The sequence below is a fragment of the Cupressus sempervirens genome, chromosome 2 (assembly GCF_028749045.1).
Source record: "Cupressus sempervirens isolate cs-2001-9-10 chromosome 2, ASM2874904v1, whole genome shotgun sequence".
Lineage (NCBI taxonomy): Eukaryota > Viridiplantae > Streptophyta > Pinopsida > Cupressales > Cupressaceae > Cupressus > Cupressus sempervirens.
Window position 1 is genome coordinate 92,765,359 of NC_143119.1, and position 144,179 is coordinate 92,909,537.

Here is a 144,179-nt window from a genome sequence, read left to right on the forward strand (position 1 = left end):
CCATAAATTGATAAATAGGGTTTCTAGATAAGTTGTCTATTTGCAACCCTTTGAAAGTTTTATGAAAACCCAATGTCTCTTTCCCTTCATAAATGGTCAGGCACGAAATGTTTAAAATTTTAAATCAGGCAAATATTCTGTTCCCTTTATATCTTCTGCGCCTTGAGCTACTTTTCCTCCCAAAATTTCCTAGCCGTCCGATCTAAGTAGATCCACCATTGTCATTTCCTCACTATGAAAACATGGGCACTCTTTATGTATAGCGAGGTAGTGAGTGCCTGAAAGTGTAAAATGAGACAACAAGATGAAGACACGACAGTCAAAAAATTGTCTTCTAACTGATCATTCAGTCTCAGACATGTGGCAAATGCTGTCGGATCAAGAAAAGGGACCCAGTTGGAGACAATCAGAAATCGATACCAGAATGATGACTTTTCTGATGTCTTGCTATCTTGCTATCAAAAAAAAATTCCATATCACCGTTAGCGAAGTAGCGAGGTGCCAAAAAATCAAAAACACAGTGTCCTTGAAATTTATCAGTAACTATGGTATGACCAGGTGGCATGACAAGAAATAATTGTTGTCAGAAATAGTTGGCATGAACAATAATGATTTGATAGGTCTTTTTATTTCACGGCATTGAGTTCTTTTCAAGTCATCGGAGCTCGCTACCTTGCTATCAAAAAAATTTGACTCCTTACAGTTAGAGAAGTAGCAAGGTACCATAAAAACCAATAGCCGGTGGGACCTAAGGAAATGTGGATGGCTGACCAGGGTCAAAGTAAATTTTTGTTGATTGCCAGCAATGCAATTTCTCCTACGTCAGCAACGTCTTGGACTGCTAAAAGCATTTGAGAGATCCCAATCGCCAAATCAACTTTCAATCAATGATCCTTGCCATCTCGCTATAAAGAGTTGCACGATGTTTAGTCTTTGTGACATAGTGAGTATAGGACCCACTTTTCCTCAAGGTACTTGGTGCAGTTCCTCCACCTTTGATGTAATCTCAAATCAACAGCCATCACTATCTCACCATAAAAAGTTGCTCAAACAATATGTATAGCAAGATAGCAAATAAGGGCCCACCACTATTTTTCTTAGTATAGTAACATATCATTTGCAAGATCAAGATTAGATTGATGGTTGTCACTGCTTTGCTATAGCAAGGAGCTTGTTCTTTATGTATAGCAAAGTAGCGACCTGCCGACACATGTCCTCAATTGCCAGTGGATCCAAATAGAAGCACCATCAAGGAAAGAGCTATGTACGTGGGAGATTTTCATTAGATTAGAGGGCCAACTTATCAAGTGTGATACCTAGTTGTCTCTCTCTATACCCCAGGATCGTATGATTTTTAAGATTGATAGAAAAGTTTTAAATACTGAAGGTGGTGGCACTCTGCACATTAATAAGATGTGAAAATTTTTCAATGTGAAGTTAATAGCAGAGTATAACAGGCAAGATTTTCTCAGTTTCACCTTGCACAAACAAAGATTTTGAAATATTTTCTAAATGAAGATAATTACTACAAGGATTGAGATAAATCTAGCATGAGTGTGAAGCAATTGGTTCAAAGATAAATTGTAGAATTACAAAGAGAAAAAAATTCCAAGTAAGTTCTCATGCCATAGTTTCTGAAAAAAATTTAGTCTTGTATGGTTTAATCAAAGAATGGTTCCAAAGAGTTCACTAGATCCTAGGTTGTGGATAGCAAAGGAATTACTAGGTAAAAATACTTGGGCCTGGGATTGTAATATCTCGTATATTAGTTCGAACTGGTTTGTAGAAAAGAAGTGTTTTGTCCCATGTAGAAGTATTTGGATTTTTGATAGAGGAAAACTAGTAATCCTGAGTGTTTTCTTAAAGTTTCATCCCCTTGAAACTATGGTGAGATGTCGTAGTCAAATAACAAAGTTTTTGAGAAGGATAATGAATGAACCTGGTAAGATAACAACCCTCTCAATGATAACATCATCCTTTAAACAAATTTTCAAGATATCGTAGCCTAATGCTAGGGCAACAGAAATGTGTGGGGTCCTGTGCATAATTTTTGAGGACAATGAAGAAGATTTCATACTCATAGGTATGGTCTTTCTCATTTTTTTTTAGCATGCGCCTTTTTTGTATCAATGGATGGCAAATTTTGGTCAAAGGGTGGTTAAGAAAGAAGACATGGTTGGGAATTAGAAGTTACCCATTTTGTTATATTTGATAGCCACATTGTCTCCCTGCTCAAAGGTTGCACACTAAGTAACCTTTTCATTATTTTTGAAGCCTGGCATGATTAGAGAAGAGTGGGAAGTAAAGATGAATTTCACAAAGTAGTTATCTTGACAAAACCCACAGGTTGAGGATAGAGTGCAATCATCAGAATAGATTTTGTCAAGGACAAGCTTAGCAGTTACATATACGATAGAATCACCGTTGGAGCAAAATCAATGAAAGGAGGTGATAGACAGAAGCCCGCAAGAGAATGTGTGATTGGAATAACTTCTTGTTAGTCTTTTTCTTTTTGATAGATGTTTGTGTCTTCCTTTTGTAAAAGACACCTATAATTTTCTCTTAACCTGAAGCTTGTTGCATCTTACACTATATAAGTGAGATTCCAGGGCTAGAGAAAAGGTCTGAATTCTACTTTTCTAAGTGATATGCTCAGTCTCTCTTTGGTCCAATGTTTTGAAAGAAAGTTTTTGATGTATTTTCTCTGTCATTTCTCTGAGAATACATGAATACAAAATTATATGTGTTTCTTTCTTAAGGTCATTCTGAGTCTATTGTAAATTGTATACAATTTTTAAGGAAAATGAATACAAATTTTGAATTGTCCCCATATCAGTTCTTTTTGAACTTTGTCTCCTTTTGATTACTTGGTTATCTTGATGTTGTATAGGTAAAGGCCTGTTCAATTGAATGCAATCCAGTTAGGTTGTATATCTGTTTATCACTACTGTTAATTCAATGGATTAAGTAAAAGCTTTGGTGAATGTGATAAGGTTGCTATAGTAGTGGAAAGGGTTTTGAATGATAAATTCTAATAAGAATTGCTAATAAAATTTGTTGTAAGGAAACAAATTAGATCTAAGGATTTGTTGTAGACTCTGAACCCCAATGGATTAGGCATCGATCAAATTTGATCCAATTGAAAGAGGAGTATGTCACAAATGGTTGTCAAAAATGCAGAATTAAATCAATTTTACTTTTGTTTACTGTAGATCTTAAAAGTTGGCCTGTACTTGTCCGCATGGAATGTTTTAGCTTCAGTTAACCACTATTGTTGAGAAAATCTATAGATCTATAGAAGAATTTTTGGCCATATCTATTATATGGGATGTATTTATCAAGTTATCAGGAATTGTGTATGTATTTGAGGATTTGAGATGAGAATCAGAATGAAACAAGAAATAATCCTCATATAGTTTTCCCATTCTTGAATCATCCCTGGGTATACCCACCCTAGTTTTGTAGAGCTAGAAGAGTAGAAAACCACCCTTGGTTTTGTTGAAGTTGGGCCCAAATGCTTTGCACATGCAATTGTTAACAAGAATTGGCTAGTGCTATCATTTTGGTATTAAGCATTGTGTTGCTTAGTAGTTTTAGTTCATTTTAAAGTGCCAACACAACCTATGTTGACACTTCTAGATTTTAGTAAAGTGTTCTAGGTAGATTGTGATGCTAGTGGTAATGTTATTGGGGCTGTATTGAGCCATGAAGGTAAGCCTATTGCATATTTGAGTTTAAAAATGAATGATGCAAAGAAAAAGTATTATGTTTATGACTAGGAGTTCTATGCAATAGTTTAGGCCTTAAAGAAATGGAGGCACTATTTATTGCCAAAAGAATTTGTCTTCTATATTGATCACCAGGCATTGTAGTACCTAAATAGCCAAGGTAAATTGAATTGGAGACATATGAAGTGGGTAGATTTCTTGTAGAGCTATACATTTGTGTTGAAACATAGAAGTGGAAGGTCTAATAGGGTTGCAGATGCATTAAGTAGGAGAAATTTTTTGCTTACAGTAATGCAAGTTGAAGTGGTTGGGTTTGATGAACTCAAGCATCTATACCCTAAGGATCCTAATTTTGTTGAAGCTTGGAAGGCTTGTAGAGAACCTGTTACTATAGACAGAACTCGATAGCTAGACTATTTGATTCAAGATGTTATTTTGTTCAAGGGTAGTCAATTATGCATTCCAAGGAGCTCCATGAGGGAAAATCTGATCAAAGAGAAACACAGTAGGGGAATGGCAAGACACTTTGGTTGAGATAAGACCATTTCCATTCTTAGAGAACATTATTTTTGGCCTCAATTATCACAAGATGTGAAGAAATTTGTGTAGAGTTGTCAGGTGTGTCAAGTAGCCAAAGGGTTTAGTCACAAGACTGGACTTTATCAGATGTTTCCTGTTCCATCAAAGCCTTGGGAGGACATAAGTATGGATTTTTTTCTTGGATTGCCAAGGACACAAAGGGGTAATGACTTAATATTTTTGGTGGTCGATAGGGTCTCCAAGATGGCACATTGCATCCCATTCCACAGGACTCATGATGTTGTACATATTACAAAATTTTTTTCCAAAGAGGTGGTGAGACTACATGGTCTCCCAAAGAGTATTGTTTCTGACAAAGATACTAAATTTTTGGGATATTTCTAGAGGACTTTATGGAAGAAGGTAAGGATAGAATTGAGGTTTAGTTCCACACATCATTTGCAGTCTGATGGATAGACCAAAGTGGTAAATAGAAGTTTGGGCAATTTGCTAAGGTGTTTAGTGGGAGATAAGCCCAAGGGTTGGGATTTGATTCTGCCACAAGTAGAATTTTTTTTCAATAACTCTATAAATAGGAGTATTGGTAGATCACCAGTCCAAATTGTGTATGGAAGTATTCTAAGGACTGCACCAGAATTGAGGAAGATGGAGCAAGGAGAGAGGACAAGTGTCGAGGTAGAAAAATTTGCTAAACATATCAAGAGCCTACATGAGGAGGTCCATGCACATATTACCAAGATGAATCAGCAGTATAAAGCCAGGGTTGATCAAAGAAGGAGACATAAGGAGTTTCAAGTAGGGTATATGGTTATGGTACACTTACAAAAGGAATAGTTTCCAGTTAGTAATTATAACAAGATGAAGATGAATAAATTTTTCCCCTATAAAATTTTGAAGAAACATGACTCAAGAAATGCATATGAGGTGGAGTTTCTGGATGGGATTCATATTTCACTTGTCTTCAACATTGCAGACTTAATAGAATATCATGATGATGGCATAGATCAGTGTTTGATGCTGGAACCATGTCCAATTCCTAGTTCTAAGAAGGAGGAGATAGAAGTGATTATGGATAGTCGAGTAGGCCAATACCAAAAATAGGCAATATGAGGAGTAATTAATGAATTTTAAAGGATGACCAATAGAGGACTCAACTTGGATATCAATAGTAGAGGTTGCCCATTTGGATTTTCCTCTACAATAAAGTGACAGAGTCACTTTTCAATCTACCCTGGGTGTCTGATGCAAGAGCATCCAGTGTTATAAGGGAAATCTTGTATCACCCAAAAATATTCTTGGAAATAGTTTCTATTTAATTTTTTTTCATTTTTGGATACCCATTTGGGTTAAATAAACATTCCAACTCTCACAATTCCACTATTAGTGTTCTGGGTTAGAGTTTTTACGCACCCTGGGATACATGTAAATGCTAGAAAATTAGGACTATTTAATTGAGCTATAATTATGGTGAGTTAGAGGGTGTAAATTTGAGAGAAGGTTATATTTTTAATTTAGAACACTCCAAAAAAAGAATCAGGTCAAAAGGCTTCACAATTAGAAAGTTATTGCAATTTTTCGGTTCCTGAAGACCTCTTAAGAGTGCTTCAAATTAGATATGGGGAACTAAATGGCCTTTTATAGGGAAAAAAAATGGGGGATGAGAAAATCCTACCCATAGGGCTATAGAGTGCTTTTAAAGCTTTCTAGAAATGTAAACAGTTTGTCAATCAGAGCTACAATTCAAAAGTTATGCCTCCCGAAAGTTTGACTACCGTTTCTGGATTTTTTTAATTTTACACCAACTTCTAACATGATTTCTAGAACCTTTTTTTTTGGTGGTGGATGTCAACTAGCATATTCTAGAATGTATTCTTAACCCTAAACCATTTGGGGCTTATTTAATAACATTTCTGGCATTGTAAAAGTAGCATTGAGTGGAATTAGAGAGAAGGTACTATGTGAAGGATTTCTTTCCCTAGAATCATACTGTAGTAAGCCCATAGGGCATTTTGCATTGGTAATAATAATATTTCCCTTTTCCTATGTGTTCAGTCTGGTCTTTGGTTGTGTCCCCATCACATCTCAACATGTGCTTCTCTTCCCATTAATTATGTACATTCTCTCAATATGTTTTTCAGGAACATTGTCTCCCCCATTGACATTAATGTCAAAGGTGTTAATCACAATACCAATTGTTACATATCGATTACTAATCAACTTCTCAAATCATCAACTAGCTTAAGTGTCCAAAGACACTATTCAATACCAAATACAAAGAGTTCTTTATGACTCAATACATATGCAATACTCCCCCATATAGGAAGCATTAGCATTCATTCCAATTTAACCATAGTGTTTTGTACCACTTGATTGATACACTCTATGCATCATCTACTCTAAAGTAGTTAGGGGTATAACCCCTAGCATACCTCTTAGGTACTCAAAAATATCTTTAGGAAAAGGCTTTATAAAGATATTTATAATCTGATCTTTAGTGCTTACATACTCCAACTTTATTTCTTTCTCTATTGCCTTCTCTCTCAAACATGATACTTAATAGATATGTGCTTTGTATTACAATGCAATACTAGATTCTTAGACATTCTTACTATACTTGAGTTATCATAGTAAATTATAATAGGTCCCGTAAACTCAATTCCAAAATCCTTCAACATTTGTTTCATCCACATAACTTGATTATAGTTATTTTCTATTGCAACATTCTTTGCCTCAACTAGACTATGAGATATACAGTCTTGTTTCTTGCTCAGCCAAGAAACCAATCTTCCTCCAAGAAAGAATTCTCCAACACTGGTGCTCTTTCTATTATCCATACTACCTACCTAATCTACATCAATATATGTAGATAATGTGAAATCACTTGATCTATCATACCAAATTCCATAATCAGGTGTACCCTTCAAATATCTAAATATCCTCTTTATTGTTTTGTAATGACACTCTTTTGGATCATCTTGAAATCTTGCTACAATCCCAACTACATTTGTTATTTTTGGTCTAGTGTGAGTCAGATATTACAATCCTCCAATAATAGATCTACACTTTTTTTTCTCTAACTATAGGTGTCTCATCTTTACTAGATAACTTGTGACCAATTATCATGGGTGTACCAATAGGTTTGCAACTTTTCAAACCAAATAGTTTCAAAAAATCTTTCAGATACTTAGTTTGTGAAATAAATATCCCATCTTTGTTATGTGCATTCTGCAATCCTAGAAAAAACTTCATTTCTCCTATCATGCTCATTTCAAAATCATTTTTCATCTCTTCAGAAAACTTGTCACTCTCTTCATCATTTCTTCCAAATATTATGTCATCCATAAATATTACAATGATAAATAAACCATCATCAATTTTCCTCAAATACAAATTACCATCTATTGTACCTTTGATAAATTCAATCTTTGATAAATAATGTCCAACCTTGCATACCAGGTTCTAGGTGCTTGCTTTAGACTATACAGTGCTTTCTTTATCCTACATACAAAATCTTTATTTTTGTTAGAGGGAATCCATCAGGTTTTTGAATGTAGATTTCTTCTTCAAGTTCTCTATTTAAAAAAGCTAACTTGATGTCCATTTGATAAACCTTGAAATTCTCACTTGTTGCATAAGCCAAGACCATCCTTACTACTTCTATTCTTGCTAGGGATGCACAAGTTTCTTCATAATCTATGCCTTCTTTCTATGAATAACCTTTGCAAACAAGTTTGGCCTTGTTTCTCACAATTTCTCCTTGCTCATTCATCTTATTTCTAAATACCCATTTGGTTTCTATCACATTCTTGTCTTTAGGTCTATGAACTGATTCCCATGTCTCATTCTTCACAATTTGATCTAGTTCTTCTTTCATAGCTTGTATCCAATGATCATCCTTACATGCCTCGTATGTGCTCTTAGGTTTCACTTGAGAAATTAGATACAATTCCTCATTCACTCTATTCCTTGTCATTACACCTTTGTCCTTACTCCCAATTATTTTCTTTGGAGGATATTCTTTGTCATGTTTCTACTAGAAGTAGGAGTTGACATCTCAAATCTTATCTCTTCTCTAGGTTTAGATTTATGTTCTTCTCTATGCTCAACAAGTACATTATTCTACAAATCATTGTTAGTCTCAAAAATAATTTTAGCATTTTGTCCAACAATTCTAGAATTATCCTCTTCTTCATCAAAATTATAATCTACCATCTTCTTTAGTACTAAACTTTTCATCGATCTTTACATCTATGCACTCAACTATTGTCTTAGTTCTATAGTTGAAACATCTATATGTTGTACTTTTCAATGAGTAACTAAGAAACATACCTTCATCACTTCTAGGATAAAGCTTACCAATATCATCATCTCTTTTTATGTAACACTTACTTTCAAATATTCTAAAATACTTGATTGGTGGTGAATGACCAAACCATAACTCATAGGTTGTCTTGCTCATTTATTTTCTAGTCTATACACTATTCATAGTGTATATTACAATGTTTTAGATTATGATAAAAATAGGTTTTGAAGGGGCCCCAAAACCCTTTAACAAATATCTTTAAGACATCATTCTCAAATAACATTGCTCTTGTTACCTCTACTACTCACTTATTCCTTCTTTCAACAATCTTATTCTGTTCAAGTGTTCAAGGTGAAGATAATTTTCTTTTGATTCCATTCTCTTCACAGAACATGTTGAACTCTCTAGAGGTGACCTCTCCTTTATTTAATCTTAAACATTTAATCTTGACACTAGATTCATTTTCAACTCTATTCTTAAATATCTTGAATTTTTCAAAAGATTCAAACTTCTCTTTAAGAAATGCTATGCACATCATCCTAGTGAAATCATCAACAAAAATCATAAAGTACCTTTCATCATGGAATCCTCTAGTTCATGCAAGACCACCTCAATCTGTGTAAACAATCATCAATTTATTTGTAGTAGAGAACTTCTTACTAGGAAAAGATACTTTCCTCTGCTTGACCAAAATAAATTCCTTGCAAATAACATTAGTAGGCTTAATATTTTTAGGCAGGTCTCTTACTGTAAATATACTACTAACCTTCACAATATTATCAAAGTTTATATGACAAAACCTTCTAAGTCATAACCAACTGTTATCAACCTTTGCAAACAAACGTGTTATTTCAGTAAGATTCAACTAAAACATATTACCTCTAGATCTAGTTCTAGTACCAATCATCTTACCATCTTTGTCTTTGATAGTGAAAGTCTTTTATGTGAACTACAATAGATATCCCTTTTCTACCAACTATCCAACACTTAGAAAATTATGTTTCAAACCATCAACAAAGTAAACATCATCAGTGTTCATTTTACCATGAAGAATAATAGATCCAATCCCTATGGTATGAAAAGTTGCATTGTTACCAACTCTAACAATACCTCCATCATGGTTTCTGAACTTAACAAATTTGGTCATATCACTAGTCATGTGATATGAACATTCACTATCAATTATCCAATCTAATTTCTTCTCAATTTAGATAACTAGACATTTCTCTTCTCTAATTTCTCTATCAAGATCATCTTCCTTGATAGCCACAAATCCTAAATCATCATCACTTTCACATTGATCTTTTTCATCAAATTCTTCATCCTCATTAGCATATAAAAAATTTCTATCTCTTCTAGGCTTAATTTTTTCTCTGAAATTTTTCTCTCTTTTAGGACATTTAGATGGATAATGACCATATTCATAACAAGTCCAACATTTAAATATTTTATTACCATCTTTGTCTCTTCTTACCAAAAGGACTATTCATTCTTAAATCTTCTTATCTTCTTTAGATCTACTATTATTGGCAAATTCTCATCGTATGCTAGTACTTCTTGATAGATTAGGTTGAATATTCATAGCACTAAAATTTGGCTCAACTCTGGTTAATTATTTAGACTATTTCATTTTTGCTTCTATATATTCTAATCTTTCAAGAAACATTTCCTTTGTGAAATATTTGGTGTAGGGCATAACTAGTTGAATCATCTAAGTTATTTTACTGAATGGCGGTGTTAAACTTTTCAAGATCTTCCATATAACCTCATCATCTTCTTTAGTTCCACCAAGAGACTAGATTCTTGCAAAAATTTCTGATATTCTTCCTATATAACTTATAATTTCATCTTCCTCATCTTAGCATCTTGAAATGTGCAAATCCAATTTTGGAATCTCATTCTTTTTGCATGAGCATCACCTTCAAAATTAACTTCTAATGCTTTCCAAATTTCATGAGAAGTTTGAAATGTCTTTACCTGATTGTATATTCTCTAGAAGAGCTAATAGTAGGGCTTCTCTAGATCTCATGTTACATATAAGTAGATCCCTTTCTACTTTACTGCATTCTTCAAGCTTTTCTTCTTCCACAATTGTCTTCTTGCTCTTTGTCAAAATCCAATAACCTAGACCCATGCACAATAGATAATTCTTCATCTTTTCCTTCCAACTATCATAGTTGGCCCCATCAAATCTTGAACTATCCTTCCTAAATATGTTCACCATTGATCTTCCAAAGTTGTTAAGCCTTATCTTCAAGGACCTAATTCTCTGATACCAATTGTTAGAATATTAAGTCCACTAGTATAACTGAGAGGGGGAAGTGAATAAGTTATCCAACTATTAACGCAAACATTAACCTTAAACAAACTTAACCATGTGAGTAATATAAACTAAAACCAAACAAGATACTCATACACAATTAAAACTAGATATGTTAACTAGGGAAACCCATGATCAAAGGGAAAACCCCTATGGCTATGGTTTCCACAAGATGATGTACTAATATAAATATTCCTTATTAGAGGATAGAAAATCTTAGGATTCTATTACAACATTCAATATAGATGAGTCCTTGTTAGGAGAGTTTGAAATCCTATTAGGAGTTGTGGAAGATAGCTAGACCCATTGCCCAAATAGCTTCAAGGTTAAGATAAAATAACTCACCATCCAAACAATCTCTATATTATTCCCTATAGAATAATAGAACTAAAATGTACTTCTTCCTCTATCTTTTTCCTGTCAATCAGACTTTAGCTCCTTCAGATCTTGTAACTAGATCTCATACTACACATCCAATGATCCCTTGGATCACTTTAGCATTTTGCTCCTTCTTGTACTACACATTAGTACTTCACATTCTACTTGATCCTCTAAATTAAGAATCATTACAAATAAGGGAAAAAACTTTCCTATATACATTGTCTTCATAATAATTCCTTGAGTCAGCCTTGAGGCTTTCCTAGTTAATTAAAATAAGATAAATCATAATTACAATAGCACTATCGGCTCACAGTCTATAACAAAGTTCACACATGTGAAACCATCTCTTGTGCATAGCTTGGCATCACCATACAACTATCCTCTATCATTGTGTGGCTATACATCTCTTCATTACATATCTGATGAAACATAGTGATAGATTATCATAACTTTGTTTTCCAATACTTTATTTCTACACTGCTTCTAGTAAAACCCATGTAACTTCTGTAGAACATTGAATTAGACTTAATCCTTTTTAAAAACTCATCAAGACAACCTTGAGAAAATTTCCTCCATTGTGCATCATCTAAAACTTCCTTAGCTTCTACACATCTTAAGATTACTGACTATTATTCTTCCAGTCTTAAGAGAATTACTGCTATGTTGACATCAATGACAAATATAGTCATGAATGCAACATATAAATACTCTCCAATGCTTAGGATACTCCCCCAATGTAGTCTCATCAAAATTCATGCTAACAAAAACTGATTTCGAAAGAAGGTGCATTTATAATTAAATACACTACAATTATAATCTAAATGTGAATTTGTAGCATTTGGTTAATTGTACTATAAATTGAACAATGTTTTTTGTCTCTATAAATTGAACAATGAAAGTGTTCTACATCTTTTATATAACCCTCATCACTCAATAACATTATGTAGTTATGGGTTCATTTATGGGAAACTTCATTTATTACTATTACAAATTGGCAAGCACATTTTGTGCATGCATCAATTTATTCCTTATCTATTTCTTAAATGCACTTATTCTCCTAAGGTAAGTTGGTAAGTTGGGAAACCATTCGCCATAGCTATTGGTCACTTTTCTTGCATTCAAGAACTAAGGACACCATAATTAAGCTAACCTTTCTTGCAAGATTGATGGCTTTTAATAAGCCCATGTAAAGATTGAGAAAATTATGTAGCTTGTCACTATCAAGAGTAAGGTAGTTTTGAGAGTGGTTCTTCAATGCTTGGGTACCTAATATATTAACCGGTTCCTCTCTAATATAGACATTGTATCCATGTTCATTGTAGATGTCTATCATTTTTATGCTAGTAATGATTTAATAGCTAGTCTTTCTCATGAAATTTTTGATGACCACTTGTTGAGTGATCTCCATATAGTCCTTATGAAAATTAGAGGTGGCCTTACCATTCCTCTTATAGCTAAATATAACATGTTATATATTAGGGTGGAACATGTTCCTACTTACCCTACTATCTTAATAGAGGATCTAGAGGGCTTCTAGGAAGATAGGGAAGTCTATCAGAGGAAAATTAGGTCTCTCCTTTATTTTTTTGCCATTTTGGAACCCACTAATTTAGACTAGTTGGAGCACTACTTCAAAGAAGAAGGGGTACTTTATGAATAAGCCATGTAAGCCACCATAGAAGATCTTTGAGTAGCTTCCAAGGAATGAAATATTTTTTTGACCTTCTTTTTGGTCTTTCTAGGTATCATTTTTTATAATTCTTTAAACTATTATTGATGTTGGATTTTGTTTAAAATTTTACTATCTATATCTCATTTATATATTTTTGATGGGTTGTATAGTAAAATTAATTTTGAAAGGAACTTACTTCAGCAATGAGTAAATTTAGACTTCTGAATGTTAAATTTTGAGCATGATTTATGGTTGTTAATAGCACTCCCATAGCCTGAGTTAGATGAAAAATTCTATTTAATTTTTTTCCTTATTTTGTCTTATATATGATTAGGGCATCAAAATGTGAGTTTGTTCTTGAATATTTTAAGTTTAATATTTCATATTGATTAAGTCTTTAAGTTTCTTTGTATTCTAGTTATGATTGTTTTTTTTGTCAAGTGTCACTAGAAATTATCTTAATTTGATACTACTATTAGTAGTAATTTGAGATTAATTAATTCAAATATGGAAAGCATGAGCAGTTTGGGTGATTTATGATAATCCATGACCTTAATGGATTATAAAAAGTTAGAAAAGATTGTTATTTTTGGATCAACTGATTGTTGGTTAACAATTTGTCCTTCTTGCTAACTTGGCTTTACCTTGACTCTAGATGCCCAAAATGTGAGGAAAAAAAAGGATGTTACCAACAAATGAATTAGTGTATGTGTTATATCACTACCCTTTGAACTATAAGGTACATCTTTCTTATATGCAATATATGCAATGAATTGTGTTTTTAATAGATCATTGGGATATGGGGTATGCTCTTAACCTAAGAGCAAAAAAGGATAAACTAGGATGTTCATAACTATAGACACCCTAGGCAGAAATAGATTTGGGAAACCTATAACACCCAGTAGAATGGATATCACAAGCTATCTTGAAGTTCTTCTAACATCTACTCCTACTTCTAAGTGCAGATTTACCATCTAAATGCAAAAGAGGAATGAAGAGATAATCACATGAGGGCAAATGGAATCACTTTCACTATCAACCTCGAATGAAATGGAATCCAATCAATAACTAATAGATTAATATACATTTATCTTTTATTTCCCAATGAAACTATCTAACATGATATGAAATGAACAAGAGAGGAAGCATAATCATATATGAAGAAAGTAAATGGAATCACTTTCACTATAAACATCAAAATGAAATGGAATCCACCTGATTATCATAGGTTCACACACAATTGTCCTTCAACTCTTTATGTAGAACTACTCTAAGAATGGGTAACAAAACATGAACATTAAATAAAAAAAAGTAAATGGAATTATAGACTCATTCACCATCAAATTGGTTGACCCTTGTTATGTTAAAAGAGATTACATTTATAGTCTATTGTTATCATTTCTAAATTTTGGCAAAGCAATAGTCACATAATAAAGAATAAAATATGGAAATATCTAATTTGTATCATGATATGAGCACATGCTATCTCTTCTATTAATGATTCTGAATCCATGATATTCTTGAAAATTCACCATGATTGTGTTGGTCTCAAAATAGTTTTGACATTAAAGTGTCAAAACACTTAACCAATTTCACTATACATGCCAAGTACACTATGTATGTTGAGCTATAGTATGTGTTGAGCCAAAAATTCAATAAGTGCCAAGTGGCTTCAGGTGTTTAGTAAGCAATAGATGTTGATTGATATATAGGTTTCGAGTCACAGTTGATGCCAAGCAAGTAAGAATGCTAAATCATACATGTGTCGAGCAAGATAGAATGCAATAAGTGTCGAGTAAACCAGGAGAGTATATGTGTCGAGCACCAGTAGTTCAGTATGTGTCAAGTAACATAGAATCAACATATGATTTTGTGCCCTCACAAACTTAGATGTAAATCATTTTTGGAGCTAACATAGAAATATTTTGAAGGAAAACAAGGACAAGCACGAATCTTGTATATTTCCTATGCAATCAGCATGCAACCAATAAAAAAAATGGAGAAGGCATGCAACCAATGAGAAAATGCAAGGAATGAGTCAGAATTCAAGATTCAATATGGATCATAGATCCATACCTAACCCTAAGTTTTCTCGATCTTTAAAAGGAGGACAAAAACCCATTGTGTACGTGGAAGAGAACAATGTATGGGTAAACTATAGTGAAATTCAGTGTGAAGTGTGAAAGACTTAGAGGAACATATCAACAATTACATATCTTGTTGATCAGAACAAAGCAAGGGATAAAAAAAAATATTAGATCAATCAAGGATCACATCAGAGTGAGCAAAACAAGTGCCTAAAATCAGCAATTGAAGATTGTCAACAATCAGGGCAAAGGTTTCTAATACTCTCTAGCCATTGTATTAGATAGTGAAAATCCTATGATGATAGGTTAGCTTAACAACTACTTTGTAGATCCTTTGAAGAGGTGACTAAATCCTTTAATAGGGTGACACTTCATGTAAAGTTTTTGTAAATTCTTTAACCAGGTAACTATTGACACTATGTAAAGCCTTTAATAGGGAAAACCATCAGAAGTGGTCAAACAATTATTGCTATAGTAATTTTTTTGGGTATCATCCCCACCCTAGTTTTACCTTATTATTCCTAGAGGGTTTATGGGTTACCAAATCTAGTGTTATGTGTGTTGATGCATGTGTTTATTCCATGCTCATTTAATTTGTTTACATGCATATAGTTTACTTTCCATTATTTTTTTTAAAAGATTTGAAAAGGTTAAAAGTGTGTTACTTTTGATTCACCCTCCCCCCTCTTAGAAGTACTCTTCCCATTTTGAACATTCCAACAATTGGTATTAGAGAACTAGGTTCTCACAAGGAGAATCCTAACAACTTAGAGAAAAGGTCTAAAGATGGAAGTCTTCAAACTTGGGAAGATCATAGACAATTAGGTGATTGATGTGCACCTTGCTCTACATAAATTGGAGGAAGCCAGAGAAGAATTGAGAAAGTCCTTGAAAGAAATGAAGGATATAGCCATAGATGAAAATGACATACACTACAAGGAGATTGATACCACACAAGTATTTTCTAATGGAGATTCCAAGGAATTTGATGCAGCAATAGCTAAACTAATGGAGAAAAATAGAGCACCAGCTGAAGAAATTAGAATACTCAAGCTTGAACAAGAGTCACAAGCCATAATGCTTTGTGAAGTGACTAAACAAAAGAAGAGAGCCATTGAAGACAAAGCCATGATAGAATATAACAAGAGAAATCTTACCAATAGACTAGAGGAGAAGATGATTGAGTTTGAAAGAATCTCAAACATGCAGCTAGGCACCTTGAGCTAGATGATGAATGCTCATCATGAACTAAACATGAAGAATATTGAGATCACTATATTGAAGATGCAAAATGATCAACTACAAAACAAATTGAAAAAAGAAAAGGAGATAGAAAAGAGCTTCAACAAATCAATTGAAGCCATCAACTACTTTTAGCAACTACTAAAATCACCAAGGGCTACTAATGACACTTCAAGACTTGGTTACACTAGCACTGAGCAAGGAGAATCATCCAAGATTACAGAAGAAAGGAGTAACAAAGGTAAGAACACTAATCCTACCTGTCATTTCTATGGTAAAAAGGGACATAACTCTAATATGTGTAGGAGCAAGAATGGTCATTAGCATGATAAGCCTAAAAGTGCAAACTTTTTTCACAAGTGCAAAAAGCAAGGACATCAAGCACATGAATGTAGAACCAAGACCATGAGGACACCAAGATTTGATGGTCACTACTACAACTACAAAAAATATGGACATAAAGCATTTGAATGTAGATCAAAGCCTATGTGGACACTTAATTAGCCTACAAAAGGAAACAACCATAGTCATCACTACAATTGGTATTACAACACCAGCTATAACTATCACTATTGTAAGGAGTATGGACATATTCCTAAAAATTGCATAAGGACACATTTTAGAGGAAATTACAGAAGATGGTTAAGTCAAACCACATATTTTAGTTGCTTGAAAACTAGTCATATCAGAAAGAATTTCCCAAAAAAGTCAAAAACACCCAAGAGAGAAGTCAAAAAAGGAAAAGAGAAGGTTGATGTTGAACAAATAAGAGGGCAAATGAACAAGACTTGGAAGAAGAAAGATGAGTGCAGCACATCAAATGGAGAGATCACTTCACCCAAGAGGTTAGGTGATCACATCTCATCCAACTAAGAAAGAATAGGTGTATGGGACTGATATACAAAGTTATATCATACATCAGTTCCAAAACAAAGAAGTACTACAAGGAAGAAATCTGCATGAACAAGGATGCCAAGTCAAAATTTGAAGTTTTTGCAAACACTATCAAACTTTCCTCAGATGCCAAGTAAACCTCCAATGGATGTCAAGTTTCTAATAATGAGTGAAGTGGAGAACTAGTGGAAGCTAAGTAAACAAAATACAATGGGAGTTGAGTCATGTTAAAACCTTCAAGCACCGAGTTTACAGCTGTATGTACTAAGAATTTAATGCTAGGTTTTGATAGGTATAAGCCCAAATTTTGATCATTTTCATGCCATTCAAATGCAGAGAAAAGACAAGAAAAGAGAAGGAGAAATCATACAACAACCTTGAAGCCATCTGCATCAATCTCAATAATGATTCAACATACATTTCAATGATCTAAGGTATTTATCAAGTGCTGAGTTATGCAGAGTTAAGGTTTTTTATACATTTAAACCCTAGTTTGGTATAATGGATTCTAGTTCAAGAAACTGCAAAGGAAAGGAAGGTCACTAGGTTCAGTTAGTTAGTAATGAGGTTAAACAACCTAAGTTTAGGCCAATCCCAGAATTTGCCTACAAAAATGACCCAGCTAGCGCATTGTCTATTATTCCACCTAAAGTTATTATGGTGCAAGATGTGAGAAAGTGTTATAACTGCAAGATAGGTGTAGTAGGTGATCTAGAGATATTCCAAGTCTATGATAAACTATGTGAAAACAAAATTCTGAAGGACAAATTCTAGATTGTTGAGAAAAAGGGTGTGACCAATGCCCTAGTTTACCTTGCTGGTTTCAAAATAGAATGGATATGGATTGTCTTGAGCAAAATTCAAAATGGATGTTTTTGGTCAGAAATTAGACTAGTAAAGATTACAAAAAGGATAGTACATAGGGTTATAGGTTTCCCAATCCTAGATCAGCCTAAGACCCTACACAGTGATTCCAAAGAAATCATTGAAAGAAATATAGGAGCCAAATGGAATAAGAGAGGTATGACTATTGACACTATAATTGATCCTCTTCTAGATTTTTAAGTTAGAGTGATTTCACACAAATTCTACCAATCAAGTAGATTGAACAGTGTGCCATGCATAGCTATTGATGTAGCCTATAAATTGGTAAAGAAAGATCACACATATGAACTGTCAAAACTAATGTTGCAGCAAATAAATGAAAACCAAGGAGCAATAAGGAGATCAAAAGGTGCTCAATGCAAATTTGGTTCATCCCTTATGTGTATATTTTTTTATGTTATGGAAGAGTTTCCTTCTATTGGAAAGGTGAATTATAGCCCTAAAAAAAATGCAATTACACAAATCAATGATTTTATTGATCAGATGGGTGACAATTTTGAGGCCCAAATGATAAGCTATTTTGAGGATTTTAAGAAATCCATGAAGCAAAGGGTGAGAATACCAGTTTCCCTAGTTGAAAAACACATCAATGAAATATTCTTTTTGGTTAACATTGATTATACCTACATCTAGGCAGCAATACCAAGAGTAAGATGGCTAAGGCCATTGGAATATGAGCTTGATATATATGAAGCCTCAGCAGCAATCACAACATTTCTTGTAGAAGAAATAGATAAGGAAACTCCTCACTTTTGTACATATGATGTTGTCAAATCAAAAGTTGAAACTAAATTAAAGACAACTTCTATTTTCAAGAAGAAAGATAAATTAGTAAAGAAGATAAAGAAGAAACTTGGGGCAAATATTGAATGACAAGTAGGTGGTGAAGAAGAAGAAGAAGAAGTAGAAGGAGAAAATGAAGAAGAAGAAGAAGAGCAAGGGCAAGACCCAATGGAATTGACACAAGGCTAAGGAGAAGGTAAGGAGGAAGGTTTTGAGGAAGAAGAAGCCGAGGAAGTATCTACTCAAGTTGAGAGAAAGAAAAAAAAGGCTAAAACTCAGCCTGTAGCTCAGCCAAAGGCTAAAAAGGTAGCAAAGCCCACTCAAGCAATACCAAAGAAACCTACAACAAGGGCTACTACAAGGGCATCCACAAAAAAGGCCAAAGAGGAAACAAAAGAGAAGAAGAAGGCTAGTGAACATATTGATGAAGTGCCAAAGAAGAGAAGAAAATATGTGGCACAACCTGACACAGATGATGAGGAGAGAATAGAGTCAGAGGACCATAGCCAATTCAGAGTGGTAAGTCATTCTCTAAAATATGCCTTAGACAAAATTTGTGAAAATGTTAGAAATGCATATTTGAATGACTTGAAAAAAATTGATTTCAATAAGTTAAGTAGAGAAGAACAAAATAAAATAGAGGAATCAGTATATGCCATGATGGCTAAATTCAAAAACACACCTCTAGAGCTAGACACTACCATGCCTAGAGAGCTATATGAGATAGTTGAGAATGAATGGCATTATTGTCTAAAAATGGAAAGGGAGATTAGAGAATCTACCTTAGGTCAAGTAAAGCTTGACATGAAAAAAGGAAAAATAAAAAAGGCTAATAAGAAACATGGTGGAAAATGTGCACCTAAGTATAAAGCCTTCATCATCCTTCAAAAAAGATTGAGGATGTAGTAAATAAATCCACACAATTGTCGAAAATAATTTACAAAATAACTGATGACAAGGAATAGGAAACAAATAAGGTAGAGACCAATACCAAGGAAAAGGAAATAGAAGCAAAGAAAGGAGAAGAGAAGCAAGAGGAAGAGAAGGAAGCAATAGCAAGAGTAGATGAAGAAAAGAAGAAAGAGGGGGAAGATAAGAAAGATGAGAAGGATAAAGAAAAAGGTGAGGAGGAAGAAACACAAAAGGAAGAAACTATGGCAATAGCTAAACCATAGCAAGAAGAGGAACAGAGTGTGCAAGACACAGAAATGCCACCTCCTAGCCCTCCTCATATAACCATCACACTTACAAATACAATAACTATTAAGGATGTTCCTAACAATTCAGCTCAGAATATTAATCCCATAACTGCAGAGGATCTCTCCAAGATCCTTCACCAATCTACTCTTCAAGCACAGTTATGTACAAGCCCTATATTGGTGAGTGTGGATGAACTATAAAAGGTAGTAGTAGAACCACAAAGAGAAAAGGTGAAACCAAAGGAACCACCTTTCACCTATACAACTACTAGCACAAAAATTTTGATGCTTCCATCACCTCTAGCAGCAGGTGATATATTATAGAAGCCAAGTGCAGAGGAAAGGAAGTTAGATGAGAAGTAGGATACCTCAAAAGAAAAAGAGTAGGCCACTATCCAAACATTGGTAGAACTACCAAAGAAAATCACTCCTACAAAGACCCTTCAAAAGTTAAGCACCGAAGCCATACCATTGCAAATCTCAACTCCAGGCTCAAGTTCAACTAGAGTGGCTAGGGTACTTCACTATGGAGACCCTGAATTTGATGAAGACATAGTAATACCTACATATGACTCCAAGACCATCACCATGGCTTAGATCAAAAAAATGTAAGATGCTTTAGATAGAAGGAAGAGGTAGGAGATACTCAAAAAATAGTATAAACAAAAGCAAGCATTGAATGACATTAAGGACATCTTTATGGATGCATTTAGCTTGTAGTCACCAGATGAAGCAAATCCCATAATAGAACAACTATATGATATAGTTGACTAGGTGATTAGTGAAGACCAGGACACCAATGTTAAAATTATGGAATGGTTTGAGAGAAAAATTTAAGGGAAGGTAAATGAGAAGATATCAAGTGGTATAGCAATTGAATAGGTAGATTTGGCCAACAAAATTGACAAGGTCAAAGTTGTACTTGAGAACATTTTCTCATTGTACAAGAAGTGTGATTTTTCCAACTTCACACAAGAAACAAATCAAAGGATATTGAGCTTGGAAAGAAATTTGAAGATTTCTAGCATGCAACTACCAAAAGATCTAGCTTAAAGTGAGAAGCATTTTTCCCAATCACTTCACACTCAAAGAGATTTAGTTACATTAGCAAGTGAAGAGGAAAATATAAAGGCCAAATTAATGTAGATCTAATCCTCCATAACACCACACTTGGAGGTCCTCCACAAGGAACAAGTTTATGCTAAAACTATTTAAAGAAAGATCAAAATCTTTCTACATTGGATGGACTTGTACATCTTGCTGCAAAGACTTCCATCCAACACAAGTCACTAGACATTGCTTTGGAGAATTGGGATGCAACTCTGAAAATAATAATGGAGGTAAACAACACATTTTTGGAAAAATGTGGTATTACTCCTTAGAATCCTTTGACATAAGTGTCAAAAAATGGGGAGATAGATATAATGTTTAAGGGAAGAAATAATAATATGGAAGATATGACTAAGGGGGAGATATGAATAAATCAACATAGGTATAGATTATAGAATATAGGTATAGGGCAAATGACAAAGAATATCTGGCATGTCAGCACATAATTTTGATTTCAAAAATGAATAAGGCACAATCAGCTTAGGGGGAGTTATAAGGTATATTTTTCCTTACAAAATTTTGAACAAATTTTGAAATTTTGCATATATGCCAAGAAAAATGAAAAAATGTACTTATAAGGTCAATTTAATAATGCATAGTTAAGTGTTTTTGAAACTCATGTCAAAGGGGGAGAATGTTGGTCTTAGTAAGGTTTTGACATTCAAGTGTCAACAAACTTAACCAATTTCACTATACATGCCAAGTACACTATGCATGTTGAGCTATAGTATGTGTCAAGCCACAAGTTCAATAGGTGTTGAGTGACTTCAGGGGCCGAGTAAGCAACAGATGTCGAGTGATATATAGGTGTTGAGTCATAGTTGATGTTGATAAAATCAAAATGCTTCATATGTTGAGTAAACCAAAATCATGCATGTGCCGAGCAAGACAGAATGCAATAGGTTCCAAGCAAACCAAGAGAGTATATGTGTCGAGCACCAGTAGTTTAGTATGTGCCAAGTAACATAGAATAAACATATGATTTTGTGCCCTTACAAACTTAGATATAAACCATTTTTGGAGCTGACATAGAAAGATTTTGAAGGAAAACAAGGATAAGAAAGAATCTTGTATATTTCCTATGCAATTAGCATTGCAACCAATCAAAAAAATGGAGAAGGCATGTAACCAATGAGAAAAATGCAAGGAACGAGCAGAAATTCAAGATTCAATATGGATTGTAGATCCATACCTAATCCTAAGTCTTCTTAGTCTTTAAATGGAGGACAAAAACCCATTGTGTATGTGGAAGAGAACAATGTAGGGGTAAACTATAGTGAAATTTAATGTGAAGTGTGAAAGACTTAGAGGAACAAAGCAGAAATTACATATCCTGTTGATTAGAAAAAAGCAAGGGATACAAATAGAAATTAGATCAAGCAAGGATCACATCAGGGTGAGCAGAACAAGTGCGTGAAATCAAAAATTGAAGATTATGAACAATCAGGTCAAAGGTTTTTAATACTCTCTATACATTGTATTAGATAGTGAAAATCCTATGATGACAGGTTAGCTTAACAACTACTTTGTAGATCCTTTGAAGAGGTGACTAAATCCCTTAATAGGGTGACACTTCATGTAAAGTGTTTGTAAATCCTTTAACCAGGTCACTATTGACATAGTGTAAAACCTTTAATAGGGAAAACCTTTCATAGGGTAGACCATTAAAAGTGGTCAAACAATTATTGCTGCAATAATTTTTGTGGGTATCATCCCCACCCTAGTTTTACCTTCTTATTCCTGGAGGCTTTTTGGGTTACCAAATCTGGTGTTATGTGTGTTGATGCATTTGTTTATTCCATGTTCATTTAATTTGTTTACATGCATATAGTTTACTTTTAGTTATTTGTTTCAAAGGATTTGAAAAGGTTAAAAGTGTGTTACTTATGATTCACACCCCCCCCCCCCGCCCTCTTAGACAAACCCATGTATTTCATATTCCAATGGTCACTACATTTTCAAATTTTGACCATCAATGTTAAACCAATGATCATGATTTAAATGTTGAGACTTTTATTTATGTTTCTATTGTGGGTCCCTCTTTTCATGTTGTTGCTAAGACTAATTTTTATGCATCTCTCGATAGTGACATAGAGAGAAGCATTGATCTTTTAAGATCTGATGGCACTTAAAAAACTAATAACCTCTGTCATTATCAGAGAATCTATCTAATCACAGTATGCCAATCTGGAACCCATTTAACTTTTGTGGATCACAAACTAAATTTGACCCCATGGTTCCATACATCAAATTATTGCTATGTCACATAGAATAATGATAAAGCAACTTTGTATAGCGAGATAGTGGCGTTCGTAGATCTTATAAGATTTGACGGTGGTAGCAAAATGATGTCAGGTCTCTTTATATTGCAATGCAGGTCCCCTTTTTCTAACTAGGTACACCATGGCATACATTCGATAAACAAGTGACATTACATTATTGCTTAGAAACTTTGACATTGAAACTCTTTACTCCATGACACCTCGTGACTAGATTCTAATTTTGCTTCATGAAAAGTGATGGCCCACTAGACAAATGCCTTCATTTTGCTATGTTGCATAGAATAATGATGAAGCATCTTTACATAGAGACATAACAACCTCTGTAGATCTTCTTTGATCTAACAGTCAACAAGATGCATTTTCAGATAGTTTATAATTCCATCTTAAAATATTATTCATCAATCTAGTCTTCATCTGATGGTCGTGACTTATTTCCAAGGTGACTTGACTATTCAACTTGATGATATGGATGATCAAACATATTTTAATTCATTGATTCAATTTCAAATTTGGTCTTTTCCACCTTTGACCTGATTTCTTTATCATTTTTGCATTTATGCAAATTCAACCGATCTTGTTTCCATGATTTTCATATAATTTGCATATCATCTTTTGGCTTTTTCCTTGATCTTCTCTATCATCTTTTGTTCTAAATATAATTATGATCTTCTCCATTCAATCAAAATTATGTCTTCAATGGAACACTAGATCATAGAGTTAGAGTTTTTATGAATATGATTGTTTCTCTCTCTCATCTAGGATATGCAAAAACTAACCCTTCCAAATCCTAGATGCCTAGCTTGATTGAATCCATTACAATGTTCTTTTATTCCCACCTAAGAAACTCAGAGGGAAAGATGAGATAGGAAACCCTAATGGAAACCTAGAGAAAACACAAATATGACATCTCATGTACTTTGACTCAAACCCTAGAATCTTGAAAAATATAGGGGACTAATATCATTGCAACATTGATTTACTCTTAGCTTTTTGTTTGATAGTTTGGCTAATCTTTGGTTAATATTATTCTATGGAGCACTTTGAGGCTAGCCATTGGTCAAAATATTTTTAATCTTCCTTTGAACAATAAATTTTTTAAAGTACTACTAATAGGATTACTTTTTGACATACATCCAACCTAGAAGATGATTTTATAATAATGAAATATCTTCAAGCATTTGGTACTCTCTCTCGAATTTGGGAAGATTCTAATTGGATTTATTTAGAGTATTCTTTATGGGCATAAAAGTTTTGGTGATTTATGAATTTCTATAAGGATTTGAGTGGATCAAGTCTCTCATTGTCTTAGTTTGGGGTGTAAAGCCCATAGAAAAATCTGTCAAAAATTCTACTAGATTTGTCTTTCATGTGATTTCAATATGTTGGAAGTTGAAACTTTCACATCTATCCCTATTTTAAGGATCTATTAATGGGTGTGTAATTTGATGTTAATGGGATGATGGAGGAATTCAGTGGTTTCTTAGAATGTTTGATTATTGTAGATGGATACTTTGACATGTTTTGATCTCGAGCCTTCCTTCTCCAGGCTTCATGGCAGATCTCCTTTCTTGCTTTTGTACTCAATCTTTTTGTGTATTCATAAATTCCTATAAATGAACTTGAAATTTTTGAAATAAAGGGTATGCACCCTAATTTATCTTTGTAAAAGAGGAAATGCTCTCTTTAAGTTCCAATTTGGGCATCTATATGGAATCCAAACTTTGGTCCTAGGCAATATCGGGAGTTTTCTTCACCTTGTTCTTTCACCTTCGGTGTCTGCACTTGAATAGGGTTTTCTAAAATTGGACAAATTTGTGAAATTAATATAATTGGAATTTATCTTTTACTAACTTTTAGAAAACATTATATTGTTTGGAAAAAGTACATTATGTTTTAATCCTAAAGCTTTTGACTATTTTGTTGTGGTTATCGTTCCTATGCATTAATTCATAAATATGATTACAAAATGAAAGTAACTAGGTTTTAGTATGATTTTTCAATGTAAATATAGATTTTAAATGATAAAATTATAAGTCAAGTATATGTTTTTTTAGACAATACAAACTAGAGTCAAAGATATATTTTTTCTGCATAACAACTATTGCATAATGTCGATATATTGTAAGGTGCTTGAGAAAATTATGTTGTTTGGAAAAAGTACATTATGTTTTCATCCTAAAGCTTTCGACTATTTTGTTGTGTTATCATTCCTATGCATTAATTCATAAATATGATTTAAAATAAAAGTAACTAGGTTATAGTATAATTTTTCAATGTAAATATAGATTTTAGACAATAAAAATTTTAAGTCAAAGATATGTTTTTCTAGACAATACAAATTATAATTCAATCATATGTTTTTTTGGCATAACAAATATTATGTAATGTCAATGTATTGTATGGTGCTTTAAAACATTATGTTGTTTAGGAAAAGTACATTACATTTCCTTCTTAAAGCTTTCGACTATTTTGTTGTGTGTTATCATTCCTATACATTGATTATTAAATATGATTACAAAATGAAAGTATCTAGGTTTTAGTATGATTTTTCAATGTAAATATAGATTTTAGACAATAAAAATAATAACTCAATGATATTTTTTCAAACAATACAAATTATAAGTTAAAGATATATTTTTTTGGTGTAACAAATGTTGTGTAATGTTGATATATTGTAAGGTTCTTGAAAACATTATGTTATTTGGAGAAAGTACATTACACTTTCATCCTAAACCTTTCAACTATTTTGTTGTGTGTTATCGTTCCTATGTGTTAATTCATAAATATGATTACAAATAAAATAGTTTAAAATCCTTGAGACATGTCATGTTTTCAGTCTCTATCTTCAATGTAAATACATAATAGTAATAAGTGTTGTTGTGCATTATCATGTTATTGGTGTCATGATGTTGTTGTGTGTTATCATTTTGTTGTGTCTCATCATTTTGTTGTGATTTATCGTGTTGTTGTTTTAAAAGGAGGACTATGAATAAGAATGGTTTTACCAAACCTTGACAAAAGAAAGCACTAACAAAAATATGAAAAACATATGATATAATTTTATGTGTCACACATAACATTCTATTTATAAGTCAAATTTAAGGTCACCTCATGTCTTCGTGAAGAAAAAAAAAAGAGAACCAATCATCTTTGATCCTCACACATCAATTAAAATTGGAAAAAAAAATGTAGAATATATTTAAATTGATAGAAGAATCTCCTCACTTTCTTATCTAAAATGTTGGTGTAAATAATTATTCACTATTTACACTTAAGTTTACTTAGGTCAATGCATTATTTTATTATTTCTTAGGTGAGACACTTAGGAGTTTGCATATGCTTATGAGTTGTCATGTTGACAACACCAGAGTAAGCAATACTAATTCAGTACATGGTGTCTACAACACTCGAGTTTGCATAATTAACTGAGTTTTCATAGTTATTAGCACTCTTAATTAAGCACACGGTGTCTACAACATAATTTTGCATGCTACACCTTTGTAGGCTTATCCTCTCATCATCACACTTACTCTTGTGCTTAATGGAGGATAACCACTCCTAGTGGACATGTGCTTGGTTGTAAGACTTATCAATATGCTAATTCTTAGGCATTCTAGAAGCATTCTCAAGGCCTTTATATACAAGCACTCCTAATGTACTTGAACATGGAATTGAATACTATATCGTTATTCTAATTATACTCTCTTGGTCTACTGTTGTGCTTGTGCTTGAGTTCCTTGATCATGGGGGAATTTTTTCCTAAGGCAAATTCTTACATGGAATCAAACATTGGGGAATTTCTCTTCACATAGCCATTTGAGACTGATCTTGCTTCACCTCTCTAAGGCCACCTCAACCTAGAGCTGGAGTATTATAGTCATTGGGAGTGTCTAGAGCCAAAATGAACCTCATCATTACATCTGGAATGTCGATTGAGTGAAAATTGACTTTAAATTTGCCTACCCTAGGCCAAAGTCAAATTTGAGGCAAAAAAATTTGCAAACCGGCACACGGAGGTTTGATTTGTAATTTTGGTATGATCATTTTTTAGATCTACAAATTAATTATTTAGATCTAATTAATTTTTCTAAAAATTTTGTTAGATTTTATCTTCCATTATTGTGCAAATTTTTGAAAATATTTTTAGCCCGTCAGGGCTATAGAGAATTTTTTTTGTAGGAACCAAGTAGAGACACCCTAACCCCACACAAAATATTCCATTATTGGATTGTGGCATATTCGTAGAAAATTTTGGCGGGCTTCCTCAATATTTTTTGCAATAATCACCAAACTACAAGCCCAAATCCAGCATTGAGCTAAATCACACGGTGGTCAAAAACCCTGGTGGCTACTTGCTATTATCACCTCCATCGGCATCTAATTTTATAAAATTGCTGAATCATTTTTGACTTCAATGTGGGACTAAAAAAGTCCCCGATACCTAACTACGGTTCAAGTTTTTTGGCACCCAACCTTCTTACTTTCCAACTTAACACTTGCTTCCAACACGTTGCGCATAGTCTCCATCCGTGAAAAAACTTCTAACCATTGAAATTCCAAACACTGATAACCTTCTCTATGCAAGGAACTTCCTGGCTCTTGATCCTAGTGCACAGTCATCTTTTCTAGTATAAATCCTATTTTTGACATTGATACATAAACTTCGGCAACACTGTTGTATGACCCGCTTTGTAGGTCAAATTCGCATCTACCATGTGATAGAAGCTAAGAATGCCATGTCTACTATGTCGACGCAAATTAGGCCACATGAACCAATCTCATTCAGCCATGTGGCTCAACCTACTCCATCCATGTAGACACCTACACCAACTCAACCAAACAGACATGTCATATTTTGTCTATACAGCTATATTATTTCATACAACCCTGACATCATCTAAGGGGCCCAGATTTTGTTGATGTCATCATTTTGATGTCTTAAAATTGATATTCATCTAACCATCATCTAGAGGCCAAATAGAACTATTGTGATGGTTTTTTGACTATCAAATTTAACCTAGTATTTTGTTGATCAGACCCCTCTCTAGATTGATTTTTGATTTGATAGTCTGACTTTGGGAGCCCATATCTCAGTCATCTAGGCTCCAAATTAGGTGTAACTTTTTTTTATTTTGGCTAGAATTTCTTGAACTTTTTAGTGGTGTAGTTCTTTTCTAGTTTTGGTGCACAGATTTATCAAAAATTACATCTTTTGGTGATTTTTCGTGTCCAATCCTACATTTTGCGACTTCAATTACTCCATACAAGCTCATCTGGACTCGAAATAAAGTTTTTATTTTTTTGAAAGTGTGTTTTTTTATCTACTTTCTAGATTTGCAATCAGATTATAGGATTGTGTGAACAAAAGTATCACTTTCATAATTAGGTCCTTTTCTGCATTGTAATGCTTTGATATACCTTCAAAATTGTCATATATATGAGACACATTTTAATGTTCCAATTTTGAACTCCAACAGGAGGTTGTAAATATCAAATCAAAAGACCAATAAGACAAAAATTGGCAAGTGGCTATTGTAATCACACTAAGTATAAAGTGCCAAAATCTTTCATTTTAGGGGATTTATTGATTAAGTGAAAGGGGGGGTGTTTCTTGGTGTTGTGTTCCTCTTTTCCTACTATTATTTTTCATTTCTTGTATCATGGGAAATTTTAAGTTTTCAAAATTAACACCACATAACTATGCTACATGGTCTATTAAAATGTGGTGTCAATTAATGCATAACAAAGTTTCTCAATATGTAGATGGTACCCTTCCTAAACCAATAGGTGATCAAGTATCTAAAAGTGAAATTAATGCTTGAGAATCTACAAATAAGAAAGCCCTAGGTGATATTATGTTGGGGGTTGAAGAAAAAATCCTCTATCAGATTAAGAAGTATAAGACATTCAAGGATGCTTGGGATGCCCTAAAAAACCTATATGGTAAAGTGTCTGAGGAGGATGTTTAAAAAATTGAAGATGATCTTGTCTCCCTAGATCCTAAGACATTTGATTCTATACATGATTTCATCATAAAGGTAAATGAATTAAGAATGAAGCTTGATGATAGTGGTATTCCTAGTAAAGATGACAGGTTAATTTATCTCATTCATAATAAGCTACCATCTAAGTACTCCACATTTGTTTCTTCTTACAAAACCACAAAGAATACATTAGGGGTTGCCTATCAGAAACTTACTTTTGATTGTTATGCTCAATTGTTGGATGATGAATAAAAGAAGTTGCAATCAATGGGGATTCTCAATTCACCCAAGTCGAAGGCATTGGTGGCCAATAATGAGGGTTCTCAAAATTTAGATAGTCAAACTTCAAATAAAGGAAAGGGAAAGAATAAGAAGTGGAAAAATAACACACAAGAGGATATAGAAAAGACAACACCACCATCAAATCAACAAGGAAAGTCTTCCTCAAATTCAAACAAGAAGGAGAACACTAATAAAGAGAAGAAAAAGTGTGCCTATTGCAAGAAGTTGGATCATGATGAACATAAGTGTTATCATAAAAAGATTGATGAGTTAATGAACATCATAAAGAAACACAATGTTCCACTACCTAATTCTTATAAGGAGAAAGGATCTTCATCTTCAGATTCAAAGGGCAAAGGGAAAGCACTTATGGAAAACTCAAGTTCTTTAGTAGAATGGATTCTTGACTTAGGTGCCTCATATCATATGGGTTCTTCAAAAGGATACTTTTCTTCATTGAAGTAGTCTAAGGTACCACACATCTTTGTAGGAGATAATACAAAAATGGAAGTTGAAGGAAAAGGACATGTGGAGATGGAAAATGAGGAATTCAAAGACATTCTCTATGTTCCTAACCTTAGCTCTAATGTCCTCTTAATTTACCAAATCACTCACTATGGAGATGGAAATAAAGTTGAGTTCATTCTAGATTCATTAATGGTGCACACTCTCAAAGATGATTTATTGGTTGCAATGGAAAAATTTAATTATGACACAAGGTTGATATGATTTTTGATCCTTATGAACAATAGTTGTAGGAGGTCTCTTTATCATTTAAGGAGAGAAATGGTTCTTTGGGAAAAGTTTTATCCTTCTCATACTTCTCTTTTGTATATACTTGATGTATGTCATAAGGTGGCGGGGGGGGGGGTCTTGATTTCTCCATCCATCCATGCATCTTGATTTTTCATCTCTCTTTTTGGGGGATGGTTTTCTCCATCCATCCATGCATCTTGATTTTTCATCTCTCTTTTTGGGGGAGGGTTTTTTCCATGAGGTTTTCCCTCTTTCTCTACTTTATGAGAGATTAAATTTCATTTCATTATGTACTAGTGTACCTAACATGGCCTAGTAGCTAGGACCTGTCTTGCATTTTCATCCTAGCTTTCGTAAGCTTAAGTGCATTCCCCTAAGTTGCACTTAAGGGGGGGTGTTTTTGTAAATAACTATTCAATATTTACACTTACTTAATTTTACTTAGGTCAATGCATTATTTTATTATTTCTTAGGTAAAATACTTAAGAGTTTGCTTACTCTTATGAGTTGTAATGTTGACAACACCAGAGTAAGCAACTCTAATTCAACACATGGTGTCTACAACATTGGAGTTTGCATAATTAATTGAGTTTTCATGTAGAAAATATAGTTATTAGCATTCTTAATTAAGCATATGGTGTCTACAACATAATTTTTCATGCTACACCTTTGTAGGTTTATCCTCTCATCATCACACTTACTCTTGTGCTTAATAGAGGATAATCCACTCCTGGTGGGCATGTGCTTGGTTTTAAGACTTATTAGTATACTAATTCCTAGGCATTCTAGAGGCCTTTATATATAGGCACTCCTAGTGTACTTGAACATGGAATTGAATACTATATCATTATTCTAATCATACTCTTTTGGTCTACTATTGTGCTTGTGCTTGAGTTCCTTGGTCTTGGGTGAATTTTTCCCTAAGGCAAACTCTTACATAAACATATGTACAAATTACTATTTATGTAAGTGGAAAGTATTTTGAAAAAAAAAATAGATATAGTAACTAGTAAGTAATTGAAATATTTGTTTCTAGTACACATTGCAGTACAATAGAAGATAATGTGGGATTATTTTTTAAGATGTGTTCATTGCATTCGCATATTCAGTACTTAATTTAAATTGGCTTACTAAATGTCAACAATTTAAGTAAAACCCTCCATAAAGTATGGTGCAATGCACATTAAATAAACAATTATAAATAAATAGTAAGCTATCATCTCTGTTGACTCAAGTCGCGACATGATCCTATAAAATCTTAAAGGGGGACTGATACTACATCAACTAACAAAATCCTTTGTATAATCAAGAACAATTACATTTTTTGGAAATGATCCACAAATTTAGGAAATTAAACTTGTCGATAGCACATGATGAGGTTGTGTTGTGTCTAGATGGAACCATAAACTACATGTTATGACAAGCCTTGCTAGCCTTCTCAACCAAAACAAAAGGGAATATAATAAAATTCTTTGTTGGCATAGCATGTCCCTCCTATCCTCAAGCTTTGATAAAACAAAATGTTGGCCATCCAAAAATATAGTTAGATAGTGGTTGCTCATGCTATCAATGGTAATAAGAAAGTGCCACTCAATAGAGAGAGAATCCCTAGAGGGAAACCTCTCCACAAATCATCTAGATGATCTCATATGGGACTTGTGTGATATATGCAATTTTGGACCATATTGTATTGGCTTCCTACAAAAGTCTACATGCATAAATAAATGAGAGTCAACATCATTTGAGAAAAAGCATTGCATGTATTTTGTAAACAAGAAGGAAAAATATAAAGTTTCAAGAGACATTAATATTATTTGGATTGATGGGTATGGCATTACCTCTAGTGACCAGTTCACGTCAGATACTTCATTATGATATATATTGAGCAACACTAAAAAAATTCACTATTTTCTACACATGCCAAAAAAACAAATGTCAATGTTACAAAATCACATTACTTACATATTTAAATATTTAACATATTTCATTACAAGTCAACTGTGCATTTTTCCCAACTAAATATAATGTGCATTTTGGAAAAATAATAATAAAATGTGGCAACATTTTCAAATAGTGCCACTTAGTGGCTAAGAACTTGTAGTTAGTAAAATAGAAAGTATGAAAAATACTAGTTTGGTTGCAATGCACAAAAGTTAATGAAGATAATGTAGAATGTGTTGACTATTTTGCACTAGCCTATCAAACATCTTTGCCACTTGCACTATCAAATGAAAATTGACATCAATGACTTGTAGACATAGATGTCAAGCTTGCTTGCCAATTATATACATTAATTTGTCACAAATTTTACAATGACAATATAAGAAAAAAAACATGATATGTTATTAAGCCTAAATAGATTTGGTTTATATTTGCCACAAATAAATACCCAAATAAAGTACTCACCAATATTTAATGTAGTAGATGCAGCATGACCAGTCACTTCAGCTACATATAAGGAGTCCTTATTTTTTGTCCCCCTCCTATGTTCCTTGGTGGGAAACATCAATGAATGTAAATAATAATATTCATTTAGATTTTCATGTTGAGAGGTATGCTAGCATGGATGTGTCTAGGGGACTAGTACCCTCATTGTATTATACAATGGATGCATGAATATTGTGTTAATTTGATGTAGGAGCATCTTGCATCACAAAAGGGGGTGTGATCAATTTTTTTTAATGGAGGAGAGAGGAAGTGACAAAAATTAGAGGGAAAATAATAAAAATAGAAAAAGGAAAAAGGTAAAAAAGAGGAATTTCTATTTTTAAGGTGCATAAGTGGTGTAAATAGAAAAATAAGAAAATATTTTTCATTCCATTTATCGAGGTGTGTAGGTGGTATCTTAGAAGTTTGTGGAAGTTCCTTAAATCATGCATTTAACATTTATTGTGATCCACAAAGGAATGTAATTTTCTAATTGACCATATGGCGGTGCTTAGTTGTATTTGGGTTGGAATTTAGTTTTTTTTTTAAGCTAGTTGTATTTACCTTTTATCCCACATTGGTTGTATTTGTGATGTCTTTGGTTGGAAGTGCCTATTTATGAAAGGCTTATGATCATTTGTAATCATGCTCTTCAATTGTAAGTTCTTCAAGGATAAGCTCTTCAAGCATAAGCTCTTCAAGTGTAAGCTCTTCAAGTATAAGCTCTTGTAGTGAAGTTCTCAAGGTGTGATCTCTTATTGTATAGAAGCATTGGAGGTGAAGGATCTTAATGTGTAAGTTCTTTGTTGGGAAGTTCTTCTTGGTCAATCCCTTTGGGTTCAAGCTCTTCAAGTGTAAGCTCTTGTAGTGAAGCTCTAATGGTGTAATCTCTTGTAAGCAAGCTTGGAGGTGAAAGTTCTCTTGGTGGAAGCTCTTGGTGTATCTCTTGGTTTGAAGACTCTTATTGTGGAAATTTTTATTTGGGAGTTCTCTTATGTTGAAGAATTTGCAAACTTCTTTTCAAAGAAGTCATATCTATGATGTCATATTTTTGATGTTCTAAGAATTTTCAAGTATAATAAAAAGTATGCTTTATGAAGCATTGTTTCATCTCTTTATCTCCATATTTTTGTAATTCTAGTTGTGAGTTGGTAAGGGTGGTGTGGCCCTTTGTCAAATGGTATCAAAGCTAGGTTTTGATCCTGGGACCTGTGGGTTATATGAGAATCTTGTTAATGATGAGTGGTATGCAAAGGAGGATTGGTATTGTGTTGTTGATTTTATTATAGGTGTATTTACTTCAACAAGATTAGAAGAGCACAAGAGTTATACTTGGATAGAGTTCATTACAGAGGATTATTTTCAGCAACTGGCACTTGTTCCAACTAGGTGTTGGAAAAGAAGAAAGAAGGAAAATTATCAACAGCGGATACTTGTTCTAGCTATGTGTTGGAAGAAAAGAAAAGAAATATATCAATCTAGTTCATTTTGTGAATTCATATCCACAAAAAATTTCCTACCATGGGTGTCAGATTCAGGAGCATCTTGCATCACGAAAAAGTGGGTGTGATCAAAATTATAATTTTTTTTTAAAAAACTAGAGAGAGAAAGTGACAAAAATTAGAGGAAAAACAATAAAAAATTAAAAAAATAGGAGAAAAGAGGAATTTCTATTTTCAAGGTGCATAGGTGGTATAAATAAAAAATTGAAAAAAATAGTTATCATTCCATTTATCGAGGTGTGTAGGTGGCATCTTAGAAGTTTGTGGAAGTTTCTTTAAATCATGCATTTAATATTTGTTGTGACTCACAAAGGAAAATTAATTTTCTAATTGGCTACATGGTGGTGCTTAGTTTTATTTGGGTAGGAATTTAATATTTTTATTTTAAGGTAGTTGTATTTACCTTTTATCCCACATTGGCTATGTTTGTAACATATTTGATGGTAAGTGCCTATTTAAGAAAGGCTTATGATCATTTTTAATCAAGCTCTTCAAGTCTAAGAATTTCAAATATAAGCTCTTCAAGTGGAAGCTTCTCAAGTATAAGCTCTTCTTTATGGAATTTCTCTTGGCAGAAGCTCTTGGTGTGAAGAATCTTCTTGTGGAAGCTCTTATTTGGGAGCTCTCTTATGTTGAAGCATTTGTAAACTTATTTTGTAAGAAGTCATATCGTTGATGTCATATCATTGATGTTGTAAGAATTTTCAAGTGTAATAAAAGCATGTTTTAGGAATCATTTTTTCATCTCTCTGTCTCCCATTATTTTGATTTTGGTTGTGAGTTGATAAGGGTGGTTTGGCCCTTCGTCAAATGGTATCAGAGTGGGAGTTCCTAATTGTGTGGACAATTCACCAAATCTAAGGCAGTTTGCACTAGGACCTTGTGTTGGGTGAAGTTTTTCAAGGAGTTCTTGATTGTGTAGACAAATTTCTGATTGTGAGGCATTTTGCACATGGTGCTTGTGTTGGATATGTTTATCTTGTGAAGACTTGATCATGGAGAAGAGAAAGAAGAAGATGATTTTTGTGATTAGATGGATTCTGAGGATTCCTAAACTTGAGAAAATTAGAGCAAGAAATCAAGAGGCATTACAAGTTGCATTCTTTGATTTACAGAAGCAAGTGAATGAATTAGAAGTAGAGTTGCGAAAGAGAAAAGCATGTCACTAGAAAAGAGGTGTTAATAATTATTTGGATGCAAAAAAGAAAGATGTAGTGGACTATTCCACATGCGATACAAAAGAAGATAAAGAGGGTGAAGAGGAAAATATTTGTGAACCTAAAGTTGAAGAAGATGAAGAACGTGAAGATGAAAATATTTGTGAGCCACAAGCAAATGAAGATGATTTGAAGACTACAATAGTAGATGATGCATACAATTCCTTGGTTGGAAGTCAAACAACTAAAGTAGTTACTTGCCTTGTTGAAGACATGAAAGAAGAAATCAAATATGAATATGTCAAAGAGGTAAATTCTTATGAATCATGGGATGTTATCTTTGAGATGAATTTGAAATATGATGATGATGGTTTGCATGAGGATCTTGTTAGTGATTTTTGGTATGCAAAGGAACATTAGTATGGTGTTACTGATTTTATTACAAGTGTGATTAATTCAACAAGATTAGAGGAGGATGAGAGTTATACTTGGACAAAGTTCATTGTAGAGGAATATTTTCAACACCAGACACTTGTTCTAGCTAGGTGTTGGAAATGAAGGAAGAAGGAAATATATCGGTAGTAGATACTTGTTCTAGCTAAGTCTTGAAAGAGAAGGGAAAAAAAAGGTCAGTAGTGACTACTTCATTTTGTGAATTTATATCCACTCTTTTTCCTACCATGGGTGTCTAATTCAGGAGCATCTTGCATCACAAAAGGGGGTGTGATTTTAAAAAAAAATAAAAATAAATAAATAAATGGAGGAGAGAGAAAGTGACAAAAATTAGAGGGAAAATAATAAAAATATAAAAAGGAAAAAGGTGAAAAGGAGGAATTTCAATTTTCAAGGTGCATAGGTGCTGTAAATAGAAAATTGAGAAAATTTTTGCCATTCCATTTATTGAGCTGTGCAGGTGGCATCTTAGAATTTTGTGGAAAGTTCCTTAAATCATGCATTTAATATTTGTTGTGATCCACAAAGGTAATGTAATTTTCTAATTGACCACATGGTGGTGCTTAGTTGTATTTGGGTGGGAATTTAATATTTATTTTGAGGTAGTTGTATTTACCTTTTATCCCACATTGGTTGTGTTTTTGATGTCTTGGGTTGGAATTTCCTATTCAAGAAATGCTTATGATCATTTTTTATCAAGCTCTTTAAGTGTAAATTCTTCAAGGATAAGCTCTTCAAGTGTAAGCTCTTCAACTGAATATCTCAAGGTGTGATCTATTCTTGTATAGAAGCATTGGAGGTGAAGGATCTTAATGTTTAAGATCTTAGTTGGGAAGTTCTTCTTGGTGAATCCCTTTGGGTTCAAGCTCTTCAAGTGTAAGCTCTTCATGTGTTTGCTCTTATAGTGAAGCTCTCATGGTATAATCTCTTGTAAGCAAGCTTGGAGGTGAAAGTTCTCTTGGTGGAAGCTCTTAGTGTATCTCTTGGTGTGAAGACTCTTCTTGTGGAAGCTCTGATTTGGGAGCTCTCTTATGTTGAAGAATTTGTAAACTTCATTTTTAAGAAGTCATATCTATAATGCCATATTGTTAATGTTGTAAGAATTTTCAAGTATAATGAAAGTATGCTTTGTGAATAATTTTCTCATCTCTTTTTCTCCATATTTTTTTGGTTTTGGTTGTGAGTTGGTAAGGGTAGTGTGGCCCTTTGCCATAATTTTAGATGGGTTGGTGTTGGGAGTAAGATCAAATGGAACACCAAACATGTCAAGATCATTCCAAAATTACTCCATGCATTTAGAGAATAGTTTTTCATATTATTTACATCAAATACATTAGCAATACCATGGAATCATTCCACTCAACCATTGTCTAAATAGGGGATTAGATGTCCTTTTTTGTTCTAGTGGTGTTTGAAGTTAGTATGGTAGGTGGACTTTTCTCAATAACAATTTGGGGTGGTTAGTTGTATGTATCTCAATTGCTTGAATAACTCTATGTGCAAAAATTGTCTATGTTCCAATTGTAATGTTAGAGGTATTTGATCAATGCATGAATCCAAAGTTCAATCCCAATTACACAGAAGAGATGATTATGATAATACATATACTTGTCAGTAATCATAGTTGAAACCTTCAACATGTGCTTACATGGGTTTCCCTATAGGACCCAAGGACAATCACAAAAATATAATTAATCACTATAGGGTTTGACAACATAAAAATTGTTTGTAGTCTAGCTCTTCACAAAATAGTATCCTGGTCTAGTTTCATTAGCAATGCAATCATCATCAAGAATTTCATTTGACTTGCCTAGAATTTTATACAAACTTTACACCATGTAGTTTCTGATGAAACCAGAGTCATGTAACTTCTCCTTTTACCTGTAGAATAGTTTCATCCTATATACAAGGCAGTATAGATGATCCATCTGATGCATACATTTCTTTTAATAGTCACAAAGGTATCATGTATTCAATGTGCAATGAAAATATTTTATGGCAGCATTTGTGGCCTAATTTGTGTATGGGAAGAGTCTATACATTTTGTCCCACATTTCTGTGTATATAATTAGCGGTGAGATTTCATGTAGACTTGGTCTATTGAAGAGAAGAAAAATGTAAATGTTATGAAGAATTCCAAATAAGAGATAGGAATATCTTACATATACGATCATCCCCTTGGCACCATGTCCTCGAGAAGTAACCTAAGAATTTTTTCTAATCAGAGAATTATACTAAAAATTCATTCAACAGCCTATAAGTGGTATCCTCTCTCACATCCATTTCATTCATAATCATCCTGAGCCATTCAAACATTGACTTTCCTCTATCTTTTGATGCATACTTTAGCACATTCTTCAACCATGTCTAATGAACATGCCAAATATACAATATGACATAACATTTGAAAGTGGCCCTGGCAGAAATGAAGATGATATTAATTGGATTTTCTAGGGGAAAACTTGTAAGATACAAAGGCTTAAAAATTTTAAACATGCAATCAAAGTTTAATATTATTGCACTTATTAAATTTCATGTATCTCTACACTAACATCATCAGTCAAGGAGGAAATAATCATCCACTCATTTGTAGCCTCCTTTCCTTGTCTATAGATGAAAGAGAGACACGCTTTAATGTCCTCAATCTTATTGAAAGTCAAGACATCACATGCAACTAGAACCCCCTAATAATGTTTGTCAAAGACGACAAGAGAATATAGCTGATATTGCAATCAAGTAAGAAGTTTATAATGACTTGCAATATGTTATTCACAAATCAAAAGTAGATTATATGTTAGTTCATGCTAAATAAATTGTACGAGTCTCACCCCATATTTGTTGGTTCTAAAATTCAAATCCATGGACATTATAGAATTATGAGAGTCTAACCATCATATTAAGCATCCACAAGGTTTGGATGCCCATAATAAAAGGTGTTCCATCTTTCTATGGTTGGTGCCAATAAAATAAATTAGGTCAGTCCACTTCTTTCCATTTTATAATACTAATTGAATCATTGGCATGCTTTTTTTCTCAACTAGACTTAACTCTCTTCCAAGAATTCATGACATCTTTTCAAGTGAGGAAACTACCCCTATGAAACATACCCACAAAATATGGATCACCCAGATGTCAATCCATTATAGTATCCACAATCACATCCATTTCCAATAGGCCCTCTATGTAAGTCATGCATTCATTAGATAGGTTTGGGTACATATGATCCCTTAGCTCATTTCTTGGATCATTAATCCCATGATAATCTAAACCTTCATCATCTACATGTAACATATCAATGTAGCTCATAATAGTGATATTTGGTCAAGAAAACATAGCCTTAAAATTGAAGTGGCATCAACATCCCCTTTTATTAATAAATTCATGAGGGAATTTCTTTGTTGGTGATTTATTCCTATTATCTTCTAGCTAAAATGAACACCAATAGTTTCACATAAATAATACTCAAACAATGTATAAACCATAAAGGTTATGGTATAGTTTCATAACAAACACAAATTATTGATTTTCTCTATAATAACTTATAATACATCTTGGATCTTCTTTCCTTTTAATTTACATGGTTGTGATCCCTATGAGTCATATTGATGAATCCACAATCTACACCATCTTGCTCTAATTCCCTATGAAAAATGCATCAACTCTGTGTAGTGGAATTACTGGACACAATTTTTTACCCCATCTTTGTCAAGCCCAATTGGACTCCAATCAATTTTGTGTTAGAGACTACAATTGGAATAATTCTTATATTGTCATTAATATCAAACCTTATTATTGAGATAGTTTTCTATCTAATTTGAGTGCTATATCTAGATGATTTATGAGGAGGATTTGAGAAGTTGGTCATAACAAAAGCACCTAGAGAAAAGGTAGAGTTATGAGAAGAAACTACAATGGAAACTTGATTAGTTAGAATTTTTAGTTAGAATTTAACAGGATAAAGTAAGAGTTAATCATGTTATGAGTGAAAAGGAAATTTTCATTGAAGCCTTAAAGAAGTGATCAAAGATTGACCAAATGTATAGGCTTGACCTAGCAACTAAGCAGGAGATTAAGGAACTTGAAGTTTGTGCAAAGTGATGCTAGTGTCAACTGAGTGCCAATGCAAGCCAACAAAACATAGTGTCAATGAAGTATCAATATTAAATAATTCTTAGTATATGTTCTGAATAGAAATTTGGTAACAATCAAGTAACCTAGTAATGAATAAGTGTCAGAATATAGTATTGGCCAAGGGAACACATTTTGATAGTTTACGAGAAATCACGATTTCCAGTCGACAGGGTTGATTTCTTGAAGTATGTGAAGCATGTTGAAGATAAGGATGGATGATCTAGAACATTTAAATCAATGGAAACTATGTTTGTGCATTTCTATGAAAGAATTCAAGAAGAAGTTTCGACGAGTTTCTAGAATTAAAAAGAGGAGACAAAATGTTGGAAGGAGTCAATGAGTCTAGCCAAACCCTAAGATCTATAGTGGTATTTAAGTGGAAAAAGTTTAGAATTGCCTATTTAAGGAGGTACAATGGGTAACCTAGTAAGTTTGGAGCAATTGTTCATGTTATTGATTGGTGAACTTAAGCAAAAGGATGAGAAGAGTTGAGAAGAGGTGAAGTGTGATTGATTGAAGGGTTTCCAAGAGAATTAGAGACTGAGATGACAATGAAGGCTAGTCATTGGATTAGCATTTCAGCCAAACTAAGATTTTTATTTGCAAATTGAGTTGTATTTTCTAGATCAAAACCTATTGTTACATTCTAACCATTGTGTGAGTATTGAAATCCTTTAATCAAGGTTCACCTAACAATCATATGTAAATCATTTCATTAAAGTGGCATTCTAATAGAATATTATAAAGTCCTCTAACAAGGCCACTCCTATTAGGATGTTTAAATCCTTTAATAAAGTCACATTTAATAGTGTATTTTGTAACCTTTAACAAGGCTGGCTCTTGATAGAGCTCACTTTAGAAGAGTGAAAGATTGGTGACATGTTGCTGATGGTTTTCCCAAATTGGGTTTCCACATTAAATTCTAGTGTCAAACTTGTGTGGATGTTAAATGTGATCATTTACTATTAATATTTACATTTTTAAAGTCTATTATATTTAGGACATCAAACTCCTAGTTTATGTTACTAAAAGTTTACTATAGAGGTTAAGTTAATGGATGTTAAGATCTGAAGTAGTTTAAGTGTTTGTTTTCTCAATTGGTACATCTAGACCTTGGATAAATGATTCACAACCACCCCCCACCCCCCCCCCAACATCCTCTTAGTTATTCTAAACATATAAAAATTGGTATCAAAGCATTGGTTCTTGTAGTGAAAATTTTGAAGGTACTTGAAGCTAAAGATCAAGAGGTGCCATAGTTGAACAAAGAGATCTTCCCTACATCAAATTTTTTAATGAAGATGCATCTAATAGGAATTGGAGAAGGTGTAATACATTTTTTGGACAATGCATATGTGGAGATAAAAATATTTCCTCTAAAAACTCAAAAACTAAAAGAGATGAAAGAACACAAGAAAGCTATGTTGGAGATTGCATTTGCCATAAGCTACATCGAGTTTGATGACATGAAAAATTGCAAGACTACTAAAGAAATGTGGGACACACTATAGAACATATATGTAGGTGAAAAGAATGTTTTGAGAGAAAAATTAGAGCACTTGAGAGCTAAGTTTGATGAAATCAGAATGATAGAAGGTGAGAATATAGTCTAGTGTTGTGGAAGAATCAAAGAGTTTGTAAATTCTATAAGACAAGCCAATGGAAAGATTGATGATGAAATTATAATGAGATGGGTATTGAGAACACTAGTTCTTATTTATTCTATTATAGTTTTTGCAATACAAGAACTAAGATGTATTCCACAAAATGACCTAACTCTAGAAGGTGTGATTGGTAGGAGTATTGCTTTTGAGATGGAAAATTTTGATAACTTCACTTGATACAGTGCAAGGTAGAAATTTCCCCAAAGAAGATGTCCTAGGCCCCAGAAACTCAATCCCAACTAGTCCGAATGCACAACTAGATAAGAAAACCAAGAAGAATCCACACTTGTACCCTCAAGTTCACCAAGCAATCCTCTAGTTCCCAAGCCGCAACTCTAGCTTTCCAAAATCTGTATCTCTCTTGCTTTTTTCCCCAAAACTATACTTTCCAAAAGACTCAACAAGACCCTTATTTGTACTTACCAAAATGACTTACAAAAAATTCCAAAACATACAAAATACGAAGGTTGACCCAACAATGGTCAAGATACATCCTAAGGCAAGATCTCATCATAAACATCATGATCGAAATAAATCCTGCAAGTTAGCTCGCACCAAAAATGCAAAAATCACATCCAAAATGCTAATAAATAGGAAAACTCGGCACCCACTAAGTGCTATAGTAACTTGGCACCAACTAAGTGCTATAGTAACTCAGAACCCACTAAGTGCTATAGTAACTTGGCACCAACTATGTGCTATAGTAACTCAGCACCAACTAAGTGCTACAGCAACTTAGCACCAAGTGCTAGAATAACTTAGCACCAAGTGCTATAGTAACTCGACACCAACTAAGTGCTATAGTAACTCAACACCAACTAGAGCTACAACAACTTGGCACCCACTAGACATTTCAATAGCAACATAAGATCCAAAACCATTGGCACTTGGCTCCAACCTGTAGGATTGCAAGAAAGCCTAGGATGTTCCTACATCATCACTCCTACCACTTTTGAATCTACTTTTAAATCAAATTGGTTCTTAGTAAGAAAAGAAAAGGAAAATATGTGAAAATTAATAGTGATACTTTTGATGATGAACTTGATGAGCTTGAAGTAGTGATGGCTAGAAGACTTCCAAGAGGCAAAGGAATATACAAAGGTAAAGTTCCTATAATCTATGTAACAAAGTTGGTCATATTGTTGCAAGATGTCCTAACAGAGAAGACAAGGATGGAAAGAGGGAAAGCAAGTACAAAGGAAGAAGATATGACCAAGACAACAAAAGAAAAAATGACTACAAAGACAAAGGTAAGAAATCTTGCCACATTATTGAAGAAGAAATCGATAATGATTTTGAAAGTAATGATGAAGAAGTTGTCTATGTTTCTATGAAAGAAGATTTTGATGAAGATGAAAAAATTTCATTAATATCATATATGAATAAAAGTGATAGATGGATAATTGATAGTAGTTTTTCAAATCATATGACTACTGATAAAAGTAAATTTGAGAATATTGGACCATACAACTGTAATTGTGTTAATTTTGGTAATAATGTACCATGTCTTGTGAAAGGTAAAGGATCAATATAGTTGATTGACAAGATCAAGTGTGACAATGTTTATTGGGTTGAAGGACTTAACTATAACTTGTTGAGTGTTTCACAATTGAACAAATTAGGATACATAGTTGAATTCTATCATAGAAAGGCCAAGATACTTGATTGTTATGGTGAATTGATTGGAAGTGGTGATTAAAAAAGATATAACTTGTTCTATCTAGATTTATCTGATAAGAAATGTTTTTTTTATAGTACAATGATATATGGTTATGGTGCAAGAGGTTATATCATGTAAATTTTGATAATCTGATTAGCATTAGTAAGATGAAAAGAGTAATAGGATTGCCAAAATTGAAGAAACTTGATAATGTTATGTGTAAACAATGTCAACTGGGGAAAATAAAAAAGTCTAGTTTCAAGAGCAAAACATATTCATCTTACGATATTTTGAAATTGGTTCATACTAACCAATGTGAACCTATTGGTGTTCAAAGAAATTTTGGAGAAAAAGATTTCATTTTTATTGTTGATGAATATTCTAGGATGATGATTGTGATGTTTCTTAAAATAAAATATGATGTTTTTTAATTATTTAAGTGGTATTTGACCAGAGTTAAAAAGGAGAAAGGAAAGAGTCTAAAGTGCTTGAGATCTAATAGAGGTGGAGAATTTATTTCCAATGAATTTAATATATTCTTCAATGATAGAGGAATAAAAAGGAATATATCAACACCTAATGTTGGAAATATGATTGAAAAGGAAACTATCAAAGAGGGAGATTGTTGTAAAGAAGGAAGATGATTGATAAAGAATGTTTTCAATCATTGTTTTTTCATTGATTTCAAACTTGTTATTTTCTGGAATTACAATTTCTTATCAGATCCAAGTACTATCACTTAGTTGATTGATGAAGAGGACTTAATCAACAAGATATAACAAAAGCACCTAAGAGAAAGGTTGAGTTATGGTTTTGTAATGAAGTGCAAGGATCAAATAAGATAATGGTAAAGTGATGTATTGATAATATACTTGAAGATACAGAGGCTGGTCACACTTAGAAACATTGGAGGAATAAATTGCAACAAGGTTGACTGCAAAGCTTAACTAAGTGCATTAGTGAGTGTCAAGCAAGCTAGATATAGCCGAGCAGATTTTTAGTTAATGTTGAGAAAATAAAAAAATCTAGTGTGTGTTGAGTAATACAAAAGGAGCCGAGTGTGTTCAAGTGCTAAGAAAAGTAACAGGTGTTGAGCATCAGAAAAACTTAGTGGATGCTGAGTGAATCCACAGTAGGTGTCAAGCATTAGTAAAACATAGTTGATGCCAAGTAACACAATATGTGTCGAGCACCAGAATTTCAATAGTATCGAGCTACTGCATTATTGGAAAAGTCAAAGATTCGCTAGATCTAAGCCAAAAAAATTGTTACCTTGAATTTTGTGAACTAGCTGGAGGATAAGGTTGATGAACTGGTAGCACAAAATTTTAGATAAACCATTTCTGAGTGAATTCAAGAGGATTCTTCGTGATGTTTCTAGAAGGAACAAGATATGGGTTAGATTCAATGAATCCTACCTAATCCATTCAAACTAAAATTAAAGGAGGGAAGAATGAAGCAAGAAAATAAATTCCAAACTTTTATTTAAGGACTCACAAGCCAAGAAGTAAGAGTTGCTGAAGTGCTAAATTAAGAAGTGGTTGAAGGATGTCAAGGATAAGACATCAAGAGGTGAAGGAAGAATAGAGCACAGAGATTGTACTTTGATTAATGGTCAAAAAGAAGATTGCATTGGTATATCAAGCATGAAGACTCAAGGAGACAAAGCTTGAAAGGAAGACAAGCTATCAGAGGTATAAGAATTGAAAGTCAGGCAATGTTATGAGCTGATCTAAGATCTGAGATCTGCAAGATAAGTTGTGATTTGTATCAGATCAAAATCCCCTATTGGTACTCTCTAACAATTTTACAAGCTAGGGTAAAAGCCTATGGACTTAGGTTGGTTTAACAGTCATTTGTAAATCCTCTAACAGGGTGGCATTCCAAGTGAATGTTCTAAAGTCCTCTAACTAGGCCCACTTCTAACAAGGTGGTTAAATCCTTTAACAAGGTCACATTTAACAGTGTGTTGTAGCCTTTAATAGGGCAAGCCTTTCACAGGGCATCACTTTAGAAGAGTGAGAATTAAGTAGCATGTTACTAGTGGTTTTTTCCAAATTGGGTTTCCACGTAAATCATTGTGTTATGTGTTGATCTATTCATGTGTTATGCTTGCATATTGATTTAAAGTTTAAGGTTGGATGAATGAATAGTTTAACAAGATCACTTTACTTGATGAAAAAGTTTTAATTGGACATTTGGACCTTGAATAACTGATTCACCTCCCCCCCCCTCTCAATTATTCTAAAGCATTTCTAAAAATTGGTATCAAAGCCATCTGCTAATTTAGTTTAAAGGTACTAAAAGCAAGAAGATCAAGATGTCTAAGAGAGAAGATCCCAAGCTCAACAAAGATAACTTCGTTGCATGGAAAATTCTAATGAAATTGCACCTTAGATCAATAGTGATTATGAAAAAACCTCAATTGGAGTGGAACATGTAGATCTAGTTGGACCCCTCTCTACAGAAGATTTCAACAAAAGGAAGGAGCACAATCAGGTAATGTTGGAGATTGCCTCTGCGCTCAGCTATGCTGAATTTGATGACATCAACTAATGTGATTCTACATTCAAGATGTGGAAAGCCCTATCAAATATCTATGGAGGAGATTTGAACATTCAAAGAGCAAATAGAGAAAGCCTCAGAGGAAAGTTTGATGACATGAAAATTGAGGAAGTTGAGAATGTTGCTCAATATGCCTCCAAAATGAAAGAAGTGGTAAGTGAAATAAGGATTTTGGGTGGTCATCTAGAAGATAACATTGTTAATAGAAAATACTTAAAAACCTTGCTCTCCATCTATGCTATTAGAGTTTCAGCCATCCAAGAGCTGAGGTGTGTTCCAAGAAATTAGCTAACTATTGAAGGAATATCAAGGAGACTCGCTACATTTAAGTTGTCCAAATTTGACAACTATAGACCAGAGAATCTTAAATCTACTTTCAAGGCTAAGATATCATTGAAAGATACTGAGGAGGTGAAATCAAAGAGGAATAGTAGAGAAGGAAAACATGCATCTAGTGACAATAGCACAGATGAGGAAGATGTGGAACAATTGGAAGCACTACTAGCTAGAATATTCCATAGAGGCAAAGGTAAATTCAAAGGTAAGCTCCCTATCATTTTTTTAATTGCAATATGTTGGTCTGATTTTTTGCATGATAAATTTTCCAATTCTAGGTATAAAAAATTAGATTTGAGTCCATTGTTAGAGGCTAGGGTTTCTAGTTTTTGGGCCTTGCAATTTTATTACCCTTTGAAAACTTTGTCAAACCTTAGGTCTTGTTTAGTTTTGAATTTATCTTGGCACAAAATCTTTTAAAATGCAAATATTCCTTTCTTGCTTAATTTTGTCGTGCTAAGATACCTTTTTTAGAATATTTTCTGACCGTTTGATCTTGGTTAGATCCACAAGTGTCACATTGTTGTTATAACAAAATGCAAGGTATTTTACCATAGCCACATAGTGACCATCAGAAATTGAGTTGTGGTATCATAAAATGAAATCCAGCACCAGAAATGTGCATTGATTTGAATATGTTTTGGTCATATGCTCCATCCCAGAGTTGTCAGTATCAGAAAGGACACATGTGGAGCAAGTTGCAAGTGGTGTCACCAAAACTTAGATTTTTCTGGTGAGTCACTATGTCAATATCAACAAATATGTGCACCCTGTCGGTGGTAATGTAGCAACTGATTAGAATATGAAGAAAGTGACAACCGTTTAAAATTGATGGCAACCATAGAATTCCCATGTAGTATCATGAATGTACATGATCACTATTTTTGGCATCAATAATAATTGGTGTGATTACGATTGATATGTTATCTTTTCTCCATCATCAAAATATAGTTCTCACCAGAGGTCGCTATGTCATGATCGAAAAATCTGTGGCCCTCACTGGTAGGGACATAACGATTGGCTAGATAATACAATGGACGATGCTCTTTTGAAAGAGGTGGTGATTATGAAGATCCCAAGAAAGATATTCTAGAAAGTATGCTTTTATTTATGTGATAGTCATATCAATTATGGTTACCATGTTTAAATTTTTCCTGGCACCAAACTTTGATGGATCACTAGAAGTCACTATGTCGCGATCAAAAAGTTAATGGCTTTCACCAATAATGACATAGCAACTTGTTAGAATGACATGATGTAGAAAGAATTAAAAAAGGTGGGCCCCAATGAATGCTTTGTTAGTAATGAGTCATACGCTCCTAGGACATAGTGGCATCCTAATAAGCATCTATGCACTGAAAACTCTAAATATGTTGGAGGTCACTATGTCATGATCGAAAAAGCTTTGCACTTCACTGGTAGTGATGTAGTGACCCACTTAAAAATAAGAAACACGATGAAGTCTAGAAGACATGGTGTCACCATAAGGATTAAAATAGTATATATATGCTAGCATGTCAAGATAGCTCAACGTTATCAAGAATGCAGACCCACTTCCAAGTCAGAAACTAGGTGAAGAATTGTGATCATTTCATCAAGATGAGATCAACCATATTCGCTACCTCACTATGGTGAGTTGCTTGAGGGTTATGTATAACTACATAGTGATTAAAGTAGATAAAGAGGGGGCCCACCATATTCATAATACATGATGCATTGAATGTCCTCTGCTCGATCAAAAGGGAATCAATGATCATTGCTTTGTCACTATTGAAATATGCTCACTTTTTATGTGTAGTGACATAGCAAACAACAAAAATGCAGGAGGGGCCCACCATTATAGTAATGAAAATGCAATAAAATGTTTGCCATTAGATTAAGATCAGACCAAGGGTTGTCACTTCCTCACTATGGCAATATGCTCACTCTTTATGTATAGTGAGGTAGCGATTCAATGACATGTGTCCTCAAAAGTTAGTGGGTCTAGTTTGAAATGCCAACAATGAGGGAAAGGTACACATGGTGAAATATTATTGGATTGACTACCAACATGTCAAGTAGAACATGAGTCACTCCTACTAGCATCCCTAAATCATAGGATTTTTAAAAGATCAACAGTGCAAATTTAAAAAGGAAGATGATGCCACTCTATTTTTCCCTTATAGTTCATTAATGATGTATGAAGGCTTTGCATGTGAGAAAAATAGAGTATATTGCAAAAGATTGCACCATTTTCATCTTATGTGAACAAGATTTTGAGCTTCCAGAGTAAAAGAAATCCTTAAGAACCTTGGGTTGAGCTTGAGTGAAAGGTAAAACAACTTCCCTAGTGTTCACAAGATAATTGCAGAATTGCAAAGCAAACAAGGAGAAATCAAGTAAGTTCATATATACAATAATCTCTACAGTTTTTTTTTTTAATTTCTATGAATTACAGTCAAAGATGCCTCCAAAGAAAGTGCTTTCTAGGCAAGTGAATTATATGGAGAGAAATGTTCATGATGACATGTTAGAATTACTCCCAGAGTCCACTACTAAGACTGTGCAAGTTAAGAAATTAACTTCCTTAAACCCTAGGCTAAGAATTACAGATGGACTATATGATAAGGGGAACTAGGTTACGGATGCAACAACTTTATAGACTAGTCTCATTTTGTTTAAGAAATGGTTTTCAAAGAGGAATTTGTTTTCCCTGCATGCTAATGTATGGAATTCTGATTTGGGAAAACTAGTAGTTCCAAGTGTCTTCATGGATTATGATTTTCTTGAAGCCATTGCAAAGAATTATGACCAAGCTATTAGAGTGGTAAGAAGAACTAATGGTGTGCCTCTGGTTTTAATCAGTCCTAAGGAGATTAGAGAGGTATTTTTCCTAGAGCCATTGATAGATTATTATGTGCCAATTAATCTACAAGAATTAGACAATGAATATAGGGCAAAGAAGGATGTGATTAGGGGAGGTGCATTGAGGGCACATATTGGCATAATTCAAACATTTCCAGTAATCACTGAAGCCTCTAGGGAACCCTTTAAAAAGGATTTCTTCACTTCTCAGGTTTTAGAAATATATAGGACTCTATGTTGAGTTTTGGTGAGGATGAATAGAATTTCATGCCCATCAGTTTTATGTATATGACGGTTTAGATTGCTTCCTTTGGTAAATATGTAATTTTTAATTTTGCTCCTTATTTGGCTGAAGAAATTCATACAGGCTTGGTTGGAATTGCAAAAGGGAAAGTAGAGAAAACTTTTGGCCATTATTCTTTGTTGATGCATATGTTTTTGTTTAAAGGAGTGACATATTTTGGTAAAGAAATGGAGTTGAATAGAGAGGATGGCGGAGAAGCATTGGTAGTCCAATTATGGAGTGTAGATATGACCTAGGATGTAGAGAAGGCTAGCTTTGTCAGGTTTGATAGGTATTTCACTTCCAAGTTGAGATACCTCATATTGAGTGACAATCCCAGAATTTCTAAGGCACTAAGGAGTCTCATAAGGCCTATGGACAATCCCAGTGGTTTGAAAGTTTCACACAATTGGGGAGATATCATCCCATACTCTATTTCTACTATTTTCAGAATTTATGGTTTTAAAGGAAGTCGTCATGTGTTACCCTACCAAGTACCTTTAAAGGTAGGAATGGCTAAAGTTTTGTGGTAGTTAGGAGGATTGGAAGAAATGTATCTTTTGAAAAGGCAATTGGGGTCAATTTTCTCCACTTGTACTATGGCCCATCAATTTGTAATTACTAAGGGGGGTTGGTTCTTTTTACATAAAATTTTGGATCAATTTGTAATTACTAAGGGGGGTTGGCTCTATTTCCCATCCCCATTTTTGTGATACTGAGGGGTTTTATAATTTGACGTTAAGGCTTAGCATTAAATTGGGAAAGGTAAAACATGATTCATATTATCTAGAGGATATCATAAGAAATGAGTTCTCATTGCAAGAATAGGAAACCAAAAAGGAAAAATGGAGAGTTTACTCCAAGGTTTTGGAATTCATTCAATTTTTTGATAAGAATTATAGTCCTCTAGATAATGCTACTATAGAGGCTAATAAAATAAATTAGCTCATGAATACTTTCCCTAAGATAATGGAAGCCATGAATGAGAAGAAACAATTCTTTATTGATTCATATCCAGATAAGGCCAAAGAGGTCATGAGGATGTTGGCTTTCACTTCTAATGTAGGAGCTATTCAAATGATTGTTCAAAAGAGACCAAGGTATACCATAATTCAAAATAAAAAGGCCACTGTGGATAAGGGCAAGAAAATAATGGGATCCACCAATGTAGTCCTAGAGGAGAGACTTGATGAACCTTCTCCCAAGAGGCATAAGATAATAAAGGAATAGAGTCCTCAAGTTGAGGAGTATTCACCCACTCAATCCCCTTTGCTGATTGGAGAAGAATAGCTCATTGGAGAGTAGATTGAGAAAATAGGGTTATAAGGAGGTGTGTTTATCACCCAAGCAGAATTGGATGAGGGAAACCCTCAAGAGCCTCATGCACCAAGTTTGGATTTAACAGTTGTAGATTATAGAGGCAGGAAATTGGACCTTGTATTAGAATAAGATAGTCATCAATTTTTTTGTGATGATAGTTTTGTTAAATCTAGGGCTTTTCTCCCATTTTCATGGCAGGCCAATATGGGTAGATTTGAAGAAAGGTGCAATAAGTTGAGAATAGAGCATCCAAAAATTGATGAAACTACCCTGCAAAATTAGGTAAAAGAGGACATGATGAAAGAGTTTTTGAGTATAAGCCCTGAGGAAGGAAGGCAAATGGTCAGAGCATCAAACATTTTGTTGCTACCCAATTGGGACATTGTTGGTGCTTTAGTGTTTAATTATGTTTGAAATAAACTCGATCTACAAGACCAAAATAAGTAGGAATTCTCTGGCACTACATTCAATGAAGACCAAGTTGCATTAGTAATTTGGTCATTAAGGAGAGGATCAAGAGCTACCTTATCACAACTAGATGAATTTTGATTGATGGGATATATTATTGTAAGAAGAGTAGCTGATAATTTTCATGTGCAGGCTACACACATGGGTGTATATACATCTCAATTTGTTTTGGCCACTGTTGAAAAGGAAGAAAGGGTCATGTTTGAATTGCAAAGTAAATATGAAACAATTTTTGAAGCATACAATAAAGAGGTCCAAAAGAGGATTGAGTTAGAAAATAAGGTAATGGGAAGGTCTACCAAGCCAAGAATAACATATCCTTGCCCTCTAGTGGAGCCTTTTAAATCTACTTCACTTATAGAATTACCAGATACACCATAAAGGCCATAGTACTACACTACTAAGGATTTTGAAGAAGAAAACAGCAAGTTTTGGGCACTACATGTAGAGCTAAATGTACAATATGAAGATAAACTGAGAAAGGCTCTAATGTATCTGGCAGATAAAATTGAATGGCCATTGTTCTATGATTAGTGGGCAAAGGTAATAAGTATATGGGAATATTTGAAAGCCCATGATGAGGCTCTAAAGCCTATTGTTAATAAGTGGGGAAAGAGAAAGAAAGAAATTAGCTTTTTATGTTATTCTATTATAAAGTCTTCCCATGACCATATTGAAAAGACATATGAGATTGCTAATGATTTGTCAGATTTTGATAACAAGAGGGATTGCTTTGCAACTAAAGGTTGTATCTTATTTAAGCAAGTATAGGAATCAAAAATTTGATTTTTTTCCTCGTGCCTTGGATAGAAAGAATAAAGTAAAGAATAAGGATGAATGGGCTAAGGAATTGGATGACCTATGTTGTCTCAAAATGAATAAGCTTATCAATAAAAAAGGGCATGCTTGGTGGGCCACCATGATAGAGGAATTGGTGAAAGTTCAGTTATTTTTTGATTCTTTGAAACAAGAATTTGTTAGTATTGATGAGGAGGTTAAGTATGTACTTAGAAAGAAAAATGATATTCTATAGTTTAGCTGGCCAGATGATACATTGTTCGACACATGGATGACATATATTACTTCTAGTGAGTAGTTTAAAGAGGTTGAAATAGATAATGATGAGGTGCAAGAGGATGAGGTGCAGATTATTGACACAATAGCACTAGATCCAAAAGATGAGGTGCAAGAGGATGAGGTGCAGATTATTGACACAATAGCACTAGATCCAAAAGATGAGGAAGATGAAGGTAACCAATTGGTTCCAGCCATAGGCTTAGAGGAGAAGGATGTGGACATAATAGAAGACCAATTAAGGGTAAAAGTGGTTCTGTTAGCTCAAGATGAAAATAGTGAAAACCCACGAGTAGAAGTTGATTTGCAAACATTACAACAAGATTTTATCATTGGCTAGCTTAGTAGCTAGATATTCTGAAGAGTCTGAATAGTGGTGGCAAATCAAAAGAGCCAGCAACTTGTAATGATGTAATAGAAATGGGACCTACCAAAGAATATATTGATGTGTTAGCTTTCGGTTACACTAAGTTTTTTCTTTTGGACACCTGTCAATCACAATTACCCTTTGCTTGTTGCAACTCATGCTTATATAAATGAGTTTTCAAGGCATTATGATGGTCCAAAAAGTTGTATAATTTTTTTTTTTCAAAAAGGGTATAGTTAGTCCAGTTGCATGTAGATGTGTTGAGTTTACTGTCAAACTTGTACTCTCTAATATTACATATAAATGACAATATCAACAAGATATTTAAGGCTTCTAATAGAATTTCTATTAGTCATTGTATTAGTTATCTAGAAGGATAATACAAAGGGGTATCTGCATTAGATTTGCATCATCAATTTCTATCTCTATTTCATGAATTTGTTTATTTTTATGTCATTTGAATAAGGTTCAATTGATTGAATGTAGCCTAGATGGGTTGTATGTTAATACTATTATTACTTTTAATTCAAAGAATTATATAAATGCTTCAGTAGATCAGTGAGGTTTATGAGTTTATAAAATGGATAGATCATAAGAATGGAAATAGGTGACTACAATTGATAAATTCATTTACAAGTTATTTGACTTAGATCTCCCACCAATAAATAGTCTTTTACCCAATGGATAAGGCACTGGTCTCATAAATCAAGAGTGAGTTGGGGTAAATTCCTCTTCTGCATATCAAATTAATCACAAATTCAAAATCATTCTTGTTCCATTTTTTTTATAGCTATAATGCTAGTGAGCACTCATTTATATTTTATTTCTAGATCTTAGGTAGCTGCTATTCTTAGAAATAATTGTAAACTTTGCTTATAAGGGATGCATGTCAGTTTGAAAGTATCAAAAATTGGATAAACTATGTAAGTGTTAGGAATTAGAGATGAGAATTAGAATGAAACTAATATAATTCTCATGCAATAGTGGTTATCTGAGGCATCTCCTAGGTAAACCCACCTTGGTTTTGCAAAGCCTAAAGAGTAGGAAACCATTCTTGGTTTTGTTGAAGTTGGTCCAAATAGTTTGCAAATAGAATTGTTAATAGGAAGTGGCTAATCCTTAGATTGTGTGAGTATTATCAATTTGGTGTTAAGCATTTTGTTGTTCAATAGTTTTAAACACCAACAAAATGGTGACTCTATTGGGACAAGTGTCAATATTATAATTGTCAGATCCTTTGGGAGTTACCCATGGTTTTAGTGGACTTCTCTAGTGACAAACCTTGAGAATTTAGAAAGAAGGAGAATAAACCCCCACACCACAGGTGTACACTGACATGTACGGTCTTTGAAAAGGTGTCTTATCCATTAAGAAAGAGTTGTAAGCCCAAAAAAAATTTTGATTGGTTGCATTCTATCTATCAGTTTCCATCTTGATAATCCCGTGATATTTTATTAGGTCAACAAGATGATTGCATTGTTCTTCCCTAGGTGGGTGGCTACTCAAAAAGGTTTTAACTAGTGTCAAATTTAAGGACATTTTAGATCATGGGAAGTGTGAAAAACACGCAAGAAAATGTGAAGAAAAACTCAACTATTAAGTTACAGACTAATCTTCCTCCTCGAGAAAAGAAAAATTGGGTTGTGAATGGAGCTCAGATGCAAAAGGGAAATTATTCCTAGGAGCAAATGGCAAGGGACACTAACACCTCCCTTTTTGCTACTAAAAAGGAACCTTTCTGCAAGGGTCCTAGATCTCATCCTGGTTTATCTGATTATGATTTTTATAATACTCCTAAAGTAATATATCAAGAAAAAGTTGTGCAACCACGTGCACTTAGTCTGGAGGATAGGAATAGTAACAATCTTTTCCAGTATAGCACAAACCCTTTCATGTCAAATTACTCTCCCGAAAGGGAAAGACCAAAAAATTTAGAGCCTGAGAGTTTCAATGATGAGAAGACCTCTAGTTTTGAGTTTACTATTCTGGACCTTGATGAGAATGAAATATTGAGAATGCAACTCACTGAGCAAGAGGCTATTGACAGGAATTTTAGAAGGAAAGGGACTAAAAGATCATGAAAGATTATGAGGAAAAGAAAGAATTACTTAGGAGAATTGTTTCTTTGAAAAAGAAGAATGAGATAGTAGCCAGTGCTTGGCAGCCTGAAATTGTGGGTCAAGTTGAACAACTTAAATTACAAGAGAAAAAGTTGCTAAAAGATCAAGATCCAAACCAAGAGGGTCCTGCAATACAATAGATCAAGAATTATAAGACCCTAGAGGTTAAAAGAGATGTAGAACATGCTATTGGTGTCCAAGATAAGGGGAAAAAAAAAGGAAGTTGGTATTAGGATAAATGAACCAAAAAAGCCCATTCAAATCCATGATTCTTTGTCACCTTCTGATGTTGAGTTGGATAAAAGGAGGAAGGAGAAGGATGCTTTGGCTAAGAAATTGGAAATTATAGAGAATGAGGTAGCCATAGCTGAGATGAATAACAATATTAAGTTTCTAGAGAATGCTAAGATGAAATCTATATTTACTCCTAAAGATAATGATAGAACAAATATTGCAAATTAGAATGCTACTAAATTGTCTACTTATTTCTTGTCTTCTTCATCACAAAAAATGGATCTTAATAAATCTACTGCAGATGCTAGTACTAGTAATGCTTTTAACAATAATGAAAGAAATGTTGTTAATACTTCTAAGGTTGATTTAAAAAGGAGACCTATTCAATTAGAAGGCTATAGGTAGATACACTTTGAAGGTATTCCTAGTTTCCCTAACCCTATCCCACAAGAAATGAGGAAAAGATTGCCCAAGTTTGCTAGAAATAATGCTATCACTTGTGAGGATCACTTGAGTAATTTTCTTGACATGATGAGTGATTATGAGGTTGAGGCTAAAGATGTTATCATGAAGTTATTTGTTCAGTCATTAACTAAAGATGATAGAGATTCAAGAGGCTCTCTGATTCATCCATTACAGATTGGAAAGACATTGAATATTGTTTTAAGGAACAATATGGTGAAAAATAAAACCAAAGTTATATTCTAAGTGAGTTAAATAATATTAAGAAGTTGCATAATGAATCTGTTACTAACTTCAACACTGGGTTCCAAAAGAGGATGTATGATCACAAGGTATGTATGATCACTTATTTGAATTTTGTTGATGATAAAATGGTGTATCAGCTTAGGGATAAGAAACCTAGGACTTTAAGAGATGCTTTTAGAAAATCTATCAATATAGAAAATAATTTGAGGATTTCAAGGAGATTGGAGAGCAAAAGAGATGATCCTAGGTTATTTGGGAGCAAGGGAAATAGAAAAGAAGAGCAAAAATCTACAGGAGGAAAAAAGCATGAGCCTAGTGAGATGAGTCAAGTTTTAAATGCTATAAAAGGTTTGAATCTGTGTTGCATAAAAATGTAACTAAGGAATAACACTAAGCAACTAATGCACATTCCTACATTATCATGCAAAACCTCAAAATATGAAAGAAGACATGTGAATAAACAACATGAAACAAAAAAGAGCATAAAAGCATTCTAAATATCACTATGCAAACCTCATGAAACCATCAAGTGATTGATGATTTCACATTGTTGTGGGATGTGGTTGCTCACAATTCCAACAGCATAACAATGAGGTAGATAGTGCTTCTTGAAAAATGAGGAGAGGGCTCTCCTTTTATAGGAAAATGGATGCAATGGACAGTTGATATTGAAGGCAAGATGAAGGGCTAGGACCTCTCAGGATCGATGAGGTGTCAATGAGGTGGAGGACAAGTAGACTCCACATGGATTAGGGTTTTGACCATTCAAAGGGGGCAATATGCTCACACATGTGTGAGCAACCTTTGATGGTGACATGATCAATGAGGTGTGAAAAGCATGGCTTCTCACACATGTGTGAGACAACTTGATTCTCATGCAAGAATACAAGTGTGAAAGGGGTGTGAGAAGGATGGATTCTCACACATGTGTGAGACAACTTGACTCTCATGCAAGAGGACAAGTGTGCAAGAGGCATGCAAGACATGAGGGATGAGGGAAGTGTGAACATCTCTCACACATGTGTGAGGATTCCTCACACATGTGTGAGAACACACTTAGGATTAAAAGGTGATTAGCTAAGGTGATTATGCAAAGAAAACATGATTAGGAAAGTGGGTTGGTTTAGCATGATGGGTTAGGTAGGCTAGTGAGATTAGGTGAGGATTAAATGTAGGAGCCATGTGCTCAAATAGGATTAAATGCAATATTTAATTCCAAGGGGGATTAGGAGGGAATTAATTAAGTAAATGACATACTTAATTAAAGTGAAAGGGGTTAGATGCAAGAGGGAATAGGTTAGGATTTAAATAAACCTTAGTTTATTTAAATCAAGGTAAGGAAAACATAATTAAATAAATGTAAAATTTATTTAATTAAGGTAGGGAAATTAAATAAATAATGAGAATTTATTTAATTGGCTAGGAACAGGTTTTGGACAATTTTAGGTGTCTACATTTTGCCCCTCTTTGATATAGCATTAGTAATGTTATATCAAAGAAGAATAAAATATAGTGGCTAGGAGGATAAGGCTAGTAGCGTGATGCCCCAGTCATTAAAGGATGAGGAAGGATGACAAGGGTAGAAGGGTATGCCCCCTCAAGAGGACATGCGGGTTAGGAGAACATGGATGTTCTCTTGAAATGGAAAGGAAGAGAGAAAAAGTTATGCTACAATGGTGTGAACAACCAAAGTTTGATATTGTATTTAACACTATGCACGAAGGTATGAGGAACCAAGATGACAATGTGTCAAGTACGTGAAAATAGGGGTCTAATACAACCAGATGCCTTGTGAAACCATGATATGGAAGACCATGATTCCTGGGACAATAGGATGCAAAGACCATGATACATACAAAAAATGCTAATGCATACAAGTAATCAAGCAATCATGCACAAAAGACCAAAAGAAAACCACCATTTTGCCCCTAGTCAAGCTGAAAACCCATTAATGGATTGATTGATAATGATTGATTAAGGATGGAAAAGCTATTGCTAATCAGAATGCACATCCAAGGATTGGGAAGGATTCATCCCATGATAATGATGTTTAAATATAAGAATTGGATTAGTAACTGATTGGGTCAAAGTGATGAATTGATTAAAGATTGATGTACAAGATTGATGTACAAGATTGCAAGATTAGATTTATTGAATTAGTATTGATTGCATAGTTGATATGTTTTTTGATTTTTGATTTTATGGCAGATAGAAGAATGAGCATGGATGAGATTGGAAGAATAGATATTGATAAGATGAAAAATGACGAGAGTGGGATTGAGTTGATGTGAAAGAATTAGAAGAATTAAAAAATTACTAACTTAGAGGATGAATGAATTGGATTGAAGTGATTGGAAGAATTAGATTGAATGAATGTGAGATAGAATGGATAGAAATGAATTGATCAAATGAATGTGGAATACAATGAATAGAATTGAACCAATGACAAGGGAGGGTCAAGGTATGGTAAATAGAGGAAAAGCAACGTGATGTTGATGGATGTAAGGAATAGTGAAAGGATATGAGGGGCCAAGGATCATGTTTTGAAGGAGTCCAAATTCCCCATACCAAGGATAGGAATATGGTGGGAAATATGGTGGGAAAGGATGCATGAAAATGGTAGGAGATATGGTGGGAAAGTAGGCATGAAAATGGGAAAATGGTGTGAAGGCTTAGCGTATGGAGGAAGAGAAGGCATGTGCTCTTCCAAAGTAGGTATAAACATTTTGATAATGTGCCTCTAGTATTGATCACGAACATGGGAATGCAGGCAGAATGAATATGGGATATGGGAGGGAGGGATGGAAAAGGGATAATGAGATGAAGAGTGTGGATGAAATGTGGGATAAGAAGAGGATGAAAGGTATGGGATGACCAAGATCAAGGACACAAAAAGGATGGAAGTATGTAGGAGTATGGATGGAAAAATGGATGAAATGAACATGACAAGAACTATGGAAGGGAAGATATGGATAGGATGTCAAGATCAAATATATGGAAGCATTATGGACATATATAGGATAATGTATGGATAACGAGAAAGGGACATGGAAAGTGAGCATGAATGGATGGAAGGAAAATGAAAGTCAAGATCAAAGATGGAAAGGTAGCTAATGAATGGTAGAGGGAAGGAGGGAAGATATGTATGGAAGCTTCATATGGATGGAGTTTGCCCCCAATGTAGAGTGCAAGTGGAAGAGGAAAAGTGAATGGATAGATAATAAAAATTGGAAGGCAATGGATACATGATAGGAGAGTGAATGGAGGACTCAAGCATCTATTTTCATGGATGGTATCCCTTGATATATATATTTTTTTCTTGTTTATTTTCAAGGGATTTTTATGATTTTCTCATAGATGTTGGTAGGGTAGTGAATGGAGGACAATGGCTTATGGAAAGGTTTGGATTAAGGAGGAAGAGTGGGTGGGAGGAAGACATGGTTGATGGATGCTAGGTTGGAAGACTTGTGAAGGAAGTGGAAAGATCATCATTGGAACACACCATGAAGGGTGATGGAAAGGAGGAAATTGTGGAGGATATGTGGGAGAAAGTGTGAATTTCAGGATATAGGCACCCAAAATGGATAAAGGAGACAATGGATTTAGGATGGTGGATTTGGGTATATAAGGACCCAAAACGGATTTTGAAAATGGAAGCGTGGATGATTTATGCATGAGGGAAGCCTTTGGATTTGAAAAATTGGATGTCATTTGGAATCTTTCTTTGAGATTCATTGCTACATTAAGTAGCTTTGGTATCCACAAAATTTTTGCATTTTTTATTTTCAGCCTTTGTGGCCTTTTGATTTTGCTTTGGATCAGATTTTTCTTTTCTTGAACATGTCATTTAGAAGGGACATGTTGATCCTTGGGATTTTGTGGATATTTGGCTTTATTCTCTTTTTCTTTGGCATCCAATTTTCTTCCATTGGCCATGGTATGGGTGCATGAAGAAGAGTGTATGGATAGTGAATGTTGAAAGGAATTCAAGGATGTGTGCCTTTGTTGATCTATAATAGGGGATGAAGGGGAAAACATGGATATGGTAGATGGATGTATGTAAGGACCAAAAATGGATGGAAGGGATGAAGGGTTTGGCCTTGGAACATAGGGACCCAAAATGGATGGTAATGAGGAAGGAAGCGGAATATGGATATAAGGTCCCAAAATAGACTTGGAATACGGAGGATGGGAAGCTTTAGGTTTGGAAGGAGGAATTATGGAAGGCACACCAACATCTTGAGATGAGATTTCTTCAATGGGATGCTTATCCATTTCAACACAAGATGCGAGTCCAAGTGTATGGGGTTCATGAGTGGTAGGATCATGTGGAGGATGAGGATCATGAAAGGAAAATGAAGGGGTTCTTTGATCTTGACTTAGAAGAGGTTCATGGAGCAGAATGAGTGGATCATGAGATGGAATAAGATCATGAGATGGAGGTATTTGATCTTGACATGGAGGAGGATTAGTGGATGGAGTGGAAGGAACTTCTGTATGAAGTGCAAGATCTATGAATGCTAACTTGTGAGATGGAGTGGAAGTAGTAATTTGCATGGTACATGAAATGCCTTTATCTTGATTAGGAAGGGGATCATGAGATGGACTAAGAGGGGTAAATGGATCTTGAGGGATAAGAGAATGATGGGATGAAGAAAGGCTCGGATCTAGAGGAGAAAAGGCATCTATAATGACATTCTTTGGAGGAAGAACTTTGGGTGCTTGGCTCACTTTAACTTGTTCTTTACACTTAGCCAATAATGATGAGAAAACCCCTTACAAGGTGGAGATGATGTTTTTGGAGGAATAGGATGAGGATTGTTGGAAGGTGTAACTATGGGTGGGGGATTGCATGGAGGGTTGGGGTTGGATGGGACATGAGGACTATGATCTTTGAAACATGGGGGAAGAGAACACATGGCATGGAAGGTGGCCTCTTTCTATTGACTTGCTAAAAGATAATTCTTCAATTGCTCCATTTCCATGGCAAGGTCATTTGTGTTTGAGGAAGTGTATGGGCTATGAATGGAATTGTATGGAGTTGAAGGATAATGAGGTGGATTTCCCTTGTCAAAGGTAGAAGAATAATGAACATGAGATGGATGAGAGTTGGATATGAAGTGTTGAGGATGGATTTGATATGCAGGTTGAATAGGAGGCAGAACTCCATATTGTCTTTGAAGATTGTCAACCATTTGATTAAGAAAATTCAAATCCATAGATGCTAGAAGAAGAGTGATGAAAGATTTGATGAAGGATGGGATACGAACTTGGGACTAGGAGCAAGCTTGGACTTTGACTTGATTCAAATTGGATTTGACTTGATATTGATTTGATTGAATTTGATATTGATTGGATTGAATTTGATTTGATTGGATATGATTTGATTTGATTTGATAAAAACCCTTATGATATTGCAAATAAGTGAATGTGAGATTTGAATTGAAGTCTAATGTTTATGAAAATGCTCCTATGACCAAAGTAGAATATTTGATGAAAAGTTGAATTAGAGGAAGATTAATGAAATTAGGAAGATGGATTATGGAGGAATATGTAAATGGATTAAATTAGAAATTGATTAGAAATGAATGAATTTGACAAGGGATTGGATTAGAAGAAGGATGATGTGGAGGATTGAATTAAGAATGCATTATGAGATTGGTGGAAGAAATTGAAGCTAGATGATGATGAAGCATGACTAGGATGAAGATTATGAATTAGATTGAATGACGAGGGAATGATTTGGACGAATATAGAGATGATGAAGATGTCAAGAAAATGGTTTGAATGATGAAGACTAGATGGAAGAGGGTGATGACTGTGATGGAAAGAAGAAGTGGTGTGGAATGATGTGGAAAACTTGACTAAGAGGTCTTAAACCAAGACTTGTTTTTGTTGTTTTTGAAATTGTTTTTTATTTTTTTGGATTTTTGAAGTTTTATGATTTTTTATGGGTTTTTATGTTTTATAATGTTTTTGGATTTTTAGGTTTAAGTTGCAAAATCAAACAAGGAAATATGTACAAGGAAAGTGTGTTTCAAACACTCAAGAACGTCAAACACACCAACAATCCTATAAGGTTTTGACTAGGATGTACAAGGATCAACTAGAGGGCATCTTTGATATACACAAGGTACGTGAGGCCCAAATCTGTAGATGAAAGAAAATACTGCCACACAGCCAGGGGGAGACGGTAACCCAAATCTCCTCCTTCACTTCCCAAAGGTATAAAGTTCTTTGGGGCTTAGCCAAGAGTGACAATATTTTGCTTCCAAGAGAGGTGTCTTTCGATTCACTTCTCGATTTTTATACTCTGCCAGAACATTGGAGTTGAGGTCGTCCCCAAGGGGTGATGAAATCCCCAAGCAAGCCTCCTAAAAAGAAAAACAAGACCACTTATTCTTGTGCACCCAAGATCACCCAAAGGCACGAGGGGAGAGAATACGTAAGTGGCCTTGGGGTTCAAAAAGATACGTGTTCGTTCCCAATGAAATTTTAGGTTATGTAATCTACTTGAAGAAACATGTGTTTAAATCATACAATGTTCTTTCCAACTTGAAATCGTCGTCAACATAAATGAAATGTGAATTTGTCAACAAGAAAGTAAATCAAGTGTGTGCATAAGCAAAATGTTGAAAATGAAATCAATTTTCCTTAAGGCATGCAAGATTGTGTGAGTTTGTTTTAAGCACCAATTCGAAATGTTTGCTAACCTAAGCATATATGTCCATTCCCTTAAAGCATTCAAGATAGTGTGAGTTCTTTTTAAGCACCAATTCCAAATGTTTGCTAACCTAAACATGCATGTCAATTTTAAACACCAAGTCCAAATATTTTCTATGCTAAGATTCATCCATTCAAATGAAAGTGATTAAGCCATACAAGTTCATTAACTTTTGAGTCCAAGTGATAAAAATCACTACAAATTCCCTTAGTGATGAAAATCACTATTGTTTGTTTTAAGTCTTTCAAGCTTAATTTCCAAGACTAATAAACATTAAGAAAAACCTGCAAGAAAATATGGTTAGGTGTTTAAAATGCTCCCATCTACAATGTTGCAATAAACAAGTTAATTAGCTTCAACAAAATCTCAAAAATGAAGGCTAACTATGGGAAAATTTCATTTTAACTTTTTTTGTAATTTTTTCCATACATAAATATGCTTTAAATGACCTAATTCCTACGGAACCACCAAAAGTCAAATTTTGATTTACACTTACAAAAAAAAAAAAAAAAAAGTAAAAAGTGAGAACCACAAGTTTTATTAAAAAGATGAATTTTTTCTTTTAGTTTTTTTTTTTTTAAATCATAATAATAAAATTAAAAAAACCATTTAAGTTGTATGAACTTACTCTAAATATGAAAGGCTAAGGAAAAAAGAAAAAAGAAAAAAGAAGAAGAAGTGGGCGGCAAGTGCAGGGGGTTTTGTAGGGTCACTACGGGCTGAGTGGGGCGTGGGAGTAAGCCGCAAGGTTGGTTTGAGTAGGGAGCAGGGAGGTGGCCATGAGCGGGAGAAGAGATGGTGGATGGGGTTTTGCACAGCGGAGCAGCGGCGGGGAAAATGACGGTAGGGAGTGGATGCAGCAGGCTAAAGGGGAGGTAGTGGGCTAAGGCAGAAGGATAGCAGAGCAACGAGGGCAGCATGGGTAGAGTGGTCGTCACGGGTGGCCACAGGTGGTGGCACCATGGGGTGGAGAGGATGGCAGGCCGCAGGTTTGCTGTGAGCGACGAGTGACCGACCGAGGGGTTGCTATTGAGTAGCACTGCAAATTTTAGGCCGTAGCTGTGGAGAGGATTTTTTGGCACAGGAAGCGAAGGCATGGCTGTAGAGCTATTGGGTAGAGCAGTGGAAGGTTTTGAACAAGCTGCGGCAGAGGTGAGTTTGATGGATCTCGTGAGCGGAGGCTGCAGTTGGGCGTGGCGATGCAAGGGTTTTAGCCGAGGCGAAGAAAGTGAGGTTTCGATAGGCCGCGATTGAGCAGCGAATAGCGGCCAACACAATGGAGACTGGAGTAGGCAGGGGAGGAGAGGTGCAGCGGGCTGCAAGTTGCGCCTCTGGCGGGCACCACCACGGGTGGCATCATGGCAGTGACCTGCGGCCACAAACCAAAAAAGAGTTAATTTTTTTTTTTTAAATATATATATTTTTTAAACTATCCTACCCCTATTTTTATTTTTTATTTTTAAAAATCTTTTCAACCCACCCTTTTAAACTTATATAGATGTATATAATAAAAATATATATAGAAACCTATTTTTGCATTATTAATATATATATATACAAAAGTGATTTTAAAAAAAGAACATGAACAACACACCCTACTTTTTTTTTTTGAAACAACTTATATATTAACAAAAGGGGTTTTTTTCCTTTTTCTTTTTAAATTTTCCTAGTAACAAATATTTAATGCATATGTACCCTAAAACTTGAAAACAAAGCAATAAGCAAAATATAAAGCATTTTATGTCAAAAAGCTTCCCTTAGGTCCTCCAAATGCAATGATGGGCTCCTTGACTTGATTAGAGGCTCCTCATGAAATTTGATCTCCAAATGCAAATCTTCAACCTACAAGCTTGAACACTCACAAAACACTCAAAAACACATTAGATTGTTAGTTCAAACCCATGAAGTGGGTCCCACCGAGCGTTCCAAAAATGTGTTGCATAAAAATGTAACTAAGGAATAACACTAAGAAACTAATGCACATTCCTACATTATCATGCAAAACCTCAAAATATGAAAGAAGACATGTGAATAAACAACATGAAACAAAAAAGAGCATAAAAGTATTCAAAATATCACTATGCAAACCTCATGAAACCATCAAGTGATTGATGATTTCACATTGTTGTGGGATGTGGTTGCTCACAAGTCCAACAGCATAAAAATGAGGTAGATAGTGCTTCTTGAAAAATGAGGAGAGGGCTCTCCTTTTATAGGAAAATGGATGCAATGGACGGTTGAGATTGAAGGCAAGATGAAGGGCTAGGATCTCTCAAGATTGATGAGGTGTCAATGAGGTGGAGGACAAGTAGACTCCACATGGATTAGGGTTTTGACCATTCAAAGGGGGAAATATGCTCACACATGTGTGAGCAACCTTTGATGGTGACATGATCAATGAGGTGTGAGAAGCATGGCTTCTCACACATGTGTGAGACAACTTGATTCTCATGCAAGAGTACAAGTGTGTAAGGGGTGTGAGAAGGATGGCTTGTCACACATGTATGAGACAACTTGATTCTCATGCAAGAGGAAAAGTATACAAGAGTCATGCAAGACATGAGGGATGAGGTAAGTGTGAACATCTCTCACATATGTGTTAGGATTCCTCACACATGTGTGAGAACACACTTAGGATTAAAAGGTGATTAGCTAAGGTGATTATGCAAAGCAAACATGATTAGGGAAGTGGGTTGGTTTAGCATGATGGGTTAGGTAGGCTAGTGAGATTAGGTGAGGGTTAAATGTAGGAGCCATGTGCTCAAATAGGATTAAATGCAATATTTAATTCCAAGGGGGATTAGGAGGGAATTAATTAAGTAAATGACATACTTAATTAAAGTGAAAGGGGTTAGATGCAAGTGGGAATAGGTTAGGATTTAAATAAACCTTAGTTTATTTAAATCAAGGTAAGGCAAACATAATTAAATAAATGTAAAATTTATTTAATTAAGGTAGGGAAATTAAATAAATAATGAGTATTTATTTAATTGACTAGGAACGGGTTTTGGACAATTTTAGGTGTCTATTGAATCTTCCTCAAGGAAAGAATGATAGGAAACCCACTAAAAATAAGGCCCCTTATCAATCCAACTTTGGTAGATAGAATAAATTGCAAAATATCCCTTATAACACTACTTGGAAGGATGATCAGCCCAATGTTCCTCCTCCTAAGAACACTACTAACAAGGTTACCCTTGATCCTTTATCAAAAAATTCCATAAATGTGGTAGATGACCTTGAACTCACTACTCAATCCACATGGTGTTTTGATTGTCAATTACCTCATGCTCTTGAGTATTGTGCAATAGTTTTGTCATTTTATGGAAATCAAACTAAGGTAGAAGAAAATCAGGAACATGAAGAAAATAGTGATGATGTAGGATGCAATATGTTTGAGTCACATTATGACCATTATAACAGTGATGATCATGATAGAGATGTAGTGGAGCAAAGATAGTTTCAAATTCATTAGGTATTTTCTAACGAGGAAAGTGATGTCGAGGACAATATATGTAACATGGCATCTACCAGAGAAGAGGTGATACTAAGGAAGCCTTCTAGAGAAGAGGTTGATCAGATTACTACTAGCATGATAGCTCAATTATAAACTAGACATATGGATCAAAATGTTGATGATGGTAAGGTGGTTGGTGTATTTATCAAGAAGGCTAACCGTAAGAAAAAGGAAATTGTAAAGCCAAGAAAGGAGGAAATCCTAAGGAGTTGGAATTCTCAAATAATTTTCCTAAGAAATTATATGAGAAGGTATAAAAAATGATCACTATAAATGACAAGAATTATCAAGGTACTATAAATATTTTATATAAACATAAGTAGAAGACGAACATGACTATTGATAATCCCTTAGATTCTTCTATAGATATCCTTAATGTTCTATCACAAATCACTATTAAAGTTCCTTTGTTTGAATTATTAAGGATCCTTGAACACTGAAATAAAGCCATAGCATGGTTGGGAAATACTGATGTAAGGATAAAATAATATTGCAATAAAATTCATAATCCCAAGCAAGGAAGTGAAGAAAAGGTAAAAGAAAAAGAAGCTGAAGTAGTTGTGTCTCAAATTCCTTATATGTTTTCGGATAGCTCTATTAACAAATGTTTAGGAAATGTTGAGCCATTTTTCTTAAGTATCATAGTAAATGGTAAAACATTAAAAAATTGCATGATTTATTCTAGTGCTTCCAATACTGTTATGCCTTTTAAAATAATGAAGGAACTAGGCTTGAAAGTTGATACTACTTAGGGAAGATGTTGTTCCATGGATAAAAGAGAAGTGATAGTCATAGGTACTATTAATGCCTTACCTTATAGGCTAATAGCCTGTCTAGACAAAGAACTTACTATGAGTGTATTGGTTGTTGATATTTCACCTCAGTGTGGTATGTTATTATTTAGAAAATGGAGTGTTACCATGGGAGGGAGTTTGCAATGTGATTTATCATTCACTATTTTTAACATTGATGGGAATTTGGTAAAGATAAATAGAGAACCAAAGAGCATATACATGATAGAAGAGGAGATTGAGGATGATGTGAAAAACTTTGTAGATATAGATGTCAATGCATTTAGAGCTAAGGTTGATGGAGCAGGTGTAGGTATTTTATTGATTTCTCCTACTGGGGTATCATACAAATTTTCTTTCACACTGAGTTTCCCTTGTACTAAAAATATAGTAGAATATGAGGCTTTGCTATTAGGCCTTAGATTAGCTCATAAGAACAGGATAAAATGTTTTCATGTTATAGGAGATTATGAATTGGTTGTATCCCAATTAAGAAATGCTTATGTGTCAAAGAACAAAAGATTAAAACAATACAGGAATGTTGTATGGGATATGATTGAATGTTTTGACGCATTTGGGATAACTTGGAAAGATAGGACTAACAAAAAAATGGTAGACTTGTTAGAAAATATAGCAATAAAGCCTGATGATGTTACATTTGCTAGCATATCCAAAGTTGAGACTCAAACTAGACCCTGTGTTCCTGATAATATCCAAAATTGGCAAGTGTTTGAAAATGATAAGGATATTCTAAGATTTTTGAACTATGAGAATATGTTGTTAGGAAAAGAAATTGATTGTGCAGCTTATGTAGAAATATAAATGGGAAGGATACTATTTTTGGGCACAAAGTTATGCAATTAAAGACAAATAAAATCCCAAATGGTTTATTTGTTCTAGAAACCATTTTTGATAATCAAGATAGGTCATAGGTTGATGCCAGTAAGTATGATGCTAAAGATCTGGAGGAAGTAAATTTGGGAACTAAGGAAACACCTAAAAAAGTATATGTTAGTAAGAAATTACCTCCTAAGATTAGGCAAGACTTGATAAATTTGCTAAGAAATTATAGGCATGTGTTTGCATGGTCATATGATGACTAAAGGCTTATAGAGAGGATTTTTTTAGCATGAAATCCCTTTGAAACTAGATGCTAATCCTTTTAGAGTAAAACATATGCCAATAAATCCTACACTAGCTCCCAAAATGCAAGAGGAATTGATCAAGTTAAGAGATGCTGGGATCATAAAGCCTATTAGACATTCATCTTGGGTATCCAATTTAGTCTTTGTTAGGAAGAAAAATGGAGACATAAGGTTATGTGTTGATTTTAGGAATATTAATATATCTTCATTAAAGAATAATTATGGATTGCCAAATATGGAAGCCATGTTGCAAAGGGTCACCGGTTCTGAACTTATGTCTATGATGGATGGATTTTTAGGTTATAATTAGGTAGTTGTTAAAGAATTAGAATAATTCAAGATTGCCTTTACTACTCCATGGGGTACTTATGTTTATGTCAAGATGCCTTTTGGGCTTACTAATACTGTGGATACTTTTCAAAGGGCTATGGATGTGGCTTTTCCTGATATTATTGATAAATTTTTGGTTGTGTCTCAGGATGACCTTACTATTTATTCCAAGGATGAGAATGATCATTGCATACATCTAGAAAAGGTATATATCAGAGCCCTTAAGTATGATATCTCTTTAAATCCAAGGAAATGTAATTTTGGTGTTACTAAAGGAAGGTTGTTAGGACATATAATTAGTAACCATGGAGTGAGGATTGAACCTAAGAGGGTAGAAGCAATAGACAAGATTCAAAAACCTAAGAGTGTTAAGGTAATTTAGTCATTTTTTGGATAGATTAACTTTCTCAAAAGATTTATGACTAACTTTGCAGAGATTAGTAGGCCTATATCAAGAATGTTAAAAAAGGGATCTAAGATAAAATGGGATAGTAAGCCTAGTATTGGATTCCAAAAGATTAAACAAGCTCTTAAGGATGCTCCTATTCTTAGAGCACCAAATTATGACAAGCCAATGCATATTTTTTATTTTTCTTCATTTCGTACTATTTTTGTAGTACTATTATAGAAAAATGAAGAAGGTTATGAATAGCCCATTGCATTCTTCAACAAATCATTATAGGTAGCAAAACTCAAATATGACATAACTAAAAAACAAGCATATGCATTGGTGAAAGGGGTGAATTATTTTAGTTGTTACTTAATGGGAGCTACTATTATTGCATTTTTTCCTACTACTATTGTAAAAGATATTTTTTCACAACAAGAGGTATCTGGTAGAAGATGTAGATGGATTAACAAAATACAAGAATTTAACAATTATATTCAAATCACCAAGCTTGTTAGGGGTCAGGGATTGGCCAAATTGATGATAGTTGTAGGGATAATCTTTGTGATATGAATACCTCTAAGTGGTATAGAGATGTTATCTATTATTTGCAAAACATGAAATCTCCATCATGATTAATAGACAACCAGAAAAGGTCTTTGAAGTTGTAAGCCATAAGGTATATCATAGTGCAAGGGCAACTGTGGTGGAGAAATATGGAAGGGGTCCTTTTGAAATGTGTAGATGAAATTAAGTCTAAAAGGATTTTAAGAGATATGCATCAAGGTGTATGTGGTGGTCATTATATGGCTAAAACCACTGCTCATAAAATTCTTAGGGCTAGCTTTTGGTGGCCAACAATTTTCAAAGATTCTCATGAGTTTGTTAAAACATGTGATACTTGTCAAAGGTTTAGTGGAAAGTTAATTTTTTTTAGGAATTTACCATTAATACCTTTTGAAGTGTAGGCACCATTTCAACAATGGGGAATTGATTTCATAGGTGAGATCTCAAAAAAATCTAGTGGTGGACATTCTTGGATCCTGGTAGCTACAAATTACTTCACTAAATGAGTTGAAGCAATCCCTACTAAGAGTGCAACAAGTAAAGTAGTTATTAATTTCATCCTAAATAATATTGTGACTAGGTTTGGATGCCCATAGAAGATTGTAACTAATAATGCTATGTGTTTCAAATCCGAGGAATATAAGAATTTTTGTAAAAAATATGGCATTACATAATACACATCCTCACCTTATCATCCTTAAGGGAATGGTCAGGTAGAATCAAGCAAAAATAGTATTCTAGAGATTATCAAAAGGATCTTGGAAGAGAACAAGAAGGCTGGGGACTCAAAATTTCCATTAGCTCTATGGGTTTATAGGGTTACTATGAAAAAGGCCATTGGATGTGCCCCATTTGATTTAGTGTATGGCATACAAGCTAGACTTCCACAGAATAATCTAAAGGAGATGTATAAATTTGTTCAACTTTATGAAGATGATATCATTGATGGGATGCAACTCAGAATGGATGATATCTTGCAATTAGAAGAAACAAGGAGAGAGTCTTCTATTCAGAATGCCAAGTTACAATCACAAATGAAGCACTTATATGACAAAAGGGCTATTGAGAGGAAATTTGAAATAGGTGATATGGTATTAATGTGGAATGCTAGAATGGAGGATAAAGGAAAGCATGGTAAATTTAACCCAATCTGGCTTGGCCCATATAACATTTGTGACACAAATGGAGAAGATTCATATTTTTTGAAGGATTTAACTAGAGATATTCTTCAATTTCTAGTTCATGGACAATTCTTGAAGAGGTACTTTTCCTAAAGTATCTATTTCCCATGAACAATAGTTTTAGGGTTCCTTGTGTTCTTGTACATTTTTTTATATTTTATAAATATCTTTGTACAATTGGTTCCTGGTTTCTATGGTTTTGTTCTAAGCTCTTTGAAGAAGTTGTCATGGCTGTATCAAGTATGTGGTTTGCTCTACTGTAGATTCTAAATTCTTGCATAGACTCAAGTAGTCTATCATCCCTAGATAGAGCCATTGGTTGTCTAATTTTTTGTATGATAAATTTTCCCATTCTAGGTATAAAAAATCATATTTGAGTCCATTGTTAGAGGCTAGGGTTTCTAAATTTTAGGCCTTGCAATTTTATTACCCTTTGAAAACTTTGTCAAACCTTAGGTCCTGTTTAGTTTTGAATTTATCCTAGCACAAAATCTTTTAAAATATGAATATTCCTTTCCCGCTTAATTTTTTTATGCTAAGATACATTTTTGAAAATCTTTTCTCACCATTTGATCTTGGTTAGATCCATGGTTGTTACTCTATCATTATAATGAAATGCAAGGTCTTTTACCATAGCGACATAGTGACCGTCAAAAATTGAGTTGTAGTATTGTAAAGTGAAATTTGGTGCTAGAAATGTGCATTGATTTGAATACGTTTTGTAAAAAAATTTGGAAATAAAGAATATAACCATTTCTACATAACTCATAATAGATTTGAAATAAATACTGAACTAAAATCCACATGCAAGAGAATAGACAACATACCCACAAAATTGTGACACAAGATATACCCTGGGAAACCCTCATTGAGGGAAAAACCCAGCCTCCAAAAGCATCCATCACCATGTATTATTCAACAAAAAATACCATTGCAATACAACCATGGAAGCCTTCATGGTCATAGCCAAAACTGAGAAAACTATGTGAATAAGCATGAATCCACACATCCCATGCCATGCTTTCAACCTTCACAAATGCTCCCTTGGCTAACCTGTCAAGCCTTGTCCCACTCGACTCTTGCCTTTCTCACTCTTACTCTACAACAACTACCCTTATGGCTACTTATAGAGTAGCAAGTGCCACAAAACAACTAAGTGGTATTGCATAAACCATGTGCTAAAACCATGTGCTACATAACCCACTGACCCATTGGGCATTTAATTCTTTTCCCCAATATTAAATAATTACATGAAATATTATCACAATGTTACAATACAACTCATCAAGAATATTCTATGGGAATCTTTACATATTGCACGTCCATCTAGATGGAACATTACATGATAAAATAAAATAATAAAATATAACAATATTATGCAATGTGTGCAGCACCCATTATCTCAACAATCTCCCACTTGTTGTATACATTGCATAGGGTCAATTCGTAGCCACATAAATGAACAAGGGAAAAATCCCTCCCAACACATCCACCATCATGGATCAAAATACACCAAGTGCTCCATCTTGGTACCTACAACAAAATCAAAGTATCCAGCATCTCAAACATGAATGATCTCACCTCCTATTATGCCACTGCCACTAGACATACATAGAAGCCATCCAAAGAGAAAGCCACCCAACCTATCACATTAGAAGATCATAAAATCCTATACCAACTGAAATTCCAAGCACAAAAAAAAATTTAAAAAAAAAAAAAAATTGATCCAAAGGTAATCACATGTATCCATAGTTGTCAAAATATATCCATAGCTAAAATAGCACCCATAGCAAAGTGCCAACCCATCCAACTATCCATACCTCCAAAAGGTATATACCAAGTGAATCTCACATCATCAACATATCCAATTTGCAACTTGTAATCAAAAGCCGTAAGAGCAATACCTACCACATATATACCAAGAAGCTCCCACTACAAAAGATAATGTCAAATTTATAACCAATCCACTCAACACATCTCAAAGAAGTAAATCCATGTACTATCAAGGACATCTGCAATACATAAACTGATATCCTACAAGAAAAACTCTCATAACAAGTCTCCAATGCTCTCCCAATTTCTCCACAACCAACAGAGGAAAGAAATAAAGTAATAACCATGTCATCTCTCACATGATATATATGAACACAAACTAGTGATCACAATCTCTAACCAATCTCAAATCCAATGTAAGAAAAACTGAACATCTAGGAAGATAATCAAGACTGGAGAAACCATGCAAATCATAAACTATATCATGTCCTTCTACACACACCTCTAGATGCAAACTATGCAAGTATGATCTCCTCCATTAAACCCCAACAAGAAGCCTGAACAACACCCAAACCATACCATATAACTAATCATGGGTGTAAGCCTCTCACAAGAAGATCAAACTCAATAAACCATTCCTAAATCAAGGAATAACCATTCCTAATCCAAGGAATATGCCCAATATAAAACCATCTCCCAAACTCAACCAGCATAACAACATATGCACATAGAGATAACCAATTCTAAACCATCTCTCAAATGAACCCTCCAGAACTAACTCATGTACCATAGCTCAAGATCCATATCCATGAAAGACAAGCATAAATATAATGCAACTAAGAGAAACAATGGGCTATACCTCTCAAGTAGAAAACCACAGAGTAGACCAAGAGTGGGGAATGAGAATGCTCATCAAGATACCCAAGTCTCCAACCAAGACTCATCTAAGAACAATCTCCTCTCAAATCCATAATAGGTGATTGCCCCTCGAACTTCCTACTTAAACCATCAACTGTCCCAACAAATACTTCTCTAATCCAAGAGAAATCAGCATCACCACCGTCTCTAAGTATCCATGAGCACCTTTAACCAATCAATCCATGCCAACTCCAAATGCAACATAGCAATATCATGAAGTATCGAGCTTATGATTAGTGTACTCAATACCAAGAAACTAAACCAAGAAAAATGTCAAAGTTCCAACCATGGCCTCAAGAACATAAACATGACAACGTGATCTAAACCATCTGAACTAAAGAGATAACATGTCACAACTCTAAACATGTATCAAGAGTATACCATGACATAATAATGAAACCATCCTCATACCAAGGATAGCATGCCAAATAAAAGGATAAATTGTACCTTTGCCAAGAACCTTATGAGTCCTCAAGATGCAACCATCTCCATACACCATGAAGAACACCATCTCCACATACCATGAAGAACCATCTCCACACACCATGAAGATAACCAAGAACTCCATGAGTCTGCAAGATCTAACCATCTTCATACACCACAAAGATAACAAGTGCACCATGCAAATGTCAAAGACACTTCTATAGCAATAGGATCTAAGACAAACCTCCAACATCTGCAAACACTCAATAAATATATCAATGCCAACAACTCCCACTCAACCATGGTACCAAGACACCTATGGCATCATAAAATCTATCTCTACATGGAGATCCAAAGCAAACAAGGAACTAATCCTACACTGTCACCTCATCACTGTCACAAGCTCCCACTAAACCATGTATCCAATCTATCCATGACATAATGATGAAAAAAAGAAAATCATCCTCTAACCATGATAATCAACCAAGGCATCGAACCATCAAAGAACTCAAACTGCACATCATGAGCTCCTCAAAAGAAATCAAATAACCATGATCCTCAACCAAGAAGATATACCACCATAACTAAATTAGAAATTCAAGCTAATGAACATCAAGGATGTACCTATATAACCAATCATGTCATGCAAAAATTTATGGCACCATGATCACATCCATGAACCAAGCATCTGGCTCTCAATATGTCCAACCTATCAGCATAAAATAGTCAACCACAATCCTCCACCATCACTATACCTAGTAACAACATCTCATCCCTTCTACATGAAGATAAATCAACAAATCATATGACTTAGGGCATAGACAACCCAAATCCAAGCCACCAATCTAAATATACATCAATAATGAAAGATCAATGGGCAAAGACAACCCATAACCAAGCTATAAATGCAACCTATAAGTATAGGCCGCTTACAACACTACAAAACTTGTAGATCCAACAAGTCATCATACATATCCAAACCAAATACTAATAACCATATCATCATGAGACCAAACTTGAGTATATAATGACATCAAATCTTAAATCTCCAATGCCATAAACTCACAATGCTACCATAGTCATAATATATCTATAAACTATTCAAATTAATATATCACTAAATAAATCATGTCAAATCTACACCAAATCTAAACCAATGTGCAGAGTCTCCAAGAGCTTTCCATTGACTACTCGAAGTCCAAAATCTGAATCTATATGCCCAAGTTATGCCCTAATCTATGTTCAAAATAAATAACATCTAAATTTTGGGCTCTTAAAACCTAAAAAAATTTTAAAATCATAGACCCAAACCTATACCATGTTGTAGCGCTCTGAATTAGCTTTCCAACGCCTATAAGAACTCTAGAATATGATATTCTGAGAGAAAGTTATGGCCATTTTACTAAGACAATCTTTTTACCATTTTCACTATAATTTTTCATTTTTTATTGTAACATAAATTTTTACAGGATCAAATTTGACGGCCATCATGGGCTAAAACCAAAAAATTCTTTCATTTCCTCTTAACATGGCCAAACTAGGGCATATTTTATATATCAAAATTTATGCAAATGTCAACCCATATCCAATGGTGAGGTCTATTTTTACCCAGGAGGTCATTTCTGCAAGCTCCCCCCTAAAACCCTCATTTAAATGAAACATCCAAAAAATCCCTTTTGTCCAAAAAAAATTCACATGCCTAAATCTTTTAACATCCCATCATAATAGCAAACCCAAAACACTCAGATTTGCAATAAACAACTCATATATCTTGCCCTTTCTTTTATCCTCTCATGCATTCCCATGGATTCAATCTAGGGTTACAAAAAATAAAACCATAGCTCTGATACCACTTGTAAGGAAACTTAGCAATAAAGAATATAACCATTTCCACATAACCCATAATAGATCTGAAATAAATACTGAATTAAAATCCACATGCAAGAGAATAGACAACATACCCATAAAATTGAGACATAAGATATACCCTGGGAAACCCTCATTGAGGGAAAAATACAGCCTCCAAAAGCATCCATCACCATGTATTATTTAGCAAAAAATACCATTGCAATACAACCATGGAAGCCTTCATGGCCATAGCCACAATCGAGCTAAATATGTGAACAAGCATGAATCCACACATCCCATGCCATGCTTTCAATCTGTTGGTGTTTTAAAATGAACTAAAACTACTAAGCAACAAAATGCTTAATAACAAGATGATAGTACTCATACAATCTAAAGACTAGCCAATTCTTGTTAACAATTGCATGAGCAAAGCATTTGGGTCCAACTTCAACAAAACTAAGGGTGGTTTTCTACTCTTTTGGCTCTGCAAAACCAGGGTGGGTATACCTAGGGATGATTCAAGATTGGGAAAACTGTATGAGGATTATTTCTAGTTTCATTCTAATTCTCATCTCAAATCTTCAAATACATACACAATTCTTGATAACTTGATAAACACGTCCCATTTAACAAAATATGCCCAAAAATTCTTCTATAGATCTGCAAGTGCTCTCAGCAAAAGTGGCTAACTGAAGCTAAAATATTCCATGCAGACAAGTACTGGCCAACTTTTAAGATCTACAGGAAACAAAAGTAAAGTTGATTTAATTCTGCATTTTTGACAACCATTTGTGACATATTCCTCTTTCAAATGAATCAAATATAATCAGTGCCTAATCCATTGGGGTATAGAGTCTATTACAAATTTCTAGATCTAATTTGTTGCCTTACAACAAATTTTATCAGCAATTCTTATCAAAATTTATCATTCAAAACCCTTTCCACTACTATAGCAACCTTATCACATTCACCAAAGCTTTTACTTAATCCATTGAATTAACAGTAGTGATAAATAGATATACAACCTAATTGGATTGCATTCAATTGCACAGGCCTTTACCTATACAACATCAAGATAACCAAGTAATCAAAAGGAGACAAAGTTTAGAAAGAACTAATATGGGGATAGTTCAAAATTTGTATTCATTTTCCTTGAAAATTGTATACAATTTACAATAGACTCAGAATGACCTTCAAAGAGAAACACATCTCATTCTGTATTCATTTATTCTTAAGATCTGATAGAAAAAATATATCACAAAATTGCTTTCAAAACATTGGACCAAAGACAAACTAAGCATATCACTTAGAAAAATAGAATTTGAACCACTCTCTAGCCATGGAATCTCACTTAAATAGTGTGAGATGCAACAAGCTTCAGGCTAAGAGAAAATGATAGGTATCCTTTATAAGAGGAAGACATAGACATCTGTCAAAAAGAAAAAGACTAACAGGAAGTTATGCCAATCACACATTCTCTTGTGGGCTTTTGTCTATCACCTCCTTTCTTTGATTTTGCTCCAATGGTGATTCTGTCATATATGTAACTGTTAAGCTTGTCCCTAACAAAATCTATTCTGATGATTGCACTCTATCCTCGACCCATGGTTTTTGTCAAGATAACTGCTTTGTGAAATTCATCTTTACTTCCCACTCTTCTTTGATCATGCCAGGCTTCAAAAATAGTGAAAAAATTACTTAGTACACAACCTTTGAGTAGGGAGACAATGTGGCTATCAAATATAACAAAATGGGTAACTTTTGATTCCCAACCATGTCTGCTTTCTTAACCACCTTTTGACCAAAATTTTCCATCCACTGATACAAAAAAGGTGCATGCTAACAAAAAGCGAGAAAGACCATACCCGTGAGTATGAAATCTTCTTCATCTTCCTTAAAATACATGCACAAGACCCCACACATTTTTGTTACCCTAGCATCAGGCTATGATATCATGAAAATTTGTTTAAAAGGTGATGTTACCACTGAGAGGGTTGTTATCTTACAAGGTTCATTCATTATCCTTCTCAAAACCTTGGTTACTTGACTACGACATCTTACCACAGTTTCAAAAAAATGAAACTTTAAGAAAACACTCAAGATTACTAGTTTTCCTCTATCAAAAATCCATATACTTCTACATGGGACAAAATACTTCTTTTGTGCAAACCAGTTTGAACCAGCACACTGGATACTACAATCACAGGCCCAAGTATTTTTACCTAGTAATCCCTCTACTATCCACAACCTAGGATCTAATGAATTCTTTAGAACCATCCTTTGATTATACCATACAAGACTAAAAAATTTCAAAAACTATGGCATGAGAACTTACTTGGAATTTTTTTCTTTTCGTAAGTCTGCAATTTATCTTTGAACCAATCACTTCACCCTTGTGCCAGATTTATCTCAATCCCTGCAGTAATTATCTTCGTTCAGAAAAGATTTCAAAATCTCTATTTGTGCAAGGTAAAATTGGGAAAATCTTGCCTATTATACTATGTTATTAACTTCACATGCGAAGCTTTTCACATCTTATTAATGTGTAGAGTGCCACCACCTTCAGCATTTAAACTTGTGTCATTGATCCTATGACATCATATGATCAAGGAATGAAAACTAGGCTGACTTAATATTCCTTTTAGCACGCTGGCAGTCAAACCAATAAAATGCCTCCATCTATATCTTTCCTTCAAAGATGGCATTTGAAACTTGGCCCACGGATGACCAAGGACACATTTCATCGATTCATTAACTCGCTATAATTATCTTTTGAGCACCTTTCCATAGCAAACTAATGATAACCACTAATCTTGCTTTGATCGTATGGCAGATATTCAAAATGACTTTTTTAAGAAAAAATGGTGGGTCCCTCGCTTGTTAACTTGCTATACTTATCTTTTGCACATCTTTTCATAGTGAGTTAATAAGCACTGTCAATTAACACTTGATCTTGTGGACAGCAACTTACTACAATAGTGGTGAGCCATCGTTCGCTAACTCGCTCTGCCTATCTTTCATGTGTTTTTCCATAGCAAATCAATAATGGCCTTTGATCTTGGTTTGATGTAACGATCAAAATTCATTGTGTTCTTCATACATAGGGAGTGGGTCCATATACTACTATCGCTGAGATGGCTGAACACGTTGGCACACACATGTACTCCTTTTTATCTGTTAATGACATCATGGGTTCTTGGCCTTGTCGAGTTTGTGATCTTCAGGAAGGTCGTCATATTACTACCAGCAAAAACACCAAATATTCAGCTAGTGACCTCCCGGTAGACAGACGCTAGAAAAAACTCCACTTGTACAACAATAGAAGTAAAATCTGCACAAGATTTTCTTCAAGATTCACAAAATCACTTCTTGCTATAAAAGAGCATGTTTTCCAATGATCGGGTCCTCGCTAAGTCGCTACCAAGAAAGTGGTGCTTTATTTTGGCTAGCGATTATAGCGACCTTTGACGAATTCTTATTTTTGGTGACAGAAAACAAAATGCACATTGATTGAAAATCCTATAAATTTATGCTAGCATCATAAAAGGTGGTCGTGCACATTTATAACACTGCATGGGAACTGCCACAGTCATAACTACCCTTTAAAAGAGCACTGTCCTTCTACATTAATCTGGAATTCACTATGTCACCACCGACAAGTCGCATTCATTTCTCCAATAGCAACTTAGCGAATGGCTAGGAAAATTGGATGCCGATGACTAGATTCACCACTTTCTTCACAGTTTATTCTTAAAACTGACAAACCTAGGATACAGCACATGCAAAATTTTACCTCATGTCATCATGATACTTGGCTCCAGATTCCAACTTTCAGTAACCAGACATGTGTCATTGCCTCACTAACTCACTATATATAACCATCAGGAATTTTTCCATAGCGAGTTAACAATGATCGTGGATTCAAAAGGATCCGACGGTGGGGTACAATTACTTTCATAGGGTTTGCACAATGGACTTAACATAGGCGGTAAAAATTCACATATCCTCCTACTTTTACAAATTTCATGCCAGGGAAAAAATTAAAATGAATGGGGCATAGGGTTTTAACAAAATTTTCAAAGGTTAACAACAATAAGATTTATCTAGGAACCCTACTCACCATTAAAGAATTTAAATCTGATTTTTTTTTTTACCTGGACAATGGAAAAGATGCATTTCCCTTGTGGACATGGCAAGAATTCAGATCTCTAGGGAAAGCAAACCACACACAGGCTTCCAACAAAACAACCACTAAGGTTATGTATAAACGATGGGCCCGGGCCACCACAATTCAACAAAAAATTTTACCTCTATCATAGATCTAATTTTCATCTAAAAATGCATGAGGTAAACTGAAAAAAAATCTTTTATCAATTTCATCAATCAGGTTGGTATCATGAATCAACTTTCTTGATAAAAATGAAACTACAACTTCACCTTCATAATGCATATAAAAACCAAATTCACTTGCAATCACTTGCTCATTATAAAGGTTCTAATCAGCACTCTTAAACATACCAAACTGAAAATCCTCCTTACTTAATGACTTATGCATGTTATCAATCTCAAATATGAAAGTTTCATATTCAACTTGAGGAAAAGGATCACTCATACCTTCAAATTGTGTATCCATGTGCACATCCTGATGGTACTCTGAAGAACAATCTGACTGGTATTCATACATGTCATCACTGTCAGAAACTAAAACTAATCTGAGATCTTCAAATGATTCTCTGAAATTAGCAAGTGGGTTAGTCATCTTATTAGAATATTTATCATAAAATTTATTATAAGGTGCATGCTGATTTTCAACAACACCTTCATAAAACACCTTGTTACCAATTTCATAAGATGCAATTTCATCAACACTTTCGCTATTATATCCAGAAGTAGAACAATCTAATCTCTAACAACAGTATAGTGTATCCTCATTAAACTCATTCTCAGCTAAATTTGAACTTTCCATGTCTTCTTCAAATAATGGGTTAATGACTCCATGCATTGATCCCTTTTGAACATTAGGACAAAACATGAGTTTCTCATCCTCACAAGCATCATCATATAAAGTGTTATCACATACTTTAAATTCACTACCCATTTTATCTTCATGGAAGATTTCAGTGTACGAAGAAAAATCAGAACTATATGAAGACTCATTTTCTATTACTTCTACCAAATATATAGTGTCCATAATTTTATCCTCTTCATTAGCTTGTTTAGGATAATCATTACAAATAGACTGTGATTCATTCCTAAACATCCCACTATATACTCGATCTTTATTGTCTGATATAAGAGCATTTGACAACTCTTCCCTGAAATCTTCATATTCAAAGTTATTAGCATCAACTGACTTCACCATCTCTTTATCTTCATACTTTGTAGGTAAATCACTTTCATATTTTTCATTTGCTAACAGATTCGTGTAACATAAAAACTGAGATGCACTTTCCTTTTTAGATTCAAAAGAAGAGTTCATACCTTTACTAACCAAAGAGTACTCACTTTTGCATTGCTTTCTTCCTCCCAATCAGCATCAGACTCATATAAAGTTGAACATATTGTGTCATTTTCCTCACTGTGATTCAAGTTATCGCTCTCATCATCTCCTTCATATAATTCATCTTGATAACACACTAGGTCAACATTTTCAGTATCGTCATTTAAAAACTGGCTTCCAACTTCTTCATCTTCATGTTGAGATGCATATTTTTCCATTTTAATCTTTAAAACATTCTCAACATAATGCCATCTCTCAATAAGATAGTTCATTTCCTGAACGTTTTACTGATCAACCTTATCATCTCGTGTTATCTCTTCATGGTCTATTGGATCAGCAACATCAGGTCCATGCTTAGAAAGATAACTCTCAGTTTTCTCATTTGCACAAAACTAAGATCTAGGTGCAGCAACTTCAGTAGCAACAGAATCATATATACAATGACTATGGATTCAAAAGGATCTGACAATGGGGTACAATTACTTTCACAGGGTTTTCATAAAGGACTTAACATAGGCACAAAAAATTTGCATATCCTCCTACTTTTACAAATTTTGCGCTAGGGAAAAAATTAAAATGAATGGGGAATAGGGTTTTAACAAAATTTTCAAAGGTTAACAACAATAAGATTTATCTAGGAACCCTACTCACCATTAATAGATTTAAATCTGAAAAAAAAATTTACCTAGACAACGAAAAATATTAATCGGAAATTCAGACCAACACAACCTTCACAAATGCTCCCTTGGCTAACCTGTCAAGCCTTGTCCCGCTTGACTCTTGCCTTTCTCACTCTTACTCTACAACAACTACCCTTGTGGCTGTTTATATAGTAGCAAGTCCCACAAAACCACTAAGTGGTATTACATAAACCATGTGCTACCTAACCCACTGACCCCATATTTAATATTGGGCATTTAATTCTTTTCCCCAATATTAAATAATTACACGAAATATTATCACAATGTTACAATACAACTCATCAAGAATATTCCATGGGAATCTTTACATGTTGCACATCCATCTAGATGGAACATTACATAATAAAATATAACAATATTATGCAATGTGTGCAACACCCATTATCTCAACACGTTTTGGTCATGTGCTCTGTCCTAGAGTTGTTAGTATTAGAAAGGACACACGTGGAGCAAGTTGGAACTAGTGTCACCAAAACTTAAATTATTTTGGTGATTCATTATGTCATAACTAGAAAATCTATGTGCTTTTCTAGTGGTGATGTAGCGACTGATCGAAATATGAAGAAAGCGGAAACCTTTTAAAATTTATGGCGACTGTGTAATTACCATGTAGTATCATGAATGTGCATGATCACTATTTCTAACAATAGAACTAATTGGTGTGATTATGATTGATATGTTATCTTTTCTCCATCACCAAAATATAGTTCTCACCAGGGGTCACTATGTTGTGACCGAAAAATCTATGGCTCTCACCGGTAGAAACATAGTGATTGGCCAGATAATATAATGGATGGCACTCTTTTGAAAGGGGCGATGATTATGAAGATCCCAAGAAAGATATTCTGGAAAGTATTCTTTTATTTATGTGATAGTCATATCAATTATAGTTACCATGTTTAAATTTTTCCCAGCACCCAACTTTGATGGATCACCAGAAGTCGCTATGTGATGACCAAAAAGTTAATGCCTTTAACTAGGAATGACATAGTAACTCGTCAGAATGAAATGATGTAGCAATAGTTCCAAAAGGTGCCCCTCAATGAATGATTTTTCAGTAATGATTCATGCATTCCCAAGACATGGAGGCATTCTACTAAGGATCTATGCACCAAAAACTTTGAATCCACTAAAGGTCGCTATGTCGTGACTGGAAAAGCTTCGCACTTCACTAGTAGTGATGTAGCAACCCACCTGAAAATAAGAAACATGATGAAGTCTAGAAGACATGATTTCACCATAAGGATTAAAATAGTATATATATGTCAGCATGTCAAGACAGCTCAACATTATCAAGAATGCAGACCCACTTCCAAGTCAAAAACTAGGTGGAGAATTGTGATCGTTCGATCAAGATGAGATCAATGATAGTTGCTACCTCGCTATGGTGAGTTGCTCGATGGTTATGTATAGCAACATAGTGAGTAGAGCAGATAAAGAGGGGGCCCACCATATTCATATTACATGATGCATCGAATTTCCTTCGCTCGATCAAAAGGGAATCAACGATCATCACATTGTCGCTATTGAAATATGCTCACTTTTTATGTGTAGTGACATAGCAAACAAGTAAAATATAGGAGGGACCCACCATTATAGTAATGACAATGCAATAAAAAGTCCACCATCATATTAAGATTAGATCAAGGGTTTTAGCTTCCTTACTATGGCAATATGCTCACTCTTTATGTATAGCAAGGTAGCAACTCAATGACATGTGTCCTCAGAAGTTAGTGGGTCTAGTTTGAAGTGCCAACAATAAGGGAAAGGTACACATGCAAAAATATTATTGGATTGACTGCCAACATGTCAAGTAGAATGTGAGTCACTCCTACTACCATCCCTAGATCGTAGGATTTTTCAAAGATCAACTGTGCAAATTTAAAAAGGAAGGTGATGTCACTCTATTTTTCCCTTATAGTTCATTAATGAGGTATGAAGGTTTCATGTGTGAGAAAAATACAATATATTGAAAAAGATTGCACCATTTTCATCTTATGTGAACAAGATTTTGAGCTTCATGAGTAAAAGAAATCACTAAGAATGTTGTGTCAAGCTGGAGTGAAAGGTAAAACAACTTCTCTAGTGTTCGCAAGATAATTACAAAATTGCAAAGCAAACAAGCATAAATCAAGTAAGTTCATATATACAATAATCTCTACAATTTTTTTTAATTTTTGTAAATTATAGTCAAGATGCCTCCAAAGAAAGTGTTTTCTGGGCAAGTGAATTATATGGATAGAAATGTTCATGATGACTTGTTAGAATTACTCCCAGAGTCCACTATTGAGACTATGCAAGATAAGAAATTAACTTCCTTAAACCCTAGGCTAAGAATTGCATATGGCCTATATTATGAGGTAAATTGTGTTAGGAATGCAACAACTTCACAGACCGGTCTTGTTTTTTTTAAGAAATGGTTTTCAGAGAGGAATTTGTTTGCCCTCATGCTAATGTCTGGAATTTTGAATTGGGAAAACTAGTAGTTCCAAGTGTCTTCATGGATTTTGATTTGCTTGAAGCCATTGCAAAGAATTATGACCAAGCTGTTAGAGTGGTAAGAAGAACTGATGGTGTGCCTCTGGTTTCAATCAGTCCTAAGGTGATTAGAGGGGTATTTCACCTAGAGCCATTGATAGATTATCATGTGCCAATTAATCTACAAAAATTAGAAAATGAATACAGGGTAAAGAAGGATGTGATTAGGGGAGGTGCATTGAGGGCACATATTAGCACAATTGAAACTTTGTTAGTAATCACTGCAACCTCTACGGCTATAGAAATATACAGGACTCTATGACAAGTTTTTGGTGAGGATGAATAGAATTTCATGCCCATCAGTCTTATGTATATGATTGTTTAGATTGCTCCCTTTGGTGTAGATATTATTTTTTTATTTTGCTTCCTATTTGGCTAAAGAAATTCATACTGGCCTGGTTGGAATTGCAAAAGGGAAATTGGAGAAAACTTTTGGCCATTATTCTTTGTTGATGCATATTTTTTTGTTTAAATGAGTGACATATTTTGGTAAAGAAATAGAGTTAAATAGAGAGGAGAATGGAGAAGCACTGCCAATCTAGTTGTGGAGTGTAGATATGACCTAGGATGTAGAGAAGGCTAGCTTTGTCAGGTTTGATAGGTATTTTGCTTCCAAGTTGAGATGCCTCATATTGAGTGACAATCCCAGAATCCCTAAGGCACTAATGAGTCTCATTAGGACTATGGACAATCCTAGTGGTTTGAAAGTTTTACTCAATTGGGGAGATATCATCCCATACTCTATTTCTACTATTTTTAGAATTTATGATTTTAAAGGAAGCCCTCGTGTGTTGCCCTACCAATTACCTTTAAAGGTAGGAATAGCTGAAGTTTTGTGTTAGTTAGGAGGATTGGAAGAAATGTACCTATTGGAAAGGAAATTGGGGTCAATTTTCCCCACTTGTACTATGGCTCATTAGTTTGTAATTACTAATGAGGGTTGGCTCTTTTTACATAAAATTTTGGATCAGTACAGAATGGTTGTTTCCCATCCCCATTTTTGTGATATCGAGGGGTTTTATAATCTGACCTTAAGGCTTAGGATTAAATTGGTAAAGGTAAAACATGATTCATATTATCCAAACGATATTATAAGAAATGAGTTCTCATTGCAGGAATAGGAAACCAAAAAGGAAAAATGGAGAGTTTACTCCAAGGTTTTGGAATTCATTCATTATTTTGATAAGAATTATAGTCCTCTAGATAATGCTAGTATAGAGGCTGATAAAATAAATAAGCTCATGAATACTTTCCCTAAGATAATGGAATCCATGAATGAGAATAAATAATTCTTTATTGATTCATATCCAAATAAGGCCAGAGAGGTAATGAGGAGGTTGGCTTTCACTCCTAATGTAGGAGCTTGTCAAATGATTGTTCAAAAGAGACCAAACTATACCATAATTCAAAATAAAAAGGCCACTATGGATAATGGCAAGCAAAGAATGGGATCCATCAGTGCAGTCCTAAAGGAGAGACTTGATGAACCTTCTCCCAAGAAGTAGGACATAATAAAGGAATAGAGTCCTCAAGTTGAGGAGTATTCACCCACTCAATCCCCTTTGTAGATTGGAGAAGAATAGCTCACTAGAGAGAAGATTGAGCAAATAGGGTTACGAGGAGGTGTGTTTATCACCTAGGTAGAATTGGATGAGGGAAACCCTCAAGAGCCTCCTATGCCAAGTTTGGATTTGACAGTTGCAAATTATAGAGATAGGGAATTGGACACTGTATTAGAATAGGCTAGTCATCAATTTTTTTTTAGATGATAGTTTTGTGAAATCTAGGCCTTTTCTCCAATTTGCATGGTGGGCCAATATGGGCAGATTTGAAGAAAGGTGCTATAAGTTGAGAATAGAGCATCCAAAAATGGATGAAACTTCCCTACAAAATTAGGTAGAGGAGATGATGAAGGATTTTTAGAGTATAAGCACTGAGGAAGGAAGGCAAATGGTCAGAGCATCAAACATTTTGTTGCTACCCAAACAGGACATTGCCGATGCTTTAGTGTTTAATTCTATTTCAAATAAACTTGATCTACAAGACCAAAATAAGTAGGAATTCTATGGCACTACATTCAATTAAGACCAAGTTGCATTAGTAATTTGGTCATTCAAGAGAGGATCAACAGCTACCTCGTCACAGCTAGATGAATCTGAATTGATGAGAAATATTTTTGTAAGAAGAGTAGTCGATACTTCTCACATGCAGGTTGCACACATGGGTATAGATACATCTCAATTTGTTTTTTCCACTACTGAAAAGGAAGAAAGGGCCATGTTTGAATTGCAAAGTAAATATGAAACAATTTTGGAAGCATACAATAAAGAGGTCCAAAAGAGGATTGAGTTAGAAAATAACATAATGGGAAGGTCTACAAGGCCAAGAATAACATACCATCACCCTCCAGTGGAGCCTTTTAAATCCACTCCACTTATAGAATTACCAAATACACCATAAAGGCCACAGTACTACACTATTAAGGATTTTGAAGAAGAAAAGAGCAAGTTGTGGGCACTACATGTAGAGCTAAATGTACAATATGAAGATACACTGAGAAAGGCTCTAATGTATTTGGTAGATAAGATTGAATGGCCATTGTTCTATGATCAGTGGGGAAAGGTAATAAGTATATGAGAAGAATTAAAAGACCATGATGAGGCCTTGAAGCCTATTGTTAATAAGTTGGGAAAGAGAAAGAAAGAAATTACCTTTTTATGTTATTCTGTTATAAAGTCTTCCCATGACCATATTGAAAAGACATATGATATTGCTAATGATTTGTCAAATTTTACTAACAGAAGAGTTTCTTTGCAACTAAAGGTTGTTTCTTATTTAAGCAAGTATAGGAATCAAAAATTTGATTTGTTTCCTCATGCCTTGGATAGAAAGAATAAACTAAAGAATAAGGATAAATGGGCTAAGGAATTGGATGACCTATTCTGTCTAGGAATGAATAAGATTATCAATGAAAAAGGGTATGCTTGGTGGGCCACCACGATAGAGGAATTGGTGAAAGTCCGGTTATTTTTTGATTCTTTGAAACAAGAATTTGTTAGTATTAAAGAGGAGGTCGAGTATGTACGTAGGAAGCAAAATGATATTTTGCAGTTCAGCTAGCTAGATGATATATTGTTCAACACATGGATGACATATATTACTTCTAGTGAGTAGTTTGAAGAGGTTGAAACAAGATTATTGACACAACAACACTAGATCCAAAAGATGAGGAAGATGAAGGTCACCAATTAGTTCTAGCCACAGGCTCAAAGGCCCAGGATGTGGACATGATAGAAGACCAATTAAGGGTAAAAGTGGCTCTATCAGTTCAAGATGAAAATAGTGAAAACCCATGAGTAGAAGTTTATTTGCAAACATTACAGAAAGATTCATCATTGGTCAGCTTAGTAGCTGCATATTCCAAAGAGTCAGAATAGTGGTGGCAAATCAAAAGAGCCAGTAGCTTGTAATGATGTAATAGAAATGGGACCTACCAAAGAATATATTGATGTGTTAACTTTCTATTACACTAATTTTTTTTTCTTTTGGACACCTATCAATCACAATTGCCCTTTGCTTGTTGCAACTAATGCTTATATAAATGAGCTTTCAAGGCATTATGATGGTTTGAAAAGTTGTATAATTTTTGTTTTTGTTCAAAAAAGGTATAGTCAGTCTAGTTGCATGTAGATGTGTTGAGTTTACTATCAAACTTGTACTCTCTGATATTACATATAAATGACAACATTAACAAGATATTCAAGGCTTCTGATTGAATTTCTATTGGTCATTGTATTATTCATCTAGAAGGATAATACAAAGGGGTATTTGCATTAGATTTGTGTCATCAATTTCTATCTCCATTTCATAATTTTTTTTACTTTGATTCATTTGAATAAGGTTCAATTGATTGAATGCAATCTGGATGAGTTGTATGTTGATACTATTGTTGCTTTTAGTTTAAAGAACTATATAAATGCTTCAATAGATCAGTGAGGTTTATGAGTTTATAAAATGGATAGATCATAAGAATGGAAATAGGTGACTATAATTGATAAATTCATTTACAAGTTATTTGAATTAGATCTCCCACCAATAGATAGTCTTTTTCCCAATGGATAAGGCATTGGTCTCATAAATCAAGAGTGAGCTGGGGTAAATTCTGCTTCTACATATCAAATTAATCACAAATTCAAAATCATTCTTGTTGCATTTTGTTTAAATATACAATGCTTGTCAACACTCATTTATATTATATTTCTAAATCTTAGGTAGCTACTATTCTCAAAAATAATTATAAACTTAAGGAGAATTATGACCAAATATGCTTATAAGGGATGCATGTCAGTCTAAAAGTATCAAAAATTGGATAAATTGTGTAAGTGTTAGGAATTGGAGATGAGAATCAAAATGAAACTAATATAATTCTCATACAATAGTGGTTATCTAAGGCATCCCCTAGGTAAACCCACCTTGATTTTGCAAAGCCTAAAGAGTGGGAAATAATTCTTGGTTTTGTTGAAGTTGGTCCAAATGCTTTGCACATAGAATTGTTAATAGGAAGTGGCTAATCCTTAGATTGTGTGAGTATTATCAATTTGGTGTTGATTATTTTTTTTGTTCAATATTTTTAAACACCAACACAATGAAGTAGGACATATTGTTGCAAGGTGTACACAGAAGAAGAACTACAAAGAAGGAAACAAGTACAAGAACAAAAGAGAATATGATAGAAAAGATTACAAGGAGAAAGGCAAAAGATGCTAGATTGTTGAAGAAGATTCAGATGAGAATGATCATGAAGTAGTCTATGTAGCCATGAAGGATGAATTAGATGAAGATGAGGAAACAACACTAGTAACCTATGTGAACAAAAATTAGAAGTGGATCATAGAGAGTAGATACTCACATCACATGACATGAGACAAAATTGAGTTTATTACCTTTACCCAATATGATGGAAATAGTGTTAGATTTGAAAATGATGCTCCATGTCAAATCAAAGGAAAAGTTTCTATTAAACTTATAGAGAAAATTTCATGTGATAATGCATAGTATGTTGAAGGATTGAACTAAAATTTGTTGAGTGTGTCACAATTAGGCAATGTAGGTTGCAAAGTAGAATTTGGAAACAAAACCACCAAAATCTATGATATTGATGGAAATCTAATGGGAAAAGGTGAACAAACTAGGAGTAATCTATTTTACCTAGATATGGAAGATGCAACCTATCTTATTATTAGACTTGATGATGTTTGGTTATGGCATAAAAGGTTGTGTCATGTTAACTTTGACAATTTGATTAGCATCAAAAAAAAGAAGAAAGTCAAAGGTTTGCCTAAGCTAAAGAAACCTAAAAATATAATGTGCAAACAATGTTAACTAGGGATGATGACCAAGTGAAGTTTCAAAAGAAAAACCTACACTTCCAAAGAAGTATTAGAACTAGTCCATATAGACTTATGTGGCCCAATAGAAGTACAAAGCTACCAAGGATTCAAATACATAATGCTATTTTTAGATGACTACTATAGGATGATGACTCCCATGTTCTTGAAGCAAAAATTTGATGCATTCCAAATGTTTAAGTGGTATTTGGCTAGGGTTGAGAAGGGAATAGGAAGGAGTCTGAAGTGCCTAAGATTAGATAGAGGAGGAGATTTTACATCAAAAGAATTTGAGATATTTTTCAATGATAAAGGTATCAAGAGACAAACATCAGCACCAAGAACTCCACCATAGAATGGCATTGGAGAAAGAAGGACTAGATCAGTAATAGATTGTGCTAGAACATTGATGATGGAGAAAAATGTTGCTTTGAAGCATTGGAGACAAGCTATAAGTACTACTATTTACACCCTAAATTGAGTACAAGTCAAGAAAGGTACAAATGCAACACCTTTTGAACTATGGTATGGTCATTCACCTAATGTAAAACATTTCAAAGTATTTGGTTAAAAATGTTACATTCTTAAAGATACTAGAAATGGCAAGTTTGATGCAAAGAGTGATGAAGGCATATAAGTGTTTGAATACTAACACTAACAAGATTGTGGAGAGTGAAAATATAAATTTTGATGAGCATGCAAAAGTCCAAGTTGATGAATCCAAGAAATCAAAAGATTATGGATCTTTTGTATACTTCTATGAAGGAATACCAACTGAAGGTGGTGCTACTAATCAAGTTGAGAATCATTAACAAATTTTAGTATCAACTAAGTCACAACCAGTGAATGTCGAGCTGCATTTAGAAATTGAGTTGCAGAATGAAGAAGATGCACATTTTGATTCTAAAATCAGTACACATGAAAGAGATAATGAAGTACTAGATAGTGATGTGCAAAGTGACTATGAAGCTGAAGGAATAAACATGGAAAGAAGGACAGGACCAAGACTATCTAGGTATGTGAGAAGACATCACCCTATAGAAAAAATCATTGGAGATAAGGAAGTTGGACCAATGACAAGAAATAGACTAAGGAATGAATCATCTCTACTGAGCAAGATTGAACCAAAAACAATGAAAGATGTACTACAAGATGATAATTGGCATAAAGCTATGGAAGACAAGATAGATTAGATTGAGAAGAACAAAATTTGGACCCTAGTTCCAAGACCAGCTGATAAAAATATAATTGGCACCAAATGGGTCTTTAGGAACAAAATTGATGAGAATGGTGAGATAACAAGAAATAAGGCTAGACTAGTCTACAAAGGTTATGCATAAGAAGAAACATTTGCCCCTGTTGCAAGAATGGAAGGAGTAAGAACAATACTTGCATATATTGCTTAAAAAGGTTTCAAAGTCTACCAAATGGATGTAAAGTCAGCTTTTTCGAATGGTATACTAGAAGAGGAAGTCTACATAGAACAACCAAAGGGATTTTTTGATGACAACAAGAAGGATATGGTTAGCAAACTGCATAAAGCACTCTATGGTTTGAAGCAAGCACCTAGAGCATGGTATGAGAGACTACATAAATACCTTGTGAAGATAGGATTTGAGAGAACAGATGACAATAGAAACCTATACATCAAGGTAGAAAAAGATAAAGACATTTTGATATCTAAAACCTTTGTTCATGATATAATATTTGGAGGTAAAGATGTCCTATGCAAAGATTTTTCTGATTGAATGAAACATGAGTTTGAGATGTCAATTTTTGAAGAAATCAAATTCTTTGTTGGATTTCAAGTACATCAACTAAAGCGTGGCATATTTTTAACCCAATCAAAATATATCAAGGAGATACTCAAGACATTTGGATTAGAAGATTCAAAACTAATAAGTACACCAATAGTAACAGGACATAAGTTATCCAAGAATGATGAGTCAACTAAAGTAAATCAAAAAATGTATAGATCAATGATTAGAAATTCGTAGTATGTTGTACATAGTATACCAGACATTGCATTAGCTATTGTAATAGTGGAAAGATTTTTTGCTAACTTGAGAGAAAATCATTTGATGGCAGTAAAGAGAATATTAAGGTACCTAAAAGGAACTGATGACTTTGGTTTATACTACAAGAGGAGTAAAAATTTTGAGTTGAAAGCCTACACTGATGCAAATTGGGGAGGTAATATTGATGATAGAAAAAGCATCAGTGGAGGAGCACTTTTCTTAGGTAAAAGATTGATTATTTGGACTAGCAAAAAGAAAAGGTGTACCTCACATTCCACAACAAAAGCTGAATATGTTGCTGCTACTATCAACTATACTAATATTGTATGGATCAAACATCTATTGCAAGGCATGAAGGAAGAGGTAAATGAACCTATGATACTTTATTGTGACAACACAATTGCCATCAACATATCAAAGAATCTTGTGATGCATGCTAAAACAAAGCTTATTGCAATTAAGTATCACTATGTAAGAGAATTGGTAGAAGATAAGAAAATAAGGATGGAATATGTCAGTTCAAAGGAATAGATTGCTGACATCTTTACAAAGGCACTACCTAAAGATGCTTTTGAGTATCTTAGAGGTAAGCTAGGGGTGATACCACTAGCCAAGGCTACTTAAGATTAAGCAAGACTACCCTGCATCAAATGAGTTGATTGATTGGCATATTACAAATTAATGCAGAGAATATTTACTTTAGAATCATGCCTAAAGTAATCAAAGTGCTGAAGTTCCAAATTAGTCACAAGCAAGGTGACAGAGCAAGAAATTGAAGTACCTTCAAATGCCACACTAGCATGATTAGATACTGAGATAATGTGTCTTTGGAATTTTTTTCAAAGAGGGAGAACTAATAAGAAATTGATCAAATCCACAGGATCAAATGAGTAGAGGGAGAAGAAATTGACTAATCAACAGTTGAGGGAGAAGTAACAAGAAACTAATCAGATTTATGGACAAAGAGAGAAGTAGCTGATATCAGAATAGCAAAACATGATCAATGCATATAAAGGGAGAAATAATGTAAGAATGAATAAGAGCAGTAGAAAGGAAAAAGAATGTAATGATATGAAAAAAGAAATAGTAGCTCAGAGGGAGAAAATAGTGCAAACAAGAATCAATTAGAGGAATAGCAAAACAAAGAGGGAGAAGATAGTTTATCAGCAAAAGAATTCAAAGGAAGTCACAAGTCAACTTACATTGCTAATAAAATGAATGGTTTTGAAAAAAAATTGGCATTTGATTTACTATTTTAACCTAGTTACCATTTTGGTAACTTGGTTGATCAATTTGGTTTTCCATCAATGCCAAAGAGGGAGATTGTTGGAAATCTGATTGAAAAGGAATACTATCAAAGGGGGAGATTGTTGCAAAGAAGGAAGATGGTTAATAAAGAATGTTTTCAATCATTATTTTGTCATTGATGTCAAACCTGCCATTTGCTGGAATGACAATTACTTATAAGATCCAAGTACTATCACTTAGTTGATTGATGAAGAGGATTTAATCAACAATATGTAACAAAAGCACCTAAGGTAAAGGTTGAGTTATGGTTTTGTAATGAAGTGCAAGGATCAAATAAGACAATGGTAAAGTGATGGATTGATAATGTACTTGAAGATACAGAGGCTTGTTACACTAAGAAACATTGGAGGAACAAGTTACAACAAGGTTGACTGCAAAGCTTAACTAAGTTCATTAGTGAGTGTCGAGAAAGCTAGTTAGATCTGAGTAGATTTTTAGTTAGTGCCGAGCAAATGAAAAAATCTAGTATGTGTCCAATGATACAAAAGGAGCCAAGCATGTTTTGGTGCTGAACAAAGTAATAGGTGTGGAGCATTAGAAATACTTAGTGGATGCTAAGTGAATCCATAGTAGGTTTCGAGCATCAGTAAAACATAGTTGATGCCGAGTAACATAGTATATTCCAAGCACTAGAATTTTAGTAGTGCCGAGCTACTACATTATTGGAAAAGTCAAAGATTTTCTAGAGCTAAGTAACAAATTTGTTACCTTGAATTTTGTGAACTAGTTGGAGGATAAGGATGATGAACTGATAGAACAAAATTTTAGATAAACCATTTCTGAGTGAATTCAAGAGGATTCTTCATGATGTTTCTAGAAGGAACAAGATATGGGTTAGATTTAATGAATCCTACCTAATCTATTCAAACTAAAATTAAAGGAGGGAAGAATCGAGTGGGAAAAGTAATTCTAGACTTCTATTTAAGGGGTCACAGGCCAAGAAGTAAGAGTTGTTGAAGTGCCAAATTGAGAAGTGGTTGAAGGGTGTCAAAGAGAAGACATCAAGAGGTGAAGGAAGAATAGAGCATAGAGACTCTGCTTCAATTAATGGTCAAAATAAAGATTGCACGGGTATATCAAGAATGAAGACTCAAGGAGATAAAGCTTGAAAGGAAGACAAGGTGTTAGAGTTGCAGAGACTGAAAGTTAGGCAATGTTATGAACTAATCAGAGATTTGAGATGTGCAAGATAAGTTGTGAGTTGTATTAGATCAAAAGCCTTTGTTGTTACTCTCTAACAATTGTATAAGCTAGGATAAACTCCTGTAGACTTAGGTTGGTTTAACACCCATTTGTAAATCCTTAAACAGGGTGGCATTCCAAGTGAATGTTCTAAAGTCCTCTAACTAGGCCCACTTCTAACAAGGAGGTTAAATCCTTTGACCAGGTCACATTTAATAGTGTGTTGTAGCTATTGGTGTGATTTTTCACAGTGCAGAGAATTTCTAAAATTTTGGTGAAAAATCTTTTAAGTCATTATATCATGCAGATTAGGTTTCATTCCTTATAAATTTTTCAATTTTTTAGGTTACCCTAGTTGTGCCTTGGTTCATGTGTTGTTTGAATTCTATTAAATTCTCAAGGTTTGTCATCAACATAGTCATTAAAAATGCCCTAAGTGTGTAAAAACTAGGGTAGGTCTTTTTCAAATTTTTAAAAGGGGTTATAAAGCACTTAATTTCTTCCCTTTATGGTCTTACAATGTAGGGCTTCTTGTAAGAGAAAAGTACCTTCTTTCTTATGTTTCCATGGTCAATTTCACCAAGTAGCATAAAGGTGTAAAGAAGTTCATGTTTTACAGCGATACACTTACGCTTTTCATAATAGAAAAACAATTCATGTTGAGGTTCCCCAATCATATGCGTGATCCTTGGGTGAAGAGGTGTAAAGGGTTTCAATGCTTGGGAAATGGTCTTACAGGTCTATGGTGATGAGTTGAGTGGGTAAGAAAAAGGGGTTCGATAAGGCGTTTCCACTCATATGTTATTCTATTGAGTGGGTGAGTGTAAAAGGTTTAAGAGGAGCTATGTCAGATGGCTATATGGGCATATGGGTAAAGTGTTGAGCGAAGCAGTGAAAATGTATTTTGGTTTGATCTATGCACCTATGTTCTATTGAATGGTGTAAAGGTGTAATATCCTAGCATGGCATAAAGGATGGTTTATAAGAAGGCATAAAATGTCTTATGATTTTATGTGTAAAAGGAACTCATAAGAATGAAACAGGAGTTCAATTTATTTTATGTGCCTTCACTTGTTGGACTTGCAGACAATCGTAAAGCCATATTATAGTGGTGATCATGCTAAGTGGAACCTATTGAGTTGTCAGATGGTCCCTGATGAGAATGAATCAAATGGTGACATGTCATGCATGTTAGATGGTCCCAATCCATGTGGCAGAGGACTTAAGTTCTTTATTTTGCATATGCCTAAAATCAACGGTGATTTTATTTTCTAATTTTTTGAGATTCAATCTAGGTCATTGATAAGTGAAAAGAGAAATTCCTCATTACGCCTTTACAATTGCATGGTAAGCATAGGAGCGAAGAGTTGTTTTATCTTTGTCTTTGTGGTTATGAGTTGAGTCTAAGCGTATAAGCATAAAAGAATAAATAAAGAAAAGAAAAGAAGGCTTTACGTTGTTATGAGAAAGGGGAAATGTAAGAGTGGGATTCCATTTGTAAAGGCTTTCTAATGTTATGAGATTAAGGTAATTCCTGTAGGTGTAAAGGAGAAATAAAGAAAAGATAAAAATCATTACGATGCCATGGGTAAATTCTTAAGTGTATGACCAGAGGATGGATATGTAACTTGTTACGATGTCTCGAGTAATGAAGTGAGCACAATAGCATAAAGAAGTTTTATAAAGGTTTTGATGATATGTCTACATATGAGCATAAAGGGTAAAGTGAAGGTTGTAACAAAGGCTTTATGCTCATATGAGAAAGGTTAAAGCATAAGAAGGTAGGTACTTGTTGATGAGACTTGAGATCCTATGATGTAAGGGGTTGTGTATGAGTATAAAAGAATTTTCAATGCAGTGCTAAAAAAAACCCTAATGCTTCTACACTTGGGATATTTTGAAGCATCACCAGACAGACATAAAGGCTCGCTAAGTGTGTTTCGGGGGTTATGAAGATTGAAAGGTTTTGGCTTAGCATATAAATAGAAGACTAGAATTTGAAAAGGGAGTGGCTGATGTGTCATGCCAGATCAAAAAAAAGGATAGATTCACCATAGCCAAGTAAAATAAAACACTGAGAAGTACATCAGGATCAATTTTCATGGTTGATATTCCTTATTGTTAGACTATGAAGGTGGTATTAAAAACTTGTGCATGCAGAATTTATTAAAAAGTTGGTAGATTGTATGATTAAAACATAAATATTTGATTGAACGTTCAGAATATTGCCATTTTGAAGAATTTGTATTCGTTCTCTGAAAAATCTCTCCAACTATCAATAGCCTCATGATTTCTGTATTAATGTGCAAGAGTTCAAAGTATAATTTATAGAAAAAATGGCTAATAACAAAGTCAAGGAGGTGCCTGCAAAGGAGGTAGAGGTCAAAGATGAGAGTGATGATGTGGTTGAAGTTACAATAGAAGGAAAAAGGAAGAAGGGCACTATAAAAATAAAGAAGAAGTTGAGGATTAAAAAGCCAAACAAGCATGTGGAAGATTAGTTAAAAATTACTCCAGGGTCATCCAATGCTATTTTAGTAAATGACCATATTTTCAAAGACCCTTACTTCTTGGTCAAGGATGCAAAATTCCCTAGAATTGATGGTTTTAATCTATTTTTATATTTCCATCAAAACAAAACTGAAAATGTACCAATCTATAACCCATGGAAAAGGAACATGGTAAAGTTGATATTCCTAGAAGTGTTTGTTGATGTGGACCTGTTAAAGGCACTGATAAGTTCTTACAATCCAGTCATCATGACATTCCAAAGATATAACGGGAGCTTTTTGTGCACACTAGAGAGAACTTCGTTCATAGAAGCTTTTGGATTAGAAAGGAAAATGGATGTTCCTATTGACATTGAAGACTTGCAAAGGAAATTTGGGAGCAATAAGACCTATTTTGTGAACAATGTGATGCTACCCCACATTCCTTATAATGTAAAAAAGGCAAGGCTGATTCCAAAGAAGGTGGGGGATCATTTTCCCTTAAGCAGATTCAAGAATTATTTCAAGAATACAATGTGTGGGCTACACAAAGTTTTGGGAAGTAATCGTGTAGAGGATTGTGTCTATGATTCCTTATTCCTTATGGCATGTGACATAAAAGACCCCTTCCACCACAAAGAATATGACTATGTGGCATTCATCATGGACAACATAAATAATCAAATTGTCAATAAAAAGAAGGGAGAAATGAAGGATTTCAAGTTCCACCATTATTCATTGCTAATGCACCTGATCTTATATTACAACACTAGTTACATCAGCTAGGACTTCATTCATTTTACTTCTGATGAATTTGGTGAGTTACCTGTGCAACTATGGACTTGCATTTGGGATAAGAATTTCCATTATTCAAATGCACTTGTGTTCTTTAATTTGTTCAATTCTATTATTATGAGGCAATTAGACCATACTTTCTTTAGGGCACCAAATGTTTTGAAAACTTTTCTTAGACCTTCATTTTTGGATGAGAAAACCAAATTAGATCATAATTGGGGGGACACATTTTTGTTTAAGGAGTGCACATTGATGATCAGTTATGCATGCCCATAGCCTCCTCACATTTTTCCCAAGTATTTACCCCCTGGATTAGCCATTATTGAATTCTTTTGGCAATTCCTACTGATGAACAAAGAAATGATCCCTCCTCTATACAAACCCACATTTGTTTGTAGAACTTTCAAGGTAGGAGATTTTGAAATAGGAAAAAATGCATATGAGGAGTTGAGTGAGTACCTAGGCTAGTACAAATTTGCTATTGGACCTTATAGGATGTATGACCCTAAGAACTACATTAAAAATGAGGTTAAGGCCATTAGGGGATACATCTTACCTCCAAGCAAGCCAATCCCTATGGAGGATTTGATTGCTAACATAGTAGCAACAAGGGAGGCTGATACACTATTAGGAAAGTATACTGAAATAAGGAAGGTGGAGGAGGCCTTGAAATGAACAAACACTAATTTTAAAGGTTTCTATATAGATATTCCCTACCCTAGTAACTTAAGGAAGATGGTAGAAAATTTTGAATACATCATGTCTCAGATGCCACATGAGCCAGAGGGAGAGGAAGCAACTATAAATAGAGAATCCCTTGAGCTAGATGTACAGTTGGAGGAGGAGCAACCATCATCTTCAACATGGGTGCTAAAGGGAAATAAGAGGTAGAAAATAATGCACATCCCTAAGAGGGTTGTAAGTAGAATCTTACAAGTGATGCCAAGGAATGATGAATATTTTTCTGACATTAGGCAAAATTGTTTGCATCAAATGGCTACAGAGGCAAGAAAAGCCTCTAGTGATCTTCAAATTGTAGCATCAAGATTGTATGATGATTTCATCAAATCATTAGAATTTTAAAGTTTTCTTTATAAAATAAAATAGAATGAGGTCATATTGAGCCTCATTTTAGGAGAGGATCCAAAGAAAAATAAAGAATTGGTGGATAAACTGCTAGCCTATGCCCCAGATAGTGAGACAATGACCCTTGAAGAGGGTAGGGAGTTGGTACATAGAAGTGGTATGATTTTAATACAAAATTGGGATATTGAGAGGGCTTTTACTCTTGGTCAAATGAGAATACAAGACAAAGCCATCAGCTATGAGGCCAATGGTAGTGAAGGACTAAAGAGGGGGCCAGGGTTCAATATAGATGCAAAAACCCTAGCAGTTTGGAGTGTTTCCCTTGACACAAAAAACCCAAAGATGGTGGACATACAGGAAACTGCACAAGGTAATATGATTTTTTGGATATTAGATAATACTACTGGGAAAGAGATTTCTAGCCTGATTAAACATTTTTCACTCATGGATGAGGCAAAAGTAGATCAAATTGAGGACAGGTTAACTACAATCTACAATGAATGTTTAGATGTCAGCAAATCGCATGAGGAGTAGCTCAAGATGAGCTATGTGCAGAAATAGAGGATAGAAGAGTTAGACAGTAAAATCCAAAGTTTAGAAGTAGAAGTGGCATCCCTTAGAGAACAACTCAAGGCTACACTAGAGGCAAAACATGCACCAAAGCAACTGGAAGAGGAAAAGCATACTGTAGAGGCAGAGGCCCAAATAGAAGAGATACCTATGGGGGTAATAGTGTTAGTGCCTATGGTCAATGTGGAAAAAAAGCTCCTCAATCTAATAGTGAAACAAAAAATAATGTTATGATGAATGTACTAAGGCATAGAATAAGCATTTTGAAGAGAATATCTCAAGATGCCTATAGTGAATTCATCAATTTACAATCTATAGAATAGGTATGCAAAGAATCAATAGGGTGGCTTGATCCAATCTTCCAACAATGGGAACCATACATGCAATTCTTTGACAGGTTGATACCATTGCTAGTAAAAAAGCAAAACCTCCTTGATAAAGTTGTTGTTTTACAAGAGGGCATGGACAAGGTGAAAGATCTATTGCAATTCTTCACAGGGAAACTAGTAACAATTAGAGTAAAATGAAAGTATTGACAAGTGGTTTTCATTCTTTAGTTCTTTATGTCCTTGATTCTGGGAATTAAGTAAAGGATTTCAATGAATGGTCTAATTCTTTAGACCATATTGTATACTTTCCATAGGTGGCATCTATTTTCCAAGATGATATTATGAATGTGTTTTTAATGAACTTATTGATACCCTATTCAAGGTTGAAACTAAAATGAATAGGTTTACCACAGAAGGGAAAGTGATCACTGATGCCAGGTGGCAGAAATTTGTTGGTGAACTAGCAACAACTAAGACTTGTGAGTGGCCCACCAAGAGAGAATTCATTGTATGGGAAGCAATCACAAAAATAAAATCTTTACCAATAGGAAGTAGTTAGAGAAAAAGACAAAGTTAAAGATTTTATGCTCCAGCTATCATCTACAACTGATTTTTGTTATTTCTTTTTTAGCTAAGGTGTCTAGGATATTTTGAAAAAATTTGTACTTATTTTTGTAAAAGGACACCTATCAATCACAATTTCCCTTTGCTTCTTGCAACTCATGTTATATAAATGAGTTTTCAAAGCATTGTGAGCATCCAAAATTTTGTATGTTTTCAATTTTCAAGAAAGTACAGTCATTCCAGTCATGTGTAGTTGTTTTTGAGTTTACTTCTAGTCATGTACTTTTCTGATGACAAATAGAAATGATAGAATTAGTATGAATTCTTGGGTTTCTCATTGAGTTTCTATTAGTCATTGTATTAGTCAGCAAAAAGGATAATACAAAAGGGTATTTATACTAAATCTATGTCACCATTTTTGGTCTTCATTTCATGAGTTTATTAATTTTGAGATCATTTGAATAAGGTTCAATTGATTGAATATAGTCTAGATGGGTTGTATATTGGTTATATTATTTCTTTTAATTCAATGAATTATGTAAATGCTTCAGCAAATCAGTAAAATTGATGAGTTTATGAGAAGGATATTTCATAAGAATGGAAATAGGTGGTTACAGTTGATAAATTCAATTACAAGTTAATTGAATAAGGTCTCTTGTCAATAGTTGACTCTTTACTCCCAATGGATGAGGCACTAGTCATATAAGTTAGAAATGGTTGAGAGTAAATTCTGCTTCTACATGACAAAACAATTATAATTTCAAAGTCATTTTCATTTCATTTTGTTTAGGGTTATAATGATGGTCACCACTCATTTACATTTAGTTTTTGAGTTTTAGGTAGCTACTATTTCTAGAAATACTTGTAAACTCTAGGAGAATTATGACCAAATCTACTTATGAGGGATGCATATAAACTTGAAAGCATTAAAGAAATTGGTAAACTTTGTATGTACCTAAGGATAGAAGATGAGAATTAGAATGAAACGAAGATAATTTTCATTCAATAGTTTGCATTAGAATCATCCCTAGGTATACCCACCTTGGTTTTACAGAGCCTTAAGAGTAGGAAACCATCCTTGGTTTTGTTGAAGTTGGATCCAAATGGTTTACTTATGTAATTGTTAATAGGAATTGGCTAGTCCTTAGGTTATATGAGTGTTATCATTTTGGTATTGAGCATTTTGTTGTTCAGTAGTTTCAAACACCAACAAAATGGCAACTCTGCTGGGGATACACTTAGTATTGACATAAACTAGTGTATCATTTATGATCTGTGTTTCCATTGGGTAGAGTCTAAGGTAGGCATTTCATGTAGAGTTTCTTGTAGATTTGGGGTTTATATACATTTTTCCTAAGACAGTTAGTAAAGCATTTTTCATTTGTTCAGTAATTGTTCTCATTTTGATAGGGTGGGTGGTGACTCAAAAGGTTTAACCAGTGTCAATACTTGGAAGTTGTTTCTCTCAAAATTATGAAAAATAAGAAAAATGCATAGGAAAATGTGATGAAAAACCCAAAAATTAGATTACAAACTAATCTCCCTCCTAGGGCAAGAATTACTTAGACGAATTGCTGCTCTAACGAAGAAAAATGAGATAGCAGCTAGTGCTTGGCAGCCTAAGATTCTGGGTCAAGTTGAATAGCTTAAGATGTAGGAGTAGAATTTGCTAGAAACTTAGAGAATGAATCTAGAGGGACTTTCAATATAGTAGATTAGGAATTATAGTGCTCTTGATAACAATAGAGTAAAAAATGTAGAAACTGCTATAGGTGCTAAAGATAAAGGGAAACAAAAAGAGATGGGTCTTAAGAATAAAGAACCAGCAAGGATCATTCAGATCCATGATTCCATGCCACCTTCTAATATTGAGTTGGAGAAGAAAAGGAAAGAAATGGATGCTTTGATTAAGAGACTGGAGATTGCAAAAAATGAAGCAGTCATAGCTGAGATAAACAACAAGAAAAATTCTTGGAAAATGCTAGGAGGCAGTCTGTAGTTATACCTAAAGATGGTGGTGGATCTAATGATGCAAATCAAAATACTACCAAGGTACCTATTCCTTTCTTATCCGCATTTTCACACAAAGTAGATCTTAACAAATCTGTTGGTGATGCTAGCACTAGTAATACTATGGGTAACACTAGGAAAGATATTAACCATAATCCTAAGATTGATGTGCAAAGAAGACCTATCCAATTAGAGGGTTATAGGCAGATATGTTTTGATGGAATCCCTAGTTTTCCTAACCCCATCCCACAAGAAATGAGAAAAATTTGCCTAAGTTTGCTGGAAATAATGCTATCACTTGTGAGGATCATTTAAGAAGTTTCCTAGATATGATGAGTGATTATGAGGTTGAAGCCAAAGATGTTATAATGAAGTTTTTTGTTCAATCATTAACTATAGATATTAGAGAATGGTTCAAAATACTTCTTGAATTGTCTATTATGGATTGGAAAGACATTGAATATTGTTTCAAAGAGCAATATGGTGACAAGAAAAATTAGAGCTACATTTTGAGTGAATTTAATAATATCAAGAGGTTACCTAATGAGTTTGTCACTGAATTCAATACTAGATCTTAGAAGAGGATGTAAAAGCTAATGCAAGCCATGCAAATTGATGACAAGGTATGTCTAATCACTTATATAAATGCCTTTGATGGTAAAATGGCATACCGGCTTAGGGATAAGGAACCTAGGACTTTAAGAGATGCTTTTAGAATTGCTATAAATGTAGAAAATAACTTGAGAATCTTAGGGAGATTAGAAAGTAAAAGAGATGACCCTAGGTTGTTTGGTAATAAGGGAAATAGAAAGGAGGATCATAAAAATATAGGTGGAAGAAAGGAAGATCCTAGTGAGATAAGCCAAGTTCTAAATGTTATAAAAAACCTAAATCTTCCTCAGTTAAAGAATGATAGGAATCCCACTAACAATAGGATCCCTTATCAGTCAAAATTCAATAGACAGAATAGGTTGCGAAATTTCCCTTACAACACTACTTGGAAAGATGGTCAACCTAATGTTCCTCCCCCTAAGAATAATAACAACAAGGTGACCCCTGATCCTTTATCAAAAAAATCTGTAAATTTAGTAGATGATCCTAAATTCACTATTGAACCTACATGGTGCTTTGTTTGTTAGTTACTCCATACCCCTGAATCTTGTGCAGTAGCCGTGTCCTTCCCTAGAAATTAGTCTATAGTGGAAAAATGTCAAGAATATGAAGAAAAAAATGATGATGTAGGGTTTAACATATTTGAGTCACACTATGATTATTTTGATTGTGAAGGTTATGACAGAGATGTAAATGAGCAAAGGTAGTTTCAGAACAAAGTGCAATAGCAAGTATTCTCTGATGAGAGTGATGTTGAAGATAATGTGTGTAATATGGTAAGTTCCAAAGAAGAGGTCACATTAAGGAAGCCCTCTAGGGAAGATATTGATCAAATTACTGCAAACATGATAGCTTAAGTACAGACTAGAAACATGGCTAAAAATGAGGGTAGTGACAAGGTGGCTAGTATGTTTATAAAGGGTGTTAATCCTAAAAAAGGAGAAGATATGAAGCCTAAAAAAATTCCTGTGGAGAAGGTTAACATTATTATAAAAAATGGGAACCAAAGAAGGAGATTGATTCTAAGACTTGTGAATTCCCAAATAATGCTCCCAAGAAGTTAGGTGAGAAGATACCAAAAGCAATCACTACGAGTGACAAGAATCACCAAAGTGTTGTAAAAATTTTTGATAAACATCAAATTAAAAGGAGTATTGTTATTGATAGCCTAGTTGGTCCTTCTATAGATATGACTACAATGTTATCACAAATCACTGTCAAAGTCCCTTTGTTTGAATTGTTAAGGATCCCTGAACATAGAAATAAAGCTTTAGCATGGTTGGGAGGTACTGATATAAAAGTGAGACATGAGTGTAATGAAAATCACAATCCCAAGGAAAGTAGTAAAGAAAAAGTAAAGGACAAAGAAGCTAAAGTGATCGTGTCTCAAATTCCACAGATGTTTTTGGATAATTCTGTAAACCAATTCTTGGGAAATTTTGAGCCATTTTTCTTAAGTATTTTAGTAAATGTTAAAACTTTAAAAAGTTGCATAATTGACTCTGGTGCTTCCAATACTGTGATGCCTTTTGAAATAATGAAGGCATTAGGCTTGAAGGTAGATACTACTCAAGGAACATGTTGTGCTATGGATAAAAGAGAGGTGATTGTCATAGGTACTATTAATTCTTTACCATATAGATTAACAACTTGTCCTAACAAAGAACTTACTATGAGTGTATTGGTTGTTGATAATCCACCTCAGTATGGCATGTTGTTATCTAGAAAGTGGAGTGCTGCCATCGGAGGGAGCCTATAGTTTGATTTTTCATTTGCTACTTTTAACATTGAGGGGAATTTGACAAAAGTAAATAGGGAGCCTAAACGTATATACATGATAGAAGAGGATGTAGAGGATAATATGAAAAATTTTGTGGATACAAATATTAATGCATTCCGAGATGAGGTTTTGACTTTGAATAAATCCAAGCATAAGTCTCAGATGGAAGTAGAAGCTGACACAAAAACTGACAAAGGTGATTTATGGACTATGTTTTTTGATGGTGCATGTTGCAAGGATGGAACTGGTGTAGGTATTTTGTTGATATCTCCAACAGGGGTAACATACAAATTCTCCTTTACTTTAAGCTTCCCTTGTACCAACAATATAATAGAATATGAGGCTTTACTATTAGGCCTTAGACTAGCTCATAAGCATGGGATAAAATGTTTACATGTTATAGGAGATTCTAAATTGGTTGTATCCCAAGTAAGAAATGCTTATGTGTCAAAGAACAAAGGACTTAAACAATACAGAAATGTTGTATGGGATATGATCGAATGTTTTGATGCATTTGGGATAATTTGGAAGGATAGGACTAATAATAAGATGGAAGACTTAATAGAAAATATAGCAATAAAGCCTAATGATATCACATTTTCTAGCATGTTTAAAATTGAGATTCAAACTAGGCCTTCTGTCCCTGATAATATCTAGAATTGGCAAGTATTTGAAGATGATAAGGATATTCTAAGATTTTTGAATTGTGAGAATATGTTGTTAGGACAAAAAATTGATTGTGCAGCCTATGTAAAGAATATCAATGGAAAAGATATTGTATTTGGGCAAGAAGTTGTGTAATTGAAGACAAAAAAAATCTGAAAAGGTCTAGTTATTTTAGAGACTATTTTTGACAACCAAGATAGGTCACAAATGAATACTAGTGAATATAATGCCAAAAATCTAGAGGTAAATTTGGGAACTAAGGAAACACCTAAAAAGGTATATATTGGTAAGGAATTGCCTCCGAAAATTAGGAAAGATTTGATAGACCTGCTAAGGAAGTATAGACATGTGTTTGCATGGCCATATGATGACCTAAAAGGCTATAGGGAAGATCTTTTTCAGCATGAGATCCCTTTGAAACTAGACACTAAACCTTTTAGGTAGAAACAAAAGCCAATAAATTCAACCTTGGCTCCCAAGATGCAAGAGGAACTAATCAAATTAAGAGATGCAAGAATCATAAAGCCTATTAGACATTCTTCTTGGGTATCCAATTTAGTTCCTATTAGGAAGAAAAATGGAGACATAAGGTTATGTGTTGACTTTAAGAATCTTAATATATCTTCATTAAAGGATAATTATGGATTGCCAAATATGGAAGCTATGTTGCAAAGGGTCACTGGTTCTGAGCTTATGTCTATGATGGATGGACTTTAAGGTTATAATCAAGTGGTTATTAAAGAATCAGAACAGTTCAAGACTAGTTTTACTACTCCATAGGGTACCTATGTTTATGTCAAGATGCCTTTTGGGCTTACTAATGCTGGGGCTACTTTTCAAAGGGAATGGATGTGGCTTTTGCTAATATTATTGATAATTTTTTGGTTATGTATTAGGATGACCTCATTTCTTATTCCAAGGATGAGATTGATCATTGCATACATCTAGAAAAGCTATTTATTGGAGCCCTTAAGTATGATATCTCTTTAAATCTAAAGAAATGTAATTTTAGTGTTACTGAAGGAAAGTTGTTAGGACATCTAGTTGGTAAGCATGGAGTGAGGATTGACCCTGAAAGGGTAGAAACAATAGACAAGATTCACAAACCCAAAAGTGTTAAATTCATTTAGTCTTTCTTTGGATAGATCAACTTTCTTAGAAGATTTGTGACTAACTTTGCAGAGATTAGTAGGCCTATATCTAGGATGTTAAAGAAGGGGTCTAAGATAAAATGGGATGGTGAGCCTAGCATTGTATTCTACAAGATCAAGAAAGCTATTAAAGATGCCCCTATTCTCATAGCACCAAATTATGATAAACCAATGCATATATTTTATTTTGCTTCATTTCACATTGTTGTTGCACTACTATTACAAAAAAAATGAGGAAGGTTATGAGAAGCCCATTGCATTTTTTAGCAAATCCTTACAAGCAGCAAAACTCAAATATGATATAATTGAGAAATAGGCATATGCATTGGTGAAAGGGGTGAAGGCTTTTAGATGTTATTTAATGGGAGCTATTGGTATTTCTTTTGTTCCTATTGTTGTTGTGAAGGATATTTTTTCACAACAAGAGGTATCTCGCACGAGATGTGGATGGATTAATAGGATACAAGAGTTTAACATAGATATTAAAATTACCAAACTGGTTCCTAGGTCAAGGTTTGGCCAAATTGATGACAGAAGCCAATCTAGAGGCAAACCAAATCAATCAATTTGATGAGAATTTTAGGGATAATATTTGTGATATGGATACCTCTAGCTAGTACAGAGATGTGATCTATTATTTGCAAAACATGAAATCTCCATCAGAGTTAATAGACAACCAAAAAAGATCCCTTAAGTTACAAGCCATAAGGTATGTTATAGTGCAAGGTCAATTATGGTGGAGAAATATGCAAGGGGTACTTTTGAAGTGTGTAGATGAAGTTGAATCTAAAAGGATTTTGAAAGATATGCATGAAGGTGTATGTGGTGGCCATTATATAGCTAAGACCACTACTCATAAAATTCTAAGGGTTGGTTTTTGGTGGCCAACACTTTTTACAGATGCTCATGAATTTGTGAAGATATGTAATTCTCATCAAAGGTTTAGTGGAAAGTTTTTTTTTTTTTGAGAATTTACCATTAAGACCTATTGAAGTACAGGCACCGTTTCAACAATGGGGAATTGATTTCATTGGTGAGATCTCAAATAGGTCTAGTGGTGGACATTCTTGGATCCTGGTGGCTACTAATTACTTCACTAAGTGGGTTGAAGTCATTCCTACTAAGAATGCAACAAGTAAAGTGGTTATTAATTTCATTCTAAATAAGATTGTGACCAGGTTTGGATGCCCATAGAAGATTGTAAATAATAATGCTATGTGTTTTAGATCTAAGGAATATAATTTTTTTTGTAAGAAGTATGGTGTTACAGAGTACACATCATCACCCTATTATCCCCAAGGAAATGGTAAGGAAAAATCAAGTAATAAAAGTATATTGAAAATCATCAAGAGGATTTTAGGAGAAAAAAAGAAGGCCTAGGATTCAAAATTTCCATTAGCTCTGTGGGTTGATAGGGTTACTATCAAAAAGGTCATTGGATGTGCCCCATTTGATTTGGTCTATGGTATACATGCTAGACTCCCATAGAATAACCTGAAGGAGATGTATAAAAATTTTCAACTATATGAAGTTGATATCATTGATGAGATGCAACTCAGAATGGATGATATTTTGTAATTAGAAAAAGTAAGGAGAGAGTCTTCTATTCAAAATGCCAAGTTACAATCACAAATGAAGCACTTATATGACAAAAGGGTCATTGAGAGGAAATTTGAAATAGGTGACATGGTATTGATGTGAAATACTAGAATGGAAGATAAAGGAAAGCATGGTAAATTTGACCCAATCTAGCTTAGCCCATATAAAATTTGTGATACAAATGGAGAAGATTCATATTTTTTGAAAGAATTAACTGGAGATATTCTTGAATTGTCAGTCTTTTTCTTAAAGTATCTATTTTCCATGAATAGTAGTTTTTAGATTTCCTTGTGTTCTTGTACATTTTGTATATTTTGTAGATCCTTGTAAATATCTCTATATAGTATGGTTCCTATTTTTTGTTGTCTACTTTGTGCTCTCTGAAGAAGTTGTCATTCCTATAGCAAGTATGTGGTCTACTCTACCATAGATTCTAAATTCTTGCATAGACTCAAGCAGTCTATCATCCCCAGATAGAGCCACTATTAGTGTGATTTTTCATAGTGTATAGAATTTCTAAAATTTTGGTGAAAAATCTTTTAAGTCATTGTATCATGTAGATTAGGGTTTCAGTCCTTATAATTTTTTCAAATTTTTAGGTTACCCTAGTCATGCCTTAGTTCATGTGTTTTTTGAATTCTATTAAATTCTCAAGGTTTGTCATCAACACAGTCATTAAAAATGCCCTAAGTGTGTAACAACCCTAGGTCTTTTTCAAATTTTCAAAAGGGGTTGTAGAGTGCTTAATTTCTTCCCTTTATAATCTTACAGTGTAGGGTTTCCCTTAAGATAAAAGTACCTTCTTGCTCATGTTTCTATGGTCACATTTCACCAAGCAGCGTAAAGCTGTAAAGGAGTTCATCTTTTATAGGGATATGCTTATGCTTTCCATAATAGCAGAACATTTCATCTTGAGGTTCCCCAATCATATGCTTGATCCTTGGGCAAAGAGGTATAAATGGTTTCAATGCTTGGCAAATGGTCTTACAACTCTACGGTGATGAGTTGAGTGGGTGAGTGAAAGGGGTTTGATATGGTGTTTCTACTCATACGTTATTCTATTGGGCAGGTGAGCATAAAAGGTTTAAGAGAAGCTATGTCAGATGGCTTTATGGGCATATAGGTAAAGTGTTGAGAAAAGCGGAAGAAAGGTATTGTGGTTTGATCTATGCACCTAAGTTCTATTGAATGGCATAAAGGTGTAATATCCTGGCATTGTGTAAAGGATGGTTTATAAGAAGGCATAAAGTGTCTTACAATTTTATGTGTAAAAGGAACTCATAAGAACAAAAGTGGAGTTCAATTTTGTTTACGTTCCTTCACTTCTTGGACTTGTGGACAACCATAAGCCATATGATAGCGGTGATCATGCTAAGTGGGACCTATTGACTTCTCAGATGGACCCAACCCATGTGGCAGATGAATTAAGTTATTCATTTTGCATATGCCTAAAATCAATGGTGATTTTCTTTTCTGATTTTTTGAGATTCAATCCAGGTCATTGATAAGTGAAAAGAGAAATTCCTCATTACGCCTTTATGATTGCATGGTAAACATAGGAGCAAAGAGTTATTTTATCTTTGTCTCCATGATTATGAGTTGAGTCTAAGCGTATAAGGGTAAAAGAATAAATAAAGGAATGAAAAGAAGGCTTTATGCTATTACAAGAAAGGGGAAACATAAGAGTAGGATGCCATTTGTAAAGGCTTTTGAATGTTACGAGATTAAGGTAACTCGTGTAGGCACAAAGGAGAAATAAAGAAAAGATAAAAGGCATTAAGATGCCATGGGTAAAGCCTTAAGCATATGACCAGAGGATGGATATGTAAAGTGTTATGATGCCCCAAGTAATGAAGTGAGCGTAATAGCATAAAGAAGTTTTTTAAAGGTTTCGATGATATGTGTGCATATGAGCATAAAGGGTAAAGTGAAGGTTGTAACAAAGGCTTTATGCTCATATGAGAATGGTTTGAAGTGTAAGAACATAAGTACCTATTAAGGAGACTTGAGATCCTATGGTGTAAGGGGTTGTGTAAGAGCATAAAAGAATTTTCAATCCAGTGCTAAAAAAACCCTAACACTTCTATGCTTGGGATATTCTGAAGCATCACTGGATAGATGTAAAGGCTCACTAAGCCTATTTCCAGGGTTATGCAGATTGAAAGGTTTTGATTTGTCATATAAATGGAAGACTAGAATTTGAAAAGGGAGTGGCTGAGGTGTCATGCTAGATCAAAAAAAAAGATAGATTCACCATAGCCAAGTAAAATAAAACACTAAAAAGTACATCAAGATCAATTTTCACGATTGATATTCCCTACTATTAGCCTACGAAGGTGGTATTATAAACTTGTACATGAAAAATTTATTAAAAAGCTGGTAGATTATATGATTAAAATATAAATGTTTGATTGAATGTTCAGAATATTGCCATTTCAAAGAATTTGTGTTCCTACCCTAAAAAAACTCTCCAAGTATCCATAGCCTCATGATTTCTATGTTACTGTGCAAGAGTTAAAAGTATAATTTACAAAGAAAATGGCTAACAAGGAAGTCAGGGAGGTGCCTGTAAAGGAGGTAGAGGTAGAAGATGAGGGTGATGATGTGATTGAAGTTACAGTAGAAGGAAAAAGGAAGAAGGTCACTGTAAAAATAGAGAAGAAGTCAAGGATTATAAATCCAAACAAGCATGTGGAAGATTGGTTTAAAATTGCTCTAAGTTCATCCAATGATATTTTAGTAAATGATCATATTTTCAAAGACCCTTACTTCCTGGGCAGAGATGCAAAATGCCCTAGAATTGATGGTTTTAATCTATTTTTATATTTCTACCAAAAAAGGACAAAAAATGTACCAGTCTATAACCCATGGAATAGGAACATGGAAAAGTTGATATTCCCATAAGTGTTCGTTGATGTAGACCTATTAAAGGTACTAATAAATTCTTACAATCCAGTCACTAGGACATTCCAAAGACATAACGGGAGCTTTTTGTGCACACTAGAGAGAACTTCTTTCATAGAAGCTTTTGGATTAGAAGGGAAAATGGATGTGCCTATTGACATTGAAGACTTGCAAAGGAAATTTGAGAGCAATAAGACCTATTTTGTGAACAATGTGATGCTGCCCCACATTCCTTATAATGTAAAAAAAGTAGGGCTGATTCCAAAGAAGGTGGGGGATCATTTTCCCTTGAGAAGATTCAAGAATACACTATATAGGCTACACAAAATTTTGGGAAGTGATGGTGAAGAGGATTGTGTCTAAGCTTCCTTATTCCTGATGGTATGTGACATACAGGACCCCTTCCACCACAAAGAATATGACTATGTAGCATTCATCATGGATAGCATGCATGTAATGCCCCGCCAAGGGATCAAAAGAATTAACCTAGAATTTCACTAAGTTAATGTTACGCAATAGCAATAGCAATGTCCATCTAAATGTAAACATAACATACATAACGGATTACATTCTTTAAGGATCCCTTAACATTGAATTACATCTAAATCAACTAACATTATTGAATCCATCTAATACAACAACCACATGAAATAATAATGATAATTCCAATGTTTATACATTACATTTTTAAATGCTCAATCATCCACTGTACATGTCACAGGGTATGAAAAGCTTAGAAGAATATCCATATGTGAAACAACGTACATCATCCTATTCTAATCCATGATACATCAAAGTAAAGATAATCACATGATACACATGATACATCATCATAGAAGATATATACATCCATCATAAAGATCAAACATAATAAACTAAGTGCATGATTCCTCCTAACCGTTAATAGCATCACTAGATCATCATGGATCCTAGCCATCCCTTCGTGCGTAACATTCCAAATCACCAAAGAGATCATTGATATTAACATAGTAGGAATGTCACTACTAACATATACTACATCATATGCAAAAAGTAATCTAACATGCAAATATAAGCATAAGATAACATCATCTAACATATGCTAATCATCAATGAAAGGATACATATCCACCATCACGAAGGATGCATTAGCCATGATGTCTCAATGAATCTCAAATGATAAGAGTGGAAAAATACTACTACTCGACCGCGTGGAACCTAAGTGGTCCACTCCCACCGTGCTGAGGAGATAATCTCAAGTTCCAAATAGGCTATCCCAAACAAATAGCATAAGAATACTCTCTAAGTCTTAGAATCCTAGAAGTATACTAACTCAAGGTTCCAAGCACAAAATTGACATCTAATTCCTAGAGGCACACAAAGACATGTAGGAACCTACTATGCAAGCGGGAAAGTGTCATCGCATATGTCATGTAGAAGTTACCCTGGCAGTTAGCTAAACTCCACAGGTCCCTACTGATCCTCATGCGGCCACTAGTATCCTCTCATACTGACAAGGCATACTATGGAATGCAAGGTTGCAACCATGCATTCTCTCTACTCCCATCCTAGTTTGTACAAGCACTCGAGGCATGGGCAAGAACAAAAAAATTATCTTTTTAGGTTCATTTAATTAGTATTAGGTGTGAATTTTTTCACTTATTAACCAACTTACAATGAGTTACCCTGGCAGCCTCTTAGGACCTTGGCCCCCATTGCAAGCCACTTCCCAACACTACAAGCAGGTAACCTACCCTAAGCTCATGGAATCATAAATCACCCCAGTCCTATACAAGTGACTGGAAAGAAAAAAATCAAAAGATATTCCATAATAAAAACAACAAATATCCACAATAATAGCATCAAATCTCCATGAGCAACTGTAAAGCATCCATAGAAAATCATGACCACAACAGCTCTCTATTAGCAACTGAAGCATCACTGATAATCAAAAGTATCCATTTCTTCTCAATAACCAAAATATATCTCAAATCATACTGATTGAAGACTCCAAAATGGTTGAGTCAAAACATGTCACAAAAAGACATCATAAAATAACATTTCAGTCCCATCATGGCGACTAGAAAATAAACCAAGGATAACTGATCGATGACTCAAAAAAATTTATTTCAAGTGTCTCATAAGAATCTCAACTATACAATTAGTAATTACAAACATTACATAGAGCATTCCATCACATAACCATGGTTGGATTTATAAAGATCGAAAATAAGACATCATCACGACATCATAATCATAACCCCTGAGCCTCTGGTAGACGTCCTATAATTGGTCAACACTATTCAACCCAAAACTCAAAACAAATAGCATAGAGAAAACACAATGCAAACACATGTTTTGGTTTTGCTAAAATCTAATCTTTGAATTAAATGTGGAGGTTTTCGGTTTCCTTTTTCAAGTTTGGATAATGAATGGAGGAACATTTTGTATGTTTTTCCTAGCCCATGTATTTGTTTGATAGATAAAAGTTTCTCCCTATAACTCTTAGAATCGATTATCCAATTATTCTAATGATGTTTTTATTATATAAACATTATTTGAAAATGACCCCCATCAAATTTAAATAGTAAATTTTTGACATACGAAATTACCAATTCTTTTCATAATCATAATTCAAATCAATTAAATTAAATCTATATTGTCATACCATAATATTACAAAATAATTTATTTCTTCTAAAGAAAAGATCTCTTAATACATTTATTTTTATAATATAATAATTATTTATTATTAATATATATACATATATACTTATATACATACATATATATATACACATACATAAATATACATATATATATATAATAATAACATTTTATATAAAAAATCGAATATAATTATATACATTCAAATTTAATAACATATACAAATTTCCAAACACAACAGTCAATGTTGTTATACTTACCAAAGGCGACTTTGTTATAAGTCGTGCCACTGTTATTGCAGGCAGCCTGCAGACCGCAGGTACTCTGCGAGTCGCAGGTACACTACGATCATGCAGGTACTCTGCGTCCGCAGACCTGCAATGTGTGACGGTTGGGGGTGGGGTATTCCGCCTGCCTCACATATTTTGAATTAAATTTTTTTATATCATTTTTAAAACACTTCCCTCCAATATAAATCACGATGCATTTTTTTTAAAATTTGCTCGCTATGATATATGTCATTTGACTTTTTCAATTTTATATATATATATGTGTATGTATACATATATATATATATTTATATATATATATAAATGTATATGTGTATAATATATATATATATATATTTATACACATATACATTTATATATATATATATATATATATATATATATATATATGTATACATATATATATACATATATATATATATATATATATATATATATATATATATATATATGCAAAGTTTTATCAAGTATCACAGCATATAAACATATATATATATATATATGTTTGCAGATTTAAAAATATGAACATGTATATTTTACAATGAACATATACACAATTTATTTAAAGGTTTCAATTTTCAGAATTTTCCTATAAACTATTTGATCTCTAAATTTACCCAATAATTCATCTAATGGATTTGGCTATAAATTTAAACCCTAGCCTTGTAATCTCCTCAGATCTACACATATAAGATTTCTCAAATAAATTTTAACTACCCATATTGAGAATGCATACAACCAAAATAGAAAAATCCTTTAAAAACATGTGGAAGACACGAAGAAGATAGGAAGTGCAAGATGCGGAAATAGCATAAGTAAAATCACAAGAGTCTACCCGGATTCTGATGCTAATTCGCTTTTCCTCAGAAAACTCGCAGAGCAACCTCCTCCCTTCTCCAAAGTTCCTAAGTCCTCCAATGCTCCAAAATGCTCTCCCACGCTATGTCTAAGCTTCTAAAAATGCCTGAATATAAAGAGTTCTCAGGAAGCACCTAGAATGTCTCTAAAAACAACTAGAAGGTGTTGACAACTAAGCATGAGTCTATTCCAACCTTCTAGATAAGTCATAAGGTTGTAGACACCATGTGCTTAATTGGTACACTAACCCCTATGTTATTGACATATGAGAAATAAAAGGTGTGTTTACTCCTAGGCAGGCTTATAACTTTTATTATTATTATTTATTTATTACTTTATTATTATTTTATAATTATTATTAATTTCTAATTTCTAATTTTCTTTTATTTAATTCTTTTTCCTCAATTAATTCTCATTTAATTAATTATAATCAAAAAATCAAAGATCATGATATTATATTAATTTTCTCCAAATAATTAATTTATTAATTAAATCTATTTATTAAGACTTAATTAATAGAAAATTCGCCATAGACCTCCAAGATAAAAATATGAAAACCCATCATATAACAATTCACACAAAATTAGTCTAAAGGGTTAAAAATCACGAATTATGTCATCTGACACATTTGGAAGGTAAAATATCCAGATACTTGTCCTACCTCACTAGGAAAAATGGTTTAAGGGTTTGGGATTTGGACTTGAGAATTTATCTCCCTTCTCTTATCATTGAGATAGTGTAATAGGGTACACTCATCCTGGCAATTCAGGAAAGTAGATACCCAGTGCCTGCAATTTGTATAAAAACCATGCATGTACATACAATATATATATAATACTAAGCTAAAAAGGAAATGGAAAGAAGTGGTGCATCGTGTAGATCCTGACTAGCAGGTGACTACGACTCCCTTCCTTAACCATATCAGAAATGCCATACAATAAGAGCAAACAAGCACACAATACACATGCAAGTATGGGGCAAGTATCCATAATAAAACACATGAGATAATAAACCATCTAACTAATCATCATCAATAACTAAAAGAAATGTAATGATCATCATGCATACATGAAATGTAAAGTCTAATTGATCTCATCATATATCCACTGAATCCATAACATAATGTCTGCTAGTCTCAAAACAATACCACTAATCCATCAACATAAAACTAGTCTAACATAGTCTGATAATAATAGCAACAATGTCCAAAAAGATGTGAACGAGGGTAGGCACTACATCCACCCCCCCTTGGATTAGGCTTACTACTAGAAGCCTACAAACAAGTAGGGATATAACTCTCGTAATCTAGCTGCATCCTCCCATGTAGTTGAAGAATCATCAGTAGGGTCCCATTGGACCCTTACCTACTCGATGGTTTGACCCCTGAGGGTCAACTCCCACTGCTCCAGAATACGAATCGACTCCAAAGCCAGCTACCCGTCCTCTACCTACAACGCATTCCAATCAAGAACATGTACAATATCAAGAATATACTTCCTAAGTACTGAAACATGGAAAACATCATGAATGTAAGCTAGGCTAGGTAGTAGAGCAAGGTGGTAAGCAACCGGGCCAATCCTCTCTAGAATCTTGAATGGTCCCACAAAGTGAGGTGCTAGCTTAGAACCCTTTCCGTATCAGATCAGACTCTTTTGTAGATGCACTCTCAAGAAAACCTTATCTCCCACAGCAAACTGCTTATCTGTCCTATGTGCATCAGCATACTTTTTTTGCCTATCCTATGTCATATTCAAGTGCTCACGAATATGCACTACCTGTTGCTCCATATCACGAAACATCTTAGGACCCAATAGGATGTGATCCTCAAGACTATCCCAACTCAAGGGTGTACGACAAGGACGTCCATATAATGTCTAAAATGGTGCCATGCCAATAGAACTGTGATACCCATTGTTGTAAGAAAACACCACTAGGTAGAGATAGTCCTCCCAATGTGTCTGCCTATCTATCACATACATCTGTAACATATCTTCCAAAACCTGATTCACCCTCTTTGCCTGACCATCAGTCTCTAGATGATATGTTGAACTAAAGTTTAATTGTGCTCCAAGCTTATGCTACAACGATGTCTAGAATGCAGATGTGAATACAAGATCCCTGTCAGAAATGATCGTTCAGGGAATACCATGTAATCTCACAATGTCATGCATGAAGATATTAGCTACAGAAGCTGTTGTGTAGGAAGACCTGATTGGTGAAAAATGTGCCACTTGAGTTAACTGATCAACGGTGACCATGATAGCATCATGACGATGAATAGTCATAGGTAGTCCTACTATGAAATCTATGGAGATGATATCCCACTTCCAAGAAGGAATGATATTTGGCTGCAAAAGTCCAGTCGAGTGTTGGTGCTCTGCCTTCACTCTCTAACACTCAAGACACCTAGCCACAAAATCAGCAATGTCTCGTTTCATCCCAGACCAAAAGAACAAACGTCTCAAATCAGCATGCATCTTCTTGACACCTAGATGTGTTGAGTAAGGTGTACAATGGGCCCCTGCTAAAATCAAGGTGTGAAGCTCATCCAGAAATGACACATAAATCCTCTCCAAATGTCTCAGAAGACCATCTACCTCTTGAACGTAGCTTGCAAACTTACCTTCCAAAGGTCTTCCTGAATCTATCTCTCTGCACACTTCCTGATACCAAGAATCTGTAGGAAGTGCCCAAGAATCTGACTCCTCAAATCCACACTAAGAGTCATAGATGATACCACATGTCTCCTGTGACTCAAAGCATCTACCACCACATTCTCCTTTCCTTGAATGTACTTTACCTCAAAATCATACTCGCATAAAAATTCTATCCATCACCTTTGGCGAGCATTCAAATTAGGCTGAGTGAAAATGTACTGAAGACTGCGATGATCACTATGTAGCTCTAATCTATGCCCCAACAAGAAGTGTCTCCACCTTGTAAAAGCATGAACTACTGCTGCTAACTCAAGATCATGCATAGGATAATTTAGCTCATGATCCTTGAGCTTGCATGATTCATACGCAATCACCCGTCCATTCTGCATCAAAACTACTCCAATCCCTTCTAGGGAAGCATTGGTACACACCATGAAATCATCTTCTGGATCAAGTACTACTAAGATTGGTGCACTGGTCAAAAGCTCCTTGAGCTTCTGAAAAGCTTCCTCACATTTCTCCATACACATGAACTTCTTTCCTTTCCTCTGAAGAGAAGTGATAGGATGCGCTATCCTAGAGAAGTTTTGGACAAATCTACGATAATAACTAGCTAGGCCCATGAAACTAAAAATCTCTAACACATTAGTCGGTGTAGGCCAATCTATTATTTCCTGAATCTTTGCAAGATCCATTGAAATACCATCACCTAAAATGGCATGCCCTAAATACTGAATCTTTGATTTGAAGAATTCACACTTAGCTACATTGGCATATAGTTGATTGTCTCTTAAACACTATAAAACCAATCACAGGTGTTCCTCATTCTCCTTCTAAGACTTAGAATATATCAATATATCATCAAGAAACACAAGTACAAACCTGTCAAGATAAGACTAGAATACACCATTCATCAAACTCATGAAAACTGATGAAGCATTAGTCAACCCAAAAGGTACCACTATGAACTCATAATGCCCATAGCGAGTTCAAAAAGTGGTCTTGTGAATGTTAGCTTCCTTAATGCAAAGTTGGCGGTATCCTGACTTAAGGTCAATCTTGGAGAATATTGTAGCTCCCTTGATCTAATCAAATAAGTCATCAATCCTAGGTAAAGGATACTTATTCTTAATAGTCACCTTATTCAACTGTTTATAATCAATACAGAGGTGCAAAGAACCATCTTTCTTCTTCACAAAGAGCACTGGAGCTCCCCATGGTGATACACTAGGTTGAATGCTCCCTTTGGCCAGAAGTTCCTCTAGCTGAAGATGTAGGTCACCCAATTCTTATGTAGTCATACGATAAGGAGCTTTAGAGATAGGTTCCGCTCCAAGAATCAGATCAATACTAAAATCGATGTCCCTCTTTGGAGGCATGCCTAGAATCTCAATTGGAAAGACATCTGCGTACTCCTGTAAAATTGGGTGATCTAAAGTCTTCCTCACAGGATCTTCCTCATCAAGATCATTTACCATAATAGCAAATATCTGACATCCCTTACAGAAACTCTGCTTCAATTGCATAGCATAAATCATCCACAAACATATAGGCCTTGGTATCCCAAATATCTTCACATCATTCCCTTGGTCATCTTGGCACATAATAATCTTCTTCCTACAATCTATACTAGCTCTATGAGATCCAAGCCAGTCCATGCCTAAAACCACATCATAGGAACCAAGGGGTATGACTCAAAGATCCACTATAGTATCAAAACTTTCTAAGCTAAGCCCACACTTATGAGCTACAGAATCTATGGAGACCTTAATACCTGAGGCTAGTTCCACTTTCCAACCATGATCTTGCTTCACTGCATCCTGCTTACACTTAGAAACTATAGATGGTGAAATAAATGAATCTGTAGCTCCTAAATCAAACAATACTAAAAGAGATATACCTCGAATAGCACCTGTGGTCTCAACCACTATTCCCTGATGATCTACCTGATGGTGATCTACTACTGCAAATACCCTATGAGCTCTATCTGCATCACCAACTATAGGCTCTGAAACGGTACGCCTAGGTCCTAAAAATTGAGGTGCTCATTGTGGACATTGAGTTGCATAATGTCCAATCTATCCATATGAAAAACATTTTGTATTCCTGCTAGATCCTTTCCCCATAGGTGGTGCATTTGATTGCTGACGGCTGTTCCTGCTAACAAAAGACTGACTGCTCTGAGCTGGCTGATTGGGTTGGTTTTGTTTATTATGCTAAGCATTGCAGTTGTTCTTGGAGTTAGAACCTCTGCCACCACCTTGAGCCTAAGAATTTGATCCCTTCTTCTATTACATCTGCTGAGACTACTACTGATACTGTTTCCCTTTAGAAAAGGAAGGCTTCTTGTTCCCACCTGAATTGTAGTTGCCTTTAGATCCTGACATTGCTGGTGCTCCTACAAGACCTCCTTGACCAAGGTTGACACTTTTCTCAACAAGGATAGCTCGATGTACCACATCCTTGAGGGTTTTTGGCTCAAATACCTTGACACCCCCAATTATACTGTTGTTCAAACCTCTAATAAAATGTTGTGTCAATTGAGTTGAATTTTCACTGAATCCTGAAAAAGACATGAGCTCATAAAACTTACGCTCATACTTGGTCACTAACATAGTATACTGTCTAAGATTATGAAACTCATCTGCCCTTTGCTGCTTCCATTCCTTTGGTAGGAATAGTTCGCAAAAACTTTCTAAGAATAGTTCCCATGTGACACTACTCATATCGATTCCCAGCTTCTTCCCCTCAATTTTCCACTAAGTGGCTCCAAAATTCTCCAAATTAGTGATCGCAAATCTTGCCTTAACATTGCTATCAAAATCTTGCATGGCAAAAATCCTGTCAAGGGAAATAAGCCACTATTTGGCCACATAACCAGAACCTTTCCCATTGAAAGGCTTGACCTTGGATCTCAAAAGATCCTTCATCTGAGTGGTCACAATGGACCTTTGATGATCCTTTCGAGGACTCCTAAATCTGGGTCTATACTCTTGTTCTGTCTGATGTGCTTTAGGCTGATCTTGAACAGGAGGTAGACGGTCTAGAATAGTCTGCATCATCTGTCTCAAATCAACCTCTTCAGACTCAACTTGGTCCTCTCTACAACTCTCTTCCTGCTGCTTACTAGCGTGCTCTCCTCTACTCTCTTCATGAGAAGATCCCCCATGGGCAGACTCATGGACACTAATAGCTCTGCCTTGACCATGACCTCTACCCCGACCTCTACCATGACCTCCAATAGAAAACCTAGTCCCAGATACCATCCTACAACAGTACGAGGTACTATTATAATCAAAAGACACATTTTTGCAATAGTCTAAGTTCAAATTCAATTTTTTCTATGTTTAGGTTTAAGTAAAATTTTCAGTTTTGAAAACTAAGTGTTGAAGTATGAAAAATATACAAGTAACAGTTCAGGTTCTATTTTAGTTCACCTAGTTTCAAGTTTGAAAAGATACACTTAATAGTTCAAAGTTCTAGTTGTTCCAAAATACCCAGAGCTCCCAATGTAGAAACTCAGGCTCTGATACCAAATGTAATGCCCCACCAAGGGATCCAAAGAATTAACCTAGAATTTCACTAAGTTTGGTAGCATTTTTTTTTTTTAAACATGAAAGTAAATACCACATATAACTTATACACAATAATGGAAGCAATAGCAATGTCCATCTAAAAGTAAACATAACATACATAACAGATTACATTCTTTAAGGATCCCTTAACATTGAATTACATCTAAATCAACTAACATTATTGAATCCATCTAATACAACAACCACATGAAATAATAATGATAAGTCCAATGTTTATACATTACATTTCTAAATGCTCAATCATCCACTGTACATGTCATAGGGTATGAAAAGCTTAAAAGAATATACATATGTGAAACAAGGTACATCATCCTATTCTAATCCATGATACATCAAAGTAAAGATAATCAAATGATACATCATCATAGAAGATATATACATCCATCATAAAGATCAAACATAATAAACTAAGTGCATGGTTCCTCCCAACCGTTAATAGCATCACTAGATCATCATGGATCCTAGCCATCCCTTCGTGCGTAACATTCCAAATCACTGAAGAGATCATCGATATTAACATAGTAGGAATGTCACTCCTAACATATACTACATCATATGCAAAAAGTAATCTAACATGCAAATATAAGCATAAGATAACATCATCTAACATATGCTAATCATCAATGAAAGGATACATATCCACCATCATGAAGGACGCATCAGCCACGATGTCTCAATGAATCTCAAATGATAAGAGTGGAAAAACACTACCACCTAACTGCATGGAACCTAAGTGATCCACTCCCACCATGCTGAGGAGATAATCTCAAGTCCCAAATAGGCTATCCAAAACACATAGCATAAGAATACTCTCTAAGTCTCAAAATCCTAGAAGTATACTAACTCAAGGTTCCAAACACAAAACTGACATCTAATTCCCAAAGGCAGAGAAAGACATGTAGGAACCTACTATGCAGGCAGGAAAGTGTCATCGCATATATCATGTAGAAGTTACCTTGGTAGTTAGCTAAACTCCACGGGTCCCTACTAATCCTCATGCGGCCACTAGTATCCTCTCATACTGACAAGGCATACTATGGAATGCAAGGTTGCAACCATGCATTCTCTCTACTCCCATCCTAGTTTGTACAAGCACTCGAGGCATGGGCGAGAAAAAAACAATTATCTTTTTAGGTTCATTTATTTAGTATTAGGTGTGAATTTTTTCACTTATTAACCAACTTACAATGAGTTACCCTGGCAGCCTCTTAGGGCCCTGGCCCCCATTGCAAGCCACTTCTCGACACTACAAGTAGATAACCTACCCTAAGCTCATGGAATCATAAATCACCCCAGTCCTATACAAGCGACTGGAAAGAAAAAAATCAAAAGATAATCCATAATAAAAACATCAAATATCCACAATAATAGCATCAGATCTCCATGAGCAACTATAAAGCATCCATAGAAAATCATGACCACAACAGCTCTTTATTGGCAACTGAAGCATCACTAATAATCAAAAGTATCCATTGGCTCTCAATAACCAAAATATATCTCAAATCATACTGATCGAAGACTCCAAAATGGTTGAGTCAAAACACGTCACAACATGACATCATAAAATAACATTTCAGTCCCATCATGATGACTAGAAATAAACCAAGAATAATTGGTCGATGACTCAAAAATGGTTAAGTCAAGTGTCTCATAAGAATCTCAACTATACAATCAGTAATTACAAAAATTACATAGAGCGTTCCATCACATAACCATGGTTGGATTTATAAAGATCAAAAATAAGACATCATCATGACATCACAATCATAACCCCCGAGCCTCTGGTAGACATCCTATAACTGGTCAACACTGGTCAACCCAAAATCCAAAACAAATAGCATAGAGAAAACACAATGCAAACACATGTTTTGGTTTTGCTAAAATTTCATCTTTGAATTAAATGTGGAGGTTTTCAGTTTCCATTTTCAAGTTTGGATAATGAATGGAGGAACATTTTGTATGTTTTTCCTAGCCCATGTATTTGTTTGATAGATAAAAGTTTCTCCCTATAACTCTTAGAATCGATTATCCAATTATTCTAATGAATTTTTATTATATAAAAATTATTTGAAAATGACCCCCATCAAATTTAAATAGTAAATTTTTGACATAAGAAATTACCAATTCTTTTCATAATCATCCTTTCTTCATAATTCAAATCAATTAAATTAAATCTATATTGTCATACCACGATATTACAAAATAATTTATTTTTTCTAAAGAAAAGATCTCTTAATACATTTATTTTTATAATATAATAATTATTTATTATTAATATATATACATACATATATATACATACATACATAATTATACATATATATATATATATATATATATAACATTTTATATAAAAAATTGAATATAATTATACACATTCAAATTTAATAACATATAAAAAATTTCCAAACGCAACAGTCAATGGTGTTATTCTTACCAAAGGAAACTTTATTATAAGTTGCGCCACTATTATTGCAGGCAGCCTGTGGACCACAGGTACTCTGCGAGTCGTAGGTACACTATGATCGCACAGGTACTCTGCATCTGCAGACCTGCAACGTGTGACGGCCGGGGGCGGGGTATTCTGCCTGCCTCACATATTTTTAATTAAATTTTTTTATAGCATTTTTAAAATGCTTCCCTCCAATATAAATCGCAATGCATTTTTTTTAAATTCGCTCACTGTGATATATGTCATTCGACTTTTTCAATTATATACATATATATATATGTATACATATATATATATATATATGTATACATATATATATATATATATATATATACATATATGTATACATATATATGTATACGTATACATATATATATATGTATACATATATATGTATATATGAATACGTATATATATATACATATATATGTATACGTATACATATATATGTATACATATATATATATATACATATATATATACGTATATATATATATATATATACGTATACATATATATATATATATATGTATACATATATATGTATATATATATATACGTATACATATATACATATATATGTATACGTATACATATATACATATATATGTATACGTATACATATATACATATATATGTATACGTATACATATATACATATATATGTATACGTATACATATATACATATATATGTATACGTATACATATATACATATATATGTATACGTATACATATATATGTATATATGTATACGTATACATATATATGTATATATGTATACGTATATATATATATATGTATACGTATATATATATGTTTGCAGATTTAAAAATATGAACATGTATATTTTACAATGAACATATACACAATTTATTTAAAGGTTTCAATTTTCAAAAATTTTCTATAAACTATTTGATCTCTAAATTTACCCAATAATTCATCTAATGGATTTGGCTATAAATTTAAACCCTAGCCTTGTAATCTCCTCAGATCTACGCATATAAGATTTCTCAAATAAATTTTAACTACCCGTATTGAGAATGCATACAACCAAAATAGGAAAATCCTCAGAAAACATATGGAAGACACGAAGAAGACAAGAAGTACAAGATGCGAAAATAGAATAAGTAAAATCACAAGAGTCTACCTAGATTTTGATGCTAATTTGCTTTTTCTCAGAAAACCCACAGAGCAAGGTCCTCCCTTCTCCAAAGTTCCCGAGTCCTCCAATGCTCCAAAATGCTCTCCCACACTATGTCTAAGCTTCTAGGAATGCTTGAATATAAAGAGTTCTTAGGAAGCACCTAGAATGTCTCTAGAAACAACTAGAAGGTGTCGACAACTAAGCATGAGCCTATTCCAACCTTCTAGATAAGTCATAAGGTTGTAGACACCATGTGCTTAATTGGTGGACTAACCCCCGTGTTGTTGACATATGAGAAATAAAAGGTGCATTTACTCCTAGGCAAGCTTATAACTTTTATTTTAATTTTTATAACTTTTATTATTATTATTTATTTATTACTTTATTATTATTTTATAATTATTATTAATTTTTAATTTCTAATTTTCTTTTATTTAATTATTTTTCCTCAATTAATTCTCATTTAATTAATTATAATCAAAATATTAAAAATCATGATATTATATTAATTTTCTCTAAATAATTAATTTATTAATTAAATCTATTTATTAAGACTTAATTAATAGAAAATTCGCCATAGACCTCCAAGATAAAATATGAAAACCCATCATAGAACAATTCATGCAAAATCAATCTAAAGGGTTAAAAATCATGAACTATGTCATCCAACACATTCAGAAGGTAAAATATCTAGATACTTGTCCTACCTCACTAGGACAAATGGTTTAAGGGTTTGGGATTTGGACTTGAGAATTTATCTCCCTTCTCTTATCATTGAGATAGTGTAATAGGGTATGCTCATCCTGCCAATTCAGGGAAGTCGATACCCAGTACCTGCAATCTACATAAAAACTATGCATGTACATACAATATATATAATACTAAGCTAAACAGGCAATGGCAAGAAGTGTTGCATCGTGTAGATCCTGACTAGTAGGTGACTATGACTCCCTTCCTTAACCATATCAGAAATGCCATACAATAAGAGCAAACATGCACACCATACACATGCAAGTATGGGATAAGTATGCATAATAAAACACATGAGATAATAAACCATCTAACTAATCATCATCAATAACTAAAAGCAATGTAATGATCATCATGCATACATGAAATGTAAAGTCTAAATGATCTCATCATATATCCACTGAATCCATAACATAAGGTCTGATAGTCTCAAAATAATACCACTAATCCATCAACATAAAACTAGTCTAACATAGTCTAATAATAATAGCAACAATGTCCAGAAAGATGTGAATGAGGGCAGGCACTACAATGCAGAATCAAATTTTCAATGCAAAGAAGGGAGAAATCATGGATTTCAAGTTCCACCATTATTCATTACTGATGCACCTAATTTTATATTACAACATTGGTTACATCAGCCAAGACTTCATTGATTTGACTTCTGATGAATTTGGTGAGTTACCTATGCAACTATGGACTCGCATTTGGGATAAGAATTTTCATTATTCAAATGCACTTGTGTTCTTTAATTTGTTTAGTTTTGTTATTATGAGGCAATTAGACCATACTTTCTTTAGGGCACCAAATGTTTTGAAAACTTTTCTTAGACCTTCATTTTTGGATGAGAAAACCAAATTATATCATAACTAGGGGGACATTTTCTGTTTAAGAAGTTCACATTGATGAGAATATATGCATGCCCACAGCCTCCTCACATTCTACCTAAGTATTTACCCCCTGGATTGGCCATTATTGAATTCTTTTGGCAATTCCTACTGATGAACAAAGAAATGATCCCTCTTTTTCTACATAAACCCACATTTGTTTATATAACTTTCAAGGTAGGAGATTTTTAAATAGGAAAAAATGCATATGAGGAGTTGAGTGAGTACCTAGGCTAGTACAAATTTTCTACTAGACCTTATAGGATGTATAACCCTAAGAACTACATTACAAATGAGATTAAGGCCATTAGGGGATACATCTTACCTCCAAGCAAGGCAATCCCTATGGAGGATTTGATTGCTAACATATTAGCAATAGGGGAGGTTAATACACTCTTAGGAAAGTATGTTGAAATAAGGAAGGTGGAGGAGGCATTTGAAAGAACAAACCCAAATTTTAAAGGTTTCTATAGAAAGATTCCCTACCCTAGTAATTAAGGAAGATGGTAGAAAATTTTGAATACATCATGTCTCAAATGCCACATGAGCCAGAGGGAGAGGAAGCAACTATAAACAGAGAATCCCTTGAGCTAGATGTACAGTTGGAGGTTGAGTTGGAGGAGGAGCAACCATCATCTTCAACATGGGTGCCAAAAAGAAATAGGAGGCAAAAAACAATTCACATCCTTGAGAGAGTTGTAAGTAGAGCCTTACAAGTGATGCTAGGTAATGATGAATATTTTGTTGACATTAGGAAAAATTATTTTCATCAAAGGGATACAGAGGTAGGAAAAGCTTCTAGTGATCTTCAAATTGCAGCATCAAGATTGGATGACAAGCTCATCCAATCTGAAAAATTTATGGAAGATAATGATTTCATCAAATCATCAAAATTTAAAAGTTTTCTTTATAAAATATAATATAATTAGCTCACATTGAGCCTCATGCGAGGAGAGGATCCTAAGAAAAATAAAGAATTGGTGGATAAACTGCTAGCCTATGACCTAGATAGTGAGACAATGACCCCTGCAGAGGCTAGGGAGTTGGTACATAGGAGTGGTATGATTTTAATACCAAATTGGGATATTGAGAGGGCCTTTTTTGTTGATCAAATGAGAAGACAAGACAAATCGATTAGCTATGAGGCTAGTGGCAGTGAAGGACTAAAAAGGGGGTCAGCGTTCAATGTAGATACAAAAACCCTAGTAGTATGGAGTATTGCCCCTGACACAAAAAAGCCTAAGATGATGGACATATAGGAAACTACACAAGGTAATATAATTGTTTGGACATTAGATAATACTACTGGGAAAGATATTTCTAGCCTGATCAAACATTTTGCACTCATGAATGAGGCAAAAGTAGATCAAATTGAGGACAAGTTAGCTGCAATCTACAATGAATGTTTAGATGTCAGAAAATTGTATGATGAGGAGCTCAAGATGATCTACATGGAGAAATAGAGGATAGGAGAGTTGGAGAGGAAAATCTAGAGTTTAGAAGAAAAACTGGCATCCCTTAGAGAACAACTCAAGGTTGCACCAGAGGCAAAACATGCACCAAGGAAAGTGGAAGGGGAAAAGAATACTGTAAAGGTAGAGGCCCAAATAGAAGAGATACCTATTGGGGTAACAGTGCCAGTGCATGTGGTCAATGTGGAAATAGAAGCTCCTCAATTTGATAGTGAAACAAAAAACAATGTTATGATGAATGTACTAATTCATAGAATAAGCATTTTCAAGAGAATATCTCGAGATGCCTATAGTGCATTCATCAATTTACAATCTATAGAATAGGTATGCAAAGAATCAATAGGGTGGCTTGATCCAATCTTCCAAAAATGGGGACCATACATCTAGTTCTTTGACAGGTTGATACCACTCCTAGCAAGAAAGCCAGACCTCCTTGATAAAGTTATTGTTGTAAAAGAGGGCATGGGCAAGGTGAAATATTTGTTGCAATTCTTCATAGGGAAACTAGCAGCAATTTAGAGTAAAATGAAAGTATTGACAAGTGGTTTTCATTCTTTAATTATTTTTGTCCTTATTTCTAGTAATAAAGTAAAGGATTTCAATGAATGGTCTAATTCTTTTGACCATATTGTAGACTTTCCACAAGTGACATCTATTTTCCAAGATGATATTGATGAATGTGTTTTTAATGAGCTTATTGATACCCTATTCAAGGTTGAAATTGAAATGAAGAGGTTTACCACAGAAGGGAAAGTGATCACTAATGCTAGGTGGCAGAAATCTATTGGTGAACTAGCAACAACTAAGACATGTGAGTGGCCCACTAAGACAGAAGTCATTGTATGGAAAAAAATCATAGAAATAAAAGCTTTACCAATAGGGAGCAGTTAGAGAAAAACACAAAGTTAAGGATTTTATACTCTAGCTATCATCTGCTTTTGCTTTTTGTTGTTTCCTTTTGAATTAAGGTGTCTAGGATATTTTGATAAAGGTTTTTGTACTTATTGTTGTAAAAGGACACTTGTCAATCACAATTTTCCTTTGCTTGTTGCAACTTATGTTATATAAATGAGTTTTTTAGGCATTGTGAGCATCCAAATTTTTGTATGTTTTCAATTTTCAAGAAAGTAAAGTCGGTCCATTCATGTGTAGTTGTTTTTGAGTTCACTTCCATTCATGTACTTTTCTGATGAAAAATAGAAATGATAGAATCAGTATGAATTCCTGGGTTTCTCATTGAGTTTGTATTGGTCATTGTATTAGTCAACAAAAAGGATAATAAAAAAGGGTATTTACACTAAATCTGTGTCACCATTTTCTCTCTCCATTTCATGAGTTTATTAATTTTGAGATCATTTGAATATGGTTCAATTGATTGAATGTAGTCTAGAGGGGTTGTATATTGGTTATATTGTTGCTTTTAATTCAATGAATTATCTAAATGCTTTAGGAAATCAGTAAAATTCATGAGTTTATGAGAAGGATATTTCATAAGAATGGAAATAGGTGGTTATAGTTGATAAATTCAATTACAATTTAATTGAACAAGGCCTCCTACCAATAGTTGACTCTTTGCTCCCAATGGATGAGGCACTGGTCATATAAGTCAGAAATAGTTGAGAGTAAATTATGCTTCTACATGACAAAAGAATTATAATTTCAAAGTAATTTTCATTTCATTTTTTTCAGGGTTATAATGCTGGTCACCACTCATTTACATTTAGTTCCTGAGTTTTAGGTAGCTACTATTTCCAAAAATACTTGTAAACTCTAGGAGAATTATGACCAGATCTACTTATGAGGGATGCATATAAACTTGAAAGCATTAAAGAAATTGGTAAACTGTGTATTTTCCTAAGGATAGAAGATGAGAATAAAAATGAAACTAAGATAATTTTCATACAATAGTTTTCATTAGAATCATCCCTAGGTATACCCACCTTGGTTTTGCAGAGCCTAAAGAGTAGGAAACCATCCTTGGTTTTGTTGAAGTTGAGTCCAAATGGTTTACTTATGTAATTGTTAATAGGAATTGGCTAATCCTTAGGTATATGTGTGTTATCATTTTTGTATTATGCATTATTTTGTTTAGTAGTTTCAAACACCAACAGTAGCCTTTAATAGGGCAGGCCTTTCACAAGGCATCACTTCAAAAGAGTGAGAATTGAGTAGCATGTTACTAGTAGTTTTTCTCAAATTGGGTTTCCACATAAATCATTGTGTTATGTGTTGATATTTTCATGTGTTATGCTTGCATATTGATTTACAATAACCTACTAAGCAGGAAAGTTTAAGCTTGGATGAATGAATAGTTTAACAAGCTCACTTTACTTAATGAAAAAGTTTTAATTGGACATTTGGACCTTGAATAACTTATTCACCCCACCCTCTCAGTTATTCTAAAGCATTTATAACACCTAGGACCCATCATCAAAATGGAATAGATGAAATGGGAAATAGATTAATCATGTACTATGCTATATTGTTGACGATAGAGAAAAATATGTAACAAAATATTGCAGAGAAGTTGTAAGTACAACAATTTATACTTTGAATAGAGTGTCAATTAAGAAAGGTACAAATGTTACACCTTTTGAATTATAGTATACATATACACCTAATGTAAATTATTTTAAAGTTTTTGGAAGAAAATACTATATAATTGAGGATAATAGAAATGGAAAAATTGATGCTAAAAGTGATGAAGTCATATTCTTAGGCTAGTCCACTAAGAGAAAATCTTATAAGTGTTTTAACTCTAAATCTAACAAATTTGTGGAAAGTGCAAATGTGAAATTTGATGAATATTCAAAAAAGAATAAATTTAAATATAATATATAACTTGAAGACTACAGTACATTCATTTATGTGAATGATGGTGCTCCCTAGACCCCACTCGTAATTGAAAATCAGCAACAAAATGGGACTATTGAGTTGCAACAAGAAGTTGTCAAGTAGTAGAATGTGGGTGTCAAGTAACAAAAAAATGATGCCAAGTCATAGATAGAGGGAGCTAAACATTAGGAAGATAATGTCAAGTAAGTATAAACTGAACTATAAATCATTTTTCAAGATGAACCTGTAGAAGAAGAGAGAAGGAAAGAACGTGTACTAGAAAAATATGTGATAAGACATCATGCACCTAAGAAATAGTTGGATAAAGAATCTAGTGTTATGACAAGGAAAAGACTCAGAATTGAGACATGTTTACTCTGTTAGTTTGAGGCCAAATCTATAAAAGATGCTTTGGAGAATGAGGATTGGATTCAATAAATGAATGAAGAAATTGGACATATAGAAAAGGAAAAAACATGGACATTGGTACCCAAACCTAAGGACAAGAAGGTTATTAGAACAAAGTGGGTACTCAAGAATAAACTAAATGAAAAAGGTGAAGTCACTAGGAATAGGTAGACTAGTATGCAAAGGATATGTACAAGAAGGAATTGACTATGGGGAAACATTTTCCCCTATCACAATATTAGAAGGGGTTAGAACACTCATTGCATATTCTAATTATGAAGCATTTAAGCAATACCAAATGGATGTCAAATCTTCACTTTTGAATGGAATACTTGAAGAAGTCTATATAGAGAATCTAGAAGGAATTGTAGATCCTAGCAAGAAAAATATAGTATGAAAGTTGCACATGGTAGGATATGATTTGGAACAAGCCCCTAGAGCATGGTATGAAAGACTACACAATTATTTGGTGAAGATTGGATTTTCAAGAACTAAGGATAACGATAATATACACTTAAAGACTAGTAATAACAATGAGGTACTATTATCTAAAACATTTGTTGATGATATCATATTTGGAGGTAAGGAAGCATTATGCAAAACATTTTCAAATAAGATGAAGAAAGAATTTGAAATGTTTGTGTTTGGAGAGATCAAATTCTTTTTTGGTTTACAAGTATATCAAATGAAGCAAGGTATATTTATTTCTCAATCCAAAAACATCAAGGAGATATTAAAAAAAATGGAATGGAAGATTCAAAGCTAGTTAGTACACCTATGGCCACTGGACACAAGCTATATAAGAATTATGATTCTACTAATGCAAACCAAACATTGTATAGATCAATGGTTGGGAAACTACAATATATTGTTCACAATAGACTTGATAGTGTATTAGTAGTTGGGATAGTTACAAGATTTTCTATATGTCCTAAGGAGAATCATATGATTCCATTGTGAAGGATATTGAGATATCTGAAAGGAACAAAAGATTATGGATTTTATTACACAAAGAATGATAAGTTTGAACTGAAGTTGTTCACTAATTCTAATTGGGAAGGAAATATTGATGACAAAAAAAGACAAGTGAGGGATCTTTCTTTCTAGGAAAGAGACTAGTTTCATAGACAAGCAAGAAGTGGAATTGCATTTCTCAATCAAGAGTTGAAGCTAAATATGTGGCAACAATAGTCAATTATTCAAATATCATATGGATCAAGAAATTGTTGAAAGGAATGAAGGAAGAGATCATTGATCCAGTTGTTATCTATTGTGATAACATTAGTTCTATTAACATATAAAATAATCTTTTAATGCAAACAAAGACTAAGCATATTGCTATCATGTATCATTATAGGAGAGAGGTAGTTAAAAACAAAGAAGTGAGATTGGAGTATGTGAGTACTAAAGAGAAAATAGCTGATATATTCACTAAATATTGAATTAAGGATGTTCATGAATATCTAAGAGGTAGATTAGGGGTGATTCCCCTAGACAAGGCTACTTAAGCCTAGATGGTGCTCTACATCAAATATGTTGATCAAAGAATACTTTACAAGTTGATGCAAATAGTCCTCTATTAGGAGTTGCCTAAAGTAGTACTCAGCAAGGTAAACTTTAAGAAACCCCCCTCCAGAAAAAGATATAAATTATTGGCAAATATTTCATTATTTTGAAAAGCCAAATTATTTTTATTGACCAATCTCTCAATTTTTTTATTTTAAATATTATTTACATTGACGATTATTTTAGAATCATAATTTTTTAGCAAAAAATATTGGCGAATCTCAATAATAATAGGAAGTTTTCTAATCATCATAGAATATTAAAAATCAAAATTAAATATGTTTTATCTCATGGAAATTATGAGGATAATTACATTATATTTTAAATCAATAGTGAAATCTAAATATTGGCAATATATCCCTAAAGTAATTAATAATTATGATAATTGTTGGTGAATTAATTTTAATTTCTTTGATAATATATGATATTTAGGTGAAACAAATATAATCATATATCGAATATTGTGGTGAATCTTTGAGTTTAAATTTTTTAATAAAATAAATTATTGAGTGATTTTTAATATTTTAGAACTAAATTTAATAAAAATGTGGCAATTTAGGTTGCATTAAATCTTAAATTATTAGCCAAATTACTAGCAAAAAATTTCTAAAATTCGCAAAACTATGAATATTCACAACTAAATAACACCTTGAGTAGTAGTGAAGGAAAAAGGACATAATGTTGTATTAGTCATATATAGATGACAAATGATGAATTCAATATTGACATAAAGATATCTACATGATCAAGATGCATGAGAAAGAGATGATGTCTTTAGAATTATTGTCAAAGAGGGAGAAGATGTAATTCAATTACCATGAAGAGGGAGATATAAGATGTAAGGAGAATGTATAATTCAATTACCTATGCAATGATCAGAAAGAGGGAGAGATTGACTAAGGAAGAAAGTGTTGAAGTTGATGAAATATCAACCCCATAGCTCCCAAGAGTCACCTACATGCAAACACATGACATAGAAAGAGAGAGGCAAAAATCTATGGAGGCAGGAATTGCAAAATCCATAGATGAGACATTCTTGATGAGAAAAAAGATAAATTGCTATTATCAAAAGTGAATTAATAAATTACAAAGAGATGAGTCCTTATAAAAAGAGATCAAAACCCTAACAGGTTGCATGATAATAATTAATAAAAGAATTAATTATTATATGCCTAAAGTTTAGCTTAAGTAAACTAGAGATAATAAGTGACTTAATAATTAAATCAAAATGATTTAATTAATAACTAAATATCTTATTACTCTAACACCCTCCCTTAAGATAAACTTATAGAGTAGCTAAAAACCTAGAAACTACTATTGAAAGAAAATGTGGGTCCTGGTAACAAGGCCTAATGAGGTATCCAAGCATAACTAATTCTTTTTCAAGAGGAGAAATAGAGAAAACAACATGGAAAAGACCATACTTAAAAAAGAGATGGAAAGAATGTTTCAGAAGATAGGAACAAAAGATGATCATGAAGAACACCACTAAAGCATGAAGCTGCAAACAGTGCCAAATTGTTGATTTGAAGAACCTCCACTATATAGAACATGACCAATTAGAGAAGACTAGGTCTGAAGAGCTGATTAATCAAAGATGGAAGGTATCTTCAAGGCCTCAAAAAATAGGAATGAAAGAATGTCTATATGGTAAATGATCAATCTCACTGAAATGCATAGGTATTCACCCACTACAATCACCTAGTATATAAGATCAAATACTGAATACATAGCTCACTCCATCAAATCAAGAAAGAAATAGAACCAACATAAACCCCTATAATACTGAGAGATAAGAAATGAACATTGAAACTCAATGCAATATCTTCTATAGAAAGAAGAACTAGGAACATCAAGAGTGCAAAAGAAGTACAGAGACCTATAATGGCATGTGTCATTGACACAACATGAGGCTAATGTCATGGAAGGAACACTCACTTGACAAAGGAACATGGTTAATATGACCAACATGAAACCCCCCAAGGAATTTTATAATGTATTGTGAGAACAAAAAATACAAAGATGTGCAAGATCCCAAAATGCAATAGAGTGGTATATATCTCAATGTGTTTGTAAAAATACTACAAAAGGATGTCAACAAAGATAAAAAGAGACATAAGGTTGATACAATAGATAGTACAACCCATGACACATCATCTAAAACAAAAAAATTGATCCCCAAACCTAAAACAACCAAGATATCTATCAGAATGCAGAAAAGCAAAAAACTGAATGGAATGTGCTTGGAGTAGAATTTGGAAAATAGAATGTCTCAAAATATGTCTCTCAGAGTGCAAAATATAACTTTTAACTTTGACATCCAAAATAGGCCACCAATCAACATCAAAAATTCAAACAAAGTACACCATCACGATGGGCTCAAAATTAGCTTTCCAACAATTCTTTTGGATCAAAAAATGAAGTACAAATGAGCAAATTATGGCAAAAAATCACATGTAGGTCAAGAAAAGTGTTGGAAAAGAAAAAAAAAAATTCCCCCAGGATTCGTGCTATAATGACTCAAAAAGTATGCATACCATTACGAGAAATTACATCTAGAAGTATGTTAGTTTCATACCAAAGTTGTCTCAATTTGTGTACCAAAAAAATCTAAATTTTTGTACCAAAAATCACAAAATTGCCACCTCAAGAAATGTGCCAAAAATTTGATATTTGAAACAAAAAATCTCAATTTTCATACCCAAAATCTTTAAAAGGATGCCTCAAGAAACATGCCAAAAATCAAGTAATCAATGCCTCAAAAATTGTGCCCAATCTAGGAGTAGAATTGATGTGCCTATGATTCCAACTATGTGCAAATTTGACAAAATTTATGTGAAAATAGGGATTTTTGGGTGCTTTGAGCTCAATGGTGATGTCTATTTGGGCTCAAAGTGCACTGAAAAATGGTGACCCCAGATTCAGAACCAAAAAAAAAAAAAAAAACTCTAAAAAATGAAACCCTCTAAAAGAAAAAACATGGATCTGAAAGCCAAGTCAAACTTCTCATAAATAGAACTGGGGCATAAAGATCTAGAGCTCTAATACCATGTTGAAGTTGATTAAATATCAACCCCATAGCTCTCAAGAATCACTTGCATGCAAACACATATAATAGAAAGAGAGAGGTAAAAATCTATAGAGGTAGGAATTAGTAGATCCATAGATGAGACATTCTTGATGAGCAAAAAGATATTGCTATAATCAAAATTAATCAACCTCAATTCTCTATGAATGTTTACAATGAGAGATCATCCATATAAAGGAGATCTAAACCCTAAAAAGGTCTAACCTAGGTTGCATAATAATAATTAATAAAAGAATTAATTATTATATGCCTAAAATTTAGCTTAAGCAACTAGAGTTAATTAGGAAATATCTAATTACTAACGGAAAAAGGAATCTCATAGAACATATAAGAGGTTTTTCCACTAATATAATAGAATTTAATTGATTTCATGATCTAATATTATAGAGGGACCTTATGTGTTACATATCAGAGTTACAGGGATGAGAATTAGAAACTAAAAGAAAGAGATTGTTGGACATAGAGTTGAGAATCAAAATGAAACTAAGGATATTAAATAAGATCTGATACTATACATAGAAGGAGTTTTCTCAATTTGGTACATGTTTTGGATCACATGGTAACTAGAGATGTTGTCATCAATGCCAAAGAGATAGATTTTTTGGAAACTACAATTAGAATAATTGTTATGTTGTCATTGATGTCAAACCTTATTGGTGAGATAGTTTTCTATCCAATTTGAGTGTCATATCTAGATTATTGATGAAGAGGAATTGAGAAGTTGCTCATAACAAAATAAACTAGAGGAAATGTTTAGTTATGAGAAGAAACTACAATGGACACTTGATTAGTTAGACTTTGACAAGATAAAGTGATTGTTTAATCATGTTACAAGTGAAGAAGATAGTTTTACTAAAGCCTTGAAGAAAATATCAAAGATTGACCAAATGCATAGGCTTGACCAAGCAACAAGGTTGAATATTAAGGAACTTGAAATTTGTGTTGAGTGATACTAGTGTCAACTGAGTGTTAGTACAAGCCAAGATAAAATAGTGTCGATCAAGCATCAGTATAGTCTAAGTTTTAATATATGTGTTGAATTTAAATTTTGTAGTGATTGAGTAACCCAATTATGACCAAGTGTCAAAACATAGTGTTGGCCAAGGGAAAAAATTTTGACAATTTATGAAAAATCATGATTTCTAGCTAATAGAGTTTATTTCTTGAAATATGTAAAGCATGTTGGAGACAAATATTGATGACCTAGAATATTTAAATAAAGGGAAATTTTGTTTGCATGTTTCTATGTAAGAATTCAAGAAGAACCTTGGAGAAGTTTCTAGAATGGAAAAGAGGATATGAAATGTTGGAAGGATTTGATGAATATGACCAAACCCTAAGATCTACGATGGTGTTTAAGTGACAAAAGATCACAATTTCCTATTTAAGGAGGTACAAGGGCTAAACCTAGTAAGGTTGGATCAGTTGTTGATGTTATTTATTGGTGAACTTAAGAATAAGGTTGAGAAGAGTTGAGAAGTGGTGAAGTGTGATTGCTTGAAGGGTTGGTAAGTGAATTAGGGACTGAGATGACAATGAAGGCTAGTCGGTGGATTGGCATTTGAGTCAAACTAAAATCTATATTTTCAAAGTGAGTTCTATTTTCCAAATCAAAATGTGTTGTTATATTTTAACTATTGTATCGGTATTGAAATCCTTTAATCAAGGTTGACCTAATAATCATATATAAATCCTTTGATCAAGGTGATATTTTAATGGAATGTTCTATATTCCTTTAACAAGGTCACTCCTAACAAGGTTACATTTAAAATTTTGTTTTTTAACCTTTAACAAGGTTGGACCCTTAAAGAGCTCACTTCAAAAGAGTGAAATATTGGTGACATGTTGCTGGTGGTTTTTCCCAAATTGGGTTTCCACATTAAATTCTAGTATCAAACTTGTGTATATGTTATATGTGATCATTCATTGTTAATGTTTACATTATGCAAGTCTGTTATATTTAGGATAGTGGACTACGAGTTTATGTTACTAAATGTTTACTATAGAGGTCAAGTTAATGGATGTTAAGATCTAAAGTTATTTAAATGTTTGTTTGTTCAATTGGTACATCTAGACCTTAGATAACTAATTCACCCCTCCTACCTCTCAATTATTCTAAACATTCTAATAGTCCTTCCATTGAAAAAGGCTTCACTCCATCACCTCCATCTTGCACTTCAAGTTGGACAAGTAGATGCCACTTATAATTTCTCCCCATCACATGAGACTACAATTTAAAAAGGGAAGTATAAAATATGGAAAGCCACATAAAAATTCACTCAAATGTATATAACTTCATGATCACTCCCTTCCTTCAAAAATTACCTACAACCAAGTATGTTGATGTTTATTGCAAAATATGTTTCTCTATTCATAGTAACAATTATTTTATATGCATTCTTCAAGACTCATATGTTAATCTATTTTATGCATCTTGTGTCAATCCTCCCATTTTTTTTTTCATCCTAACCATTTCCTTAATACTTTTCCCCATAAGAAATACTTTGCAAGGGGTATAGGCTTTATATTGCTCATAGGTTGCAAAATTATCATGTACCATTGTTCGTAACATCTCTAGACTCATTTCAAGTTTTAAATTATTAAAGTGATCTATAAATAAGAAGAAATGTGTGACATTGTAAGATAGATTTGGTCATATAAGGTTAAAGCCATGAAGTCGTAGTTAACACCTGATCACAATATCTCTAGCTTGTTTTACACTATAGTTTTTGAAGTTGTGAAGATGTAGTTAAGATAGCCTAGACTATGAGTGCTACACCACAAGGGTTTTTATAACCATATTTCCATGGGAATGATATCATGGTTTTTTCCTTTTGTTATAACATTGCAGTTTCTCTATAGTTAAGTTGAAAAGGAATATAACAATTGTGAGGCAGCAATGTGGGTGTTGATAGTTGAGCCAAACATCTCCATAGTTAGTTTAAATAATACAATTTAAGTTGCAAGGTCATGGAAAAGGGTTGTTTGGAACTCCATAATGGTGAATACAATTAAGATGTTTCCACGGGAGAAATTGGAGCAATAGATTGGAGATCAATAATGAAAGTAGTACTCACAGAATCATGTGGGTCATTAACCTTGGTGACTACATGTGTTAGTAGTATTATAAGCATGGTTAGGATTTGATGTTGTGAAGTCGTGATGAGAATAAAAATGTTTAAAATTGTACCTGACAAGTTAGTCCCATGGATTCAATGAAATGTAGCAATGTCATAATTGGCAATAAAAGGAAGTAGGTGCAGCATCTTCACCTTAACACATCTTAGTTGCTTAATTGTCATGATGTTGTGATAAAGTTCAAAATTTTAGGCACTACTTCATGAGGCTAAAGAGGATCTATTACATAGAAACATAAAATGAGCATGATATCACAAGTGATTATGCATGGTTAAGGTAAGGAGTTGTGAGTTTATGAGACAAAGAGAAAGATGTTTAGCGCATCATCACAGTTTCATAACATGGTTTGGTCATGATGGTTTCAAAGTCCTAAAAAGGTTAATAAATTAGAGGAAGCAATTAAGAATTACATAATAATAGTTAGGTTGTGTTGTGAATAACTAGTTACAAAGTGGAGATAAACACAAAATGGTTAAGCATTTTGTCACAAGGACCAAAAAAATGTTGAGATAGATAGAGGTGAGGCTATAATATACATAAATCAGAGGATTGTGACTTCACAAGACTCCAAGGTATAAAAGGATAAATTATTTCAAAGGGACAATGAGGGTTATAGTAAGGGATGAGTATGACATCACAACTTTTAATTTGGAAAGTCAAAGCAAGACTACGAGGAAGGAATAGGTCAGCCTAAGCAATTGTTTTAACACCAAAAAGTTTAGTATCGATGTGTCTAATGCTGCCAAAATCTTAGATCAAAATAATTTAAGGATTTTGGAATAAATTTGTACATGTAGAAGTGAATTTCATAAATGTTGGCTCTACATTTAAGGATTTTTTTAACCCTGTTTTAAGGAGTGACTGAGTAGTTTACAAAGGTCTCCATTACAGGGAGTTTGTTAGAGCTTAGAGAACTTAGAAAGAAGATATTTTAGTTACATTGTAGAAGTAATTGGTTCTAAGATGGAAAAACAAGGATCTCCTAAGGCTAAATTGTTGGCATGATTGGTATGTTGCATTCATGACTATATTTATCATTTAGGTCAACATAGTAGTAATTCTTGTGAGGCCTCACCCTGACCCATCATAGCATGGATATTTTATTTACATTTTGATATTTGAGACCTTGATATTTTAATGATAGTTATTCAAGACTTAGATGGAAAATGGATTGCTTTATCTATTGATTTTGATACTTTAGTAGTGTTTTACATTGTTATATGCACTAAGAAACTATTGTTGTGTAAGAAATGTTTGAACATATATGGATGCAACTTTATGACATGATATTATCAGATTTTGATGCAATGTGAAATGTTAATTTGATTTTGGTGATTTCTAATGCTTTATGACATACAGATGAATGGTTAGGATATGCAGATAGATGTTAATTTGATATGATGACTTGCGACATGCAGATTTCGATATCTTAACATTTTGAATGGAATAATTGAAAAGACTAGGAAAGGAAATCTAATTCAAATTATGTTAATATAGATATTATTATTATATGCACTTATGTTGTATATGTTTATTTGACCCCCTTGGACTACTAATGCTCGAGTTTGATGTGCATGAAAAGGAACCATAGAAATTTAACGAGGAAACAAGGTATAAACACATGTTTAAATGACTCTACCAAGGTGAATCTTTGTAAGATTCGTAAACCTTGTTGTGATGTGTTTATTTTGTAAATGTGAGATGTATGTGCGTAGTATGTATTTTATGTGTAGATTTTTAATGTATCATGTGTAATGTATAGTGTATTTTGTGTGTGTAAATTGACACTTGTACTCGTTATGTGAAATAGCATGTTCTTTGATGATGGATCATGTGGCCACCTTATTCCAAGTTAAATGCTTTAATTGCGAAATTTGATTTATTGCCCTAAATTAGCAAAGAGAACAAGGTTATCACCATGGAAATTTTTGAAATTTGAATTACCTAGCATTGGGAGGGCCATAAAGTAACTCTACGGTGATTTTGTGACAAAAATAAACCCTACCCATGTTAGTACTTTAAGTTAGGGGGCTAATAATGAGCTCTAGGGTGCCTAGTAGACCTAGGAGACCCCAAAAAGAATGCATTTTTTATTGAATCCGAAAATGAGAGTGATAAATGGAGGCTTGGCAAAACTAGAAACTCACTTGGCCACTCTCTATATTTAGAGACAACTAGGGTTTGGAGGAAGAGGATAATGAGATCTACTACAACTTCTCATTGCCATTTCTTGGAGTGAGGTTGGTACCCATGATCCATGGTGCTCTTCATTTGCATGTAGAGTTTATATGGTGTTATTTCCTTCATAGAAAATTTTTTTGTATTGTAGATGTGGGTTTGAATATGGATCTTTTCGTGTAATTGTTGCATGTGAGAAGTTTATGTGATTTCTTCCTTGAATCTTGTTTTTATTTAGTTTTATGTTGTGTGTGTTTGTGTAATGGGTGTGAAGAATCACTCACCCTTGGGAGAGAAGAGATGCTTGGTTGAATGGGTTACTTGGGCTCACACACGTAGTTGAGGAACTCTCCCATGTGTGGAGATTATTTTTGTATGTTCAATGGAAAGTGGTCTTCTTGTTTACTTGCATTTTGGGAGGTATAAGGAGGTGTGTGGAGGGAAAGTTATTGTGAGCCTCGAAAGGGCATGTGGATAATGAGAATATATGTATATTTGTGAATCATTTCTTTGGAAATCCTCCTCATGGAGAGAGCCCACCTTCACCCTATAACTTGATTCATTTTTTGAATCTTTGTGCAAGCCTTGGGTTGGGTTGTCTTGTAATATATTTTGTAGAGTTTTGTTATATTGTTGTGATCATGCATGATTTGAGATTGTGTAGCATGCAACCATTTTTTCCTTGTTTCCCCAAGCTTGGTGGGTAGCCTCCTTGAGGCCTAGGTTGGGAGGTGAGCCTCCATGGTTCTACATTCATCTTTTATTGCAGGTATTTGCTAGAAGTCTTGGACATTTGGAGATTATGAAATCTCACCTTTGCATTGAAGAAGAGAATACTCTTGTTTTTTATTGAAATAGAGGACAAATTCATCTTGTTATGTAAATTCATTGTATTGTAGAATCATTTTTATTGATCTCATTCATAGGCCAATAGAGAGAAAGATTGTGAACATCTTGCTTGTAAAGGTCTTTTCATTGTGAATCTTGATATGATGATTCCACCACCTTAGCTGCTTGCTTGATGCTTGTGTTGAGTGCAAGACTTGAGAGGAACACGAAGGAAAAATTTCATTGTTTGATGTTGTCATTACTTGAATTGAATGTATTGGAAGAAAGCAATTTTGTATCATGATATACATTAGATGAAGAATAGGAGATTATCATTTGTTATTCTTATTTCCACAAACTTCATATGGATAATTCATACGCATTTGAGTCTTGAATCATATTAAGTGTAGTATATGTTGAATTTATAATGAATTTGTGATCATGATGGAAATTTCAAAAATAAAATTGGAGCATTTGAGGGTTTTAGATTTACATGTAAGTTATATAGTGTTACATATAAGGCATTTGTAATTTAAGTTTGAGAGTAATTAAGATAGTTGTCATGCACCAAATGGATATCAATATGGAATAAACCATGAAATTCATATTGCAAAGATCAATTACATTAGCCTTAAAATAAGTATACATAGAGAAAAAAAAAATTGGAAAGAAACAAGGCAAATAAGTCCAACTTGAAAATAGGAGCCTATAGATGCATATCTATGCTCTGGAAAATGTATGAGCACATCAAAATAATCCCTTTTGCAAATACAATCAATTAAATAATGGTATGGGTATAAAATAATCATATATAACCAATTATTTATATATATAAAACATAATATTCATTTTTCATATTAATGAGAAGCATATAAAATAGATTTATATATTATAACCTAGGGCTGCCTGGACGTATCCTGCCAACCACATTAAGAAGCATAGTCAGAAAATAAATAAAATATTATGAAACTAATAAAAAATAATGATGTACACTATCCTAAGAGGCAACCTAGCTCAAGTCATGTCAGGAGTTTCTTTTGTTTAATAAATAAAATATTATATAGTGGGTGGGGGGAGGGGGCAGGGGGGGGAAGTCCACCCACCCCATGTCCTAGCTACCTTTAATATGGTGGCGTCAATGTTTATAGGGAGGTGTTAATGCTTGGGGGGACGCCATACTCCCACACCACCTCCTTTCATCTTACCCATGTTGGAAGGGGAAAGTAGAAGGTGGGTGGGTAGCGGTCTGTACAAGGGTAGTTATAGGGAGTAAGGGTGGGGGCTTAGGGTAGGTTTCCTAGGGGTTAATGAGGTAGGTGGGTAGGGTATTATGTATTGTTTTTTTTCTTTTTTCTATAATTTTTTTTAAAGGAGAACATGGGTAGTATGTATTATATTTTTATTTTTTTTAAATGTTCTAAGGAGAATATTTAAGTATGGGATTGTACATTTCATTTATAGGTTACTTTAATTGTATTTAGATTGTAGGGAGTTATATGTCTAGGTTATAGTTAATTTTAATTATATTTTGGATATAAGTTTAATTGATAATTTAAAAGGAAATTAGATAAATTGTTTATTATGAGATTTTTATTTAAAAATATATAACTATATAATTATAGTTATATTAAATTGCTATGGAAAGAAAAGTTAGACTAAGTTAGGAGATTCATATAGATAGGAAATAGATGTTGGATATTAGGGTAAAATTAGAGTATATGATCAAGTAGTTTTAGGATTGAATTTGGCTGGTGTATCATGTTATTTAAGGTGGCAACAAGTTAATTAGTAAATTTATGGGGTATTTTATAATAAAATTAGTAAGTTTGATAGATCAAAAATTTAAGCTAGTTGATTTCAATAAAGTAATTTTATCCATTAGTAAGCAATCACCCACTAAAACATCTCAAGGGTTAAAGACTACACATTGGAATTACTATATCTTAATCGTCTTGCAATGGATTAAATTATTCCCTTTTAAATATATTGCATCGGTAAAAGTTGGAAAATAAAGATGTATGTATCCTATACAATAAGCATTAGATAATATGAATGATCCTTGTCTATAGAAATGGTTTGAAAGGAACCTTCCAACTTCCTTCTCAACATTTTGGATATAGTGGATGTTAAGGGAATTTTAGTATAGTTGTGAACCTTAGGTAAACAGTCGGCCAATGACTGATTTACCATCATAACTCACAACCCTAGAAAACAACACATATACACTAAGTTTCAATAGATAATCAATATGGATAACTCCAACCTAATGCTAGTATAAAACTTAATACATGAAACATCAATTCAACTAAACCCTAATGCAAGAACATAAATATTACCTTCAAAAAAAAATTTATTAGTTGTTTTTTTTTCCTTTAGGAATTTGGGCATGACAATTCTGTGAAGACTAGCTTAGTAGTAGATAGAGATCATGATCATACGAATAGAGCTTTGATTTTCAAGTGATGTGTGACTAAGAACATGTTCCACACTGTGTCCTGATGATAATTTTAAGTGCATGTAACATGAGTTGAAGACATGCAAAATTTGTAAGTGATTGATAGAGAGAAGTGCAGAAATAGAGTACCTGAGAAACAGTTTCTGATGATCCTACTATATCATCTAACATAGATATAATCTGGTGATGCATAGTAAGATAATAATAGAGGATAATTTGATGATGATTTCATTAATTGAACAAGTCATGGAGTCACACATGTGAGAAGTTTTTTAGACTATGAGTCAATAGTGTTGTATGATTGAGAAATAAGTAATTATCTCTTTGTGGTCCTATTATAATTAATTGAGAAAGCCTCCAGGCCAACTCAAGGAA